The sequence below is a fragment of the Mixophyes fleayi genome, chromosome 3 (assembly GCF_038048845.1).
Source record: "Mixophyes fleayi isolate aMixFle1 chromosome 3, aMixFle1.hap1, whole genome shotgun sequence".
NCBI lineage: Eukaryota > Metazoa > Chordata > Amphibia > Anura > Limnodynastidae > Mixophyes > Mixophyes fleayi.
The window spans coordinates 347,159,559-347,276,982 of NC_134404.1; the positions used below are offsets into that span (position 1 = coordinate 347,159,559).

The 117,424-nt window shown below is 45.4% G+C and overlaps 1 protein-coding gene across 3 annotated transcripts; it reads left to right on the top strand.

Moving 5' to 3' along the window:
- The first annotated feature begins 12,413 nt into the window (after nt 1-12,413).
- LOC142145032 (uncharacterized) lies at nt 12,414-105,690 on the top strand. 3 transcript variants are annotated; one of them, XM_075204483.1, is made up of 31 exons: nt 12,414-12,452; nt 15,681-15,935; nt 20,108-20,659; nt 41,325-41,465; nt 42,879-43,019; nt 43,442-43,630; nt 44,912-44,995; nt 47,240-47,358; nt 50,443-50,557; nt 53,978-54,049; nt 62,754-62,869; nt 68,576-68,690; nt 68,820-68,929; nt 69,100-69,175; nt 70,344-70,600; nt 71,035-71,155; nt 71,427-71,606; nt 72,475-72,630; nt 72,852-73,072; nt 74,244-74,418; nt 74,654-74,794; nt 75,299-75,610; nt 88,746-90,371; nt 91,439-91,516; nt 94,468-94,554; nt 97,497-97,588; nt 99,654-99,739; nt 100,811-100,880; nt 101,130-101,239; nt 101,824-101,946; nt 104,530-105,690. In XM_075204483.1, exons 3-31 carry the CDS (start codon nt 20,153-20,155, stop codon nt 104,736-104,738), a joined length of 5,829 nt encoding a protein of 1,942 aa, XP_075060584.1. In that variant the 5' UTR covers nt 12,414-12,452; nt 15,681-15,935; nt 20,108-20,152; the 3' UTR covers nt 104,739-105,690. The 3 variants fall into 3 exon arrangements, with proteins under 3 accessions (XP_075060584.1, XP_075060586.1, XP_075060585.1); XM_075204484.1 differs by lacking the exons at nt 12,414-12,452; nt 15,681-15,935 and adding an exon at nt 19,669-19,979; XM_075204485.1 differs by lacking the exons at nt 75,299-75,610; nt 88,746-90,371.
- Nucleotides 105,691-117,424: the final 11,734 nt, after the last annotated feature.

The window sequence follows — 117,424 nt, forward strand, 5'->3', positions numbered from 1 at the left end:
AACACCAGGGGGCTCCCTAACTATGACTGTAATGAGCAGAACTGCCAACTAAGTCCCAGGGAACTTGCAGTGATTTGTATGTGGAATATCAGCACAGGAGGGACACTTCCCTAAACTGTACACTGTCCTCTTTCTTACATTACCCGTGTTACATTAACGGGGACCCGATGCCCCAGACTTACCCCGGTAATGTAAGACACAGTTACTGCCCGAATAACCCCTGACCCCCGCCACCTCTGCTGACCTTATATACCGTTATCTCCAGGAAACCATCCACCTATAAATGTTCATATATCTGCTCCGTGTGAGGAGCCTGTACCTGCCAGCTGTGGCTGCACAAGTGTCTCCCTGGTAGTTGGTCAGATCGTCCATCTCAAGATGGAGATAATAGATAAAAATCATTTTAAATATGTTTTATTATTTAATTAAAGTAACTTCAGTGGTTTTAAAATATGTATAAGTTTATCTATTTCTTTATATATCAGAGTTGGTAAACCCCCAAATCTATTACCAGCTCGCCCCCTCCTGTATGTGTAGGTACCCGCAGAGGTTGGCCCAGCGAGGCTGGAACTTCATCCTTGCGGTTTCTGGCCAGTAAATGAGACTCACAGCATCATTTTGTTCATGGCAATAAAAATTATCCTGATAGATAAATAGGATCAATAGTCTTAAATCCCCCCAAAACAGAATGCAGTAAAATTCAGTTTCCCCCAACACAATCAGCGCAGAGGTAATAATCTACTTGTAGGGTTACTGATCATCCCACCTTCAGCAGAGTGCAATCCTTACAATCTGGCCTGCTGGAGCCCGTTAGGGCCAGTGATGAGAAATTATATATATATATATAGGCAAAAAATGGGTGGGTCAGCGCTCCCTTAAATAAAGGTGTAGGTTTGGGGGTTGCTGCCTACAGGGGTAGAGCTAAAGGGAAGTTCCAACCCTTGAATGAGGAAGTGTATAAAGGTATGTAACCCCTAGGCGCAAAAGAAATAACAGACAGATAGGTGGGTGAAAAAAGGTGTATTGTGAACAAATGATATTGGTGCCAGAGCAAGTATATTCTAGCTTGGAGTACAATATACAGAATGTGATGAGTATCAGCAGAGTATATGCATATACAGGCAGATATAATATGGAGGCATGGATGGTACTGTACCTGTGACGGAGGACCTTAGGTGTCTCATAGGTGTGTACAGTACCAATACGATATAGCATGCAGGAATACAGATCCCAAAACTGATATCATAAGAATGCAGTCATGTGTACCACAAATATACAGATGTTAAGGATAATGGCAAAGTCAATATAGATGATAATGGTATCAAACAGGGAGTGGATGACTGCTGTAGAATAAACAATAAATCTCCAATTTATGTCCAGAACATGCATATGTCGGTGCGGGAGGCACAAAGTCTTCATAGTAAATAACCAAGCAGCGATGGATCCGATAGGCGGCTAAACAAACTTAGTCCACATAGCCTAACATACTCGGTAACGATGTAGGGTGCGTTTTGACAAAGTAGGATCAGTGACCAAATCGTACACTGACGCTGATCCACTGCTGACTGACATATGCATGTTCTGGACATAAATTAGAGATTTATTGTTGATTCTCCAGCAGTCATCCACTCCCTGTTTGATACCATTATCATCTATATTGACTTTGCCATTATCCTTAACATCTGTATATTTGTGGTACACATGACTGCATTCTTATGATATCAGTTTTGGGATCTGTATTCCTGCATGCTATATCGTATTGGTACTGTACACACCTATGAGACACCTAAGGTCCTCCGTCACAGGTACAGTACCATCCATGCCTCCATATTATATCTGCCTGTATAAGCATATACTCTGCTGATACTCATCACATTCTGTATATTGTACTCCAAGCTAGAATATACTTGCTCTGGCACCAATATCATTTGTTCACAATATCATCATCACCATTTATTTATATAGCGCCACTAATTCCGCAGCGATGTACAGAGAACTCACTCACATCAGTCCCTGCCCCATTGGGGCTTACAGTCTAAATTCCGAACATACACACACAGACTAGTGTCAATTTGTTAGCAGCCAATTAACTTACCAGTATGTTTTTGGAGTGTGGGAGGAAACCGGAGTACCCGGAGGAAACCCACGCAAACACGGAGAACATACAAACTACACACAGATAAGGCCATGGTCAGGAATTGAACTCATGACCCCAGTGCTGTAAGGCAGAAGTGCTAACCACTACACCACCGTGCTGCCCTTATGGTGGCGCCTTTATTCACCCACCTTTATTCACCCACCTTTATTCACCCACCTATCTGTCTGTTATTTCTTTATATATATATATATATGTGTACGTAATAACTTGCTGGTAGACTGCAGGAACGCCACTCTTCCTCAGAGAGCAGGATACACTTTACCAGTTACCTCTATCACTGGACATGGGTCAGACTTGTGTCTCAGAGGTCCTGGATCAGAAGAGGTCGAGGTTACTGGAATAAAGATGGTTTTCTCTGTGACACCTGCCTGGCCCGCAAAGGGTCAATCTCAGGCTCCCAGGGGCCCCACAGATGGTTGAGAACTATGTAGGAAGAGACAGCTGACACTCTCTCTGGTGATGAGATGGCTCTAGTGAGAGACAGCTGTGATCAGGGAAACACAATGGGCTGATTGTGACACTCAGCTGCCGGGGCTTTAAACCTGTTGTGTGAGACGTGTGTTTATAGTACAAAAATAGAATATGCCATGTATTGTACACAGCTCCCCGTCGAGTATCTGTATCAGCATTCCATCCACACATGGGAGATTGTCAGTTCTTGGGATCACACCCAATGCAACAATACAACCATCACTGTGGATAGTGTATAAGGCGTGGATACAATGCGGAGATTAGGCAGAGAGTGAAAAACACAAAATCAGAAACTAGTTTCCAAATAGTCACTTTTATGTTATGTAAAGTCTGAGAATTCCAGGAAGATTGAATAAGAAACAGATCTCATGTTCCACTGTCATCTACATGAATCTAACGTGTTACCTGACAGAGAGCAACATGGTGCCCTGGTTCATATCTATAGACCAGTGCCAGGTAAAGAGATCAAACTACAGTCATCTCTAGGGTCCTATTTATGAAACTAAAAAGTGTGTTCAATCCTCATACTTCTTCGGAAGTGAAGAGACAGTGGTAAGTTTTGAACTTCACAGGAACAGCAGTTTTTCTGAACTTCTGTTCCTGTGTTGCTTTATTCATAAATATGAGAAATAGTTACAATCCCATAGACTGTAAGCTTGGGAGCAGCCTTCTCACCTCTTTGTCTGTTTTACCCAGTTTGTTTATTAGTTTATTATGTTTGTCCCCAATTGTAAAGCGCTACGGAATATGTTGGCGCTATATAAATAAATGATGATGATGATGATAGTTCAAACCTTATCAATGCGATCAGGACTGAAAACGATTTTTCATGTTATGAGGTGGTTGATAAATGTGCCCCTTAGCCACAGCCTAGTCACGTCGTAGCAGTGTAGAATAAGAACATTCATATATATATAATCTAGATCTCCCAGAGCATCGTGGCAGGATGACCCATGCCGGGGGCAGTGCCCTCTAGCCTCTGGTCTCACCCGGCCCAGCCCAGTGTGTCGGCTGCTTACCCCTACTCCGTTATTTATAAAGCATTTTACCAGGAAGAAACACATTGAGGTCCCTATTGTTGTCCTACATGACACTAAATGCTTCTGGAAATGACTGTAATCCGGAACATCATGATTACACTCCATCTCTATACTACTACTGTGTGTATATATATATATATAGACCGTATCTAAGTATATAATGCTGCAGAGGACACTTCTGTATCTCAGTATACAGGACATGGGACCGGCATTGTCAGTACGCTCAGCGCATGTTTCCTGGCGTCACATTAATTATATGGCTGGTTATTGGAAACAGACTGTTACAGTCACAACAAACATATTATGGACTAAAGTCACTTCCTGATTTACATAAATAAATACAAGATGAATATGACGTAGATCAGACTGTAAACGTGTCACAATTAGTGCTAATTCTTTACTTAGTTAGAGATTATGTCTGCATCCAATGGTAATAGTGTATTTTATATCATTACTTTGTTATCACCAAATATTATTAATATTATTGACAAATTAATAGAAAATGATATCCATGTACTAAATATTCATAATAAAATCTGATTACCTGTTTGTTGATTGGTAGTACACAATTGGTCTATAAAAAGGTCTGTACCAATCAGCGGCTTCATTCTGTCTACCAGAAAATGAGCTTTATGCAAACAGTACAAGAAGATTCTCATAGTGCAATATATGAAAATACTCCTTGTAGAACTGTACTGCACCCATCTCTCCAGGACCTGATTATCCAATAGGCTGACTGGACTGCAGCCTAAGATTTGTTTTTAGGGTGGGTTGGCGCAAATTTTTTAGGGATCCAAAATTGTGAGAGGGAGAGGCATAAACTGAAATTCATTATAAAATATAAGAGAATAGTTGTTCTCCAAAGTAAAAACATGAAAGAAAAATGTAGCAAGGTTTTAATCTTGACGTATTCCCGTGGTACAGGCTGCAGACAATGAGTCACCCTCAGGCGGGCGCTTGAGTATAAGCGAGTACGAGAGACGAGGAAGGCGACAGAAACAGACGTGACAGCCTCCTTCACCTTCACCCTCAGTAGCGCTTGTTCACGCCTCAGTTATGCTATACAGTTCTGACTTTAAAAAGCCAAGTGGAACCGAGTTTGAAAACATGGGAACATAAACATTGGTGGGGGGAGAAGGAAGCTGGATTTTAATTTAAGGAAATTCCTTCCTGCCCTGGTTAGTGTCATCACACTGATTTCCCAGATCACATTCACAAGAAAGTGCAAAGTGTTTGTGACTTTGGCTAAAACCATAAATGTAGTTAACACTGTGAAGATAAAGGCCAGTTGGGATGGTGTGTGCCAAGCGTGGGCTATATGTGGATTAGACGCACTGTGCCCACCTCACCGCACTTAGCTGCCAGGAATAGTTTCTGAGAGTGTTTGTGTCACACCCAGAAGCCGGAACATCTATTGTCAGTGAGTCAGATGGGAGCAGGTGTCCCCTGTCAGCTGGCGTGTCCCCTAACATACATCACACGTGAACAGAACCCTCATTGTGTGCGGTGACTCTCCCTGTGCCAGCACCCTGTCCTATCATACTCAGGATTCTCCTAATATCTCCAGCCATCCGCATGTATCATGTGCTGTTCTCTGCCAGAGAGAATAGCTGTGTCAGGGTTGTCCACCTTCAGATAACTATGATTTATTGATTTGTATGTGCCCTCTTGCAACATTTACCATGTCTGACAGTGTTCATCTCTTTAAGGAGAATTATTTCAGCTGCCCTTGGCTATGACAGAGTGCGGGAGACTCCAGGTAAGGTGACAGGAGGGCGTCATTCATAAGGCGCACTCCATACACACAGCAAAACACCGGGTTGTTGCACCATTGCTCCGGGAACTGTGCAAAAGTGCAGATGACGCATCAAAAATTCACCCTCCTACCACTTTATTTTACTCCTTTCATTACATAAATCTTTGAATTGTTCTCCTAAAATACTGCCCGCTTAAGCTGGGTACACACTACAGAAATTTCCACCAACTTTTTATGCCGAGCGATTTTACATGCGATCGATGGTCCGATCGCTCGGTCCATGGACTGCATACACACTAGCCTTGTTTAGGACGATAAAGGGAAGAGCGGACGTCCCTTTAGCGACTTTTTACAGCCATGTTGTCGTGAGCAATGACTGTAATTTCGTACTCACTGTTGTGGATCGGTGGGAAGTTTATACACACTACACAGCGGAAACGAGATTGGAACGAAAATATTAAACTGTACGACCAACCAAATGAGGTGACAATCGTCCATTTGGGCAGACTTTCGACCATCGTGTCACTGCACACACTGACCCCACTTTTGAACGAGTGGTCGTATGTCGGCTGATTGAGCCGATTATTGGCCGAAAACAGTGTAGTGTGTACCCAGCTTTAGCCGCATTTATGATGTAAATAACTGATAAGAAGCAGGGACGTCAGGGTTGTATAACATGTGGAGCTGCTCGGAGGACCTGCTATAATGCGCTTCTCTGACAAACTGCAACATGGAGGTGCCAAACTGGGCCCCAGTATAGAATGAGGCTCCATACCTGCCAAGTTCTGTGGCGAAGTGAAAAAGCGCCTTCACCTCCAGTCTCACTCCGCCAACTTCTTCCATTGTATGGTAACACTGCCACCTTATTCTGCCTACAGGTACATGTGGCACTCTGGGAGGCGCTCAATGTATCACACTAGATCATCCTATATTTATATAGTACAACCCAGTGGTGAAAGTGGGGGTATACGGAGGTATGTCATACCACCACCTCTCCTACTGCCTTCACTGGAACACTATCACATTCCAGTCACTTACATATATATATATATATATATATATATATATATACACACACACACACACACAAATATATATATATATATATATATATATATATATATATATATAATATATAAATGCTTAGTGGCGTCTGTCTGTGTGTGTGTGGAAAAAAAACAACAAGTTGCAGCGCCACCTGCTGGGCAGAGTTATACACTGACCTACTAAATTCTTAGTGTGTGTGGGGGAAAAAATTCAAAAAGGGCTGAAATTTGGTAGGGCTCAAACTCATTTTCGTGAGGTAATTTTACCTCATGAACACACATGTGTAGAGGCGTGCGTTAGTGTGTGTGTGTGTGTGTGTGTGTGTGTGTGTGTGTGTGTGTGGAAAAAACTTTTCTCAGAAAGGGCTCATCCAATTGACCTGAAATTTGGTATACTGACATTATTTGACAAAAAAATTAGAATAGTCAAGTCAGTTAACTTCCATCATCCCCCCTTCCCCCCGTGGGAGGGATAGTAAAGGCTAAATTTACGAGTTGAGGGGTCAAACTCATTTTCGTGAGGTAATTTTACCTCATGAACACACATTAAAAAGGCCGCTTGCGTCGGGAACTAACGCTCTTCCCCTGAGGAGGCCTGGGCTATGGCCCAAATGCATGACAAGAACCTTTTTAAGACCTTAAGTAGCTTGATTTGACTAGAATGCATGAGTATCATGCACGGGTTAACTTGTGTATGTGTGTATATATATATATATATATATATATATATATATATATATATATATATACTTTGGTGGGGGGTAGAAGTGGGGGCATGCAGGGGTAGGTCACACTGCCATCTGTCCTCATTGTAACACTATCACACCCCAGTCACTTACATTACATTATATATATACACACACACATATATACACACAGTGGTGGAAGTGGGGGTATACAGGGGTATGTCATGCCACCACTTCTCCTACTACCTTCATTGTAAAACTATCACATTCCATTCACTTAAATTCCCATCACATTTTCCATACCGCCACTTCTAAATGTTCACTTCGATCACTGGCACCAACATATTGTGTAGCGCTGTACATTGAGGGGATCATGACACAAGTAAATTCCATAGAGTGACAAGATAATGGTTAATGTTTATATCTGTGTTACTGTCTACGTTCAAGGTGAATGTTCACAGCTATAAATTAGGACAAAACACCACACGACGCTCGTTCCCGGTGTTACACTGTAAATACTACATGACTTATGAATCCTGTAATTAATATATCACTGAATAAAGACATAAACAGTTACGATACATAGTATCAATAAAAGACAGATAAAACAAATTATGTAAATATACCGGAATCTGGGAGACAAATAAATCTACAGAATGAGAATAATACAAATCTAAGGCCAGAATCCACAGATGAAATGATTAGTGGTATATACAATAATGTGCAATATTACTATATTGGGTAACATAATATATGTCGAACATATAAAGAGGACATAACAGAGCTACATACATTCACTTGTATAGATCTCTGCACTGATTGGTTGTGAATTACCAATAACTCTCAGTCTAGCATTGCGTCTCTGCAGTAGGCAGCCTGGTCCAGCTTTGCGCTGAGACTGACAGGTGCTGGGCAACTGCTGGGTGGGGGGGGAGAGAAAGTATTTGGTGATGTTATTGGGAGGGGGGGCAGCTGTTAAGAGGACGAGGCAGATAGATCAGTGACTTTACCATGTAAATACCCCAGTAATCTCATTAGACAAGAGGACGGTATGTGCCTGTCATGGTGGCTGCACACTTTCGGCAGTGAAATGACCGCAATGGCAATAAGTCGATTTACAACGATTAGATTGATATTGGGTATGTTGGTATATACACCGATCAGCCACAACATTAAAATCACTGACAAGTGAAGAGAATAACATTATCTCCTTATGATGGCACCTGTGTATTGGGCAAGTGTAAGGATCTGAGTGACTTGACAAGAGCCAAATTGTGATGGCTAGACGACTGGGTCAGAGCATCTCTAAAACGGGAGGTCTTGTGGGGTGTACCTGGTACACATTGGTCCATATCTACCAAAGGTGGTCCAAGGAAGGACAACCGGTGAACCGGCGACAGGGTTATGGGCCCCCAAGGCTCATTGATGCGCGTTGGGAGTGAAGGTTTGCCCCTCTTTCAGCAGGACAATGCGCCCTGCCACACTGCAACAATTGTTCAGGAATGGTTTGAGGAACATGACAAAGAGTTCAAGGTGTTGACTTGGCCTCCAAATTCCCCAGATCTCAATCCGTTTGAGCATCTCTGGGATGTGCTGGAAACACAAGTCCGAGCCATGGAGGCAGATGGAGCCAGATACCACAAGACACCTTTAAAGGTCTTGTGGAGTCCATGCCTCGACGGATCATGGCTGATCAGTTTATACCGCCATGTACGGCGGTGTAGAACATTGTGATTGGAAGTTATTGGTTTTTGATTGTATCATTGGGCTCCAGTAAGGCCTGAAGAGATACCGCTGAGGGGCTCAACCTATGCTGAGCCAATTCCCCACCGGGCCCTTAGCTTTGCGCTCAGGTCAAGTAGTAGGAGTGGCCTATGGGTGTGGACAGCACTATACCTACTGTATCTGTGTAAACACTATTCCGGGTCATCAGGACAGTGAGAGCGCTTACACCCACAGATGTACTCTCCAGAAGAGAATGTGCGATGGTAGGAGCGCGAAAAACGATTGTGCACCACTGACCGCACGCGGAGGAAATAACGAAAATGTGGGCGCAGCCTCAGTGGAATTCCTATACATTAAAATATAGTGCTCAGTAATAGGTGGCATTATTTTGCTCAGACTACTTATCTACACAAAACGGAGGGTGGGGGCACTTTCATGTGACATCACTCTTCGAAGCCTCCACCCCCACTTTCAGAAGCTCTCCGTTATCTGTTTCGTGATTAGTTAACCCTGTTCATGATTTGTGGCTCATGAAGGGTTAAAGATGGTCTCAGATGATATCATGTGACTATTGCAGCCAACTCCTGTTAGAAAGTGAATGAAATCACTCCCAGAGAGTTGGGGTCACACACGGGCAGTGAGCTCACCCCACGAGAATGTTAACTGTTCCAGCTCGTATAGCTGTAATGTACCCAGTTTCATGTAATCCTATAATATGGTTAGATGGGACCAGAGCCTCTATAATCATCATTCCGCTCTTTGCCTCCATGAGAGGGGCTGTGACTGCGGCACCCTATACTGGTTACGGGGTACGCAACATAGGACATGTCTGGTACCTCATTCCCATATCAGCTCTGGCCATCTTCTTACTATCTTCATCCATATGTTCAAGATTATTTTATATCCATGATGACCAGACAATAAGGTGGAGCACCGACTCTAGATCCAATATTGGTAAATATACTGCAAACGTTTCACCCTCTGGGGGTCAGACAGAATAACTAATGTCCATATATTCTCACTGTGGGGTTTCCATCTTCACTACCAAAATCTGTTTCAACCTAAGGTCAGTCTCAATACAACCCGAGCTCATATTACCCCATGGTGTTACTGTTCATCTGCCGCACCTGAGATCAGCCACATTAATACCAACTGTCCCACATGAGATCAGTCATAGTTTACTCCAAGTGTCCCAATAATGATACGCAGTGTGATGTATAAAGACAGGTGATACACAGGTACGCGGTGTGATGAATAGAGACAGGTGATACACAGGTACACGGTGTGATGTATAGAGACAGGTGATACGCAGGTACACGGTGTGATGTATAGAGACAGGTGATACGCAGGTACACGGTGTGATGTAGACAGACAGGTGATTCGCAGGTACACGGTGTGATGTATAGAGACAGGTGATTCGCAGGTACACGGTGTGATGTATAGAGACAGGTGATACGCAGGTAGACAGTGTGATGTATAGAGACAGGTGATACGCAGGTAGACAGTGTGATGTATAGAGACAGGTGATACGCAGGTACACGGTGTGATGTAGAGAGACAGGTGATACGCAGGTAGACAGTGTGATGTATAGAGACAGGTGATACACAGGTACACGGTGTGATGTATAGAGACAGGTGATACACAGGTACACGGTGTGATGTATATAGACAGGTGATACGCAGGTACACGGTGTGATGTAGAGAGACAGGTGATACGCAGGTACACGGTGTGATGTAGAGAGACAGGTGATACACAGGTACACGGTGTGATGTATAGAGACAGGTGATACGCAGGTACACGGTGTGATGTATAGAGACAGGTGATACGCAGGTACACGGTGTGATGTAGAGAGACAGGTGATACGCAGGTACACGGTGTGATGTATAGAGACAGGTGATTCGCAGGTACACGGTGTGATGTATAGAGACAGGTGATTCGCAGGTAGACAGTGTGATGTATAGAGACAGGTGATACGCAGGTAGACAGTGTGATGTATAGAGACAGGTGATACGCAGGTACACGGTGTGATGTAGAGAGACAGGTGATACGCAGGTAGACAGTGTGATGTATAGAGACAGGTGATACACAGGTACACGGTGTGATGTATAGAGACAGGTGATACACAGGTACACGGTGTGATGTATATAGACAGGTGATACGCAGGTACATGGTGTGATGTAGACAGACAGGTGATACGCAGGTACACGGTGTGATGTATAGAGACAGGTGATACGCAGGTACACGGTGTGATGTAGAGAGACAGGTGATACGCAGGTACACGGTGTGATGTAGAGAGACAGGTGATATGGACGACCAGGCAATACCTGGTCGTCCCAGCGCACTGCAAGGTGTACACCTACTGTCTGCTCTTTGCATGCTGGAAGTGTGCTTAGCTGATGAGAGGGGACAATTTGGGAGATTCATACTGTGCAGAACTTGACACCAGATCACATCAATTTCCAAAGTATAACACGAGACCCAATATCCACCAACTGAGGACTGACGCAAAATTCCTTCCTTTTGTGGAGTAGAAATGGCCGTGTATCCCTACATACAGCAAGGAATAACCCCTAAAAATGCTTGTTTACCCCTTTATCTCATTTCAATAATGTCACTCTGCAAAATGTCATCTCCTTTCTGCACTGCAACGGAAAATGAGGCAGATTAGTGCGCCAACTCCATATTTTACTAGAAACCACGTCCAGCTCCTCCCTTCCACAAATGCTTGCTCTGTGAAGCTATCCACCCCAGTGAAATATTAAGGTGTGGGTCCTGCTCTTTTACACTCAGGACAGCCCTCAGGTTCAGTGTTTTGAGTTTTTCTAAATTTTGAACTGCTGAGATACATTTAGCACTTAATTAATCTTGGTGTGACCTCTATAGATGGACCAAGAGTGATCCTAAAAGGCTGCTATGGTTTCTGTTTCATAAAACAGTTGCCATAAACTGTAAGCTCTTGTGACTAGAGAACATGGTGGCTTATTATAAATCAAAGATGATAGATGAGAAGGAGTGACATTGCGTGTGGTAACAGCTGGATATCACCCCATATTGCCCGTGAGGGTGGGTGTGAGCTTCTAGTATACCTGTATTTGCGGTGGTCACATCTGCCCTATGATGTCCACAGCTGGAGGTCAGTCACTGGACAAAGGAATATATTTATACTGTAGTCATCTATTACATGGACGCATTTGATAATAATTTTGTGACATCAGATGGCAATAAAGTCTGTTTCTGGTCTGGGGCCCCATGAATTCATGTTACAGAAAAGTGTTATATTTGGAGCAGTTCCCCCTCTTCCTTAGTTGTGATTGGGGGAGAATAAAAATAATTTTCTCATGGATCTTCCGTATTCTCTCCTGAATAAGTGGGAGAATCTGCGGAGGAGACATTTAGCACTCTGCAAGGGTTAATGTGCCACTAACAGAAGCTTACAGCTGCCCCCAGCCCAGCTGCTCTCCCCCATCAGCCATCACATGGGAGAGGAATGGGGTATATAGGACCAGGTGATAGGATGGATATCACAGTGCAGGAGAACAGCCACACGTGGGACTCTCTCCCTGACCCAAGGTAAGAGCCACTGCTTAATACAGGGATAATGTGCCGGAGGTAGTCGTGGGTGCATGGAACTGCCTTTCAACGGAGATGCACAAGTCACTAGCATTATAAAGGACACAAAGAACAATAGTGTAGTTGGAACAGAGCAATGTTCTGCAGATCTCTAGAGAGGTCAATAATGTAATAATCTGCAGAATATATCACTATGTATCTGTTAGGGGTAGATGGAACAGAGCGATGTTATGCAGATCTCTAGAGAGGTCAGTAATGTAATAATCTGCAGAATATATCACTATGTATCTGTTAGGGGGTAGATGGAACAGAGCAATGTTCTGCAGATCTCTAGAGAGGTCAATAATGTAATAATCTGCAGAATATATCACTATGTATCTGTTAGGGGTAGATGGAACAGAGCGATGTTATGCAGATCTCTAGAGAGGTCAGTAATGTAATAATCTGCAGAATATATCACTATGTATCTGTTAGGGGGTAGATGGAACAGAGCAATGTTCTGCAGATCTCTAGAGAGGTCAGTAATGTAATAATCTGCAGAATATATCACTATGTATCTGTTAGGGGGTAGATGGAACAGAGCGATGTTCTGCAGATCTCTAGAGAGGTCAGTAATGTAATAATCTGCAGAATATATCACTATGTATCTGTTAGGGGGTAGATGGAACAGAGCGATGTTCTGCAGATCTCCAGAGTGGTCAGTAATAGTCTACAAATCCTGCACAGGATAGGTTTCTGTGTACTGATTATTAAACCAGAGTAAGAATAGTACACCTGGATATCAGTGTGTGGGGAATAGTGTCCAGTTAAGGTATATACTATATACTAGTCACCGTACAATATCTGCATTTAGGAATATGAGTAGGAGATAACTGAATGTAATATTTCGGTATAATGTTGCTCCTACTACTGAATGCTTTAGCCTCATATAAAACAGCAGTACCGAGTAACCAGGGCCCATCGTACAGTATTAATGTCATGTGTGTAGGCAGCGGGTATGCCAGGGTGCCCAGTAGACTGTCGGTATAAAAGGTTGAGGGGTACCCGACATGCTGCCAATCTGCACTAACATGCAATGTTATTCAACTGAATGTATAAAGTCCAAATGCCCTTAATCTTCAGGGATAGTCCCAGTTTACAGTATGTGTCCCATTTTTTCAGAATTGACCAAGTGAGCTGTACAGTCCCTCTTTTTCTCTATACTGGAAGCAGTTTACACATCTACTATCTTCCATGCTTTATAGAACATATAATATTGCATAGGAGTAGTTAGAGTCACATAATACCCATGGTCAGTAACAATAGATTGCTGGGGACGCTACCGGTTTGTACTATGCTCCATGTGCTTAGACATATGTGAGTGTAATGTCATAGGAAAGTATTTTGAGCGGAGGATCTTGTGTGGAATGTGAGCATTATATACTCATCATATAGTGGCTAATAATGCTGTAATAAGGATATTAGTTGTCATCCTAATATAATGTACAGTAGTAAGGAATGTTCTTTCTTCTAATGTACAAGTGTTACAGAGTACTGGATGACATGACAAGTAACTGATTATGCAGTAAGTCAGTAATATTATATATACAGGGTATTACATCGATAAAGTGCGCTGTCAGTGTACATTACTCCCAGGGGATTAATCTGGGGCATAGAGCTTGGGGTCATCTGTTTCCTATCACTGTTATATACAGTATTATTACTGCTTAGTGATGTATTATATAGAGTATTACTATCACTAGTGATGTGTGGTAAATATATTGTGATTACTAGTTATTATAGGATCCATTATATATCCTATTATATAGGTTAGTACTATTGGGCCTGATTCATTAAGGAAAGTAAAGCAAAAAATGAGTAACTTTGAACCTTGGCAAATCCATGTTACAGTACAAGGGGTGCAAAATAGTTTATTATTTGGCACATAAGGAAAATACTGTCTGGTTTTTATGTAGAACACAAATACCTGATAGCTTTATTGTTACACTGACATTAAAAGGTGATCTAGGACATGTTCTACCCCAACTATAAATCTGCCCCACATTTTATATTTACCTCCCCCTCCAATGCAACATGGTTTTGCCAAGGTTCAAAGTTACTCTTTTTTTTTGCTTTACTTTCCTTAATAAATCAGGCCCATTATTACTAGAAGCATATTAGAGTATTATTGTTATTACTAGTAGTATATTAGAGTATTATTACTTAATAGTATATTATAGAGTATTATTATATTATATTGTATATTATTATGACTAGTATAATATAGAGTATTATTACTAGAAGTATATTATATAGGGTATTATTGCTTAGTAGTATAAAATAGAGTATTATTATCCCTTTGTAGTATATTATAGAGTATTATTATGACTAGTAGTATATTTCAGAGTATTATTATGACTAGTAGTATATTATATAGTATTATTATTACTTACAAGTACATTCTATAGGATATTATTATGACTAGTAGTATATTATAAATTATTATTATTACTTTGTATAGAAGAGTATCATTATTACTTAGTAGTATATTACAGAGTATCATTATTACTTAGTAGTATATTACAGAGTATCATTATCCCCTAGTAGTATATTACAGTATTATTATTACTTAGCAGTATATTCTAGAGTATCATTATCCCATAGCAGGATATTATAGAGAATCATTATCCCCTACTAGTATTATACAGTATTATTATTACTTAGCAGTATATTATACAGTATCATTATCCCCTAGTAGTATAATATACAGTACCATTATCCCCTAGTAGTATATTATAGAGTATCATTATCCCTTAACAGTATATTATATAGAATATTATTATCCCTTTGCAGTACAATAAAGGGTATTATTATTACTTGGCAGTATATTATACAGAGTATTATTATTACTTGGCAATATATTATACAGAGTATTATTATTACTTGGCAGAATATTATACAGAGTATTATTATTACTTGGCAGTATATTATATAGAGTATTATTATCCCTTTGCAGTACAATGTAGGGTATTATTATTACTTGGCAATATATTATACAGAGTATTATTATTACTTGGCAGTATATTATACAGAGTATTATTATTACTTGGCAGTATATTATACAGAGTATTATTATTACTTAGTAGTATATTATACAGAGTATTATTATTACTTGGCAGTATATTATACAGAGTATTATTATTACTTAGTAGTATATTATAACACAGGGTATCGTTATCCCCTTGGCAGAGTGTCCGGAGGGCGCTGACCGTCTGACCCCCACCCACTATGCCCGCCCCGCTGCTCCTGCTCCGCACTGTGCTGCTCCGGGCTCTGGGCAGTAGAGCCGCCGTGTCCGGGGGTCGTCAGCTCAGGAAGGGGGCTCGCTGGGCCGGGTCCCGCCTCTCCATCCTGCTCCAGCGGCTCTGGGACTGGCTGACATCCGAGGAGTTCCGGCAATCCGTGCTGAGCTGCGTGCTGTGCCTGCTCAACCTCACCAGGAAGGTGGGTGCCTGCCGGGGGGATTACCGGGGGCAGCCGGGGACTGCTGCTGTGTGACACAGGGACTGGGAGAGAGACAGGGACTGCTGCTGTGTGACAGGGACCAGGAGACAGCCAGGGACTGCTGCTGTGTGACAGGGAGCAGGGGGAGGGGGGGCAGCCAGGGACTGCTGCTGGGTGACACAGGGACTGGGAGAGAGGCAGGGACTGCTGCTGTGTGACAGGGACCAGGAGACAGCCAGGGACTGCTGCTGGGTGACACAGGGACTGGGAGAGAGGCAGGGACTGCTGCTGTGTGACAGGGAACAGGAGACAGCCAGGGACTGCTGCTGGGTGACACAGGGACTGGGAGAGAGGCAGGGACTGCTGCTGGGTGACACAGGGACTGGGAGAGAGACAGGGACTGCTGCTGGGTGACAGGGAACAGGAGACAGCCAGGGACTGCTGCTGGGTGACACAGGGACTGGGAGAGAGACAGGGACTGCTGCTGTGTGACAGGGACCAGGAGACAGCCAGGGACTGCTGCTGTGTGACAGGGAGCAGGGGGAGGGGGGGCAGCCAGGGACTGCTGCTGGGTGACACAGGGACTGGGAGAGAGGCAGGGACTGCTGCTGTGTGACAGGGACCAGGAGACAGCCAGGGACTGCTGCTGGGTGACACAGGGACTGGGAGAGAGGCAGGGACTGCTGCTGTGTGACAGGGAACAGGAGACAGCCAGGGACTGCTGCTGGGTGACACAGGGACTGGGAGAGAGGCAGGGACTGCTGCTGGGTGACACAGGGACTGGGAGAGAGACAGGGACTGCTGCTGGGTGACAGGGAACAGGAGACAGCCAGGGACTGCTGCTGGGTGACACAGGGACTGGGAGAGAGGCAGGGACTGCTGCTGTGTGACAGGGAACAGGAGACAGCCAGGGACTGCTGCTGGGTGACACAGGGACTGGGAGAGAGGCAGGGACTGCTGCTAGGTGACACAGGGACTGGGAGAGAGGCAGGGACTGCTGCTGTGTGACAGGGAACAGGAGACAGCCAGGGACTGCTGCTGGGTGACACAGGGACTGGGAGAGAGGCAGGGACTGCTGCTGGGTGACACAGGGACTGGGAGAGAGACAGGGACTGCAGCTATGTGACAGGGACCAGGAGACAGGCAGGGACTGCTGCTGTGTGACAGGGAGCAGGGGGAGGGGGGGCAGCCAGGGACTGCTGCTGGGTGACACAGGGACTGGGAGAGAGGCAGGGATTGCTGCTGTGTGACAGGGAACAGGAGACAGCCAGGGACTGCTGCTGGGTGACACAGGGACTGGGAGAGAGGCAGGGACTGCTGCTGTGTGACAGGGAACAGGAGACAGCCAGGGACTGCTGCTGGGTGACACAGGGACTGGGAGAGAGGCAGGGACTGCTGCTGGGTGACACAGGGACTGGGAGAGAGACAGGGACTGCTGCTGGGTGACAGGGAACAGGAGACAGCCAGGGACTGCTGCTGTGTGACACAGGGACTGGGAGAGAGGCAGGGACTGCTGCTGGGTGACACAGGGACTGGGAGAGAGACAGGGACTGCTGCTGGGTGACACAGGAACTGGGAGAGAGACAGGAACTGCTGCTGTGTGACAGGGAACAGGAGACAGCCAGGGACTGCTGCTGTGTGACACAGGGACTGGGAGAGAGGCAGGGACTGCTGCTGTGTGACAGGGACCAGGAGAGAGTCAGGGACTGCTGCTATGTGACAGGGAACAGGAGACAGCCAGGGACTGCTGCTGTGTGACACAGGGACTGGGAGAGAGGCAGGGACTGCTGTTGTGTGACAGGGACCAGGAGACAGCCAGGGACTGCTGCTGTGTGACACAGGGACTGGGAGAGAGGCAGGGACTGCTGCTGTGTGACAGGGAACAGGAGACAGCCAGGGACTGCTGCTGTGTGACACAGGGACTGGGAGAGAGGCAGGGACTGCTGTTGTGTGACACAGGGACTGGGAGAGAGGCAGGGACTGCTGCTGTGTGACAGGGACCAGGAGAGAGACAGGGAATGCTGCTGTGTGACAGGGAACAGGAGACAGCCAGGGACTGCTGCTGTGTGACACAGGGACCGGGGGCAGGAAGGGACTGCTGCTATGTGACAGGGAACAGGAGACAGCCAGGGACTGCTGCTGCTGTGTGACACAGGGACCGGGGGCAGGAAGGGACTGCTGCTGTGTGACAGGGAGCAGGAGACAGCCAGGGACTGCTACTGTGTGACACAGGGACTGGGAGAGAGGCAGGGACTGCTGCTGGGTGACACAGGGACTGGGAGAGAGGCAGGGACTGCTGCTGTGTGACAGGGAGCAGGGGGAGGGGGGGCAGCCAGGGACTGCTGCTGGGTGACACAGGGACTGGGTGAGAGGCAGGGACTGCTGCTGGGTGACACAGGGACTGGGAGAGAGGCAGGGACTGCTGCTGGGTGACACAGGGACTGGGAGAGAGGCAAGGACTGCTGCTGTGTGACACAGGGACTGAGAGAGAGGCAGGGACTGCTGCTGTGTGACAGGGAACAGGAGACAGCCAGGGACTGCTGCTGTGTGACACAGGGACCGGGGGCAGGAAGGGACTGCTGCTATGTGACAGGGAACAGGAGACAGCCAGGGACTGCTGCTGTGTGACACAGGGACTGGGAGAGAGCCAGGGACTGCTGCTGTGTGACAGGGACCAGGGGGAGGGGGGGGGGGGGGGGCAGCCAGGGAATGCTGCTGTGTGACAGGGAACAGGAGACAGCCAGGGACTGCTGCTGTGTGACAGGGACCAGGAGACAGCCAGTGACTGCTGGTGTGTGACACAGGGACTGGGAGAGAGGCAGGGACTGCTAATATGTGACAGGGACCAGGAGAGAGACAGGGAATGCTGCTGTGTGACAGGGAACAGGAGACAGTCAGGGACTGCTGCTGTGTGACACAGGGACCGGGGCAGGAAGGGACTGTTGCTATGTGACAGGGACCAGGAGAGAGACAGGGACTGCTGCTGTGTGACACAGGGACCGGGGGCAGGAAGGGACTGCTGCTATGTGACAGGGACCAGGAGAGAGACAGGGACTGCTGCTGTGTGACAGGGAGCAGGAGACAGTCAGGGACTGCTGCTGTGTGACACAGGGACCGGGGGCAGGAAGGGACTGCTGCTATGTGACAGGGACCAGGAGACAGCCAGGGACTGCTGCTGTGTGACAGGGAGCAGGGGGAGGGGGGGCAGCCAGGGACTGCTGCTGGGTGACACAGGGACTGGGAGAGAGGCAGGGACTGCTGCTGTGTGACAGGGAACAGGAGACAGCCAGGGACTGCTGCTGTGTGACAGGGACCAGGAGACAGCCAGGGACTGCTGCTGTGTGACACAGGGAGCGGGGGCAGGAAGGGACTGCTGCTATGTGACAGGGACCAGGAGAGAGACAGGGACTGCTGCTGTGTGACAGGGAGCAGGAGACAGCCAGGGACTGCTGCTGTGTGACACAGGGACTGGGATAGAGGCAGGGACTGCTGTGTGACAGGGAACAGGAGACAGCCAGGGACTGCTGCTGTGTGACAGGGACCAGGAGACAGCCAGGGACTGCTGCTGTGTGACACAGGGAGCGGGGGCAGGAAGGGACTGCTGCTATGTGACAGGGACCAGGAGAGAGACAGGGACTGCTGCTGTGTGACAGGGAGCAGGAGACAGCCAGGGACTGCTGCTGTGTGACACAGGGACTGGGATAGAGGCAGGGACTGCTGTGTGACAGGGAACAGGAGACAGCCAGGGACTGCTGCTGTGTGACACAGGGACCGGGGGCAGGAAGGGACTGCTGCTATGTGACAGGGACCAGGAGAGAGACAGGGACTGCTGCTGTGTGACACAGGGACTGGGAGAGAGTCAGGGACTGCTGATATGTGGCAGGGACCAGGAGAGAGGCAGGGACTGCTGCTGTGTGACAGAGCAGGAGACAGCCAGGGACTGCTGCTGTGTGACGGAGCAGGAGACAGCCAGGGACTGCTGCTGTGTGACACAGGGAACAGGAGAGAATGCAGGTCCTGTGTGAGACAGTGACCAGGGGACAGGTCAGTGGGTCCTGATGTCTGTGTATTAGGAGGAGGGGAGGTCAGTGTGTCCCGATTCTGTGTTTTAGGGTAGACAAGAAGTTCATGTCCAAATGTTAAGATTGAACATATATTTCGTCTTTCCCCAGAACTCTGTGAGGACCAACCCATGAGCTCCAACTGACGTACAGAAAATGTCACAGAGTATGATGAGAAAACCGCAGCCTTTCACCATCGGCACAAGACTCTCAATACCAAAATGCCCTGACTTATCTACCTCTAGTCCTGGTGTAGATATACTGGACAGCACTTTCATGTCACAGAACCTTAGTGCCCGTGTGTCTCAATACTTGGCCCAGGCCAATCCATCCCCCTGTATGTTTTCAACAGCTCAGAGACAGACTGTTCACCCTCATAGTCCTGCTGGTGGTTCCACAGATGGGAATAATGGATCTCAAGCACGTTCCATCAAGAAGATTACACTCTCCAGACACTCTGATGCCACTTACAAAGAGGGCACTGTAAGAATTAGCCCCAGGGTGCTAGCCAAAAACTCACATGGGAACTTCAATAATAATAACAGTCGGGGCTTAAGACATTTTTCACCGGATGCCATTGATATCCCATTTGACTGGACCTCGAGAAACCCAAAGAGCATCACAGGAGTGGACTGTAATACGTCAACCACCACTCATGCCAAGGTAAGAGGTCTTCCTGCCCAACCTGCCCTGTTACAAGGTTCAGCCAAGGAGGCCACTCACTCTGTGATATACGGTCTGTAATATCATATTACACCTTAATATGCTGGAAACTGTCTCCTGTCAAATGCAATGAGGAAAAATGACAATGAAAAAATATTTATAGTGAGAATGAGTTATGTGCTACTGAGATGTGCTGTCTTTGGTCATGTGGATGCCATGTTTGCAGCAATGTTTAATGGGACCCTACACATGTCTAGAAAACCTTATCACACCCTGGGGAAATTTGATATCTGAGAGATTGTAGAGCTGATATTTACCATAGTCTTATATACAATATGTGTGAAATGTATGTACAATGTCTTCTAAAAATCCTTAGCATATTCTAAGACTAATAATATACTTGTGGAACAGTGGAGGTCGCCCTCTGAGCTTACAATGTACTAGAATGCTTTCCTATGATTTTACAGGGGATTTTATTTGAGGAGTTTATAATTGGGGTGTAAAATGAATGCTTCTGCCCAAAGAGCTAGCAATCTAGTGGCTTCATGGGATGCCTTGTTCTAATGTGTTGTCATCCTGATGACTTGGGAAGGACCTGCCCTGGGTGTTTACACATAAGTGGTGCATAGTTAGCATCTCCCATGGAGGAATACGGTGGCAATGTTTAAGGTGGGAGTTTATAGTCTAGTTGTATAAAGGTGTTTGTCTTTGTCTCTAATGTAATGTAAAACCATTATATACCATTGGGCAATGAAATTTGACTTTAAATCTGTTCCCCAGATAGTCAGTTTTCATCCTGTATCAGCTCCACATGAATGTTTTTGCACTTTCATTGTGGCTAATTACAGTCAGAACGTGATTGATGGATGGGTTCAGTCCTATGAAGGGTCTGTGTGTTAATCAGGACACAGCTGAGCCGGGGGAAAAGTCTGTTTTGTGTCTGTCTCTTGGAATGTGATTTTTCTGCCAATTTTGTCAGTGACACATCTTGGGATGTGCTAAGATCAGAACAAATTGTTTATTATTAGATTATAATAAATAACCCAACTTTGATGTAGACACACGGTTACCATATATAGCCTAATATAACCCAGATAGCCATTATCTGTATAATACTCTTATCCCAACCGGTCTCTGAATCCCTCTCATCCCGACCGGTCTCTGTATCCCTCCTATCCTGGTCTCTCATTATCCTATCTCTGTATATCTCCTATCCTGTTCTCTCCTTATCCTTTATCTGTATCCCTCCTATTTTTTTATTATCCTATCTCTGTATCCCTCCTATCCTGGTCTCTCATAATCCGATCTCTGTATCCCTCCTATCCTGCTCTCTGATCCTATCTCTGTATCCCTCCTATCCTGGTCTCTCATAATCCGATCTCTGTATCCCTCCTATCCTGCTCTCTTATTATCCTATGTCTGTACCCCTCCTATCCTGCTCTCTCAGCCTATATCTGTATCCCTCCTATCCTGGTCTCTCATTATCCTATCTCTGTATATCCCCTATATCTCCTATCCCAGGGTTTCCCAAACCCAGTCCTCAGGGCTCCCCAACAGTGCAGGTTTTCCATATCTCCTTGCTGGAGCACAGGTGTATTCATTACTGACTGACACATTGTAAGAGATCCACAGGTGGTCCTAATTATGTTAGATGTGATCCAGAAAACCTGCACTGTTGGGGAGCCCTGAGGACTGGGAAACCCTGTCCTATCCTGTTCTCTCGTTATCCTTTATCTGTATCCCTCCTATTCTTTTATTATCCTATCTCTTTATCCCTCCTATCCCGGTCTCTCATTATCCTATCTCTGTATCCCTCCTATCCCGGTCTCTCATTATCCTATCTTTGTATCCCTCCTATCCCGCTCTCTCGTCCTGTCTCTGTATCCCTCCTATGCTGCTCTCCTATTATCATATCTCTGTATCCATCCTATCCTGGTCTCTCATAATCCGATCTCTGTATCCCTCCTATCCTGGTCTCTTATTATCCTATCTCAGTATCTCTTCTATGCTGCTCTCCTATTATCCTATCTCTGTATCCCTCCTATCCCGGTCTCTCATTATCCTATCTCTGTAACCCTCCTATCCCGGTCTCTCATTATCTTATCTCTTTATCCCTCCTATCCCTCTCTCTCATTATCCTATCTCTTTATCCCTCCTATCCCGGTCTCTCATTATCCTCTCTTTATCCCTCCTATCCCGCTCTCTCATTATCCTCTCTTTATCCCTCCTATCCCGCTCTCTCATTATCCTATCTCTTTATCCCTCCTATCCCTCTCTCTCATTATCCTATCTCTTTATCCCTCCTATCCTGGTCTCTCTTTAACCTATCTTTGTATCCCTCCTATCCCGGTCTCTCATTATCCTATCTTTGTATCCCTCCTATGCTGCTCTCCTATTATCATATCTCTGTATCCATCCTATCCTGGTCTCTCATAATCCGATCTCTGTATCCCTCCTATCCTGGTCTCTTATTATCCTATCTCAGTATCTCTTCTATGCTGCTCTCCTATTATCCTATCTCTGTATCCCTCCTATCCCGGTCTCTCATTATCCTATCTCTGTAACCCTCCTATCCCGGTCTCTCATTATCTTATCTCTTTATCCCTCCTATCCCTCTCTCTCATTATCCTATCTCTTTATCCCTCCTATCCTGGTCTCTCTTTAACCTATCTTTGTATCCCTCCTATCCCGGTCTCTCATTATCCTATCTTTGTATCCCTCCTATGCTGCTCTCCTATTATCATATCTCTGTATCCATCCTATCCTGGTCTCTCATAATCCGATCTCTGTATCCCTCCTATCCTGGTCTCTCATTATCTTATCTCTTTATCCCTCCTATCCCTCTCTCTCATTATCCTATCTCTTTATCCCTCCTATCCCGGTCTCTCATTATCCTCTCTTTATCCCTCCTATCCCGCTCTCTCATTATCCTCTCTTTATCCCTCCTATCCCGCTCTCTCATTATCCTATCTCTTTATCCCTCCTATCCCTCTCTCTCATTATCCTAACTCTTTATCCCTCCTATCCCGGTCTCTCATTATCCTAACTCTTTATCCCTCCTATCCCGGTCTCTCATTATCCTATCTCTGTATCCCTCCTATCCCGGTCTCTCATTATCCTATCTCTGTATCCCTCCTATCCCAGTCTCTCATTATCCTATCTCTGTATCCCTCCTATCCCGGTCTCTCATTATCCTATCTCTTTATCCCTCCTATCCCGGTCTCTCATTATCCTATCTCTGTATCCCTCCTATCCCGGTCTCTCATTATCCTATCTCTTTATCCCTCCTATCCCTCTCTCTCATTATCCTATCTCTGTATTCCTCCTATCCCGCTCTCTCATTATCCTATCTCTGTATCCCTCCTATCCCGCTCTCTCATTATCCTATCTCTTTATCCCTCCTATCCCGCTCTCTCATTATCCTATCTCTTTATCCCTCCTATCCCGCTCTCTCATTATCCTATCTCTTTATCCCTCCTATCCCGCTCTCTCATTATCCTATCTCTTTATCCCTCCTATCCCGCTCTCTCATTATCCTATCTCTTTATCCCTCCTATCCCGCTCTCTCATTATCCTATCTCTTTATCCCTCCTATCCCGGTCTCTCATTATCCTATCTCTTTATCCCTCCTATCCCGCTCTCTCATTATCCTATCTCTTTATCCCTCCTATCCCGGTCTCTCATTATCCTAACTCTTTATCCCTCCTATCCCGGTCTCTCATTATCCTAACTCTTTATCCCTCCTATCCCGGTCTCTCATTATCCTATCTCTTTATCCCTCCTATCCCGGTCTCTCATTATCCTATCTCTGTATCCCTCCTATCCCGGTCTCTCATTATCCTATCTCTGTATCCCTCCTATCCCGGTCTCTCATTATCCTATCTCTTTATCCCTCCTATCCCGGTCTCTCATTATCCTATCTCTGTATCCCTCCTATCCCGGTCTCTCATTATCCTATCTCTGTATCCCTCCTATCCCGCTCTCTCATTATCCTATCCCTTTATCCCTCCTATCCCCAAGTCTTTTTTTTTTTATCAACTTCCATCTTGGTATCTCTCTTAGGGGCCAATTTTTTAAGCCACAAACCATGTAGAAACAGCTTTTTCCGCATGGTTTAGACATTTTATGACTTACATTTTTTTTATCAAAACAAAGGAGATGTCATAGATATCTCCAACTTTAAGCTAAGTTTCACGTTAAACCGCAGTCCCCATAATTCTCAATGGGGACTGTGGTCTGGGCCAATTTAGCAAACTCCACAATGGCTTGACCACAATGGCTAATGCCATCTGAAGATGGGGCATATGCTCCCATTCATAAATAGGCCCATTACACTGGTGACACACACCATTAAAGCAGTGTGTGTATGCAGACATAAGATGATCACATTGCATGAGACCCACAACCAGTCACAAATCAACTGGATCTGTACAATCTGATCCTGCTGACAAGTGATCAAACAGATCTAATTTTACAGCATTCAGGCTGAATGACAAGATTGCAGTGTTACATCACGTTATCAGTGTCAGACCTTTGTGCAGAATCTTCAGTTCATATGCAATATATCACCCTGTGTTGGGTGAGGTGAAGTTAGAAAAAAGTGCTAGTAGTCCTGGTGGACACATAGATGAAGTTGTGGGGTGGGTGATCTAAAGGCGTTGTGTGTTGTGACATGTGTTGAAGTTGTTGCACATCACAAATCTTCTGGCAGCATAAGAGTTAATGACTCATACTGGGGAGGATGGACGGAGAAGGGTTAATTGTGAGCTGGCGGGCAGCCATGGGGATGAGGTCATAGGCAAAGCTGACACACTCTGATGGATGGAATCTCTCCCTCCCTGATCCCCCATCACACAGGGAAGGAAGTGGGGAGCAGCGCCGAGAAACATTCCCCAGAGCCCGATTTTCCTGTGGCAGGCCGGAGCCAGAGCAGGAACTTCATTGTTATTTATTAGTGTATAAAGCCCCCCAATCTCCAACCCTCCGCTAGGACATGTGCAGCATCCTGCTTATGGTCGTAGTGCGAGATACAGATCCCAATTGTAAAGCGCTACGGAATTATCAGGCGCTATATAAATAATGATGATGATACAGATACATTTATTCACATAACTCTGAGTCTGTGTGTACCCTGTTATTTGCATGATGCCAGTCAGCCACCCCTACATGTTACACCTTAGAGCCACGCCCTGATGACATGATATAATTGTCCAGCTGTATATTACATTTCTTGACCACACAGCCAGTGACATCATGAATATATGTCACACGTCATAGCTACGCCCCCAATGTTATGACTGTTATCTGGATTTACAGATGTTGCTTCTCTTTTTATAACTGTCCCTCTTCGGCCAGATATATAGCTGGGGTGAATTATTACTGAACAACATATTTCAGAGCATTGCAGTCGGTTGTAGATATACACTCCAGGGGGTAAATGTTCGAAGCATCAGTTTGTAAGCGATTACTTCCAGAAACCGATGCTTAATACATTTACCCCCAAGAGTCCTAAACACAATCTCATCCAAATTTTCCAATTTAATAATTGATTGTAAGCTCTGTGGGCCAGTATGTTATCTGTATGTTTGCTGTCTTGCAGAAAATGATAAAATTATATTTTAGATTTATTTTTATGATAATGTTTTACATTTTGTACAGTAGTTATTTTAATGGAATAAAGGAGAGATGAAACAGGCGACTTGTCTGTAAATACATTGTATCTGCTGAAATATCCTGTTCAGCTGCTCCAGTAATAAAAAATTTAGTTTGATTTTACCATTGATCTCCTGTTTCTTCAATTTCTTCGTACAACCATTATTCAGTCACCACACATCTGATGCCTCTCTTAAATCAATCAATATTAACCCTTATTTGGTTATCTTCTCTGAAGCATTTTACTATATTACCCTTCGTCTATTGATATATCGCTGATCACTATATCACACAGACCAGGGGTGGCGGGTGTATTCCTTGTCACTGTATCACACAGACCAGGGGTGGCGGGTGTATATCTTGTCACTGTGTCACACAGACCAGGGGTGGCGGGTGTATTCCTTGTCACTGTATCACACAGACCAGGGGTGGCGGGTGTATTCCTTGTCACTGTATCACCCAGACCAGGGGGGGTGTATTCCTTGTCACTGTATCACACAGACCAGGGGGGGGGGGGGGGGGGGGGGGGTGTATTCCTTGTCACTGTATCACACAGACCAGGGGGGGGGGGGGGTGTATTCCTTGTCACTGTATCACCCAGACCAGGGGGGCCGGGTGTATTCCTTGTCACTGTATCACCCAGACCAGGGGGGCCTGGTGTATTCCTTGTCACTGTATCACACAGATCAGGGGTAGCAGGTGTATTCCTTGTCACTGTATCACACAGACCAGGGGGGCCGGGTGTATTCCTTGTCACTGTATCACACAGACCAGGGGTGGCGGGTGTATTCCTTGTCACTGTATCACACAGATCAGGGGTGGCGGGTGTATTCCTTGTCACTGTATCACACAGACCAGGGGTGGCCGGTGTATTCCTTGTCACTGTATCACACAGATCAGGGGTGGCGGGTGTATTCCTTGTCACTGTATCACACAGACCAGGGGTGGCGGGTGTATTCCTTGTCACTGTATCACACAGACCAGGGGGGGCGGATGTATTCCTTGTCACTGTATCACACAGATCAGGGGTAGCAGGTGTATTCCTTGTCACTGTATCACACAGACCAGGGGGGGCGGGTGTATTCCTTGTCACTGTATCACACAGACCAGGGGTGGCGGGTGTATTCCTTGTCACTGTATCACACAGACCAGGGGTGGCGGGTGTATTCCTTGTCACTGTATCACACAGACCAGGGGTGGCGGGTGTATTCCTTGTCACTGTATCACACAGACCAGGGGTGGCGGGTGTATTCCTTGTCACTGTATCACACAGACCAGGGGTGGCAGGTGTATTCCTTGTCACTGTATCACACAGACCGGGGGGGCGGGTGTTTTCCTTGTCACTGTATCACACAGACCGGGGGGGGGGGTGTATTCCTTGTCACTGTATCACCCAGACCAGGGGGGCCGGGTGTATTCCTTGTCACTGTATCACCCAGACCAGGGGGGCCTGGTGTATTCCTTGTCACTGTATCACACAGATCAGGGGTAGCAGGTGTATTCCTTGTCACTGTATCACACAGACCAGGGGGGCCGGGTGTATTCCTTGTCACTGTATCACACAGACCAGGGGTGGCGGGTGTATTCCTTGTCACTGTATCACACAGATCAGGGGTGGCGGGTGTATTCCTTGTCACTGTATCACACAGACCAGGGGTGGCCGGTGTATTCCTTGTCACTGTATCACACAGATCAGGGGTGGCGGGTGTATTCCTTGTCACTGTATCACACAGACCAGGGGTGGCGGGTGTATTCCTTGTCACTGTATCACACAGACCAGGGGGGGCGGATGTATTCCTTGTCACTGTATCACACAGATCAGGGGTAGCAGGTGTATTCCTTGTCACTGTATCACACAGACCAGGGGGGGCGGGTGTATTCCTTGTCACTGTATCACACAGACCAGGGGTGGCGGGTGTATTCCTTGTCACTGTATCACACAGACCAGGGGTGGCGGGTGTATTCCTTGTCACTGTATCACACAGACCAGGGGTGGCGGGTGTATTCCTTGTCACTGTATCACACAGACCAGGGGTGGCGGGTGTATTCCTTGTCACTGTATCACACAGACCAGGGGTGGCAGGTGTATTCCTTGTCACTGTATCACACAGACCGGGGGGGCGGGTGTTTTCCTTGTCACTGTATCACACAGACCGGGGGGGCGGGTGTATTCCTTGTCACTGTATCACACAGATCAAGGGGTGGCGGGTGTATTCCTTGTCACTGTATCACACAGATCAGGGGTAGCAGGTGTATTCCTTGTCACTGTATCACACACACCAGGGGTGGCGGGTGTATTCCTTGTCACTGTATCACACAGACCAGGGGTGGCAGGTGTATTCCTTGTTACTGTATCACACACACCAGGGGTAGCGGGTGTTTTCCTTGTCACTTTATCACACAGACCAGGGGGTGTCGAGTGTTTTCCTTGTCACTGTATCACACAGACCGGGGGGGGTGTATATCTTGTCACTGTATCACACAGACCGGGGGGGGTGTATATCTTGTCACTGTATCACACAGACCGGGGGGGGGGGGGTGTATATCTTGTCACTGTATCACACAGACCGGGGGGGCGGGTGTATATCTTGTCACTGTATCACACAGACCGGGGGGGCGGGTGTATATCTTGTCACTGTATCACACAGACCGGGGGGGCGGGTGTATATCTTGTCACTGTATCACACAGACCGGGGGGGTGTATATCTTGTCACTGTATCACACAGACCGGGGGGGTGTATATCTTGTCACTGTATCACACAGACCGGGGGGGGTGTATATCTTGTCACTGTATCACACAGACCGGGGGGGTGTATATCTTGTCACTGTATCACACACACCAGGGGTGGCGGGTGTATTCCTTGTCACTGTATCACACAGACCAGGGGTGGCAGGTATATTCCCTTTCACTGTATCACACAGACCAGGGGTGGCGGGTGTATTCCTTGTCACTGTATCACACAGACCAGGGGTGGCGGGTGTATTCCTTGTCACTGTATCACACACACCAGGGGTGGCGGGTGTATTCCTTGTCACTGTATCACACACACCAGGGGTGGCGGGTGTATTCCTTGTCACTGTATCACACACACCAGGGGTGGCGGGTGTATTCCTTGTCACTGTATCACACACACCAGGGGTGGCGGGTGTATTCCTTGTCACTGTATCACACAGATCAGGGGTAGCAGGTGTATTCCTTGTCACTGTATCACACAGACCAGGGGGGGGCGGATGTATTCCTTGTCACTGTATCACCCAGACCAGGGGTGGCAGGTATATTCCCTTTCACTGTATCACACAGACCAGGGGTGGCGGGTGTATTCCTTGTCACTGTATCACACACACCAGGGGTGGCAGGTGTATTCCTTGTCACTGTATCACAAACACCAGGGGTGGCGGGTGTATTCCTTGTCACTGTATCACCCAGACATGGGGTAGTGGGTGTATTCCTTGTCACTGTATCACCCAGACCAGGGGTAGCAGGTGTATTCCTTGTCACTGTATCACACAGACCAGGGGTGGCGGGTGTATTCCTTGTCACTGTATCACACACACCAGGGGTGGCGGGTGTATTCCTTGTCACTGTATCACACAGACCAGGGGTGGCGGGTGTATTCCTTGTCACTGTATCACACAGATCAGGGGTAGCAGGTGTATTCCTTGTCACTGTATCACACAGACCAGGGGTGGCGATTGTATTCCTTGTCAATGTATCACACAGATCAGGGGTAGCAGGTGTATTCCTTGTTACTGTATCACACAGACCAGGGGTGGCGGTTGTATTCCTTGTCACTGTATCACACAGACCAGGGGTGGCGGTTGTATTCCTTGTCACTGTATCACACAGACCAGGGGTGGCGGTTGTATTCCTTGTCACTGTATCACACAGACAAGGGGGGCCTGGTGTATTCCTTGTCACTGTATCACACAGATCAGGGGTGGCGGTTGTATTCCTTGTCACTGTATCACACAGACCAGGGGTGGCGGTTGTATTCCTTGTCACTGTATCACACAGACCAGGGGTGGCGGGTGTATTCCTTGTCACTGTATCACACAGATCAGGGGTAGCAGGTGTATTCCTTGTCACTGTATCACACAGACCAGGGGTGGTAAGTGTATTCCTTGTCACTGTATCACACTGACTAGGGGCGTCAGGTGTATTACTTGTCACTGTATCACACAGACCAGGTGTGGCGATTGTATTCCTTGTCAATGTATCACACAGATCAGGGGTAGCAGGTGTATTCCTTGTTACTGTATCACACAGACCAGGGGTGGCAGGTGTATTCCTTGTCACTGTATCACACAGACCAGGGGTGGCAGGTGTATTCCTTGTTACTGTATCACACAGACCAGGGGGGGCGGATGTATTCCTTAACACTGTATCACCCAGACCAGGGGTGGCAGGTATATTCCCTTTCACTGTATCACACAGACCAGGGGTGGCGGGTGTATTCCTTGTCACTGTATCACACAGATCAGGGGTAGCAGGTGTATTCCTTGTCACTGTATCACACAGACCAGGGGTGGCGATTGTATTCCTTGTCAATGTATCACACAGATCAGGGGTAGCAGGTGTATTCCTTGTCACTGTATCACACAGACCAGGGGTGGTAAGTGTATTTCTTGTCACTGTATCACACTGACTAGGGCGTCAGGTGTATTACTTGTCATTGTATCACACAGACCAGGTGTGGCGATTGTATTCCTTGTCAATGTATCACACAGATCAGGGGTAGCAGGTGTATTCCTTGTCACTGTATCACACAGACCAGGGGTGGCGGGTGTATTCCTTGTTACTGTATCACACACACCAAGGGTGGCAGGTGTATTCCTTGTCACTGTATCACAAACACCAGGGGTGGCGGGTGTATTCCTTGTCACTGTATCACCCAGACATGGGGTAGCAGGTGTATTCCTTGTCACTGTATCACACAGATCAGGGGTAGCAGGTGTATTCCTTGTCACTGTATCACACAGATCAGGGGTAGCAGGTGTATTCCTTGTCACTGTATCACACAGATCAGGGGGGGCGGATGTATTCCTTGTCACTGTATCACACAGACCAGGGGTGGCGGTTGTATTCCTTGTCACTGTATCACACAGACCAGGGGGGCCGGGTGTATTCCTTGTCACTGTATCACACAGACAAGGGGGGCCTGGTGTATTCCTTGTCACTGTATCACACAGATCAGGGGTGGCGGTTGTATTCCTTGTCACTGTATCACACAGACCAGGGGTGGCGGTTGTATTCCTTGTCACTGTATCACACAGACCAGGGGTGGCGGGTGTATTCCTTGTCACTGTATCACACAGATCAGGGGTAGCAGGTGTATTCCTTGTCACTGTATCACACAGACCAGGGGTGGTAAGTGTATTTCTTGTCACTGTATCACACAGACCAGGTGTGGCGATTGTATTCCTTGTCAATGTATCACACAGATCAGGGGTAGCAGGTGTATTCCTTGTTACTGTATCACACAGACCAGGGGTGGCAGGTGTATTCCTTGTCACTGTATCACACAGACCAGGGGTGGCGGGTGTATTCCTTGTCACTGTATCACACAGACCAGGAGTGGCAGGTGTATTCCTTGTTACTGTATCACACAGACCAGGGGGGGCGGATGTATTCCTTAACACTGTATCACCCAGACCAGGGGTGGCAGGTATATTCCCTTTCACTGTATCACACAGACCAGGGGTGGCGGGTGTATTCCTTGTCACTGTATCACACAGACCAGGGGTGGCGGGTGTATTCCTTGTCACTGTATCACACAGACCAGGGGTGGCGGGTGTATTCCTTGTCACTGTATCACACAGACCGGGGGGGGGGGGTGTATTCCTTGTCACTGTATCACACAGACCGGGGGGGGGTGTATTCCTTGTCACTGTATCACACAGACCAGGGGGGGGGGGTGTATATCTTGTCACTGTATCACACAGACCAGGGGGGGGGGGTGTATATCTTGTCACTGTATCACACAGACCAGGGGGGGGGTGTTTTCCTTGTCACTGTATCACACAGACCGGGGGGGGGGGGGGTGTTTTCCTTGTCACTGTATCACACAGACCAGGGGGGGGGGGTGTATATCTTGTCACTGTATCACACAGACCAGGGGGGGGGGTGTATATCTTGTCACTGTATCACACAGACCAGGGGGGGGGTGTATTCCTTGTCACTGTATCACACAGACCAGGGGGGGGGTGTATATCTTGTCACTGTATCACACAGACCAGGGGGGGGGGGGGGGTGTATATCTTGTCACTGTATCACACAGACCAGGGGGGGGGGGTGTATATCTTGTCACTGTATCACACAGACCAGGGGGGGGGGGGTGTATATCTTGTCACTGTATCACACAGACCAGGGGGGGGGGGTGTATATCTTGTCACTGTATCACACAGACCAGGGGGGGGGGGGGTGTATATCTTGTCACTGTATCACACAGACCAGGGGGGGGGGGGGTGTATATCTTGTCACTGTATCACACAGACCAGGGGGGGGGGGGTGTATATCTTGTCACTGTATCACACAGACCAGGGGGGGGGTGTATTCCTTGTCACTGTATCACACAGACTGGGGGGGGGGGGGGGGGGTATATCTTGTCACTGTATCACACAGACCGGGGGGGGGGGGGTGTATATCTTGTCACTGTATCACACAGACCAGGGGGGCCGGGTGTATTCCTTGTCACTGTATCACACAGATCAGGGGTGGCGGTTGTATTCCTTGTCACTGTATCACACAGACCAGGGGTGGCGGTTGTATTCCTTGTCACTGTATCACACAGACCAGGGGTGGCGGGTGTATTCCTTGTCACTGTATCACACAGATCAGGGGTAGCAGGTGTATTCCTTGTCACTGTATCACACAGACCAGGGGTGGTAAGTGTATTTCTTGTCACTGTATCACACAGACCAGGTGTGGCGATTGTATTCCTTGTCAATGTATCACACAGATCAGGGGTAGCAGGTGTATTCCTTGTTACTGTATCACACAGACCAGGGGTGGCAGGTGTATTCCTTGTCACTGTATCACACAGACCAGGGGTGGCGGGTGTATTCCTTGTCACTGTATCACACAGACCAGGGGTGGCAGGTGTATTCCTTGTTACTGTATCACACAGACCAGGGGGGGCGGATGTATTCCTTAACACTGTATCACCCAGACCAGGGGTGGCAGGTATATTCCCTTTCACTGTATCACACAGACCAGGGGTGGCGGGTGTATTCCTTGTCACTGTATCACACAGACCAGGGGTGGCGGGTGTATTCCTTGTCACTGTATCACACAGACCAGGGGTGGCGGGTGTATTCCTTGTCACTGTATCACACAGACCGGGGGGGGGGGGGGGTGTATTCCTTGTCACTGTATCACACAGACCGGGGGGGGGGGGTGTATTCCTTGTCACTGTATCACACAGACCAGGGGGGGGGGGGTGTATATCTTGTCACTGTATCACACAGACCAGGGGGGGGGGGGTGTATATCTTGTCACTGTATCACACAGACCAGGGGGGGGGTGTTTTCCTTGTCACTGTATCACACAGACCGGGGGGGGGGGGGGTGTTTTCCTTGTCACTGTATCACACAGACCAGGGGGGGGGGTGTTTTCCTTGTCACTGTATCACACAGACCGGGGGGGGGGGGGTGTTTTCCTTGTCACTGTATCACACAGACCAGGGGTGGCGGGTGTATATCTTGTCACTGTATCACACAGACCAGGGGGGGGGGTGTATATCTTGTCACTGTATCACACAGACCAGGGGGGGGGTGTTTTCCTTGTCACTGTATCACACAGACCGGGGGGGGGGGGTGTTTTCCTTGTCACTGTATCACACAGACCAGGGGGGGGGTGTATTCCTTGTCACTGTATCACACAGACCAGGGGGGGGGTGTATATCTTGTCACTGTATCACACAGACCAGGGGGGGGGGGGGGGGGGTGTATATCTTGTCACTTTATCACACAGACCAGGGGGGGGGGGGGTGTATATCTTGTCACTGTATCACACAGACCAGGGGGGGGGGGGGTGTATATCTTGTCACTGTATCACACAGACCGGGGGGGGGGGTGTATATCTTGTCACTGTATCACACAGACTGGGGGGGTGTATATCTTGTCACTGTATCACACAGACCTATCTATATGTTTGTTGGTTACTTAAATTATATTATTAAATATAAAATATATTTATCAATATGACACCTTTTACTTTAAATTGGGTAATATCCCAGCAACAATAATATGAACTATAGTATACTTAAAATCTTTACAAAATCGCATCTCTCTAATATTAACATTAATTCCTATTCATAACAATTCCTTATGAAGTAACTTATACCTCACGCTTCACAATGATTTGTGTAACTAGTAATATATAAGTTATGGATAGTGATTTACAGCATTAAAGTAACCTAACTAGCAGGATATTGATAAAGGAGCCACTTAACTTATGTCCTTCCTCTGAGGAGATCCAATCTCAGGATACAACAGAGGCAGCTGGTTCCCCGCCCAGACAGAAGATGGCTGCTGTCCTGTGTGACACAGGCTGTATGTACGTCTGTCACTGCCCTCACCTGCTGTTACCATGACAACTCCCTCCAAATCACTGCTTCAAACTAAACACAACTTTATCAAACAGTAAGTTCGTGCTCCCTAGCAGCAGTAATGTCTCATAAGCTGATCACATTACTAAATATTTCTTTCTCCTATTTGCTGGTGCATTTTACTGCATACTCCCTCCTATAATATATACACTATATTGTCATATTTCATGCATCGTAGATAGATATGGAAACAATAGAAGAAACGGTTTGTGTAACAATTGACACATGAGGTACATATTTATATGATAAATTTCCTACTGGACATTTTCAGATAACCCTTTGTGTCATACATAGTATTTGTGTATTCCTTGTTGGACTCCGGCTGTAATGTAATATGGGACCTGCTGGTTATAGGAGACCGTTGAACGATTCTCTCTTGTACATGTGATAATGGGAATTATTAAGGTTTCCGGCTGAACCCCCGTGGTCAAAGCCTAGGATGAATTTTAGGGTGACTGTGACACACAATAAACTCCACAGTTTACTAATTCCTTGTCTTTTACATTATAATTAACGTCATAATTCCTTATGTACAGACTTGGCATAATAAATCGGGGTCATGCTTTTAAAAAATACACCCATGTTTAATGAATGAGACTCTGTAACAGGCCTTGGTAAGAGTATAAAGCAGTGTTCGGATTACCGTTTGGTTCATCCATCGCCCATGTGACTTACCTCACTGGGACGTCCTGTGGCAGGTAACGGGTTAATGTTATAAACTATTATACATTGATATTAAGGAACTGCACGGCCTACTACATTTAATGTAATTATGATCCCAGGTGTGGGGTAAATGGGACAGTAGTCTGCCATGGATTGGTGTGAGAATGTGGGAATACACAAATGGTTGATGACACAATATTAGGATGTTTCCAGCACATCCACTTGTGACATCAGTGTTTCCTCTTTATTCCAGCTTTATAAAGAGAGGAATCGTGTCTGTGGGGGACGGAGGTTATTCACCAAAGTCTCAAATTCCATCAGGGATACAGTAAATCCAGAAGATTCCCCTATCTAGGTCTATGAGGGGAGTCACACTGATTATATGTGTGCCCATGTCCGATGACTTATTCCCTTAGCTGAATGGTTCTGTTCTGGATGGAGCAGACACTGTGGGCCTGGTCATTTAGCAAAAAATAGGAGTAACTTTGCTCCTTGGCAAATCCATGTTCCATTGGAGGGGTGTTAAATTTAAATGTGGGGACAAATTTATACTTGGGGTAGGACATGTCCTAGATCAGCTTTAAATGTCAGTGTAAAAATAAAACTATCAAATATTTGTGTGCTACAACCAGCCAGTATTTATCTTGTACAGAATAATAAACTAATTTGCACCCCTTGAATTCTAACATGGTTGTTCCAGGAGAAAATGTGCTCCTTTTTTTAGCTTGTTCTCCTTAATGAATCAGACTCTTTATCTTTTGCAGTTTGATAGAAAAGTCAGGTGTAACCTCATGTATATCAGGCATGTTTTATGGTTTGCAGTATTTTGGGGAACACAAAGGGATGTAATATAAGCACAGAGGGCTCTGGAAGGTGGGGAAGAAAGAAGTTAGTTAATAAAGTCAAGATTTAGAAATTGCCGGTGAGAGGGTTAGAAGAAAGTAGGGGAGGAAGTAAGAAGTGGGGGACTGAAGCTGTTGTGATGAGGACTGAGTATATAACTGGTCTGTAGATAGTTCTAGGTAGAACTAGAGGGGAGAGGATTAGTAGTGGAGGGGAGATAGAGATTTGGGGGAGCATTAGAAGAGATGGGTGGGATGAAAGAATTGACAGATGTTGGTGAGAGAGAGGGTCGAACACTAGAAGTTAGGGGGTTGGGGAGAAAGAATTGAGGGGTGTTTGTGAGAGGGAGGGGTGAACATTACAAGTTAGGGGGCTGGGGTGAAAAAATTGAGGGGTGTTTGTGAGAGGGAGGGGTGAACATTACAAGTTAGGGGGCTGGGGTGAGAGAATTGAGGGGTGTTTGTGAGAGGGAAGGGTGAACATTACAAGTTAGGGGGTTGGGGAGAAAGAATTGAGGGGTGTTTGTGAGAGGGAGGGGTGAACATTACAAGTTAGGGGGTTGGGGAGAAAGAATTGAGGGGTGTTTGTGAGAGGGAGGGGTGAACATTACAAGTTAGGGGGCTGGGGTGAGAGAATTGAGGGGTGTTTGTGAGAGGGAGGGGTGAACATTACAAGTTAGGGGGCTGGGTGAGAGAATTGAGGGGTGTTTGTGAGAGGGAGGGGTGAACATTAGAAGTTAGGGGGTGGGGTGAGAGAATTTAGGAGTGTTTGTGAGAGGGAAGGGTGAACATTACAAGTTAGGGGGCTGGGGTGAGAGAATTGAGGGGTGTTTGTGAGAGGGAGGGGTGAACATTACAAGTTAGGGGGGTGGGGTGAGAGAATTGAGGGGTGTTTGTGAGAGGGAGGGGTGAACATTACATGTTAGGGGGCTGGGGTGAGAGAATTGAGGGGTGTTTGTGAGAGGGAGGGGTGAACATTACAAGTTAGGGGGGTGGGGTGAGAGAATTGAGGGGTGTTTGTGAGAGGGAGGGGTGAACATTAGAAGTTAGGGGGCTGGGGAGAAAGAATTGAGAGGTGTTTGTGAGAGGGAGGGGTGAACATTACAAGTTAGGGGGCTGGGGTGAGAGAATTGAGGGGTGTTTGTGAGAGGGAGGGGTGAACATTACAAGTTAGGGGGTTGGGGAGAAAGAATTGAGGGGTGTATGTGAGAGGGAGGGGTGAACATTAGAAGTTAGGGGGTGGGGTGAGAGAATTGAGGGGTGTTTGTGAGAGGGAGGGGTGAACATTACAAGTTAGGGGGTGGGGTGAGAGAATTGAGGGGTGTTTGTGAGAGGGAGGGGTGAACATTACAAGTTAGGGGGCTGGGGTGAGAGAATTGAGGGGTGTTTGTGAGAGGGAGGGGTGAACATTACAAGTTAGGGGGCTGGGGTGAGAGAATTGAGGGGTGTTTGTGAGAGGGAGGGGTGAACATTACAAGTTAGGGGGTTGGGGAGAAAGAATTGAGGGGTGTTTGTGAGAGGGAGGGGTGAACATTACAAGTTAGGGGGCTGGGGTGAGAGAATTGAGGGGTGTTTATGAGAGGGAGGGGTGAACATTAGAAGTTAGGGGGTGGGGTGAGAGAATTTAGGAGTGTTTATGAGAGGGAGGGGTGAACATTACAAGTTAGGGGGCTGGGGTGAGAGAATTGAGGGGTGTTTGTGAGAGGGAAGGGTGAACATTACAAGTTAGGGGGGTGAGAGAATTGAGGGGTGTTTGTGAGAGGGAGGGGTGAACATTACAAGTTAGGGGGTTGGGGAGAAAGAATTGAGGGGTGTTTGTGAGAGGGAGGGGTGAACATTACAAGTTAGGGGGCTGGGGTGAGAGAATTGAGGGGTGTTTGTGAGAGGGAGGGGTGAACATTACAAGTTAGGGGGCTGGGGTGAGAGAATTGAGGGGTGTTTGTGAGAGGGAAGGGTGAACATTACAAGTTAGGGGGGTGAGAGAATTGAGGGGTGTTTGTGAGAGGGAAGGGTGAACATTACAAGTTAGGGGGTTGGGGTGAGAGAATTGAGGGGTGTTTGTGAGAGGGAAGGGTGAACATTACAAGTTAGGGGGGTGAGAGAATTGAGGGGTGTTTGTGAGAGGGAGGGGTGAACATTAGAAGTTAGGGGTGGGGTGAGAGAATTGAGGGGTGTTTGTGAGAGGGAGGGGTGAACATTAGAAGTTAGGGGGTGGGGTGAGAGAATTGAGGGGTGTTTATGAGAGGGAGGGGTGAACATTACAAGTTAGAGGGCTGGGGTGAGAGAATTGAGGGGTGTTTGTGAGAGGGAGGGGTGAACATTACAAGTTAGAGGGCTGGGGTGAGAGAATTGAGGGGTGTTTGTGAGAGGGAGGGGTGAACATTACAAGTTAGGGGGTGGGGTGAGAGAATTGAGGGGTGTTTGTGAGAGGGAGGGGTGAACATTAGAAGTTAGGGGGTGGGGTGAGAGAATTGAGGGGTGTTTATGAGAGGGAGGGGTGAACATTACAAGTTAGGGGGCTGGGGTGAGAGAATTGAGAGGTGTTTGTGAGAGGGAGGGGTGAACATTAGAAGTTAGGGGGTGGGGTGAGAGAATTGAGGGGTGTTTGTGAGAGGGAGGGGTGAACATTACAAGTTAGGGGGTGGGGTGAGAGAATTGAGGGGTGTTTATGAGAGAGGTGTGAGCACTAGAATTATGAGGATATAGAATTTGAAGTTTAGAAAAGAGAATCTGGGAGAGTATAAAAGAAAGATAAGGAGGGACAGTAATAGGATTTGGATGAAAGTTTAGGTTAGTTCCTTTTTCCTCCGTTTAAGGATCAGACTCTGAGCTGACAGTGCTCTTCCCATACATATGTCCTGTATCTCATACAAGTATATAGCAACCCATCAATCCACTCCTTTCATATAACTTGGGAGCGGCTGACCTGTGACCTTTCCAATGCTTAGCACTAGATATAACAGAACCTCTATTGTGTCAAAAACTGGGAGCGGATTGACCTCACCCAGGAAGTCTGTGTCTCGGAATGTAACCCTTTACATGCTGTATGTAACATTAGGTCTATGGGCTACAACCAGTGTACAGTATCAGCTTCCCCTTGCGGGAAATCATCCATCTATCCGTATTCTTTTTATCTGTGTCCCCCTCCATTCACCCTAGCGCCACCTGGAGTAAATACGCGGCCATTACACAAGTATCATGATGACCTTCCTATCATACCAGGGTTTAAAGCTTGGTACACACTACAGGTTTTTCAACCAACTATCAGGCCAATCACACGATAAATGACTGTTAGATTCGATATTGCATTAGCATATTCGCTCCCACGATCATCTTTTATTGTACCAAAGCACATCGTATCGTTACATTTGGTTTTATAAACTGTCTAAAAATCTCTATCAATGATGGAACGATGTGGGAGAAATGTGGCAGTGTGTGTGCACTCACGACCAGCAGCGTAGGCAGATATCTGTACAGTGTACAGAGTCACCATCTTGTCAGCAGATGGTTATGAGATAAAGAGCACAGATCTGACAGTAAATCGTGTAGATGTGTACAGGTGAATCTGATGCTCATCGGGACTTTCAGTCATTGGTAAAATTGTTAGAGAAATTGCATCTGCAGTAATTTTCTGTAGTGTGTACCCAGCTTAAAGGTATGAAGCCGGGCAGACAGATGGCTGTGCAGTGTGCACTGAGTATATAGGAGGCCTAGTTGCTGTACTCTGCTCTCATCTCACTACAGCTGGGGACAGGGGCGGACATAGACTTTATTTTTTACGGGAGTCGATGAAGCATAGACATGTCCTCTCCATTCCGATTGGCTGGCTCTGTTTAGCCCTGCCCCTTGTGCACAATTGGCCACACCCCCTCCTTGTTTTGATCAGTGTCTGGATCACAATTTAAAGGTAGGCTTGTGCTGCTAGGGGGGACGATTCACAGGATCCATCCACCACTGGCTGGGGGTACATGTCTGAGGCTGCGGTTGTCTAATATATATTTACTTACTGGGCCTCCATTATGAGCACACTTAGAACACACTGCAGAACCTCCTGTCTGCCCAACCTACTCTCCGCTCACAGCAGAGTGCGCCTAGGTGTGTAGAGAGATACGTCCAGGACGCACTGTGCAAAAGTGTAAACATCACATGGAACTCCACCCTCCAACCACCTTATAGCCACCTCTTTCATTACATTTTACATTTTTCTCCAAAAATGCTGCTCAGTTTTCCCTCATTAATGGCTTAAATTAAATATAAGAGTGAGAGAAATCGGGACTGTCTGTATTACATGCGTCCTGAGAGTGAGGGGACACTGGGACTGTCTATATTACATGTGTCCTGAGAGTGAGGGGACTCCAGGACTGTCTGTATTACATGTGTTCTGAGAGTGAGGGGACACCGGGACTGTCTGTATTACATGTGTCCTGAGAGTGAGGGGACACTGGGACTGTCTATATTACATGTGTCCTGAGAGTGAGGGGACACTGGGACTGTCTATATTACATGTGTCCTGAGAGTGAGGGGACACAGGGACTGTCTGTATTACATGTGTCCTGAGAGTGAGAGGACACCGGGACTGTCTATATTACATGTGTCCTGAGAGTGAGGGGACTCCAGGACTGTCTGTATTACATGTGTCCTGAGAGTCAGGGGACACCGGGACTGTCTGTATTACATGTGTCCTGAGAGTGAGGGGACACTGGGACTGTCTATATTACATGTGTCCTGAGAGTCAGGGGACACCGGGACTGTCTGTGTGGAGATGTGGTTCTGGATATGTGATGTCTGGAGATGGGGTTCTGGGGATAGGGTGTCTTGGGATAGTTTAGGGTGGAGCATCTGGAGATTCGGTTTCTGTTAGTTTGGGGATATTAATCATGCTGACATTTCTTATTGCAGTATGCAAGAGCTCCTTGTGATTCCACCCAAAGTAGCAGTGTGAAGACAGCTCCCTCTAGTGGAAGTGCTCTGATCAGGGGCAGAAGACCCTCTCTGGAGAATGACTCTCTAATTGCTCAGCTCAACCTGGATATAAAACAGGTATATTGTGTATGGTAATATATGTTTGTCTTTTATCACATTATTTAATAATCCTTATAGCTGATTATTTAGATTGTAAGCTCTTGAGTACAGCTCTGTACAGCGCTGCTAAAGATATTTGTACTTTAATAACAACAATAATTCTTATTTTACAAATAGTAAATTTTTAACGCGAAATTGACAACTTTTAATCATTGTAATAAATGAAATATTTTTTCTAATAAAGGATCTGTATAGCTCTGTCCGTATGATAACTATTTGTCTTGTGACAATAGCAGTGCCCCCTATCTGCTGGGAGCAGGGTGGATGGTTACTCAGAGGGCAGGGAGTACCCTGCGGAGAGTCTGGTAAGGTGCAGGGGCTGTATTTTTTTTTTTTTTATGAAATAAGTTTTTATTGGGTTTAGAAAACATAGACAGGTTATAAATGCAAATCAAACACAATGGCATGGTAGGCTATTGACAATGAAAGACTGACATCATGGCGCCACTGACATCATGGCGCCAACAGGGGCTGTATTTTATCATTAAGCTGGTTGACGTGCTGCCCTAGTAGGATGAATATGGAGGATGATGGTATACTTCTATATATTATCATTTACTTCTATATCTCCAGCTTACTCCGCCATTTAGACTCTCTGCCTCGTCTGGTTGTGAATGGTCCCAATTGTCTCTTTTCAGGAATCCTAATTTAATATGAAAGAAAAATAATTTTTATATATTTATTTATTTCATGGGGCAGATAAACGTATTCTGTCATGTTCCACTAGAGGCGCTATTTGCATCTGGACCCCCACGCAGTAACGTCAGGGTCGCTGTGCAGACGTGTGGAACCATGTCTGAAGGGTTTCCCCCTGCTGACCTCATTGGAACACACTGAAGAAGGGTCAGCCTTTGGGGCATTGAGTGACAGGGAGAAACCTTACTCCTCCAGTCTTGTGTATGTGGTAACTAGATCCTTGTTTCTATGGAGGTAAGGGCCCGGGATCCACAGCCTGGGGCTCAGGCACTGGCCCAATGGCCTGTGTGTCTCTGCCTGCTTGTCTCAGCTCCCAATGACATGATAACTTCCTGCAATACACATATAGAGTACAGCACGGGACACGGGATCTCTCCAGGTGGATCTCATGTGTCAGTAAGGTAACCAGTGGATCTTGTGTGTGTCAGTAGGAAGGTAACGAGTGCATTTTCTGTGTCAGCAAGGAGGTGCCACATGGATACTGTGTGTCAGTAAGGAGTGCAATCTGTATGTCAGTAAAGGGGTAACAAGTGAATCCTGTGCCAGTAAGGAGTGCAATCTGTGTGTAATGTAGCGATGACGTTCTTGTATTGGTGATTTGTTACTTTGTGGTATATGCTGCTCGTGTGACATTTACGCTCCTGTCCTCACACGGTGTCACTTTGTCTTTTGCAGGCTGAGAGCTGGGTCCGGGGTAAACTCCAGGACCTGAACGACCAGTGTGATATCTGCCCCCTGCAGGACTGGGACCGGGGGGCACAATCTCTACAGGGGGACATTGCGGACTTTGAGAGCACAATAATGAGGCTGAGCCAGGTGCGGACATTATAAACCCCCCCCCCCCCCCTTATTGGTTTATACAAATCTGCTGTGCCTCCTACCTTGTTATTAATCCCATATCCCGGCTTCCCATTGGCTGCATCCGGTCACATGTTGATTGTTTTGGGTGTGATCATTCACATGTCTCAAGCAGTCAATCTGTAGAGTCTGGCTACTTAACCTGATCCATAGAGCTAACACTCCTATCACTAATTGCTGGTGCCACAAAGTTCTCTGGTGATTACTGTATACTGGATCATCAGACACAGCAGAAAGATGGTATACACTGTGTTTAGTACAGCAGTAAATTAATAATAGCACAATTTTCTACTATGAGACTTGGTTGGCACACCAGCTGGGTGTAGCAGGCGGACGTCCCTGTGTGGTAAGTACTCACAATCTGATGTTCCTCAATGCAGATGGGAGATCATCTCTCCAGGAGTCAGAGCACCAACACTTCTATCCGCACACAGCTCCAGACACTGAGGGACCAATGGCAGCTGCTGAAACAGACTGCGACCAATCAGAACAAAACAGTTGGTGGCGCTAAAGCTCTGCTGGAGTTTAATAAGAAAGCGGATGAGCTGGAGATCTGGATGAGAGCGAAGGTGAGAGCTGTCACACTGCCCGTCATGTGAAACCCACACTGCGACCCTCCTACAAACACCCCCATCCCGTTATCACCCGGCCCAGAAATAGTCACTTCTCAGTAACGCTGTTATAGCAGTTGGCAGATTTATTCCCAGATTTCTCTGTGAAATATTACCTCTTCTGAGGCGCCCAGTCTGGCAAGATGGCTGCCCTAGTGATTCCTCTCATAAGTACCAGAACATCGCAGTGCAAGCCTGATTGATGACAAACGCGTCTTTGACATATTCAAATTAATGAAACATCTTGTGTAATTTACATGAACTTAATTAGTTTGTCTTAATTAAACTGTCAGGAAGTTAGGAGTCCAGGAAATAATTGTCTGCCCCCCAGACATCCAAATATTTTACTAGGCCTAGAATAGGGATAGTTTACAGACACAAATAGAGAGGTACAGCGCAAAACACATTTGTTCAATTTTATATTGTCACATGACTGCTGGGAAGAAAATATGCCCAATCTTTAGCAACTTGCACCCAATTTACACATGGAATTCGTGGCATTTTCTGGTGGGAGGAGCCTGGCGGATCATGGGGTTCCATTCTTTTCGTGTTCCCTGTTTGGAGGCGGTCTCTGGACATTTTTCACCCCAGAAACTGACTTTTCACGATGATTTTATATAGGAAGGTTAATTTCTATGCTCTCTTCAACCAATTATTATTATTATTATTTATTTATAAGGCGCCACAAGGTTTCCGCAGCGCCGAACACAGTACAAACAATGGACAGTACATGTAATAAAAACATTTAAACACACAAAGTGACAGATGTACTAAATACGTTCCTGATGTCCCATCACTCTCAAGAGTCAGCGAAGACAAAAGTAAGAATAAACTGAAGAGTAGTTCAGGAGAGAAGGTCTAAATGAATGAATGGTGGTGCTAAAGTGGTAGGAGGGTGGACTTTGAAGTGACAGTTATATTTTCCAGCCAGCCCCGCCAACCTACCACAATTTGCACATCTTTTATAGGGCAGTTATAAAGACCAGGGGGTAGTTTAGGGGTACTCCCTGGTATCGTCTCCAGCCACTCACACTGCATACAATAGACACGATGGATGTGCAAAATGATTAGAGCAAATATATGGGTCACTGTGGTGTGAATAGGAGCTTGCAATCCGTAAACAATTCTGCGATTTCTGATGTTCTGATTACAATCTGTCCAGGAATATTTGTGAATGTAATCAATTCTCTTTCCTAATAGATGGGTGTATTTATTAGTTTCTGGTCTTTGTCTCCCCAGGAAGAGAACCCGCCGCTCAGCCTTCTCCTGGATGAGAACTTTGACAAAATGCAATTAACCCGTCGAATCCTGGATCTGAAGCAGGTGACTCTTTATTCTTATTATTTCGTTAGAGGGTTGCACAAATGCAGATATATATAACTAAGACAATGAGTAAGCAGGAGTTACACAGGAGACATGACAGGACGTACGAGAGAGTCAGACAGTAGATAGACATGAGACGATAGGTAGAGAGGACCCTGCCCACAAGAGCTTACATTCTACAGGATCCTGATAACAGACATGGACTTGGACACCTCCCTAGATACGCTGGTTCCCTGGCTGATTGCCTAGTGACCCCTCCAGCAGACATCAGATTACTAAATTGCTATTTCTATCTGGACTTCTGCAAGAAAGAATATTCTCATTGAATTTATAAAGCGGTTAATGTCGGATGCCGGGTGTTTGTATTTCATTACATTTTATATGGATAATGCGTCTTTCACATTAATAAATAATAACTACCACCTCAAGAGGGGGGAGGGGGGTAAGTAGGCCAAAAAAAAAGGCCACAAGGGGTTTTATTAAGGAAATGCTGATTGTGCATCACAGGTTGTTCACTGATCAGTAATGAAGAATATGGGCACTAAGTGCTGGTTATTAGGATGCACGTGTTACCCAGTTGGAGGATATGGATATAATATGGGGGATACGGGTAAAATATGAGCGATATGCGTATAATATGGGGGATATGCGTATAATATGGGGGATACGGGTATAATATGGGGGATATGCGTATAATATGGGGGATATGCGTATAATATGGGGGATATGGGTATAATATGGAGGATACGGGTATAATATGGGGGATACAGACATAATATGGGGGATACGGACATAATATGGGGGATACGGACATAATATGGGGGATATGGGTATAATATGGGGGATATGGGTATAATATGGAGGATACGGGTATAATATGGGGGATATGGGTATAATATGGAGGATACGGGTATAATATGGGGGATACAGATATAATATGGGGGATATGGACATAATATGGGGGATATGGGTATAATATGGAGAATACGGGTATAATATGGGGGATATGGATATAATATGGAGGATACGGGTATAATATGGAGTATATGGATATAATATGGAGGATATGGATATAATATGGGGGATATGGATATAATATGGGGGATATGGGTATAATATGGGTATAATATGGAGGATACGGGTATAATATGGGGGATACGGGTATAATATGGGGGATACGGGTATAATATGGGGGATACAGATATAATATGGGGGATACGGACATAATATGGGGGATATGGATATAATATTGGGGATATGGGTATAATATGGGGGATACGGGTATAATATGGGGGATACGGGTATAATATGGGGGATACAGATATAATATGGGGGATACGGACATAATATGGGGGATATGGATATAATATTGGGGATATGGATATAATATTGGGGTTATGGGTATAATATAGGGGATATGGATATAATATAGGGGATTAGATATAATATGGTGGATACGGGTATAATATGGGAGATATAGATATAATATGGGGGATGTAGGTATAATATGGAGGATATGGATATAATATGGAGGATATAGATATAATATGGGGGATATGGATATAATATGTGGGATATAGATATAATATGGGGGATGTAGGTATAATATGGAGGATACGGGTATAATATGGTTGATACGGGTATATATGGGGGATATAGTTACAATATGGGGAATATGGGTATAATATAGGGGATATGGATATAATATAGGGGATTAGATATAATATGGTTGATACGGGTATAATATGTGGGATATAGATATAATACGGAGCATATAGATATAATATGTGGGATGTAGATATAATATGGTGGATGTAGATATAATATGTGGGATGTAGATATAATATGGGAGATATAGATATAATATGGAGGATATAGATATAATATGGAGGATATAGATATAATATGGGGGATGTAGATATAATATGTGGGATGTAGATATAATATGTGGGATATAGATATAATATGGGGGATGTAGGTATAATATGGAGGATATAGATATAATATGGGGGATATAGATATAATATGGAGGATATAGATATAATATGTGGGATGTAGATATAATATGGGGGATCTAGATATAATATGTGGGATGTAGATATAATATGGGAGATATAGATATAATATGGAGGATATAGATATAATATGGGGGATGTAGATATAATATGTGGGATGTAGATATAATATGTGGGATATAGATATAATATGGGGGATGTAGGTATAATATCTGCATTTATCTTTCAGGATCAGCTGTATTACCGCAACCTGCAGGACAACATGAACAGCTTGGCACAAAAGCTTGAGAAACAAGGACGAGCGGAGAGCAAAGGGACATCCACCAGAAGGAAACACCTGAATAGGATGTGAGCTGGGATCTGAGAGGGGAAGGGGCTGTTAGAGAGACCTCACTGTAATATTAACATCAAGTCACAACCAGATGTATCATTTCCAGAAATAGCATTAGAGGCGAGAAAGGTCACTTACTGATCTGGTGCAATATCTCTGGCGATAGGCGCAGTGTCTGTGGCGATAGGCGTTATGTGTCTGGTGATTGGCGCAATGTCTCGGGGATAGGCGCAGTGTCTGTGGCGATAGGCGTTATGTGTCTGGCAATAGGCGCAGTGTCTCAGGTGATAGGTGCAGTGTCTCTGGCGATAGGCGCAATGTCTCGGGGATAGGCACAGTGTCTCTGGCGATAGGCGCAGTGTCTGTGGCGATAGGCGCAGTGTCTCTGGTGATAGGTGCAGTGTCTCTGGCGATAGGCGCAATGTCTCGGGGATAGGCACAGTGTCTCTGGCGATAGGCGCAGTGTCTCTGGCGATAGGCGCAGTGTCTCTGGCGATAGGTGCAGTGTCTCTGGCGATAGGCGCAGTGTCTCGGGGATAGGCGCAGTGTCTCTGGCGATAGGCGCAGTGTCTCGGGGATAGGCGTTGTGTCTCTGGCGATAGCTGCAGTGTCTCAGGCGATAGGCGCAGTGTTTCGGGGATAGGCGCAGTGTCTCTGGCGATAGGTGCAGTGTCTTTGGCGATAGCTGCAGTGTCTCGGGGATAGGCGCAGTGTCTCAGGGATAGGCGCAGTGTCTCCGGGATAGGCGCAGTGTCTTTGGCGATAGCTGCAGTGTCTCGGGGATAGGCGCAGTGTCTCGGGGATAGGCGCAGTGTCTCAGGCGATAGGCGCAGTGTCTCGGGGATAGGCGCAGTGTCTTTGTCGATAGCTGCAGTGTCTCGGGGATAGGCGCAGTGTCTCCGGGATAGGCGCAGTGTCTCGGGGATAGGCGCAGTGTCTCGGGGATAGGCGCAGTGTCTCCGCGATAGGCGGAGTGTCTCGGGGATAGGCGCAGTGTCTCCGGGATAGGTGCAGTGTCTCCGGGATAGGCGCAGTGTCTCCGGGATAGGCGCAGTGTCTCGGGGATAGGCGCAGTGTCTCGGGGATAGGCGCAGTGTCTCTGGCGATAGCTGCAGTGTCTCAGGCGATAGGCGCAGTGTCTCGGGGATAGGCGCAGTGTCTCCGCGATAGGCGCAGTGTCTCCGCAATAGGCGCAGTGTCTCCGCGATAGGCGCAGTGTCACGGGGATAGGCGTAGTGTCTCGGGGATAGGCGCAGTGTCACGGGGATAGGCGTAGTGTCTCGGGGATAGGCGCAGTGTCACGGGGATAGGCGTAGTGTCTCGGGGATAGGCGCAGTGTCACGGGGATAGGCGTAGTGTCTCGGGGATAGGCGCAGTGTCACGGGGATAGGCGCAGTGTCTCCGGGATAGGCGCAGTGTCTCGGGGATAGGCGCAGTGTCTCGGGGATAGGCGCAGTGTCTCGGGGATAGGCGCAGTGTCTCCGGGATAGGCGCAGTGTCTCGGGGATAGGCGCAGTGTCTCGGGGATAGGCGCAGTGTCTCGGGGATAGGCGTAGTGTCTCGGGGATAGGCGCAGTGTCTCGGGGATAGGCGCAGTGTCTCGGGGATAGGCGCAGTGTCTCCGGGATAGGCGCAGTGTCTCGGGAATAGGCGCAGTGTCACGGGGATAGGCGCAGTGTCTCGGGGATAGGCGCAGTGTCTCGGGGATAGGCGCAGTGTCTCGGGGATAGGCGCAGTGTCTCCGCGATAGGCGCAGTGTCTCGGGGATAGGCGCAGTGTCTCGGGGATAGGCGCAGTGTCTCGGGGATAGGCGCAGTGTCTCGGGGATAGGCGCAGTGTCTCGGGGATAGGCGCAGTGTCTCGGGGATAGGCGCAGTGTCTCGGGGATAGGCGCAGTGTCACGGGGATAGGCGTAGTGTCTCGGGGATAAGCGCAGTGTCTCCGGGATAGGCGCAGTGTCTCGGGGATAGGCGCAGTGTCTCCGGGATAAGCGCAGTGTCTCGGGGATAGGCGCAGTGTCTCCGGGATAGGCGCAGTGTCTCGGGGATAGGCGCAGTGTCTCGGGGATAGGCGCAGTGTCTCGGGGATAGGCGTAGTGTCTCGGGGATAGGCGCAGTGTCTCGGGGATAGGCGCAGTGTCTCGGGGATAGGCGCAGTGTCACGGGGATAGGCGCAGTGTCTCCGGGATAAGCGCAGTGTCTCGGGGATAGGCGCAGTGTCTCGGGGATAGGCGCAGTGTCTTGGGGATAGGCGCAGTGTCTCCGGGATAAGCGCAGTGTCTCGGGGATAGGCGCAGTGTCTCGGGGATAGGCGCAGTGTCTCGGGGATAGGCGCAGTGTCTCGGGGATAGGCGCAGTGTCTCGGGGATAGACGCAGTGTCTCGGGATAGGCGCAGTGTCTCGGGGATAGGCGCAGTGTCTCGGGGATAGGCGCAGTGTCTCCGGGATAGGCGCAGTGTCTCGGGGATAGGCGCAGTGTCTCGGGGATAGGCGTAGTGTCTCGGGGATAGGCGCAGTGTCTCGGGGATAGGCGCAGTGTCTCGGGGATAGGCGCAGTGTCTCGGGGATAGGCGCAGTGTCTCGGGGATAGGCGCAGTGTCTCGGGGATAGGCGCAGTGTCTCCGGGATAGGCGCAGTGTCTCGGGGATAGCTGCAGTCATGCGCTTCCTTACCCATATGAAAAATGGGGGCCTTCCCATTTGTGTGATATGAAAACAATAATACGTAGAAATGTGAATACTGATGTTCTAGTACACTTGAGAAATAAATGCGGATGGAATGAGCAGAATTTTCTAAATTAATAAGGGGCGGTCTGAAGAAGGTGTAGTCGGACTATGAAGTGACGTTTTCATTTTATTTATACCTTACATTTCCATCTCAGTCCATAATCCCACAAATGTTCACCCAAACCTTATCCAAGTGAACGATCCTCAATGCAGAATGCTGCACAGTTGTATATTTTGTAATTATTTAATGACTTTTAGGCTCTTTAGAGAACACAATAATCACCAGCATTACGTGACTAGGATAGGGGGAGGGGAGGCGGGATACTGTCCCTCTTTTCAGAAGCAGTGGTTTATTTCTCCCGGTGTGTCCCGATAGGTGGCTGAGGATCCAGACCACTCTAGAAGAGCATCACCAGAGCCTGCAGCTGGCTCTAGAAGCCGCCTCATTGTGGCAACAGGCAGATACCATCCTGAGGGCCATGGAGGAGAAGGTACGGAGCAAAATATTCACCTCTGTGTTCCACTCTGTATCTATAACATATGTGCATTGTATGTGCATCTATAACATGTGCATTGTATGTGCATCTATAACATGCATTGTATGTGCATCTATAATATTTGTATTGTATGTGCATCTATAATATTTGTATTGTATGTGCATCTATAACATGTGCATTGTATGTGCATCTATAACATGTGCATTGTATGTGCATCTATAACATGTGCATTGTATGTGCATCTATAACATATGTGCATTGTATGTGCATCTATAACATGTGCATTGTATGTGCATCTATAACATGTGCATTGTATGTGCATCTATAACATATGTGCATTGTATGTGCATCTATAACATGTGCATTGTATGTGCATCTATAACATATGTGCATTGTATGTGCATCTATAACATATGTGCATCTATAACATATTTGAATTGTATGTGCATCTATAACATGTGCATTGTATGTGCATATATAACATGTGCATTGTATGTGCATCTATAACATGTGCATTGTATGTGCATCTATAACATATGTGCATTGTATGTGCATCTATAACATGTGCATTGTATGTGCATCTATAACATATGTGCATTGTATGTGCATCTATAACATATGTGCATCTATAACATATTTGAATTGTATGTGCATCTATAACATGTGCATTGTATGTGCATATATAACATGTGCATCTATAACATGTGCATTGTATGTGCATATATAACATGTGCATTGTATGTGCATCTATAACATGTGCATTGTATGTGCATATATAACATGCATTGTATGTGCATCTATAATATTTGTATTGTATGTGCATCTATAATATTTGTATTGTATGTGCATCTATAACATGTGCATTGTATGTGCATCTATAACATGTGCATTGTATGTGCATCTATAACATGTGCATTGTATGTGCATCTATAACATATGTGCATTGTATGTGCATCTATAACATGTGCATTGTATGTGCATCTATAACATGTGCATTGTATGTGCATCTATAACATATGTGCATTGTATGTGCATCTATAACATGTGCATTGTATGTGCATCTATAACATATGTGCATTGTATGTGCATCTATAACATATGTGCATCTATAACATATTTGAATTGTATGTGCATCTATAACATGTGCATTGTATGTGCATATATAACATGTGCATTGTATGTGCATCTATAACATGTGCATTGTATGTGCATCTATAACATATGTGCATTGTATGTGCATCTATAACATGTGCATTGTATGTGCATCTATAACATATGTGCATTGTATGTGCATCTATAACATATGTGCATCTATAACATATTTGAATTGTATGTGCATCTATAACATGTGCATTGTATGTGCATATATAACATGTGCATCTATAACATGTGCATTGTATGTGCATATATAACATGTGCATTGTATGTGCATCTATAACATGTGCATTGTATGTGCATATATAACATGTGCATTGCATGTGCATCTATAATATGTGTATTGTATGTGCATCTATAACATATGTGTATTGTATGTGCATCTATAACATATGTGTATTGTATAACTCATTACATGTGTCAGTGAAATAAAGCAGTGTAAGTATTACTCGGCTCCCTCTATAGTATCTCCACGTAGCCCCGTACATACAGCCTGCAAGGCGGTACTTACAGATACTGTGAGTATCCCTGATGGACCCTTTATGTAACGGAAACAGTCCTCCAGATATTGTCGGATACACGACGTGGCTCAGTCACAACATCCTAATCCCCAGAGTCTGGATTTATCTCATGTATTGTGAATCCTGGTTTTCTGAACCTGGGAAGAGAAAGGAGACGCAGCTCTTGTTATACCAGTAACCTCTGAACTTGCTCACAGTGCAGTCAGATTACTGCTGAAATGTATGTAAAACCAATAAAACATACAAAAATGTACAACTTAGATAAGTATAATAATATCCCTATAAAATAATACTACATGGTCCCAAAATATAAAATAATTAAATCCATTTACTACTGAGTTATAAAAAACAAATAAAATACTTATAATGCAGAGAAAAACTGTTTTATTAGCACTCTATATATATATTTATATTAGTTGAGGTTGAGTTGAGTCTTTTATGTATGGTCCTAAGATTTCTTGAGTCAACTTTTGGTTTACAGGTTTAATGTAAAATACTAGAATTAGACTGAATTAGTGAGGTCCTGAAAAATAAAGCTTCAAATTCCTCATTGATCGCTGTCCATATAAAGAACTAAAATACTTGATAGCTTATTTGTACACTGAAATTTAAAGTTGATATTTGTGTGCTACATGAAAAAACAGTCAGTATTTAACTTATGTGCAAAACAGAATACTAATTTGCACCCTTTTGCATTGTAACATGGTTTTGTCCAGGAGACTGAAATAAGAAGTTTCTTAAGTTAAGATCCTTAATGAATCAGGCCCCAGGTCATGTATATAACGACACCAAGTGTTAATAAAAGTAATAGAAGGGTTATTCCACCAGATGGAGGATACCAGCAAGTTGGCTAAGCTTGGTGCCGCGGATGTACCCATGGCTGTTCCAAGGGCCTCAGTAGAATTCTCCATTATATTAAAGTCATTGTGACTTATAAGAAATGTCATACAAATCCAGAGAAGTTCTATATAATATATTCTATATTCAGTAGGTTTGTTGCTCTTTAAGAAGCCAGGAGATAGGTGTAAGACACTGATCATGGATGATGGTTGAGTATAAAGATTTATGTGACAAGCAGGGGCGGGCTGGCCCGGGGTAGGGGGGCTCAGTCAGACCGCTATTAGGGCCGTGGGGGTAGGCTGGCCGGCCGCCCCCCGGATGCAATATACCACCTTTTCACCGGCGGCCGCATCTGATGACATGAGATGCGGCTGCATCAGCGCACAGGCGGCCGCATCACATGACAGGCGATGCGGCCGCGTCATCAATGATGCGGCCGCATCCCGTTTCATGTGATGCGGCCGCCTGTGTGCCCCCCGGGCTTCCCTCTTCCAGCCCGCGCCTGGTGACAAGTGTAGAAGTATTAAACCACCGTACATTGTCCAAGATGTTAATCAGAGCAGTGGGATCCTTGATAAATTGTAAACTAAAAGTTGTAGATAAGCATTGAGGAACAAATGAGAAGACATCCATGAGATCCCAGAGATAATTGGTCTTACGGGTGGATCACTGAGGCTTTTGTGAATTGTAAGATCCTTGGTCGTTTAAAGCAAATAAAATCAAAATACTGATTTCCAAATCTTTAACAAGAGTCTCTGAGAGTAATATTGTCCCTATCTGCCGGATCCCCGGTTAGAAGTTTGTATTTTGAGTTGTTACTATTACTGCCATAACACCATTGTAAGGAACTTTCTACATAAGTGATTCACTATAAATCCTATCTGTGCTTCTCTCCCAGAGGAATTCTGCCGGTGTAAATAAGGGAGGGCGCGGACATCAAGATCTGAGGGACATTGCCAGCCAGATCATGGTATGAAAACACATCCGACAGATGAAAGGCAAAAGACTTCCTGGGTGGTTTGTGGGCTGTATCATTCATAATCATAGAACTGAGAATTACAGTTTCCACATCTAATGAACTACTAAAGACCTTACATGGAGTTAGAAGTGTGTAGGCATTACAGACACAATTATAAAACTTAATCTACTCCCTGTTCAGGGTCCAGATGAGAGTTTGTAAGTGCCTATGGTGTAATGACGGCGTTGTAATGGTGTGATAATGATTGTTAAGCTAAATATTAATGATTATAATGAATTTGCATCTACAGCACTGCAGTAGCTAGCAAACAGCACAGAAGACTGTAGTCAAATGTGATGTTGATGGTAACAGTGATGATTAGAGATGAATAAAATCGCATTGATTTCACACAAATCAATTTTGCTACGGAGCAGGACGTTCTGCCGAAATGTGCCAAGTTCTGGTGATACTATCTACCAATTTTGCGTTTGTTTGGCCATTCTGCAGAATGCCATAGATATTTGTAAATTCACATTTCGCAGAATGAATAGAGCTGAATGTAGGCGGCCAATTAATTCTGCTCTGTGGCTGTGATAGAACGTGAAACACTTAAGGCCAAATTGTACAAAACATGCAAAATGTCACTGCCAAATTCAGAGCAAGGCGAACACTTTGTGGAACAGGTTTTACAATTTAGCTCTAGTCTAGTAATGATGAAAGTGAACACGATGATGACGTCCCTCCGCTCCTTTGGGATGGTCGCCTGTCACTTCCCCCGCCGCGTCTGGTTGCCTAGCTCCTCTGCTTATGCGCGCCTTGTTGCTAGGCAACGGGACGCTATCCGGATCCCCGACCATCTCATTGGCAACTAGCAGTATTTAAGGCTGACTCTGACACCATGCTGGTGCCAGAGTATTGGGTCATCCTGCTCCAGCGTTCCTGTGTACCATTTGGCTTTCCTGATTATTCATTCTGCTCTCCAGTGTTTCCTTCTGACCTGAGCTTGTCTGACCATCCTATTGGATTCTCCTTCTGTACTGTTCTCGCCATTGGAAGTTACCGACCTGGCTTGTCTGACCATTCCATTGGATTCTCCCCGTGTACCCACTGCCAGCACGTTATAGACCCGATTTGCCTGACTACTCTCTCTCTCGTACCTCGCTATATAGCTCAGTAAAGGACCGCGACCTGCGCGTCTCCTGCGGCAAAACCCATACCTCCTTGCGGGGGTTCCTGGAGAAGACTGGGGGCACATTACACTCCACACCTTCTACTTGAGCTGCGCCAACATTCGCAGGTACTTCTCGTATCAAGTTGTGACAGTATACTCTGGCCATGACTACTGAGGGTACAGGTAAACCGTCTACCCGCGAGCTACTTCTTCACCTAGCACAACGAATAGAGCAGCATGAGACAGTTCAAGCCCGCCTCCTTCAGTGTTTTCAAGGGGTTGTTACTCGACTAGATGCCTTACAGAGTTCCCTGACAGTCATGACTGCAGTAGTTTCTACCACTTCTACATCGCCTACTGTGTCTACAGCCTCTACTTCCTCCTCCTCCAGTCTGCATATTCCACCTCCGGAAAAGTTTGATGGAGATCCTAAAAGGTGCAGAGGCTTTTAGAACCAATGTGCTATAAAATTCAAATGCAATTCTGGTGCTTTCCCTTCTGAGCGGACCAGGGTAGCCTTCATAATCTCTCTCCTGAGCGGACAAGCTCTTGCCTGGGCTTCCCCACTCTGAGAGTGTAATGATCCTCTTTTTGGTAATTCTGCATCTTTCATTGAATCTTTCAGGAGCGTTTCTGATGAACCTGGGCGAGTGTCTTCAGCAGCTTCTGGTCTTTTAAACCTTTGCCAGGGTAATCTCACTGTAGGACAATACGCGGTGCAGTTCTGTACACTTGAATCAGAGTTAAAGTGGAACAACGAGGCCTTGGTAGCAACCTTCTGGCAGGGCTTAGCGGATCACATCAAGGATGAGCTTGTTTCTAGGGAATTGCCGTCGGATCTAAATACACTCATATCATTATGAGTAGACTTGCGCTATCGAGAACGAACACAGGAACGATCTCCTTCCAGATGTTTTGTTCCCCAGTTCCAGAATTCGGTGACACCCCTGGAAGAACTCATGTAAATTGGATGTTCCCGATGTCTTCTGAGGAACGGGAGAGGCGATTCAAGCAACGTCTCTGTCTTTATTGTGGTGATCCTGGTCATCTTCTCAATGTCCTAAGAGACCGGGAAACTCTCCCTCCTAGACGCTAGAGGGGAGGCCGTCTTAGGAGATTCTGCGTTCGCTCCCTATTTCAAGGATACTTCTGAGCTTCTCATGGCTGTCACTCCGGTTACCCCCAAAGGATCTCATCCTACCATGGCTTTTGTGGATTCTGGCTTCTCCAGAAACTTCATCTGAGCGGCTCTCGTTTCATGGCTCCAAATACCTCTGCAATCACTGCCTCAGCCACTTTCTCTTACGGCAGTAGATGGTAATCGTGTCAGCAATGGTTCAATCTCCTACGTTACTTCACCTGGGTAGGAGCTTTACATAGAGAGACAATCCAGTTCCTGGTGCTGCCCAAATCCATTAATACACTAATATTAGGATTGCCGTGGCTCCGGATGCATTCCCCTCAATTTTACTGGGGTCGTGCCCAGGTCACTGCCTGGGGTCCCGAGTATCCTATAAGATGTCTGCCCTTGATTTCTCCTCCAGCTGCTCGGGTCTTCTGCCACTCCATTTACGCAGACTTTGTTCTTCCTTCCGCCTACTCTTCATTTCGGGACGTCTTTAGTAAGATTGAAGCTGAAACCCTCCCTCCTCACTTTCCCTGGGACTGCCCTATCGAGTTGATTCCTGGCAAACAAGTTCCTAAGGGTCAGGTTTACCCACTTTCCCGGCTTAAGACTGAGGCCATGTCTTCTTTGTCAAGAAGAAAGACCGGTCTTTGCATCCCTGTATTGACTACCGTCCACTCAATCATATTACTGTTAAGAATCATTATCCGGTGTCCCTTATTTGTTTGACAGAATCAACGGATCTCAGATTTTTACAAAACTTGACCTTTGAGGAGCTTACAATTTGATTCAAATACGGAAAGGAGAAGAATAGAAGATGGCTTTTAACACTAGAGATGGGCATTTTGAATACCTTGTGATGCCTTTTGGCCTTTGTAATGCATCTGCAGTCTTTCAGTCGTTCGCCAACAAAATTTTTCAAGATTTACTGTACACTTCTGTAGTTGTTTATTTGGATGATATTATTGTGATTTTCAGGGACCTCTTCTCTCATCCTGCTCATGTCAAAGAAGTTTTATCCAGGTTACGCAAACATCGCCTCTACTGTAATCTAGAGAAATGCATTTTCGAAGTGTCTCAAGTTCTATTCCTTGGATTCATTGTGTCCGGCAAAGGGTTACAGATGGATCTTGCTAAAGTCTCCACCATTTTGGATTGGCCTCAGCCCCAGGGCTTTAAGGCTATTCAGAGATTTATAGGTTTTTCCAACTACTACCGGCAACTTATTCAGGACTTCTAGTCCATCATCGCACCCATTACAGCATTAACCCGGAAGTCTGCCTATCCTAAAGTCTGGTCCCCGGAGGCGGTAACAGCTTTTCGTACTGTAAAGAAGACCTTCTCCTCTGCCCCTGTTCTCGTCCAACTGGATCATGAACGGCCCTTTTTCGTTGAGGTAGACGCCTCATCTGTTGGAATTGGAGCGGTACTTTTTCAAAAATCTTCTACCAGCATTCACACATCTTGTGGATTTTTCTCTAGACAGTTTCTCCCCAGTGAGAGCAACTACTGAATCGGTGACAAAAAACTCTTAGCTGTCAAATCCGCACTTGAGGAATGGCGTCATTTATTGGAGGGCGCTTTTCATCCAGTCACCCTTTTCACGGATCATCAAAACCTTGTATTTATTCATGTGGCCCGCTGTCTTAACCCTCGACAGGCTCATTGGGCATCCTTCTTTGCACGGTTCAATCTGGTCCTTACCTTCTGTCCCGGAGTTAAGAACGGCTGAGCGGATGCACTATCACGTTCTTTTGATGATTCTGACAGTCTGACGCCCTTGGAGCCTCAACCTATCATCGACTCCTCCAGCAATTTAGCTCTTACCCGAGCAAAGATCTGTACTTCTCCTCCTGGTCGTTCCTTCTTGGAAGCCAATTTAAGACCAAAAGCTTTACGTTGGGACCATTCTTCTCGCATTGCTGGTCATGCAGGACCAAAGAAGACTGCTGCATTATTATGCCGTCGTTTCTGGTGGCCCTCTATTCATTCGGACATTCGCAAATTAATTACTGCTTATACAACCTGTGCCCAACATAAGACTTCCAGGAAAGTTCCTGCCGGGTTGCTTCACCCTCTACCCATTCCTATGTCCCCCTGGGAGAGCATTTCCATGGATTTCATCACAGACCCTCCTTCCAGTGCTGGGTTGTCATTGACAGGTTCTCTAAGATGGCTAACTTTGTCCCGTTATGTGGGCTGCCTTCTACTAGTCAGTTAGCTGTTACCTTCATTAAGGAAATTTTTAGGATTCATGGATGTCCTAAGGAGATCATCTCGGATCGTGGGGCCCAGTTCACTTCTCGTTTTTGGAGAGCTTTTTGTCAAAATCTAGGCATGGAGTTAAAGTTTTCATCCGGGTATCACCCCCAAACTAATGACCAAACAGAGCGAATAAATCAGGACCTGGAGACATTCCTTTGGTGCTTTTCTTCCGAGAATCAGAACAACTGGTCTCAGCTCCTTCCTTGGGCCAAATTTTCTCATAACATCATGTCCATGAGTCTAAGGGATTTTCTCCCTTCTTTATTGTGTTTGGGACCCACCCCATTCTTCCAGACCCTTTTATTTCCTCTGGCTGCTCTGTTCACGCTGCTGATTCTCTTCTTCGAAAGTTTTTGCTCATTTAGTTTTGGACTAAAGCAAAACTGCTTAAAGCCATTTAACATTACCAGGTGTGGCTATCCACCAGTAACCTGAAACTCAAAATACCCTCTATGAAGCTGGCACCCTGTTTAATTGGACCTTACCCTTTTTCACAGGCCATCATTCCTGTCTGTTACAAGTTGAAATTACCTTCCTCTCTCAGGTGCCACAACACCTTTCATGTCTCTTTGTTACAACCACTGGTGCTCAACAAATTCTTCCAGCCTCCGTCTCGCCCTGTACCCATCCAGTCTTCCTCTGGTGAAGAGTACGAGATTAGTCGGATCTTGGATTCTCGCACATTGCATGGTCGCCAACAATTCTTGGTTCACTGGAGGGGCTTCGGTCCAGAGGAGAGGTTCTGGGTGGACAAACAGGATTTACACGCCCCTCAGTTACTCAAAGAATTTTGTAAACAACAGACTGAGAAGAGAAGAGAATATACTGTCAGGCGCTCCTTCAAGACGGTCACCTGTCACTTCCCCGCCGCGTCTGGTTGCCAGGCAATACTTCCGGCAGGACTGTCGGCTCCTTTGCTCATGCGCTATCCGGATCCCCGTTGGCGGCCGATGACATCACTCCGCCGGTATCTCATTGGCCACTAGCACAATTTAAGGCCTACTCTTACACCATGCTGGTGCCAGAGTATTGGGTCATCCTGCTCCAGCGTTCCTGTGTACCATTTGGTTGATGATGACGTGTATAAGTAATGATGATGATGTTGCGGATGATGAAGGTTATGATGACAGTACTAGCAATAATCACGATGAGGACAACGATAATGATATGACTGTGATAATAGGCAGGAAGTATCACTGTATCTAAGTATCAGTTACACTGCGCCTGTCTTACTGGAATCTATATATATCACTGTCTAAAAGGTTTAATTATTGAACTGTATTCCCAATATCTGTGTAAATGTGACATATCACTCCTCACCTGTCTCTCAGTCCTTCCTTACTTTTTTTTCTCTCAGTCACTCCCTACCTGCCTCTCTCTCTGTGTCTCTCTCTCTCACTCTGTCTCTCGGTCACTCCTTACCTGCCTCTCTCTCTGTGTCTCTCTCTCTCACTCTGTCTCTCGGTCACTCCTCACCTGTCTCTCCCTCTCTGTCTCTCTCTCTCACTCTGTCTATCGGTCACTCCTCACCTGTCTCTCGGTCACTCCTCACCTGTCTCTCCCTCTCTGTCTCACTCTGTCTCTAGGTCTCTCCTCACCTGTTTCTACCTCTCTGTCCCTCTCTCTTTATTCTCAATATCTGTGTAAATGTGACAAATCACTCCTCACCTGTCTCTCAGTCTCTCCTTACTCTCTGTCATTCATCACCTGTCTCTCAGTCCATCTTTACTTGTCTTTCTCTCAGTCACTCCTTACCTGCCTCTCTCTCTGTGTCTCTTATCACCTGTCACTCTCTCACACATTTATTACCTGTCTCTCTCTTAGATACTCCTCACCTGTCTCTCCCCTCTCTGTCTCTCTCACTCTGTCTCTAGGTCACTCCTCACCTGTCTCTCCCCTCTTTGTCTCTCTCTCACTCTGTCTCTCAGTCACTCCTCACCTGTCTCTCCCCTCCCTGTCTCTCTCTCACTCTGTCTCTCAATCACTCCTCACCTGTCTCTCCCCTCTCTGTCTCTCTCACTCTGTCTCTCAATCACTCCTCACCTGTCTCTCCCCTCTCTGTCTCTCTCACTCTGTCTCTCGGTCACTCCTCACCTGTCTCTCCCCTCTCTGTCTCTCTCTCTCACTCTGTCTCTCGGTCACTCCTCACCTGTCTCTCCCCTCTCTGTCTCTCGGTCACTCCTCACCTGTCTCTCCCCTCTTTGTCTCTGTCTCTCACTCTGTCTCTCAGTCACTCCTCACCTGTATCTCCCATCTCTGTCTCTCTCACTCTGTCTCTCGGTCACTCCTCACCTGTCTCTCCCCTCTCTGTCTCTCTCTCTCACTCTGTCTCTCAGTCACTCCTCATCTGTCTCTCTCTCTCACTCTGTCTCTCGGTCACTCCTTACCTGTCTCTCCCCTCACCTGTCTCTCTCACTCTGTCTCTCAGTCACTCCTCACCTGTCTCTCCCCTCTCTGTCTCTCTCTCTCATTCTGTCTCTCGGTCACTCCTCACCTATCTCTCCCCTCTCTGTCTCTCTCTCTCACTCTGTCTCTCGGTCACTCCTCACCTGTCTCTCCCCTCTCTGTCTCTCTCTCTCACTCTGTCTCTCTGTCACTCCTCACCTGTCTCTCCCCTCTCTGTCTCTCTCACTCTTTCTCTCGGTCACTCCTCACCTATCTCTCCCCTCCCTGTCTCTCTCTCACTCTGTCTCTCGGTCACTCCTCACCTGTCTCTCCCCTCTCTGTCTCTCTCTCTCACTCTGTCTCTCTGTCACTACTCACCTGTCTCTCCCCTCTCTGTCTCTCTCACTCTTTCTCTCGGTCACTCCTCACCTATCTCTCCCCTCCCTGTCTCTCTCTCACTCTGTCTCTCTGTCACTCCTCACCTGTCTCTCCCCTCTCTGTCTCTCTCACTCTTTCTCTCGGTCACTCCTCACCTATCTCTCCCCTCCCTGTCTCTCTCTCACTCTGTCTCTCAGTCACTCCTCACCTATCTCTCCCCTCCCTGTCTCTCTCTCACTCTGTCTCTCAGTCACTCCTCACCTGTCTGTCCCTCTCTGTCTCTCGGTCACTCCTCACCTGTCTCTCCCCTCCCTGTCTCTCTCTCTCACTCTGTCTCTCGGTCACTCCTCACCTGTCTCTCCCCTCTCTGTCTCTCTCTCTCACTCTGTCTCTCAGTCACTCCTCACCTGTCTCTCCCCTCTCTGTCTCTCTCTCACTCTGTCTCTCAGTCACTCCTCACCTATCTCTCCCCTCTCTGTCTCTCTCTCACTCTGTCTCTCGGTCACTCCTCACCTGTCTCTCCCCTCCCTGTCTCTCTCTCTCACTCTGTCTCTCGGTCACTCCTCACCTGTCTCTCCCCTCTCTGTCTCTCTCTCTCACTCTGTCTCTCAGTCACTCCTCACCTGTCTCTCCCCTCTCGGTCTCTCTCTCACTCTGTCTCTCGGTCACTCCTCACCTGTCTCTCCCCTCTCTGTCTCTCTCTCTCACTCTGTCTCTCCTCTCTCTGTCTCTCTCTCACTCTGTCTCTCGGTCACTCCTCACCTGTCTCTCCCCTCCCTGTCTCTCTCTCACTCTGTCTCCCAGTCACTCCTCACCTGTCTCTCCCCTCTCTGTCTCTCTCACTTTGTCTCTCGGTCACTCCTCACCTATCTCTCCCCTCCCTGTCTCTCTCTCACTCTGTCTCTCTGTCACTCCTCACCTGTCTCTCCCCTCTCTGTCTCTCTCTCACTCTGTCACTCCTCACCTGTCTCTCCCCTCTCTGTCTCTCTCTCCCACTCTGTCTCTCGGTCACTCCTCACCTGTCTGTCCCTCTCTGTCTCTCGGTCACTCCTCACCTATCTCTCCCCTCCCTGTCTCTCTCTCACTCTGTCTCTCGGTCACTCCTCACCTATCTCTCCCCTCTCTGTCTCTTTCTCACTCTGTCTCTCGGTCACTCCTCACCTATCTCTCCCCTCCCTGTCTCTCTCTCACTCTGTCTCTCAGTCACTCCTTACCTGTCTGTCCCTTTCTGTCTCTCTCTCTCTCACTCTGTCTCTCGGTCACTCCTCACCTGTCTCTCCCCTCTCTGTCTCTCTCACTCTGTCTCTCGGTCACTCCTCACCTATCTCTCCCCTCCCTGTCTCTCTCTCACTCTGTCTCTCTGTCACTCCTCACCTGTCTGTGTCCTGCAGATGTTGGATATCACAGTCTCCCAAGTGTCCAGCCTCCATCCTATCCTGGCATCCAGAGCTTTGCACAAGCAGCGTCGGGTGAAGGAAAGCTGGGCCCAGCTACAGCAATCAATCAGGTATAGAGATTCCTGTCAGAGATCATCATCATTCTCCACTGATGTCAATCCAGTTAATAATAAATAATCGGATCATTGGAGGTTATTGCACTGTTTGTAAGGGATGATCGGACCAGATAACAGAGGCGGCCGGAGTAGTTATGAGAGATAATTGGAGTAGATAGAATAGGTGATCAGACCAGATATGAGAGATGATCAGAGTAGACATTATAGATGATCGGAGCAGATATTATAGATGATCGAAGTAGAAATTATAGATGTCACGGTTGGCTTACAGGAAATTGATCCCTAGGCTCTGCTGAACATGGCTCAGCCCACCCATGGGCGCAGAGTCTAACAGACAGGTTGTTTTCACCGGGAACCCCCGCAGACTTGGTGCAGCTAAGACCATACCCCACGGGGGTATGGTCTTAGCTGCACCAAGTCTGCAGGTCACGGTCCCGTGAGTGAGTGTACAGCAGAACGATGTGGGGGAGCCAGGTGAAGTGGATGGAGACGATGGAGTCCACAGATGAGTGGTATAAATACAGGCACAACAATAATATAGGCTGATGGTCAGCAGCCAATGAGTCACTAGGAGAATAGGTGCTCTGTGGTATACAACGAGAGGACAGAGGCTGTCACTATGAAGTACTCTGGAGATGGTAATGGAAGTACTGGAGCAGCAATAGTTCAACACAGCCAAAGGCTGAAGGCTGACTGGAGTAACGGAGGTAACTCGTAGTAGCTGATGAGTCCCAGATGAAATAGCGGCTCTGAACGGTAGTGATGAGAGAACTGAAGCTGTCACGATGATGTACACTAGAGATGGTAATCGAGGTACTGGAGCAGCGATAGTTCAACACGGCCAGATACTGAGAGCAGACTGGAGCAGCGGAGGTAACCCGTGGTAACAGCTGATGAGTCACAGATGTAGTAGCAGCTCTGAGTGGTAGTGATAAGGGAACTGAAGCTGTCACAATGATGTACACTGGAGATGGTAATAGAGGTACTGGAGCAGCGATAGTTCAGCACAGACCACGAACTGAGAGCAAACTGGAACACAGGCAAACCACAAGAAGAACAGGAACCAGAACCACAGGCTGCAGGAAGTGAGCTTGAAGAACAGGCATCAGACAGGTGAATCCAGGAGGTTTAAATAGTGCTCCAGAAGTGCATAGTCAATAAAAAAGAGGGAGGAGGTCCTGAAGTGCAATAGGCTGCACCTGCGCAGATCTGAATATAGCTGAATGAATGAACTATGATGATCGAAGTAGACATTATAGATCATTGTAGTAGTTATTATAGATGAACGGATGTAGACATTATGGGGCAGGGACTGATGTGAATGAGTTCTCTGTACAGCACTGTGGAATTAGTGGCGCTATATAAATAAATGGTGATGTTGATAGCTAATCGGAGTAAACATTATAGATGATTGTAGTAGATATTATAGATGATCGAAGTAGACATTATAAATCATCGTATTAGTTATTATAGATGATCGGAGTAGATATGAGAGATGATCGAAGTAGATACGAGAGATGATCGAAGTAGATATTAGAGATGATCAGAGTAGACATTATAGATCATCGTAGTAGTTATTATAGATGATCGGAGTATATATGAGAGATGATCGGAGTAGATATGAGAGATGATCGGAGTAGATATGAGAGATGATCGGTGTAGACATTATAGATGATCGGAGTAGACATTATAGATGATCGGAGTAGACATTATAGATCATCGTAGTAGTTATTATAGATGATTGGAGTATATATGAGAGATGATTGAAGTAGATATGAGAGATGATCGAAGTAGATATGAGAGATGATCAAAGTAGTTATTAGAGATGACCGGGGTAGATATGAGAGATGATCGAAGTAGATATGAGAGATGACCGGAGTAGATATGAGAGATGATCGAAGTAGATATGAGAGATGATCGGAATAGTTATTAGAGATGATCGGAGTAGATATGACAGATGATCGAAGTAGATATTATAGATGATCGGAGTATATATGAGAGATGATTGGAGTAGATATGAGAGATGATCGAAGTAGATATGAGAGGTGACTGGAGTAGATATGAGAGGTGATCGGAGTAGACATTATAGATGATCAGAGTAGATATGAGAGATGATCGAAGTAGATATGACAGATGACTGGAGTAGATATGAGAGATGATCGGAGTAGATATGAGAGATGATCGGAGTAGACATTAGAGATGATTGGAGTAGATATGAGAGGTGATCGGAGTAGACATTAGAGATGATTGGAGTAGATATGAGAGATGATCGGAGTAGATATGAGAGATGATCGGTGTAGACATTATAGATGATCGGAGTAGACATTATAGATCATCGGAGTAGACATTATAGATCATCGTAGTAGTTATAATAGATGATCGGAGTATATATGAGAGATGATTGAAGTAGATATGAGAGATGATCGAAGTAGATATGAGAGATGATCGAAGTAGTTATTAGAGATGACCGGAGTAGATATGAGAGATGACCGGAGTAGATATGAGAGATGATCGAAGTAGATATGAGAGATGACCGGAGTAGATATGAGAGATGATCGAACTAGATATGAGAGATGATCGAAGTAGTTATTAGAGATGATCTGAGTAGATATGACAGATGACTGAAGTAGATATTATAGATGATCGGAGTATATATGAATGATGATTGGAGTAGATATGAGAGATGATCGAAGTAGATATGAGAGATGATCGAAGTAGTTATTAGAGATGATCGGAGTAGATATGAGAGATGATCGAAGTAGATATGACAGATGACTGGAGTAGATATGAGAGGTGATCGAAGTAGACATTATAGATGATCGGCGTAGATATGAGAGATGATCGAAGTAGATATGACAGATGACTGGAGTAGATATTATAGATGATCGGAGTATATATGAGAGATGATTGGAGTAGATATGAGAGATGATCGAAGTAGATATGAGAGATGATCGAAGTAGTTATTAGAGATGATCGGAGTAGATATGAGAGATGATCGAAGTAGATATGACAGATGACTGGAGTAGATATGAGAGGTGATCGGAGTAGACATTATAGATGATCGGCGTAGATATGAGAGATGATCGAAGTAGATATGACAGATGACTGTAGTAGATATGAGAGGTGATCGGAGTAGACATTATAGATGATCAGAGTAGATATGAGAGATGATCGAAGTAGATATGACAGATGACTGGAGTAGATATGAGAGGTGATGGGAGTAGACATTAGAGATGATTGGAGTAGATATGAGAGGTGATCGGAGTAGATATGACAGATGACTGAAGTAGATATTATAGATGATCGGAGTATATATGAGAGATGATTGGAGTAGATATGAGAGATGATCGAAGTAGATATGAGAGATGATCGAAGTAGTTATTAGAGATGATCAGAGTAGATATGAGAGATGATCGAAGTAGATATGACAGATGACTGGAGTAGATATGAGAGGTGATCGGAGTAGACATTATAGATGATCGGCGGAGATATGAGAAATGATCGAAGTAGATATGACAGATGACTGGAGTAGATATGAGAGATGATCGGAGTAGACATTATAGATGATCGGAGTAGATATGAGAGATGATCGAAGTAGATATGACAGATGACTGGAGTAGATATGAGAGATGATCGGAGTAGATATGAGAGATGATCGGAGTAGACATTAGAGATGATTGGAGTAGATATGAGAGGTGATCGGAGTAGACATTAGAGATGATTGGAGTAGATATGAGAGATGATTGGAGTAGATATGAGAGATGATCGGTGTAGACATTATAGATGATCGGAGTAGACATTATAGATCATCGGAGTAGACATTATAGATCATCGTAGTAGTTATAATAGATGATCGGAGTATATATGAGAGATGATTGAAGTAGATATGAGAGATGATCGAAGTAGATATGAGAGATGATCGAAGTAGTTATTAGAGATGACCGGAGTAGATATGAGAGATGACCGGAGTAGATATGAGAGATGATCGAAGTAGATATGAGAGATGACCGGAGTAGATATGAGAGATGATCGAAGTAGATATGAGAGATGATCGAAGTAGTTATTAGAGATGATCTGAGTAGATATGACAGATGACTGAAGTAGATATTATAGATGATCGGAGTATATATGAATGATGATTGGAGTAGATATGAGAGATGATCGAAGTAGATATGAGAGATGATCGAAGTAGTTATTAGAGATGATCGGAGTAGATATGAGAGATGATCGAAGTAGATATGACAGATGACTGGAGTAGATATGAGAGGTGATCGGAGTAGACATTATAGATGATCGGCGTAGATATGAGAGATGATCGAAGTAGATATGACAGATGACTGGAGTAGATATTATAGATGATCGGAGTATATATGAGAGATGATTGGAGTAGATATGAGAGATGATCGAAGTAGATATGAGAGATGATCGAAGTAGTTATTAGAGATGATCGGAGTAGATATGAGAGATGATCGAAGTAGATATGACAGATGACTGGAGTAGATATGAGAGGTGATCGGAGTAGACATTATAGATGATCGGCGTAGATATGAGAGATGATCGAAGTAGATATGACAGATGACTGGAGTAGATATGAGAGGTGATCGGAGTAGACATTATAGATGATCAGAGTAGATATGAGAGATGATCGAAGTAGATATGACAGATGACTGGAGTAGATATGAGAGGTGATGGGAGTAGACATTAGAGATGATTGGAGTAGATATGAGAGGTGATCGGAGTAGATATGACAGATGACTGAAGTAGATATTATAGATGATCGGAGTATATATGAGAGATGATTGGAGTAGATATGAGAGATGATCGAAGTAGATATGAGAGATGATCGAAGTAGTTATTAGAGATGATCAGAGTAGATATGAGAGATGATCGAAGTAGATATGACAGATGACTGGAGTAGATATGAGAGGTGATCGGAGTAGACATTATAGATGATCGGCGGAGATATGAGAGATGATCGAAGTAGATATGACAGATGACTGGAGTAGATATGAGAGGTAATCAGAGTAGACATTAGAGATGATTAGAGTAGATATGAGAGGTGATCGGAGTAGATATGACAGATGACTGAAGTAGATATTATAGATGATCGGAGTATATATGAGAGATGATTGGAGTAGATATGAGAAATGATCGGAGTAGATATGAGAGATGATCGGAGTAGATATGCTAGGATTACAACTCAGTTATGATCAATGTTAGTGTGCCTCTCAGTGGGATATAAAGCTTTGCCGGTTTTAATCCTAGGGTAAAGGAAAGGTGATAAAGAACTATAAGGTAAGTGGGGGAGCTTTGATCCGGGATGTGAGGACTCAAGGCATTATGGGAGCTAGAGATAACAGAGAGATTGGACTGGGGCCTACATGTCATAATGATTATACACAGACTAAGAGACAGATATAGGGGTAATGATTACAGAATAGCAGAGACAAACAGTGAACAGAAGACCAAGAACCAAGGACTGAAAGTAATTCACCAGGGACTGGCAAGCCTGATTTAGCACTGAGCAGTGTCAGGGGTGACTACTGTGGGGATGAATAGGGAGCTAACAGATCAGGCATCTTAGGAAGACTATATGACAGACTGAGCATAGCTTACTTATTGCTGAAGGAGAGCCTCGCTGTGTGCAATTCCCACAATCATTACAACAGGCTTTTAATAACATCTAATATCATCCCTTAGGACAGAGAAGCCAACAAAGGTCACTTTCACCAGAGAACCTGGCAACTGTGTGACCTCAGACTCAGAGGAGCAGAGCGGCGTGGGAAACCAGCAGCAAAGGATCCTGGGAAGTCAGGTCAGCAAGCACAGGTCAATGAAAGTGGCTGGGAGTTTGCCACAAACACAAATAGTCCAGAACTTGCATACTACTCCGGCTCTATTGCCACATATCATTTTTTACACCAGTACATTTTTATCTTTTCAGATAGAGGAGACCAGCAGCAGAGACTTTCATATGCAAAACCCACTACATTCTCCTCCAGAGACACAAACCGAAAGGAAGCTCATCAATGTGACTCCAGCTGCTTCCAGGAGGTATCGTATATATAGGAAAAGAGATTTAGACGAAAACAGGTGTGACAGAGATAGTGGTTTACACAAGCAGTTGCTGTACATTTTATAGGAATGATAGTTTTACACTATAATTGGTGTATTATGCCTTAGTTTGTGCTTTATATATTACTCTTGTTTATGTTTTGTGTCAGACAGGGCAGTTCACTGGCAGACAGAGAGCAGACCCAGAGCACCCAGCAATACTCGCCATCATCCAATAAGCCTGAGGTGAGTACCGGGATTACAGGTTTGGAACTATTCTTTCTGATGCGCAAGTTATTTCTTAAGAAACGTCCAGTGTCCAGCTCTGATGATAGACATTCAATACCGAAATTCCACCAAACACCCATATATCTGAGAGTACAATAATCAATTCTGTCCCATCAACCACCACATACTTATTGAACATCAACCACCAATCTCTGTCCCTACGCACATATCTTATTAAACATCAACCACTCGGCTCTACATCATCATCCATCAAACACCTATGTTTCTGAAGGTAAAACATTTGTGCTGACAGTCATTCCTTCATTTCTTACTTTCTGATCCTAAGACACCCATCTCTGTCCCATCAGTCATCAAACACCAATGCTTCTGAGAGTAAAATACCCGTCTCAGTCCCATCAGTCATCAAACACCAATGCTTCTGAGAGTAAAATACCCGTCTCAGTCCCATCAGTCATCAAACACCAATGCTTCTGAGAGTAAAATACCCGTCTCAGTCCCATCAGCCACCACGTACTTACTGAACGTCAAACAATCACCTCTGATGATAGACCTTTCTTAACAAACGTCAACCATCCTTCTCTGTCCCATCATCCATGAACCACCCATGTTTTGGGGGAAAAACATCCATCTCAGTCCCATCACCCACCATGTACTCACTGAACATCAACCACCCACCACTGTGCCAACTGTCTTTCCTCCGTTCCTTACCTTCTGAACCTAAAACACCCATCTCTGTCCCATCAGCCACTAAGTACTTATGGAAATTACCTGGGTCTGTCCTGACAGTAACTTGTTGTTTACTGAACATTAGTCACCAATCTCTGTTCCTTACAGCCATATCTGATTAAACACTGACCAACCATCTTTGTCCCCCAGCAGCCATGTCTTACTTATTGGAAACCAACCATCCATCTCAGTCTCAACAGCACTTTCTTACCTAATAAGCGTCAACCACACATCTTTTTCCCAATAGCCATTTCTTTCTTATGATTGTTTTAATGAATGCACATCATTATTAATTACCCAAGCCAGTAGTAGTCTATGCAAAAGTTGAGGTATTCATTAAACCGTGTAGCTTGCAATCTGTCCACATAGTAATCCTTGAATTGACTGCATGTCAAAAGAATTGAATTTGCATTTACATCTCATTTACATATGTCCACAGACCAACCATCTTCTCAATGAGTTGAACTCTACAACACAGTGGCTGCAGAGTGTGGAGCTCCTTCTGTCAGAGCCTACCGCCATGAGAAGTCCGGAGTTCGTTCGTAGGGACTTGAGGCAGGTGTCTGTCTTGGAGAGAGAGGTAAAGTCACGAGGACTGGCTCTTCATTGTCTTGGAGGGAAAGCAAGGAGACTGAGGGTGCCTGAATGGACTGTGAATGAGGAAACACAAGTCAAGGTTCTAGAGGTGGAGGAAAGGTGAGGACTTTGAAGCATATGATAGATGGAGAAATGACTCTGTAGAGCAGAAGTTTGGTCACTTAACTGCTAAATATCCATAGGGAGCAAATAGAATGAGGCTAGGTTCTTCAAGCCTTTCTCTAAAGTTTCCTGAATGGTTTGGTTACAGCTACATAAAACTAAAGGACCTCTCCTAGACCCAAGATACTCTGAGATAGGTAGGGGATAGTCCCAATGCTTCTGAATATTATCGAAAGATGCCATAAGACTTGTCCTTTGTGCTCCAGATTTAATTACACCTCTGCTTGGTAGGTGAATACATCTGGGGAGGTTATTCCTCATCTAGATGATCAGGCCCTGACTCCTGTTACCCTCACACATGGAGAGACTTTGGCAATCACTTGAGTTGTTTTTTGGGAGCATCTAATCTATGACTTCCTGTTTCCTCACAGGTTTCAGATAGTACAGGACGCTCTTCGACGCCGCGCCTCAGATCTACGAGACACATTGGTGTTGTCAGAGTTCATGAAGGTTGTACAAATGGAGGAAGAGAGGAAGAAAAAAAAGGAAGTGGTGAGTGAGAAAGGTGGAGCATTAACAGTAATAGAAGGTTAACATTATTTTCATGTCACAGCAAACAATGTACCATTCTACAGATAAACACTGTACAACGTGCTATATAAATAAAAATGAATATATATCAATTAATACTGTGTAATATTGTGTCATATTATGTCTTATTGTGTAATAATGTGTTATATTGTGTATTATGGTGTAATACTGTGTTCCATTGTGTCTTACAGTTTTATAGTTTGCTTGTCATCGTCTTGTTTTTGCTTTTCAGCCGACAACTGGAGGGTCTGCAAGAGGTGCCCCCGATACCCAGGCCGTGACGTCAGACAGGACAGAGAGATTTACGCCATTGGAGGATCTGCAGGAGGCGGTGGAAATGTTGAATGATGCTGTAAAGGAGAGAGAGAGAGCAGTGGCTGCCACTAGAGAGATGACAAACCTGGAGAGCAGCGTAAGTGTGAGGGAATCCTGAGTGTCTGGCATGCAGTTTAGGATGGGTCTGTTATTCTCCCCTGAAGCGCAAACTGCGTTTGTTAGTGCCAGTCACTAGGGGGCAGTGTCACCACTGTTGGGTCTTCAGTCCTTTCTGGTTGTATCGCCCCATTTAGACAGTGTAATTCATTAAGTCTAAGAGACAGCGCCAGTAACTAGGAGGTAAACCTGTCCAAATGGGAATTATGTCTTACCAGACACAGAACATAACATTTCATTATGTTTTTCTTCATTTCAGGCACATATTAATCACTTATAGGCCAGCATTTGCTTCTATACTTCCATTTATAAGTGTAATCTCTAATTCCCACTGACCGTCAGTAGACTATTCAGATACACAGAACATTTATTTATATGCAAATATATCTAATTGTCTTTCTAGCACATAACTAGATTCTCCCAGCTGGAAATATCTTATACATTGAATAAATTGTATTTACATTCTGGGGCCACATTTGTGCAGTTCCTAAATTACCCTTATTATTATTATTCTCCGGTTTCCTCCCACACTCCAAAAACATACTAATAGGTTAATTGGCTGCTATCAAATTGACCCTAGTCTCTCTCTCTCTCTGTCGGTCTGTGTGTGTATGTTGGGGAATTTAGACTGTAAGCTCCAATGGGGCAGGGACTGATGTGAGTGAGTTTTGTGTAAAGTGCTGTGGAATTAGTGGCGCTATATAAATAAATAAATGATGATTATTGTTGGAAGGGCTTATTATTATTTTTTATATAAAAGCAGCCACTAGGAGGCAGTGTCAGTCACCAGTTTTACTAATAAGGTCCTGTGAATGTTCCGTCACTATTTCCCTGTCTCCCCTCTCCAGCTGGCGGCGCTGTCCCAAATGATGGCATCAGCCAGCGCTAGGCTCCAAGATGTCGGGAGACAGATGGAGGCGGCCGAGCAGGACTTTACTGCTGTGAAGAAACAGACAGATATGCGGGAGCTGCAGGGAATGTTTATTCAGCAGCAACAACTTGAGGTAGAGCCTAGATAGTAGGAGAAGCTCCTGTGTCTGCCCCTCGGCCAGGGCTGGGTACATGTTATACTGCAGCAGCTTGTATAGTACGTCTGGGTAAAGCATATAATGTTCTGCTCTTGTATAGTGGTCAGTCATCTTGGAGCATTGTCCAGATACAATGTGTCACCTCACAGATGTACATACAACATTGTAACATGTTGTCACCCGTGTTGTTTCTTTAGAGTGACATGTCTGGAGCCATCAGCGAGGAGCTGAGAAAACTGGATGAGGGGAGGGACAGGCTGCAGGAGTTGTGCCCTGTCAGGAGCCAGAAACTGGGATGGAGAATTGAGGAAACGCTGCAGGCCTGTTCCCATCTGCAAGGCCACATCCAGGAGAACCAGAACAGGTTACAGAGAACAGCCCGGCTCCGGGACTTCTTCCTCAGCTACCTGGGGATGATGTGAGTTCTGTGCAGTGGTCGTCCACAGACCCATTGTGGGACCTCCAGGAAAGGCTTTATGGGCTAATAACACTGGAAACATGTACTTACCTGCTGTATGATATCAAAGTCACATCTCATAGCCACACCCCTAATGACATCACATAAATGTATCGCAGTCTCGTAGCCACACCCCTAATGACATCACATAAATGTATCGCAATCTTGTAGCCACACCCCTAATGACATCACATAACTGTATCGCAATCTTGTAGCCACACCCCTAATGACATTACATAAATGTATTGCTACAAGTCAGATCCCATAGCCACACCTCTAATGACATCACATAAATGTCGCAATCTCATAGCCACACCCCTAATGACATCACATAAATGTATCGCAATCTTGTAGCCACACCCCTAATGACATTACATAAATGTATTGCTACAAGTCAGATCTCATAGCCACACCTCTAATGACATCACATAAATGTCGCAATCTCATAGCCACACCCCTAATGACATCACATAAATGTATCGCAATCTTGTAGCCACACCCCTAATGACATTACATAAATGTATTGCTACAAGTCACATCTCATAGCCACACCTCTAATGACATCACATAAATGTCGCAATCTCATAGCCACACCCCTAATGACATCACATAAATGTATCGCAATTTCGTAACCACACCCCTAATGACATCACATAAATGTATTGCTACAAGTCACATCTCATAGCCACACCTCTAATGACATCACATAAATGTATTGAAATCTCATAACCACACCCCTAATGACATCACATAAATGTATCGCGATATCATAGCCACACCCCTAATGACATCACATAAATGTATCGCAATCTCATAGCCACACCCCTTATGACATCACATAAATGTATCGCTACGAGTCACATCTCATAGCCACACCCCTGATGACATCACATAAATGTATCGCAATCTCATAGCCACACCTCTAATACATATGTGGCATTACACTACATGTGGTGTTACATTTTACATCTAAAGCTACGCCCCCAGTAATGGCCACACAGTGCTACTTTATAAATATGTCCAAGCACATGAAAGATCTCACTCCTACATTTTATCAGGCCTTTACCTTCTCTCTCCTCTAAGGATAATAAATACATGTGCTTATGGGCATGTTGTGTTCCTCTCTCTACAGATCCTGGACAGAAGACATGAGGGCTCAAGTCCTGTTGGAAAGCCCTGGAGACAGACTTAGCCCTGGTCGGAGAGAGGAACTGGAAAAGAGCATTGAGGGAAAGCTGAAAGAGTTTGAAGTGCTCGCGGGTATTGGGTGGAAGTTGATAGGAGAAGATCATCTTCTTGCTCAGACGGTGAGACTGGAAATGTTTAGACAATGAGTAACTGGTAATGCTGGAGATAGTAGAGGTTATTAAATACATGCGATACGGATCTAGTTACATCTCTGTAGTATTCAGCTGGACCTTCACTAGGTGTGTCCAACAACCTGGAAAAAGTAGACCCATTGCTGTGACATCTTAAAATAATTTCCCTATAGCTACTAAACAATTCCTTTTGTTGATAATATTATCCCTCGCTATCCCGCAGATCAAGGAGCGTCTGGAAGAATTACAGGGGATGTTGAGCTGGGTGCTGATGAGGTGGCGTTGCCAGAAACAAAGGATCGGGGGAAACAAAACTCAAAGACTAAAGACAAATGAGGTTCTGGAATCCAGCAAAGTGATGAAGGTGAGTGGTCAATAGGAGAACAATACAGGATACACCAAATTACAAGGTCATATTCTAATATTGTAGTGGCCTGTTCATGGTTTCTGCCTCTTGTCCATATGATTCCAAATGGTGGCATACTGTCACCAGAGCTAGTCTATAGTACATTAGAGGGTAAGTCTACACCTAGGTTATTGGCTTTACACAATGTCACGCACCCCTTAAATGTCCCGTCCAGACACACATGGTGTAGAGGGGGCTCTAGGACTTCTCAAGTCCATGCTAATAATAAAGGCACAACATTTGGGATGCATCATATCCAGGATTTCTATTATATGTTATTATATATTTTAATTTCTGGAATCAATAAGTCATCACTCAGAAGATCATTTTATGTCCCGATGGAAAGGATTTTGTACTCGTCAGATCCCTACAGTGATGGATATTCTGTGTTCTTACACGCAATAAGGTGGACGGCGGCAGTAGGAAGCAGTTGAGCAGAGTCTTATCTGTATATTTCTGCAGGAAGAACCGCACCACACAACCAGATCTGTTGCATCAGAAGAGTTTCAGTGTCTGAAGAATGAGGGCATCACGCCAACATCTCAAATTCCCAGGGGACCACCACTCCGCAGGTACAGGAAGAAGGCTCTTAGTCCCATGTTATTTCAGCACCCATTCTGCAAGCTCTCTGCCAGCCCAGATACGGAGACTGAGGATGGGGCGGAACTGCAGGAAGACAACCCCAGGAAGTGTGGAGGGGGACCCTTGTGGCTGGAGCCCAAAGTACTCCCAACAGGATCAGAGACTCCAGAACCTGGCGAGGAGCCACTCATGGTAAGAACATGTTGCAATGTCGGTGGGAATACTGAAGATAGCTCTCTCTCCAAAATGTCTGACAATTAGACCGTACAGAAGGAATTGTTCCAGAAATCATCAAAAAGAACCAGTAATTATCTGCGGAGATCACACTTCCATTTAACAATATATAATGTGCCATTTATGGGGGCACGGTGTATTCTGCCAATCTCATGTGTGTCCCTCTGCCCCTTTGTCTGCCACCTCGTTCCTCTGCCGATCTCACTTTCTGTCTGTCTGTTATCACACTATATTATTGACTATATCAGTAGAACATCAGCTTGTTGTTTGGTGTCCAGGAGTTATTGATCCATTGGCAGCAGATTTCCCTCTCATCCCTTCTGCTCACTATAATCATTATCTGTATATATCTTCTCTTTGTTCCCTCTGATCGCCAGCCCTCACCCTCTAAATCGTTTTGGAAGCGCTGTCAGGGAATTTTAGATGGTACTTTCCGTAGCTTAAAGAAAAAGAAAAGAGTTTCACTCCCTGTTGCGGAAGAGGTAACGGCCCTACCGGAGTGCATTTTGTGATGGTTTGTTATGGCATGTGGTTTTGCAGATAATGTGGTTTGTCCATTAACCCGTAAGGGTGATCACTCCTAACCTAATAAACTAACCTGTGAGTTAAATATGAGATATCCATAGGGATTAATTAAAGAAACAAGGTATGAAATTCTTTATTTTGTCATGGTTCCATTGTAGAGCGTGCCATGTGACCTCTACTGCTGGCTGTCATGTAATTACTCAGCCAGGCTGTGTCTACTCAATATATTGTTAATTATCCCACTTCTGATGGAAAATGTTATTGCATTATTTGTCTACACATTATACATAGTGTGGAGAGTATCGTTTCATGCGCAGAATTGCCTGGTGTGTGAAAACTCTTGTTCCTACTTCCCAACCCCTAGAACCATCCAAGTCGGTCTGTTTGTTGTGTTTCGTTGGATGCTGTTATATGACACTGATAAAAATTAGAGGGACATTATACTGACACTTTAGAATTAAAATAAAATACTTTATTTATATTTGCATAACTTGTGTCAAATAAAACAAATATGCTAATATAATATTTATGCACAGTATAGTATAGTAAGTATATAAATACTTGAAAACTGGTTTTGCATTATCATCTCAAGCAGTATCACTGCCCTAATTCATCTTACTGCAGTTCAGAAGAACGTTGCATCTGTTGTACCATGACACAAAGCATAAAAACAATATAGAACACTCAGGGGCTGGCTGGAAAATTTTAGCCTGGGGGGGGGGGGGGAGGGGGCTAGACTTGGCTCAGCAGTTTATTAGGAACGTTTTATAGGCACAAAATGCAGGTAGTCCAGTGACCCAGGCCAAGGTAGCCCACTATGGGACTGGCCCGGGGAGGTAGAAACCCCCTGGCCCAGCCAGCCCCGGGAGCACTCTTTCTAATGATTTAAAGGCATTTGGAGTATGAGTCATAGGAAAATAAGAGTGTAGTGTTGCAGACTTCTACACAGAGAAAAGGGGGACTGTCCAGGAAATACTGGGACACACAGGAGCCCCACACATGGATACTTTGCATAGCAGTTAGGTTGGGCTTCCCTTCACCACCATTACTGTAAGAGCATCGGGGGTACCCAATGTCTATATGGAGAGCAGGAAGTTCTAACTGCTATTAAAAGAGACACCTGACCGGGCCACCAAATCATCATCTAAATGTTAGGAACCCCTCCAGCCGGCACAACACAACCCGGAGTCTACTCTGCCAGTCAGGTGTTCACTGGAGCCCCTGATGGTGGGGACAGACTGGGCTGCAGACTGACAGAGGGTCGTGAAGTGTGTACCGGCTGGGGAGAACCCAGGCAAGAAGAGTCAGGTCCACGCAGAGGTCAAAGGCCGGCAGCAGGTAACAGTAATGATGAACAAGCTGAGGTCAGAGGTCACAGGCAAAGTAGCAGAACGGGTAAACAAGCCAAGGATCAGGGTCACAGGAAACACAAGCGAAGTCCAATACGAAGCCAAGGGTCATACACGGGAAGACAAACGTAGATACAGGATACAGGAACTGGAACAAGCAGGTCAGCAGACTGGAGCACAGAAGCTATAACCGGCAATGAGGCAGCAGACCTCATTGCCTTAAATACCCAGCTGAACCAATCACAGGTTGAACACACTCCTGTAGGTTAATAGAGCAGTCACTAATAGAGCCAATCAGGGCTTGCCCCTGGCCTGCACAGTTGCAGGCTAATGCCTGTAATTGCCTCCTATGATCTGCCCCTATTAATTAGCCCACAGGCTGTAGAATCGCTGCGCCCGGCTTCCTCCTATTGCCGGGACGCAGCTCTGAAGCGTCTGTTGGTTGCCCCGGCAACGGCCGGGTTATGGCCGGAAATGACGTCCCGGTCGCCATGGCGACGGCCGGGACGCGGGTGAGTGAGTCGCGGCGGCTGGGCACTGCCGTGGCTCGTAACAGTACCCCCCCCTTGAGGAGGGGTCGAGGGACCCCGACATCCTGGTTTCCTAGGGAATTTTTTGAAGAACTCCTTCAGTTTCTTTGGGGCATGGAGTTGTCTCCGCGGAACCCAAGATCGCTCTTCTAATCCGCGATTCCTCCATTGTATAAGGAAATGCACCTGTCCTTGAACATTTTTAGAATCAAGGACCTTTTGAATCACGAATTTTTGTGGCCCACTGGAACCTCTCCCAGGCACACTTGAAGACTGGGCTTGACCAGGATAAAGCACTGGCTTCAATAGAGAACAATGAAAGGTGTTTGGAATTCTTAACGAGCCTGGAATTTTTAACCTAAATGCGACGGAGTTCACCTGCTTGATGATAAGAAACGGCCCGATGAACTTAGGGCCCAATTTCTTGCAAGGTTGTCTGAGCCTGATATTTTTTGTAGACAGCCAGACTTTCTGGCCAACCTTAAGGGAGCAGGGGGTACGGTGTCGGTCCGAAATTTTTTTTGCAACAAGTGAGGCTTGTTTTAAAGATGAATGTACTTTCTTCCAGACAACTCTGAGATCCCTGGCAGTGGAACGGATCTCCTGGATACCAACGGACTGGAGTGAATACAAAGAGTTAGATCTGGGGTGGAAACCATAATTGCAAAAGAACGGAGAGGTTTTCGTGGATGAGTGACAGGAGTTGTTACAGGCAAATTCTGCCCAGGGCAACAAGGAGGACCAGTTGTCATGGAACTCCGATATGTAGCATCGCAAGAACTTCTCCAAGGACTGGTTAACCCTTTCAGTCTGCCCATTTGACTGAGGGTGGTATGCAGATGATAAACTGACCTTGATTCCCAGAAGGGTACAGAATGATCTCCAGAACTGCGCTATGAACTGGGAACCCCGATCGGAGACGATGTCTGTAGGGAGTCCATGGAGGCGGAAAATGTGTTGAATGAACAAAACTGCCAAATCTCGAGCAGTAGGCAGCCTAGTGAGTGGAATGAAATGTGCCATCTTGCTGAACCGGTCTACCACGACCCAAATGGTATTGTGTCCCGCAGAGGGTGGCAGATCGACTATAAAGTCCATGGACAGATGTGTCCAAGGTTTACCAGGGGCGGCCAACGGAACTAACTGACCTACCGGGCGAGTCCTGGGAACTTTGTTCCTGGCACAAACTTCACAGGACCGGACGTGACTCTTGACGTCAGCAGACAGAGACGGCCACCATACAGTACGGGAAAGGATTTCCAGTGTTTTGTAGACTCCAGGATGCCCAGCAGTCCGACTGTTGTGTGCCTCAGCAAGGACTGTCTTCCTTAAATGAACTGGGACAAACAAACATCCTGCCGGAGTGTTATCAGGAGCCAACCTCTGGAACCTTTGTAAGGTACAGCTCAAATCTTGAGTTAATCCGGCATGAATCATAGACACAGGAACAATAGGCTCTGAGCAGGTGACCGGAGCATGATGTGCCAGGAAACTTCTAGACAGGGCGTCCGCTTGAATATTTTTGGAACCAGGACGATAGGTGATAATAAAGTTGAACCGAGTGAAGAACAACGACCACCGAGCCTGTCGGGGGTTCAGACGTTTGGCTGACTGTATATACTGTAAGTTCTTATGATCCGTTATAACGGAGATCTGGTGTGCAGCGCCTTCCAACCAGTGTCGCCATTCCTCAAAGGCCCATTTAATTGCCAGCAATTCTCGGTTTCCCACGTCATAGTTGGTTTCCGCTGATGAGAACTAACGGGAAAAAAAGGCACATGGATGTAAGCGGTGGGTCTGGGGGTCTTTTTGTGACAAGACAGCCCCAGCACCGACGTCAGAAGCATCTACCTCAAGAACAAACGGTAACCTAGGATCCGGATGTCTGAGAACCTGAGCAGACACAAAAGCTTTCTTCAGGGTTTTGAATGCATTTATTGCCTGTTGTGACCAAACAGTTGGATCACCTCCTTTGCGGGTCAAGGTGACAATAGGAGCCACGATATCAGCAAAGCCGCCAATAAACCTCCTGTAGTAATTGGCGAATCCCAGGAATCTCTGGACCGCCTTGAGGTTATTCGGTTGAATCCAATCCAGAATTGCTTGGACCTTGGTTGGGTCCATGGAGAAACCTTCTGAGGAGATTAGATAACCGAGGAAGGATACCTTCTGGACCTCGAACTCGCATTTCTCGAGTTTCGCGTAGAGGTGATGTTCCCGTAATTTCTGTAGGATTTGTCTGACATGACCCTGGTGCGCAGACAACGATTTTGAATATATGAGGATGTCATCAAGGTAAACAACAACAAAGTGTCCCAGGAACTCACGTAACACCTCATTAATCAAATCCTGAAATACGGCAGGAGCATTACTCAGGCCAAACGGCATGACCAGGTATTCGTAATGGCCCGAGAGCGTGTTGAACGCCGTCTTCCACTCATCACCTGCTCTAATACGTATGAGATTATAGGCTCCACGAAGATCAATTTTTGTGAAGATAGTGGCTCCTCTTAATTGATCAAAAAGAACGGAGATGAGGGGAAGGGGGTAGGTGTTCTTAACCGTAATAAGGTTCAGCCCTCGATAGTCGATACAGGGTCTGAGTCCACCGTCCTTCTTGGGTACAAAGAAACACCCTGCTCCTACTGGGGACTTGGATGGCCTGATGAAGCCCTTCTCCAAGTTTTCGTCAATATACTCCTGCATGGATTTGGTCTCTGGACCGGAGAGAGGATACAAGCGTCCCTTGGGTAATTTAGAGCCCGGAATGAGCTCAATGGCACAGTCGAAATTGCGGTGCGGTGGTAGTGTGTCAGCAGCCTTTTTGGAGAAAACATCCCAGTAGTCATGATACTGAGAAGGGAGCTGCTCCGGAATAGACTGAATAATACGTAGAGGTAGTGTCAAGCAAGACTGTGTACAATGGGGGCTCCACTGGACAATTTCTCCTTTTGCCCAATCCATGACGGGGTTATGGCAGGATAGCCAAGGGTGGCCCAGAATTAAAGGAACCGATGGACATTCGATAAGACGTAAGACTATGGATTCCGAATGGAGAGCGCCAACGTTCAACTGTAGTGGTGGGGTCTCCCAAGTAATCTTGCCTCCTGGCAACGGACTACCATCTAAGCCACATACCGTAATGGCAGATTGGAGTTTAATCCGCGGAATCCCAGCAGAGCGGGCAAACTCGATGTCAAGGAAGTTGCCAGCAGCTCCACTGTCAATGAAGGCTGATAGTTTCGTAGAACAAGCACTGAACGTGAGCTGTGCAGGGACCAATAGTGCATTTTTCTGGGAGACAATTTGTAGACCTAAGTGAACTCTCCCCTCGTTCCTTAGGCATGCCCGTTTCCCGACTTGTTTGGGCAAGAACGGGAGAAGTGGCCTCTTGCGCCACAATATAAACATAAGCCTTGTGACCGTCTCCTGTCTCTCTCCTCAGAGGAAAGACGGTATGCTCCCAATTGCATTGGTTCCTCACCATCCTGGGAGATAGGAACGAAGGCGGATGGAGGTGATGACGTTTCCTTTTCAGTTTTCCGCTCTTTATATCTCCTGTCAATTTTAATGGAGAGGTGCATCAGATCCTCCAGAGAGCTAGGAGACGGGTATTGCACTAGCGAATCTTTAATCTGTTCAGATAGGCCGACACGGAACTGACTACGTAAGGCAGGGTCGTTCCATCCACTGTCAGGTGACCATCTACGGAATTCCGCGCAGTATTCTTCTGCCGACCGTCTGCCTTGTTTCAAGGACCGTAGGTGAGCTTCCGCGGAGGCCACTCGATCCGGGTCATCATACAGTAAACCCAATGCCTCAAAGAAGGAGTCTACGGACTGCATGGCCGGACTGGTCTGTGGCAAAGAAAACGCCCAAGACTGGGGGTCACCCTGTAGAAGGGAAATAATAATCCCAACTCGTTGCTGCTCTGAACCGGAGGAGCGGGGTCTCATCCGAAAATAGAGCTTGCAGCTCTCCCTGAAGTTCCGAAACAAGGTTCTATTTCCGGAGAACCGATCCGGTAAATTCATTTTGGGCTCACAGATGGGATCTGGAGGAGATTGTGAAGCTTTTGTGGCTTCTTCTTGAACAGACATAAGCTCAGCCAATCCCTGCATCATCTGATACAAAGACTCAACATGGCCTGCTAGGGTTTGTGCCGGAGACGGTGTGGATCCACTTGCATCCATCCTAATCTTATCTCCGTGAGTGGGCCGGTTATAATGTTAGGAACCCCTCCAGCCGGCACAACACAACCCGGAGTCTACTCTGCCAGTCAGGTGTTCACTGGAGCCCCTGATGGTGGGGACAGACTGGGCTGCAGACTGACAGAGGGTCGTGAAGTGTGTACCGGCTGGGGAGAACCCAGGCAAGAAGAGTCAGGTCCACGCAGAGGTCAAAGGCCGGCAGCAGGTAACAGTAATGATGAACAAGCTGAGGTCAGAGGTCACAGGCAAAGTAGCAGAACGGGTAAACAAGCCAAGGATCAGGGTCACAGGAAACACAAGCGAAGTCCAATACGAAGCCAAGGGACAAACTTAGATACAGGATACAGGAACTGGAACAAGCAGGTCAGCAGACTGGAGCACAGAAGCTATAACCGGCAATGAGGCAGCAGACCTCATTGCCTTAAATACCCAGCTGAACCAATCACAGTTTGAACACACTCCTGTAGGTTAATAGAGCAGTCACTAATAGAGCCAATCAGGGCTTGCCCCTGGCCTGCACAGTTGCAGGCTAATGCCTGTAATTGCCTCCTATGATCTGCCCCTATTAATTAGCCCACAGGCTGTAGAATCGCTGCGCCCGGCTTCCTCCTATTGCCGAGACGCAGCTCTGAAGCGTCTGTTGGTTGCCCCGGCAACGGCCGGGTTATGGCCGGAAATGACGTCCCGGTCGCCATGGCGACGGCCGGGACGCGGGTGAGTGAGTCGCGGCGGCTGGGCACTGCCGTGGCTCGTAACACTAACAGGTGCCATTTTCATCTTTATATCCATCAATTTCTCTCTTACCCAGGTGTGTCTCACCCTTCACTTTCTCTCTTACCCACATGTGTCTCACCCATCACTTTCTCTCTTACCCAGGTGTGTCTAACCCTTCACTTTCACTCTTACCCACGTGTGTCTAACCCTTCACTTTCTCTCTTACCCACGTGTGTCTAACCCTTCACTTTCTCTCTTACCCACGTGTGTCTAACCCTTCACTTTCTCTCTTACCCAGGTGTATCTCACCAATCTCTTTCTCTCTTACCCAGGTGTGTCTCACCCTTCACTTTCTCTCTTAGTCAGGTGTGTCTCACCCTTCACTTACTCTCTTACCCAGGTGTATCTCACCAATCTCTTTCTCTCTTACCCAGGTGTGTCTCACCCTTCACCTTCTCTCTTAGCCAGGTGTGTCTCACCCTTTACTTTCTCTCTTACCCAGGTGTATCTCACCAATCTCTTTCTCTCTTACCCAGGTGTGTCTCACCCTTCACCTTCTCTCTTAGCCAGGTGTGTCTCACCCTTCACTTTCTCTCTTACCCAGGTGTGTCTCGCTCATCACTTTCTCTCTTACCCATGTGTGTCTCGCTCATCACTTTCTCTCTTACCCATGTGTGTCTCGCTCATCATTTTCTCTTTACCCAGGTGTGTCTCGCCCATCACTTTCTCTCTTATCCAGGTGTATCTCACTCATACGTTCTCTCTTACCCAGGTTTGTCTAACTCATCACTTTCTCTCTTACCCAGGTGTGTCTCACACATCACTTTCTCTCTTACCCAAGTGTGTCTCACACATCACTTTCTCTCTTACCCAGGTGTATCTCACACATCACTTTCTCTCTTACCCATGTGTATCTCACTCATCACTTTCTTACACAGGTGTGTCTCACTCATCACTTTCTCTCTTACACAGGTGTATCTCACTCATCACTTTCTCTCTTACACAGGTGTGTCTCACTCATCACTTTCTCTCTTACACAGGTGTATCTCACTCATCACTTTCTCTCTTACACAGGTGTATCTCACTCATCACTTTCTCTCTTACACAGGTGTGTCTCACTCATCACTTTCTCTCTTACACAGGTGTATCTCACTCATCACTTTCTCTCTTACACAGGTGTGTCTCACTCATCACTTTCTCTCTTACACAGGTGTATCTCACTCATCACTTTCTCTCTTACACAGGTGTGTCTCACTCATCACTTTCTCTCTTACACAGGTGTATCTCACTCATCACTCTCTTACACAGGTGTATCTCACTCATCACTCTCTCTTACACAGGTGTATCTCACTCATCACTTTCTCTCTTACACAGGTGTGTCTCACTCATCACTTTCTCTCTTACACAGGTGTGTCTCGCTCATCACTTTCTTACCCAGGTGTATCTCACTCATCACTCTCTTACACAGGTGTGTCTCACTCATCACTTTCTCTCTTACACAGGTGTATCTCACTCATCACTTTCTCTCTTACACAGGTGTGTCTCACTCATCACTTTCTCTCTTACACAGGTGTATCTCACTCATCACTTTCTCTCTTACACAGGTGTATCTCACTCATCACTTTCTCTCTTACACAGGTGTATCTCACTCATCACTCTCTCTTACACAGGTGTATCTCACTCATCACTTTCTCTCTTACACAGGTGTGTCTCACTCATCACTTTCTCTCTTACACAGGTGTGTCTCGCTCATCACTTTCTCTCTTACACAGGTGTGTCTCGCTCATCACTTTCTTACCCAGGTGTATCTCACTCATCACTCTCTTACACAGGTGTGTCTCACTCATCACTTTCTCTCTTACACAGGTGTATCTCACTCATCACTTTCTCTCTTACACAGGTGTATCTCACTCATCACTTTCTCTCTTACACAAGTGTATCTCACTCATCACTCTCTTACACAGGTGTATCTCACTCATCACTTTCTTACACAGGTGTATCTCACTCATCACTTTCTTACACAAGTGTGTCTCACTCATCACTTTCTCTCTTACACAGGTGTATCTCACTCATCACTCTCTTACACAGGTGTGTCTCACTCATCACTTTCTCTCTTACACAGGTGTATCTCACTCATCACTTTCTCTCTTACCCAGGTGTATCTCACTCATCGCTTTCTTACACAGGTGTATCTCACTCATCACTTTCTTACACAGGTGTGTCTCACTCATCTCTTTCTCTCTTACACAGGTGTATCTCACTCATCACTCTCTTACACAGGTGTGTCTCACTCATCACTTTCTCTCTTACACAGGTGTATCTCACTCATCACTTTCTCTCTTACACAGGTGTATCTCACTCATCACTTTCTCTCTTACACAGGTGTATCTCACTCATCACTTTCTCTCTTACACAGGTGTGTCTCACTCATCACTTTCTCTCTTACACAGGTGTATCTCACTCATCACTTTCTCTCTTACACAGGTGTGTCTCACTCATCACTTTCTCTCTTACACAGGTGTATCTCACTCATCACTTTCTCTCTTACACAGGTGTGTCTCACTCATCACTTTCTCTCTTACACAGGTGTGTCTCACACATCACTTTCTCTCTTACCCAAGTGTGTCTCACACATCACTTTCTCTCTTACCCAGGTGTATCTCACACATCACTTTCTCTCTTACCCAAGTGTGTCTCACACATCACTTTCTCTCTTACCCAGGTGTATCTCACACATCACTTTCTCTCTTACCCATGTGTATCTCACTCATCACTTTCTTACACAGGTGTGTCTCACTCATCACTTTCTCTCTTACACAGGTGTATCTCACTCATCACTTTCTCTCTTACACAGGTGTGTCTCACTCATCACTTTCTCTCTTACACAGGTGTATCTCACTCATCACTTTCTCTCTTACACAGGTGTATCTCACTCATCACTTTCTCTCTTACACAGGTGTATCTCTCTCATCACTTTCTCTCTTACACAGTTGTATCTCACTCATCACTTTCTCTCTTACACAGGTGTATCTCACTCATCACTTTCTCTCTTACACAGGTGTGTCTCACTCATCACTTTCTCTCTTACACAGGTGTATCTCACTCATCACTTTCTCTCTTACACAGGTGTGTCTCACTTATCACTTTCTCTCTAACACAGGTGTATCTCACTCATCACTTTCTCTCTTACACAGGTGTATCTCACTCATCACTTTCTCTCTTACACAGGTGTATCTCACTCATCACTTTCTCTCTTACACAGGTGTGTCTCACTCATCACTTTCTCTCTTACACAGGTGTGTCTCACTCATCACTTTCTTACACAGGTGTGTCTCACTCATCACTTTCTTACACAGGTGTGTCTCACTCATCACTTTCTCTCTTACCCAGGTGTGTCTCACTCATCACTCTCTTACACAGGTGTGTCTCACTCATCACATTCTCTCTTACACAGGTGTATCTCACTCATCACTTTCTCTCTTACACAGGTGTGTCTCACTCATCACTTTCTCTCTTACACAGGTGTGTCTCACACATCACTTTCTCTCTTACACAGGTATGTCTCACTCATCACTTTCTCTCTTACACAGGTGTGCCTCACTCATCACTCTCTCTCTTACACAGGTGTATCTCACTCATCACTCTCTCTTACACAGGTGTATCTCACTCATCACTCTCTTACACAGGTGTGTCTCACTCATCACATTCTCTCTTACACAGGTGTATCTCACTCATCACTTTCTCTCTTACACAGGTGTATCTCACTCATCACTTTCTCTCTTACACAGGTGTGTCTCACACATCACTTTCTCTCTTACACAGGTGTGTCTCACTCATCACATTCTCTCTTATACAGGTGTATCTCACTCATCCCTTTCTCTCTTACACAGGTGTATCTCACTCATCACTCTCTCTTACACAGGTGTATCTCACTCATCACTCTCTTACACAGGTGTGTCTCACTCATCACATTCTCTCTTACACAGGTGTATCTCACTCATCACTTTCTCTCTTACACAGGTGTATCTCACTCATCACTTTCTCTCTTACACAGCTGTGTCTCACTCATCACTTTCTTACACAGGTGTATCTCACTCATCACTTTCTCTCTTACACAGGTGTGTCTCACTCATCACATTCTCTCTTACACAGGTGTATCTCACTCATCCCTTTCTCTCTTACACAGGTGTATCTCACTCATCACTCTCTCTTACACAGGTGTATCTCACTCATCACTCTCTTACACAGGTGTGTCTCACTCATCACATTCTCTCTTACACAGGTGTATCTCACTCATCACTTTCTCTCTTACACAGGTGTATCTCACTCATCACTTTCTCTCTTACACAGCTGTGTCTCACTCATCACTTTCTTACACAGGTGTATCTCACTCATCACTTTCTCTCTTACACAGGTATGTCTCACTCATCACTTTCTCTCTTACACAGGTGTGTCTCACTCATCACTTTCTCTCTTACACAGGTGTGTCTCACTCATCACTTTCTCTCTTACACAGGTGTGTCTCACTTATCACTTTCTCTCTTACTCAGGTGTATCTGACACATCACTTTCTCTTTTAAACAGGTGTGTCTCACTCATCACTTTCTTACACAGGTGTGTCTCACTCATCACTTTCTCTCTTGCACAGGTGTGTCTCACTCATCACTTTCTCTCTTACACAGGTGTGTCTCACTCATCACTTTCTCTCTTACCCAGGTGTATCTCCTACGTCACTTTCTCTCTTACCCAGGTGTATCTCACTCATCACTCTCTTACACAGGTGTATCTCACTCATCACTTTCTCTCTTACACAGGTGTGTTTCACACATCACTTTCTCTCTTACACAGGTGTGTCTCACTCATCACTTTCTCTCTTACACAGGTGTGTCTCACTCATCACTCTCTCTCTTACACAGGTGTATCTCACTCATCACTCTCTCTTACACAGGTGTATCTCACTCATCACTCTCTTACACAGGTGTATCTCACTCATCACTCTCTCTTACACAGGTGTATCTCACTCATCACTCTCTTACACAGGTGTATCTCACTCATCACTCTCTCTTACACAGGTGTATCTCACTCATCACTCTCTCTTACACAGGTGTATCTCACTCATCACTTTCTCTCTTACACAGGTGTGTCTCACTCATCACTTTCTCTCTTACACAGGTGTGTCTCACACATCACTTTCTCTCTTACACAGGTATGTCTCACTCATCACTTTCTCTCTTACACAGGTGTGTCTCACTCATCACTCTCTCTCTTACACAGGTGTATCTCACTCATCACTCTCTCTTACACAGGTGTATCTCACTCATCACTCTCTTACACAGGTGTGTCACTCATCACATTCTCTCTTACACAGGTGTATCTCACTCATCACTTTCTCTCTTACACAGGTGTATCGCACTCATCACTCTCTCTTACACAGGTGTATCTCACTCATCACTCTCTTACACAGGTGTGTCTCACTCATCACATTCTCTCTTACACAGGTGTATCTCACTCATCACTTTCTCTCTTACACAGGTGTATCTCACTCATCACTCTCTCTTACACAGGTGTATCTCACTCATCACTTTATCTCTTACACAGGTGTATCTCACTCATCACTCTCTTACACAGGTGTATCTCACTCATCACTTTCTCTCTTACACAGGTGTGTCTCACTCATCACTTTCTCTCTTACACAGGTGTGTCTCACTCATCACTTTCTGTCTTACTCTGGTGTATCTCACACGTCACTTTCTATTGTGCCCAGGTAAGCACCTATTTGAACATGAAAGACAGTGAAAAACACAACACGTGCCAGAGTCTGACAGTGCCACGACTTTCCAGGAAAACTCGGTCATCAGAGCAATATTCATTAATTCCTGCATATGGCTCTTCTACCAACGCCTTTCCTAAAATTAGATCCCATTTACTTTTCAAAAGCTTCAAGAGAAAGAAAAAAGCCCAAAGGCTTACAGTACAAGGGATTATGGGAGTTTACTCAGACAAGAAACATAACACCAAAGAAACCATCAAATATCGAACGTCTACCTGGCCTCCAAAACTGGAAAGGAATACCCCAGCCTTGGAGCCACATCCAGACTTTGAAACATTTCTAAATTATGTAAAAAACCCCCTTACAAAGCATATTGATGCTGAGTGTGTTGTATCTGGCTCTGTTTTAAAGAAAAGTGAACTGAAAAGGCCTACTTCTGACGTACTAACAACACATTCCAGTTGTCAACGTCTGACCTTAGGTTCCGTCTTGACTCTACAGCTCCCCAAGGAATTAAATCTTTTGGACAGCAACCAAGAGGCAATTGCAGTAGTATCCAAGGATGACATTGAATTTGCCAATATTTCAGATTCTGGAAGGGCAGATGAATCACAATGTACAGTGAATGGAAAGCCAGTCAAAGAGGAAGAACACTGCAACATCACCATAAAAGAAACACACTCATCAAGTTCTACATCATGGATAGAAGCCTTATCTAGTAGTTCTGGATATTGCAGGCAGAATATACATGGGTATGGGAAGTCCATAGACAGTTTACAAAGTCGGGAATTAGAAGACTTGACTGATGATTTTATCAACTTTAAGATAGATAGACTTTCCCCTATTGTCTTACAGAACCTTGAACCTGAGTGGGCGAAAAGGAGAGCTGCCTTAAATTCACCTGAAACAAAAGATGTTATTTTAGCAGATTGCAAGGACTCAAATTCCCACCACAAATATCATAGTTGGACTGGTATCTACTCATCGTCCGTCTGCCAAAAGGCAGGAGGAAATGTTCATTGTGTAAAGACATATAATGATGATGAGCAGAAGCATGAACAACTCAGATCAAATTGTTCCTCCGTAGATTTCCCCAATGCAAATGTTAAAACATCCAGCCCAGTACATGAGCCTTACATCTTCCTGGAGACCCCGCCTGGAAGCAGGACTTTCAATAAAGCAAACCCTCATTCATTCCCTGAAGTCCTCCATCCAGACCATGAGTTTCTGGAACATGATGATGAAGAGCTAGAAGGAATATGGAATAATGCAAGAAAGGGTCAACCAGGGGGCCCTACACAGACATCTGACAATGTATCACTGAAAGAGACAGGGGAGGGCTACCTGTCACCTGTGAAACACACTGATCCTTGTGGCAAAGTAATAATGAGGACTGAACCCAACTTGCTGGTGGCCACTTTTACACTGCCCAACTCTGCGGCTTTAGCTACAGACTATGTTAGAGAGAAGGGCCCAGATCCTTGCCAGAATGACTTTTGCCGAAGTAAAAGTGTTGTAGCTGCCTGCCCGGACTATCATCTGCCAGGAGTTAGTGAGACAGTGCAGGGTCCGGTTAGTCCAAAACTTGACACTGCAAAAGAGGATTCAACTACATCCACGGTGAGATATATTTATGATGGATAGTGAAACAATTATGTTCAATTCTGCCTCATTCCTCCTACATGATCTCTCAATACAACATTCCATGTCCCCATCTGTTATTTACTTCTCTATTTGAAGCTCTACAAGACAATCTCCCATGTATACCCTGGGTACAATGAGCTGTCCATGTGTTTGTATAATTCCCCCACCTGTATCCCGAGTATAATGGACTGTCCATGTGTTTGTATGATTCCGCCATGGACTGTCCATGTCTTCGTATGATCCCCCACCTGTATCCGGGGTAGAATGGACTGTCCATGTGTTTGTATGATTCCCCCACCTGTATCCCGGGTATAATGGACTGTCCATGTCTTTGTATGATTCCCCCACCTGTATCCCGGGTAGAATGGACTGTCCATGTGTTTGTATGATTCCCCCACCTGTTTCCCGGGTAGAATGGACTGTCCATGTGTGTTTGTATGATTCCCTCACCTGTATCCCTGGTATAATGGACTCTCCATGTGTTTGTATGATTCCCCCACCTGTATCCCGGGTATAATGGTCTGTCCATGTGTTTGTATGATTCTGCCACCTGTATCCCAGGTATAATGGTCTGTTCATGTGTTTGTATGATTCCACCACCTGTATCCCAGGTATAATGGTCTGTCCATGTGTTTGTATGATTCCGCCATGGACTGTCCATGTGTTTGTATGATTCCCTAACCTGTATCCCAGGTATAATGGACTGTCCATGTCTTTGTATGATCCCCACACCTGTATCCCGGGTAAAATGGACTGTCCATGTGTTTGTTTGATTCCCCCACCTGTATCCCGGGTATAATGGACTATCCAGGTCTTTGTATGATCCCCACACCTGTATCCTGGGTAGAATGGACTGTCCAGGTCTTTGTATGATTCCCCCACCTGTATCCCGGGTAGAATGGACTGTCCAGGTCTTTGTATGATTCCCCCACCTGTATCCCGGGTAGAATGGACTGTCCATGTGTTTACATGATTCCCCCACCTTTATCCCAGGTAGAATGTGTGTGTGTGAATCATTGTAACATTTACCTTAATACTTGCAGGTGACCCGGAAATTGGATTTTCACTTGATGGAAGGTCCCCTGGAGAAGAAGCACATTCTACAGCCAGGGGGCAAGAAGGCAAGTGGTAGATGGGGAGGCAATAAAATGACCTGAGTGACTGCAATATCCTACTAAAGAGACATATTTATAAATATGAAATGTTTTATTTATTTTGAAAGTTGTTTTTTATTGAAATTATATGTACAGTGTTGACAGATAAAAGATACAATTAACATTATATGGCTAAAGAGAAAAAAAAAAGTATAGTTATTATTATCGCTTATAAACACCGATCCGATCGCCCACAACAGTAAAACCACCTGCGTAATATTCTGTAGGTCCCCCTCGTGCCACCAAAACAGCTCTGACCTGTCGAGGTATGGACTACACAAGACCTCTCAAGGTGTCGTGTGGTCACTGGCACCAAGACAGCAGATCCTTTAAGTCTTGTAAGTTGCAGTCTCCATGGCTTGTTTTTCCAGCACATCCCACAGATGCTCGATCAGATTGAGATCTGGGTAATTTGGAGGCCAAGTCAACACTTTGAACTCTTCGTCATGTTCCTCAAACCATTCCTGAACAATTTTTGCAGTGTGCCATTATCCTGCTGAAAGAGGCCACTGCCATCTGGGAAAACCGTTGCCGCGAAGGGGTGTACTTGGTCTGCAACACTGTTTAGGTAGGTGGTACGTGTCAAAGTAACATCCTCATAATTGCCAGGGCCCAAGGTTTCCCAGCAGAACATTGCTCAGAGCTTTACACTGCCTCCACCTGCTTGCCTCTTGCCATAGTAATATCCTGGTGCCATCTCTTCCTCAGGTAAACGATGCGCACGCACCCAAGGGGTCCACATGATGTAAAAGAAAACGTGATTCCTCAGACCAGGCCACCTTCTTACATTGCTCCATGGTCTGGTTCTGTAGCTCACATGCCCAATGTAGGCGCTTTCAGCGGTGGACAGGGGCCAGCATGAGCACTCTGCGGCTACGCAGCCCAATACGCAGCAAACTGTGATGCACTATGTGTTTTGACACCTTTCTATCATAGCCAGCACTAACTTTTTCAGCAATTTGTGCTACAGTACCTCTTATGTGGGATTGGACTAGATGGGCTACCCTTTGCTTCCCACGCGCATCAGTGAGCCTTAGACACCCATGATCCTGTCGCCAGTTATTATTATTATTATTATCGTTTATTTGTTAGGCGCCACAAGGTTTCCGCAGCGCCGTACATGGTACAAACAGTAGACTATACAGGGTAAAACAGTACAGAACAATAAACACAAAGTACCAGTACTTCAGAAACTCCAGGCAGGCAGATACAGTAGAGACGGAGCGGAAGAACAGGTATGGAGTTCACTATTTGTCCTTTGTTGGACCACTTTTGGTAGGTACTAACCACTGCATACCAGGAACACCCCACAAGTCCTGCTAGTTTGGAGATGCTCTAACCCAGTCATTTAGCCATCACAATTTGACCCTTGTCAAAGTCGCTCAGATCCTTACGGGTGCCCATTTTTCTTGCTTCCAACACATCAACTTCAAGAACTGACTGTTCACTTGCTATCCCACCAGTTGACAGGTGCCATTGTAACGAGATAATCAATGTTAATCACTTGACTTGTCAGTGGTTTTACTGTTGTGGCTGATCAGTGTATATAGCTTCATCACATTAGGAAGTGCTATACGGAGAATATTTATCACTCACATCAGTCCCTACCCCAATGGAGCTTACAGTCTAAATTCCTTAACACACACAGACTAGGGTCCATTTTGTCGGTAGCCAATTAACCTACCAGTATGTTTTTGGAGTGTGGGAGGAAACCGGAGAACCCAGATGAAACTTACACAATCATGGGGAGAACAAACAAACTCCACACAGGTAGTGCCCCGATCAGAATACTCAACAGTGTAATAGTGTGTTAGTTTGTCTTACAGTCTAACAGTTTGGATTGAATAGACTATGCCAAATAGAGGAAGCAATGCCACCTACAAGAGTACCTGAGCTAGATTTATACATCTGCACCAGCAGAAAAGCATTTCACATGTTTACCCAAGTCTCCAACCGAGGGTGAATTTCACAACATGCCAAAATACCAGATTGGAATCCATGTAAAAGGTCTCCAGTGCATATAGTCTGGTTGTGGGGAATTTATAATTGTATGGGAAGGGGGAGTCCTTGTAACAACAATTTGTTATTGCACCACATGCATCTGTGTCACCTCATAGTACATCCTAATGTCACCTCATCATACCTCATAATATCACCTCATAGTACCTCCCAATATTACCTAGAACATCCCAATGTCACCTCATCATACCTCATAATATCACCTCATAGTACATCCCAATGTCACCTCAATGTACCTCATAATATCACCTCATAGTACCTCCCAATGTCACCTCATAGTACCTACTAATATCAGCTCATAGTATTAGGCCATAGTATAACGTCATAGTATCTCTTAATATCACCCCTTACGATTTCATATTATTACATTTCAACGTCTCTTATAATTATAGCATTTCCTTTTTCTTCATTTACATATTATTATTACTTTTATGACCCTAATTTTTAAGGTATTTGCACTGGTATATGTACGTCTATTACGGAGCTAAACGTATAACGTGATGGTAGAAAGTGGTGGCTGTGGTCAGACTAACACCGCCTTCAAGCTGCTGCAACAATCTGACTGTTTTTAATGGCTCTACCATTCTGTAAACTCCTGCTAAAATATACATATTCCTCAAACTGGAGTTTAGTCTGTGCTTTTGTGTGGTGTCCACTGAGAACCAATCGTTAATAATTATCCACACTCTGCATCATCTTGCTGCATTAATCCATGTGTTACTTTGTAAAAACAGACTTATCAGCAATTAATTGTTGTAGGCCATCACAAAGCAGGCCGTAGATAATGTCACTTCTGTGCCCCCGCCTCAAAGAAATGTCACAGTATGAACCTAGTCTATGCTGTTCCCACTGAGAAGGTATCATGTTTGGCAAATATTTATATGCCTCCCTTTCTACAGGCCTCCTGTCGCACGTGGGGTGTCTTCTATGCAGTGCTGGTCAGGAGGACCCTCTGCTTCTACCATGACCGCAAACATTCCACCAAGGTGAGTACAAGCTGCTCAGCTATTACCGGGTGAAACGGTAGATTCTGTGACGGGTCAGTATTCTGTGCCGTGTGGAAGGGTCATGTTGGAGGATCAGTATTCTGTGGCGGGTGGAAGGGGTCATGCTGGATGCTCAGTATTCTGTGCCGTGTGGAAGGGTCATGTTGGAGGATCAGTATTCTGTGGCGGGTGGAAGGGGTCATGTTGGAGGCTCAGTATTCTGTGCCAGGTGGAAGGGGTCATGTTGGAGGCTCAGTATTCTGTAGCGGGTGGAAGGGGTCATGTTGGAGGATCAGTATTCTGTGCCAGGTGGAAGGGGTCATGTTAGAGGATCAGTATTCTGTGCCAGGTGGAAGGGGTCATGTTGGAGGATCAGTATTCTGTACCGGGTGGAAGGGGTCATGTTGGAGGATCAGTATTCTGTGGCGGGTGGAAGGGGTCATGTTGGAGGATCAGTATTCTGTGCCAGGTGGAAGGGGTCATGTTAGAGGCTAAGTATTCTGTGCCAGGTGGAAGGGATCATGTTGGAGGCTCAGTATTCTGTGCCAGGTGGAAGGGGTCATGTTGGAGGATCAGTATTCTGTGGCGGGTGGAAGGGGTCATGTTGGAGGCTCAGTATTCTGTAGCGGGTGGAATGGGTCGTGTTGGAGGATCAGTATTCTGTGGCGGGTGGAAGGGGTCATGTTGGAGGCTCAGTATTCTGTGCCAGGTGGAAGATGTTATGTTGGAGGCTCAGTATTCTGTGCCAGGTGGAAGGGATCATGTTGGAGGCTCAGTATTCTGTGCCATGCGGAAGGGATCATGTTGGAGGATCAGTATTCTGTGCCAGGTGGAAGGGGTCATGCTGGAGGCTCAGTATTCTGTGCCAGGTGGAAGGGGTCATGCTGGAGGCTCAGTATTCTGTGCCAGGTGGAAGGGGTCATGCTGGAGGATCAGTATACTGTGCCAGGTGGAAGGGATCATGTTGGAGGATCAGTATTCTGTGCCAGGTGGAAGGGGTCTTGTTATATGCTCAGTATTCTGTGCCAGGTGGAAGGGGTCATGTTAGAGGCTCAGTATTCTGTGCCAAGTGGAAGGGGTCATGCTGGATGCTCAGTATTCTGTGCCAGGTGGAAGGGGTCATGCTGGAGGCTCAGTATTCTGTGCCAGGTGGAAGGGATCATGTTGGAGGATCAGTATTCTGTGCCAGGTGGAAGGGATCATGTTGGAGGATCAGTATTCTGTGGCGGATGGAAGGGGTCATGTTGGGAGGCTCAGTATTCTGTGCCGGGTGGAAGGGGTCATGTTAGAGGCTCAGTATTCTGTGCCAGGTGGAAGGGGTCATGCTGGAGGCTCAGTATTCTGTGCCAGGTGGAAGGGGTCATGCTGGGGGATCAGTATTCTGTGTCAGGTGGAAGGGGTCATGCTGGAGGCTCAGTATTCTGTGCCAGGTGGAAGGGGTCATGCTGGAAGATCAGTATTCTGTGCCAGGTGGAAGGGGTCATGTTGGAGGATCAGTATTCTGTACCGGGTGGAAGGGGTCATGTTGGAGGCTCAGTATTCTGTGCCAGGTGGAAGGGGTCATGCTGGAGGATCAGTATTCTGTGCCAGGTGGAAGATGTTATGTTGATCAATATTATGTGCCAGGTAGAAGGGATCATGTTGGAGGCTCAGTATTCTGTGCCAGGTGGAAGGGGTCATGCTGGAGGATCTGTATTCTGTGCCAGGTGGAAGGGATCATGTTGGAGGCTCAGTATTCTATGCCAGGTGGAAGGGGTCATGCTGGAGGATCAGTATTCTGTGCCAGGTGGAAGGGATCATGTTGGAGGATCAGTATTCTGTGCCGGGTGGAAGGGGTCATGCTGGAGGATCAGTATTCTGTGCCAGGTGGAAGGGGTCATGTTAAAGGCTCAGTATTCTGTGCCGGGTGGAAGGGGTCATGCTGGAGGATCAGTATTCTGTGCCAGGTGGAAGGGATCATGTTAGAGGCTCAGTATTCTGTGCCAGGTGGAAGGGGTCATGTTGGAGGATCAGTATTCTGTGGCGGGTGGAAGGGGTCATGTTGGAGGCTCAGTATTCTGTGCCAGGTGGAAGATGTTATGTTGGAGGCTCAGTATTCTGTGCCAGGTGGAAGGGATCATGTTGGAGGCTCAGTATTCTGTGCCATGTGGAAGGGATCATGTTGGAGGATCAGTATTTTGTGCCGGGTGGAAGGGGTCATGTTAGAGGCTCAGTATTCTGTGCCAGGTGGAAGGGGTCATGCTGGAGGATCAGTATTCTGTGCCAGGTGGAAGATGTTATGTTGGAGGATCGGTATTATGTGCCAGGTGGAAGGGGTCATGCTGGAGGATCAGTATTCTGTGCCAGGTGGAAGGGATCATGTTGGAGGATCAGTATTCTGTGCCGGGTGGAAGGGGTCATGTTGGAGGATCAGTATTCTGTGCCAGGTGGAAGGGGTCATGCTGGATGCTCAGTATTCTGTGCCAGGTGGAAGGGGTCATGCTGGAGGCTCAGTATTCTGTGCCAGGTGAAAGGGATCATGTTGGAGGATCAGTATTCTGTGGCGGGTGGTAGGGGTCATGTTGGAGGATCAGTATTCTGTGCCAGGTGGAAGGGGTCATGTTGGAGGCTCAGTATTCTGTGCCGGGTGGAAGATGTCATGTTGGAGGCTCAGTATTCTGTGCCAGGTGGAAGGGGTCATGTTGGAGGATCAGTATTCTGTGCCAGGTGGAAGAGGTCATGTTGGAGGCTCAGTATTCTGTGTCGGGTGGAAGGGGTCCTGTTGGAGGATCAGTATTCTGTGCCAGGTGGAAGGGGTCATGTTGGAGGCTCACATTGATTGTGTATATTATGTTTCTGTATTATAAGACTTAGTACAGTGAGTTCGAGTTACCCGCTATGGACAGTAGTCACACCCACTGCGCTTACTGTCCCACTCATATACCTTTTGTGTCTCCCCACAGAGTTCTTTGTCTTCACCCCCCTTGCACCTCACAGGAGCTGTATGCACCACAGAATCAGACTATGTTAAGAGAAGTAACTGCTTCCGGCTACGGTGAGTACCCCAATAATACTTGCCTCTGATTCATATGGCATAATCTGGCTATAAACTACCGTTATCAGATCGGCCAAGCTGCACACCTAAAATACACAGGCTGCATGGTTACTATTCTGATTTTTTATTGCTGCATAATTGCATAGCAACAACTGCAGGTATGTATTAATTGGGGTGTAGCCTTGTGGCCTGTATTGTGTCTACAGCGAATATACTATACCTAGCCACATGCCGATACATATACTTCATCTAGAAAACATGCAATACAAATACCGATCAACCACATTATTAAAACCACCTGTCTCATCTTGTGTTGGTCCCCCTCGTGCTGCTAAAGCAGCTCTGACCCGTTGAGGCATGGACTCCACAAGACCTCTGAATGTGTCCTGTGGTATCTGGCACCAAGACGTTAGCAGCAGATTCTTTAAGTCCTGTAAGTTGTGAGGTGGGGCCTCCATGGCTCGGACTTGTTTTTCAAGCACATCCCACAAATGCTTGATCGGATTGAAATCTGGGGAATTTGGAGGCCAAGTCAATTCTTGAACCCTCTGTCATGTTCCTCAAACGGTTTCTGAACATTCTTTGCAGTGTGGCATGGCGCATTATCCTGCTGAAAGAGGCCACTGCCATCGGAATACCATTGTCATGAAGGGTTGTACTTAGTCTGCAATAATGTTTAGGTAGGTGGTACATGTCAAAGTAACATCCGTATGAATGCCAGGACCCAAGGTTTCCCAGCAGAACATTGCCCAGAGCATCACACTACCTCCACCAGCTTTCCTTCTTCCCACAGTGCATCCTGGTGCCATCTCTTCCCCAGTTAAACAGCGGACACGCACTCAACCGTTCACATCATGTTAAAGAAAACATGAATCATCAGTCTAGGCCACCTTCTCCCATTGTTCCATAGTCCAGTTCTGAGGCTCACGTACCCGTTGTAGGCGCTTTCAGCGGTGGACAGGAGTCAGCATGGCACTCTGACCGTTCTGCAGTTACACAGCCCCATACGCAGAAAGCTGCAATGCACTGTGTGTTCTGACACCTTTCTATCATAGCCAACATTAACTTTTTCAGCATCTTGTGCTACAGTATCTCTTCTGTGGGATTGGACCATAAGTGCTAGCCTTCATTCCTCACGTGCATCAGTGAGCCCTGGGCGCCCATGACCCTGTCACCGGTTCTCCAGTTGTCCTTCGTTAAACCAATTTTGGTAGGTACTTACCACTGCATACCAGGAACACCCAACAAGACCTGCTGTATTAGAAATGCTCTGACCCAGCCATCTAGCCATCACAATTTGGTCTTTTCAAATTCGTTTAGATCCTTACACTTTCCCATTTTGACTGTTCACTTACTGCCTAATATATCCCATATCCCACCCCCTGACAGGCATCATTGTAACAAGATAATCAATGTTATTCACTTCACTTGTCACTGGTTTTACTGTTGTGGCTGATCGGTGTACACACACACACACACACACACACACACACACACACACACACACACACACACACACACACACACACACACACACACACACACACACACACACACACACACACACACACACACACACACACACACACACACACACACACGGCCTGATTCAGAGTAAGACGTATGTCTATTTGTGTGACGTATGTATGCTGGTTTTTGCATTGCGCTTGTTCAGAAGGTGAATGTACGCATCTGAAGAGGAATGACGGGGAGGAAAGGGATGTTCTAACATAGGCAATGTATAAAAAGGTCGTGTTTGAGCAATTCAGCACTCATTACAACTTGGACATAGTCGTGGATACGGCTGAAAAAGTGTTTTTATTTGCGGGAGGTCAACGACAGGTGTAAGTGGCATATGATGATGATGACAAACACTCAAACTAGTGAACTGCTTGTGGTCAAAGGTATGCAAATGATTCGCAGACACTTATTTACTGTTTATAGTTTCTTAGTGCTGTACCCCCTGTGTTATTTACCATATTTGCCTTCTCTACCCTTTACTTCCTATTTATTTTTCCTCTCATGTACCCACCTTTCTTTCTCTTCCTATATCCTGGCCCCTCAGATTAACGGATGGCTCAGAATATCTGTTTCGGGCCCCGACCTCTGAGCTGCTCCAGGAGTGGGTGTCTAAGGTCCGTCATAATTCAGGTGAGTACAAGTAATTTGCGGACACCTGTAATCTAGTAGACAATAGGGATTAGGGAAGAACTCCACAGAGTGACAGCCATAGGCGGCTAAGATAGCGGACGATAGGCTGTACTGGGGTAATTATTGATGATGTAGCCTCTGGAAATGGTTAATGAGTCATTGATGAGTCTCAGAGGGCCAGTTACTAGCAGTTTGCCAAAGTTGGAAGTGTAGCATTGTACAAAATGACTTAGTATGCTAAAGCAGTAAGATTGCCCTTCATTGGAAATAAGGGGCCTTGCCAAAACCCTGAAAAATAGCCCCATACCATTATCCCCCTCCACTAAACTTCACAGTTGGCATAATCAAGTCAGGCAGGTAATCTTCTCTGGGCATCCGCTAAACCCAGACTCGCCCATCTGACTGCCAAACAGAAAAGCGTGATTTGTCACTCCACAGAACATGTTTCCACTGCTACACAGTCCAGTGCTTTACACCACTCCATCCGACGCTTGGCATTGGTCTTGGTGATGTGAGGCTGCATGCAGCTGCTCAGCCATGGAAACCTATTTCATTAAACACCTGTGTCACAGTTTTTATTACATTAAAGCCAGTGGAAGTTCAAAACTCTTCAGCTACGGAATCAGCAGAGCGGTGGTGACTTTTACGCACCATGTGCCTTAGCAGTCGTTGACCCTGCTCTGTGATTTTACGTGGTCTTCTGCTTCGTGGCGGAGTTTATGTTGTTCCTAAGCGCTTCCACTTTCTAATAATATCACGTACAGTTGACGGTGGAATATCCAGTAGCGATGAAATTTCATGAACCATCTTATTGCAAAGGTGGCATCTTATCACAGTACCACGCTGGAAGTCACTGAGCTCTTCAGAACAACCCATTTTGTATCACAAATGTTTGCAAATGGAAACTACATGGCTGGGTGCTTGATTTTATACACCTCTGGCAACGGGTCTGATTGAAACACCTGAATTCCATAATTAACAGGCGTGGCCAAATACCTTTGTCCATATAGTGTATCTATATTTATAGAATGTTGGTATGTGTTGCTGAAGGATGTCTCTTTTCTTTCACAGGGATGGAGGACACAGATCTGCTTGTGGATTCAATGCTGGGCACAAATCTCTCTCCATGTCACATGTCTCGGTGAGATCATGTTATGGTGAACAAGATTTTCCCTATTGATATAGTTTATCAATGTATTTACTTATCCAGATTTCTGTCCCTGAAATTAAACCGCAGAGAGGTTCTAGCCAAGACTCAAGGTCTGTTACGTACATATTAAAATTATGGGATAGTTGGTGATCAGATGTTGTCATTATGGGATAGTTGGTGATCAGTTATAAGCATTAAGTGGTACAGTTTACACATAGTTATCTATTTCCGCATTCTCAGAGTTGATTCCTTAAGCCCCTGGATGTCAGACTTGTGCCACCCTATACCAGTGCGAGGCAGAGATTTGGTGCATCGGCCACATCAGAAGGAGCCGGAGAACGTACAAGCTGGTAAGAATAAGAAGCCACTTTGGTTGTAACAACTACAACAAATTTACTCTGATTTGGGTCCTGACCTATAGCACATTGTTTGGATGGGATCTTATAACATTGGGTGTCTTCATCATGACAAAACTATTGCAGAAATCCCACCACCAACCTTAGAATAACCGTTTCATGGGAAGGAAGTGATGTAAAATATACACAAGAGAAGAATGTAGAGACAAGCGTATTGATACAGGATACATACGACTTACAGAGATATGGAATACAAAGCTGCTGCATTGACATAACAATCTGTACATGGGAAGGCTGACGAGTAAGGCTATGGTGCAGCTTGCAGACAACAGTTTTGATCATCTGGAATGTTACAGAATAATTTATGGTGCTGGGGGAAGATAGATGGTCGGGTTGACCGGAGTCAGCAGGAAAACAATTTATATAACCAAGTCACCTATTAGGGGTGCCGCATACATGATATTGAGCCGATGGGTGATGGGTGGGGTTAGGAGACAGACGTGGCATAATGCCAACTTTATATGTATCTGAACGTGGACATTTCAGTTACAGTCACCACTTTCTTCTCCTGTAAACAGACGACTGCAGAGCTAGCACTTGCCCTCAGCTACCAAGCAGATTGCCAGAGTCTGAGAATGCTGATCCGGACCGTGACAGTAACCTAATGGAAAGCAGGAGGCGGTCCCAGTCGTTCAGCTCAGGTGAGTCTACGGCAGCTCACTTATTGCATATGAAATAGCTGTTATTTGGTGTCATTGATCAAAATCTGCGTCCCTGAGATAATGCTCTATAATTAGCTGATAGTGCCAAATAGGATCTTACAATGCAGACCTAAAGTGGGTGTGAGACGACCTACATTCCTTCACCACTGGTGCTTACAGATCAACTACACACTGAATCAATATTCACTACTAGCCAGTGATAGCACTGAGAATGCAGCCTATGCATTCACTAGGAACCGGTGACATCATGAGAATGAGGCCTATTAATACACTAGGAACGGATGTATTCAATGTCTACATTAAAGCATGTGTGATAAATCTGACACATGGAAATAATGAATCGAGGAAAGTACCAAAAGTGCTAGTTCGACAATATGCAGCCTGATGTGTCCAGATTCAGTACTACGAGCTCTGATGGATCCCCTATCACCCTTGAACACTAAGAGAAGTAAGAAGGGGAGTAACGGGAGAGCTGCTGGGAAGAACCAGCAGATGGTGATATTATATTGGATTCCATACCGTGACATTGAACTCCTCTGTATCGTTGGCAATCATCATCATCATCATCACCATTTATTTATATAGCGCCACTGATTCCGCAATGCTGTACAGAGAACTCATTCACATCAGTCCCTGCCCCATTGGGCTTACAGTCTAAATTCCCTAACACAAACACAGAGAGAGAGAGAGAGAGAGAGAGAGGGTCAATTTTGATAGCAGCGAATTAACTTACTAGTATGTTTTTGGAGTGTGGGAGGAAACCGGAGCACCCGGAGGAAACCCACGTAAACACGGGGAGAACATACAAACTCCACACAGATAAGGCCATGGTCGGGAATTGAACTTATGCAGTGAGGCAGAAGTGTAATGAGCACTTACAAGGGTGAAACAGTTTGTTTGTAGGTGGGAATTCTGTCTCAGTACTGGCTGAAAAGATGTCTCCCATGTAAATTCAGACCCATTAACCAATGTATTCAATGTAGAAATACATTCTAATTAGACCCTCTCTGTCCCGTTCACAGTGCTGTATGCTCGTTTATGGATGGTTTTAAATATTAGACCCCATGACCTCTCTGCAGCCTTTGACACTGTGGACCACCCCCTCCTGCTGCAAACTCTTCTCTCTCTCGGCCTCCCTGGTTCTGTCCATGCCTGGTTCGCCTCATACCTCGCTAATCGCTCCTTCTCTGTATCCACGTCTGGTTCTTCCTCCTCCCCCTACCCTCTCCCCGTAGGAGTCCCGCAGGGCTCTGTTCTTGGCCCTCTATTCTTTTTGCTCTACACTTCCTCCTTCGGTCTTCAGTATCACCTTTATGCTGACGACATTCAACTCTACATCTCTTCTTCTGATCTTTCTTCCACCCTCCTCTCTCGTGTATCTGACTGCCTCTCCGCCATCTCCTCCTGGATGTCCGAGCGCTTTCTCAAAATCAATATCTCTAAAACTGAAATCATTGTCTTTCCTCCACCCAGACTTCCATCCCACGATGACCTCTCTATTGTCGTCAACAACACCACCATCTCCTCTGTCACCCAACTTCGCTGCCTGGGTGTCACCCTCGACTCCTCTCTCTCTCTTTTGCCCCCCACATTCATTCCCTTGCCCAAGCCTGTCGCTTCCAACTACGCAACATCGCCCGCATCCGTCCTTTTCTCTCTCAGGATGCCACCCAAACTATCATCCACGCACTCATCATCTCCCGCCTTGATTATTGTAACCTCCTCCTCACTGGCCTTCCCCACTCCCGTCTCTCCCCCCTCCGCTCTATACTCAATGCGGCCGCAAGACTCATCTTCCTCTCACGCCGCTCCTCCTCTGCCTCCTCTCTCTGCCTTGCCTTACACTGGCTCCCCTTCCCCTACAGAATCCTTTTCAAACTCCTCACCACCACTTACAAGGCTCTCTCCAACTCTACTGCCCCTTATATCTCTAACCTCCTCTCCATTCACACTCCTGCCCGCTCCCTGCGCTCGGCCAACGACCGCCGCCTCTCCTCCACCCTTATCACCTCTTTCCACTCCAGAATCCAAGACTTTTCCCGTGCAGCCCCCCTTCTCTGGAACGACCTCCCTCGTTCCATCTCTCCTACTCTGTGCTCCTTCAAACGTGCACTCAAAACTCACCTCTTCCTGAAAAGCCTACCAACCATCTACTTAACCCCCATCTCCTCCCTTTGCTCGTCCTCCCTTCTCTCCTCTTGCCTCAACTGGCTCCTCTTGTGCCTGGTCTGTTTACCCTCCCTTAGGATGTAAGCTCGTATGAGCAGGGCCCCCTCCCCTCACTGTCTCCATAGCTGTTCTTACGCTCCGTCTTTACTCCATATGACTGGCCAGAGTTTCTGAAGTATTGGTACTTTTTGTTCATTGTTCTGTATGGTTTCACCCTGTATAGTCTACTGTTAGTACTGTGTGCGGCGCTGCGGATACCTTGTGGCGCCTAACAAATAAATGATAATAATAATATGTATATCATGAAAGACAGACATGACGTAAACTATTCTTGCTGCATTGTTTCATCTATGTCTCCTACTCACATGATATTTTCCTGTTATTTTGTTGCAGTCACGTATCAGAAGATGAGCTCCGTTCCCAATCCCCAGGAGATCTTTCCAAACTACTCAGTGACCCTTTATATTGACGACCCTATGACCCGACGTGGACGCTGTCATTCATTTGCCACCTCGCATGGAGAGGCTCACACAAGCCACATGGCCGACCTGAAGCCACGGAATAAATCTGTATTCAGAAAGTTTTTCCGCAAGAAAGAATAATGGACCCAAAAATGCTCAACACCACTATGACTGAAACATTGAACCTCACAACTCCTGGGGCCCATCACAAAGTCTGTAATGAGGAGACAAGTTTGAAGGAAGAGCCTTGTCGGCTGAAGTAACAGAGCAGGTTGGATCATATTGGCACTGGCTGGCATATGCAATATAAGATGAGCAGAGGAATAATTAGAGAAAAGTCATGAATAATTGTAAGTGTAAGACATACTGTGCAGAAAGGACTGAGATGGAGGAAGAGGCGTTGTAGGAAGCCACCAGCAGAAATGACTTTGACTGAACCTTGCACTGGTGATGGCTTTCTGATTATGGTGTCCCGCAAATAAAGAGGGAAACCTGCATTGTTTAAATGGAAGTGAGATTCAGCCACAGAGGAGGACAATGGGAGTGATGGTCCTCATACTGACCTATGCAAATATACATAATTATATTAATGCCTCATTATTTATGAATATTCTGTAGGGGTTGCTCCTCTGGAATTGGGGAAGGGGCTCATCAAAGTGCATATGTAAACGCTCCTCTGGATCTCGGGGGACAGGAGTGATGGGTGGAAGTAGTTTCCTGCACTGATCTTTATTTCTTCCAGGTTTAACTTAATTATGACTATTTGTGCTCCCTTCGCAGTTGATTACCTTCTGTTTTCTACACCTCACACCCCCATTCCTAGTGGGACGTACAAGTCAGGAAGCAGGTTACGCACATTGTCAGCGAGTCTGTCCCCCTGCACATCAGTAATTGCCCCATCCTACTACCACTGTCTCAGATCAGTAATTGCCCTCAGCTGTATCTAACCCTATCATTGATCCCCCTGCACATCAGTAATTGCCCCAGCAGTATCAGCCCCCACCTTTTTTCAGCGATACCCTGCATATCACTAACACGATTTTGTGTGTATCTCGTATAATATTTATATAATAAAAGATAATCTTTTTCTGGCTGGAGTACTTCCTGACATGTCCTAAGGTTGCAATCTGTATCTTGTATTATAATATCAGTAACGAAAATTCACAGAAGTGTTTCACCGGAACAAGTGCATGAGGATGATGATGATGAATCTATATAAATATGTCTAGAGGCTCAGGAAACCCATCCCCAATGTGGATACATCCAACCAGATATCTTATCCAAAGCAACCAAAACATAGGAACATAGTGCAAGTGCCACAATCATATATTAATAATGTATAATATAAATGTATACATAATATAATGAGACATATATATATTTAATAGAAGAAACACATTGCCCTCACACATTCACAATGTATATAACATTTGTTATGGAGGTTTTGGGGGTAATTATACTCACTTATGAGGACATCTACCAGCGGTTCCTGCTATGAGCTTCTCGGGAAACTCTCTGGACACAGCCTGAATCGTTGTGGGACACCGAAGCTCACCACGTAGTTCTGTGACTACCGACATCCAGACTCGACCAGGCACTTTCTAATAGGGACAAATAAGGTGATGTCTCTGCACCAAGAATAACTGGTGGGCGCAAGTGAAAATTATAAATTTCAGAAAATACTGTGACAAATCGCTTACTATCAGCTATATCCAGCTCTATATCACCCTCATCCCCAGCTATATTCAGGTCCATGTCATCCTCATCCCCAGCTATATTCAACTCCATGTCATCCTCATTCCCAACTATATCCAGCTCTATGTCACCCTCATCCCCAGCTATATTCAGCTCTATATCACCCTCATCCCAGAGCTATATTCAGCTCTATATCACCCTTATCCCCCAGCTATATTCAGCTTCATGTCACCCTCACCCCCAGCTATATTCAGCTCCATATCACCCTTATCCCCAGCTATATTCAGCTCCATATCACCCTTATCCCACAGCTATATTCAGCTCCATATCACCCTCATCCTCAGCTATATTCAGCTCCATATCACCCTCATCCCCAGCTATATTCAGCTCCATGTCACCCTCATCCCCAGCTATATTCAGCTTCATATCACCCTCATCCCCAGCTATATTCAGCTCCATATCACCCTCATCCCCAGCTATATGTCATCCTCATCCCCAGCTATATTCAGCTCCATGTCACCCTCATCCCCAGCTATATTCAGCTCCATGTCACCCTCATCCCCAGCTATATTCAGCTCCATGTCATCCTCATCCCCAGCTATATTCAGCTCCATGTCACCCTCATCTCCAGCTATATTCAGCTCCATGTCATCCTCATTATGAGCTATATTTAAAAACTTAATGTAACATCAAAAATACATGATATAAATACACAAAGACAAAACACAGGAACCACAAAGAAGCATACAGACCCTGCTAATTCAATCATCAGATATATTATTTACTGAAACTGGATAAGAAATCTCTTTCTCAGTTTATGAGTTAGAGGAAGAAAGCCCATACAGTAAAAAAAAGAAAGGGTGGATAGACTTAGTAATACTCTCTCTAAAGCAACCCAACTCATAAACACAACAACTACAGAGATGCCCACTAGAGAGACAGCGAGATCCCATCAAATCAAAATAACTCAGATCCATTAATCCACACAGATCTAAAACCACCATCGATATTTAATCCTGCTTATCTAAAAGGACCATATATACAATTGTTTGCATAAATGGTTATGAATGATATTGAGAAACTCAATACTCAGAAAACACATAGATCTCTGAACCTAACCAACGCTGAAAAGGAAGCACTAAGACAACTAACCAACAATAAAGACATAGTAATGAAACCCTGCAACAAAGGGGGTGGTATAGTCATCCTCAATAATGGAGACTACATAGCACACAGAGAATTCTGGAATACGACCCCTCACCACTATTCCATGGAGAACTCAAACAGTTACTGAAGAGCGGCCTAGAGCAGGTCACCTTACTAAAGCACAAATATGAGTTTCTAAATATATCACATCCCATTATCCTAGTCTTTTATTATCTACCGAAAGTACACAAAAATGTACAAAATATTCTGGCAGACCTATAGTTTTAGGCATTGATTCAGTTACAAAAAAATGTTGCAATACATTGTTTAGTTGTTTTTCTACAAAAATATGTCAAACTACAAAAATCATACACACAAGATACCAGGTAAATTATACACCTGATTACAGATGTCACATGGGCAGATAACCTATGGCTGGTAACTAGTGATGTCACATTGCTGTATACAGTCATAGACCATCAACAAGGCTTAAACAGCATAAGTTATTTCCTAAAACAAGATAAATCATTGAACGATATACAGATACTTTATACTCAAAAGGATTTATTTTACCCTTAAGTAAAAAAAAATATGTTTTTAGGATATCTTCAACTTACAAACAATAGGCACTGCGATGGGAACCAGGTTTGCTCAGAGTTATGCCAACCATTTCATAGCCACTAGCAATCACCACCACCACTGGTTAAATTTCCCAGTAGAACAATTTAAAAGACTGAGACATAATTGCTCAGAAATGCATAACTATGTGACACAGGGAGAACATCTAAAAGAACAATTCAATGAGAAAGGATATGACACAACATTATTCAATAACACCTTTGAAAATGTAAAACAATCCAACATGGAAGACTTGCTAACCAACAACACAAGAGATGATGATCCTAGTCGTGTAAATAAGAAGCACGTAATTGCAATGCAGAACGATCACCATAGCAACAAGAGTGAGCACCCACTTACGTACCCGCCATAAGGCTATAAAACTGTTTAAACACTAATAAGAGCTACTATCTGTGACTGGGTCCCCCTCACCTCCCACATGGCTAAGATGACTGCTGCAGCATCCAATGGGTTAATACCTGATGTTGCTTTACCGGATGGGTTAAATGTCAGCACTAAGGGATTAAAGATGTATTAAAGAGCATATTTATTAATTTTAATGTAAATATTTAGTGTATGGTTAGTAACTGGCGCACAACGCCAGAAAAGGCCAAGTCCCTGTGCTGGGATTGTAAATATTTATTTTCATATTCATGAATTGACTTATGAGGTAATATGCCATGTTGGAGGAAGCTTGTTTTTTGTAACTTTTCTAAAGAAAATCCCCCATGCTAATTAGGCCTTTTGATTTGTAAATGTCCAAAACATCTTCAACCTTGAATGCATGGCAGAGGGTCGTTAGACTTGCTGTTAGGTTTCCTATCTCTCTAAGGCACATGATGCAGATAAGATAGGAAACATCTGAAAAGCAAGTGATTTGGGAAATCACAGATCAATGTAAATTTTGTTACGTTTAAATTGCATTTAAATCCAAGACTAGAGAATATATTACATCCTGATGGTAATGCAATATCTCAGACATTGTAGGATCAGTGGGCTGGGCTACCCCTGCCAACATGTGTGTCAGAAAAAGTATATAAAGAGCTATATTTTACCATGTAAAGTTTTATCTGTAACTTATGGCAATTACAAGTACCTCAAACTTGTTAATATGGAGCGCTAAGCTCTGTCTCCCATCTTGGTAGTGGTTTCCCCTGTAGTCTAGTGAAGACAAGAAGTGGGGCAGCCTTCAGCAGCCGCACCGTTCTACTGAGCATGCACAGACAGGAAGTTAAGCTCTCAGCAGGTTCTTCCAGTGACAGATGAACTGTAAAGACGTTGATAACTGTAGCTGCATCCTTTTTGTGTTAAACTTACTTATAGATATATAAAGTGACCGGAGGCACAAAAATATATATGAGCAATCTGTTCTATATTGCCCACAATATGATTACTACCATCTACATATATAACTGTACTATAATAGTGTTAAATACATTAACTGCATAAGCTTGTCATATCGCCAGCTGTTACAGTCAGTATCAACTGAGAGCAACTGTATATGTCTATATATCATCTGTTACAAGTTCTGAAATAAAACCAAGAAATTGGTTAAAAGCTAAAAGCTACTTGTGGTTTACCATCTACCACCAGCGCCTATGCCACCTATTACATATAACAGCACAAGTGTCCTGATAATAGGTTCATGCCATAAAACCGGCGTATAGTTGTCCTTATTAGGACTACTTGAGTTAATAAAACATCACTGCTTTAAGATCCTGCTTTGACGTCTACTTACCTGCTGGACTTCCTGTGACCTACAGATTAGAACAATCTAATCCATTATCCGGCTGTTCTGAGGTTGGGACCCACCATCCAGTACCAACGCTCTGCCCACTATTTACAGCTCTGGCCAGTGTGATAGGCCGTGGAAACTATCCACAGCAACCTTGATCTGAAGGCAAGAGGTCAGGTGTATCAGACCAGGTGCCTAGCAAGGTGGTGCACTAGTCGTGAAAGATGGGGTTCCATGTGATGTTGAAAAAGCCTAGAGGTGGCAGAAGGCCCCTACTACTGCGGTTAAAGGGGCATAATTGGGATAAATATAGGAGACGGTGGCAAGGCAAGCCCAGCCGGTTCCCAGCAACATGGACAGGGTGGCATAGGAGGTTGACATGTTGATGCCTCACGCCCACAAACTTTACCAAGGAAGTTAAGTACTGTGTATCTTGAACTGTAACACAATCTAAGGAGAGCGTGCACACAATGCCCCTCAGAAAGGATGTTTGGATTATTCTCTGGATACACTAAGGGCTTCATATTATTATACTAAATTAGGATATGTTTTTAGTGTGGTGTGATTAGTTAATAAAGTGTTATTTTATTTTACATTATCATATCATTCCATTTTTTTCTTTCACACTTGCACACACTTCTGGATAAACTGATAACAACTTGGACCCCAAAGGACAAGCTTAAAGCTTTTCAGGTATCATATATGCTTAAAAAAATATAGGAACATAACAAAACATTTTATTCCCCACCCCTTTTCTCTGTAAAATACTCTATAAGGACCTGACCCATTCATCTTATAGATTAGTATATGTGGAGATATGGACATTTTATACATTACTGATTAGATCTTACCATTACACTACTTGTGAAAAACTGTTTAGGTAATCATTCAGAGATTATTGGTCTACAATATACAAACATTTACATTGTTTAATGCTTGACTAAATTATACTTCTGGTACGTGTATATTCTGTTTTTAATAAATCTTTTAATCTGGTTAATGCACTTTGGAAGCGCCCCCATTTTGTTTGACATTTTAGGATACTCTTTTGCCCGTGGAGACCGGGCTAGTAAAGGGGAAGACGCACAGACAAGTGACTGCTAGTGCGGATATCGTTCATGGGAGCATCATTTATGAGAGACTATTAAACACGGACAATATTGAGCTAATTTATGCTTTTTACACTGGTTGGGTGTTTTTAACGGAATTGTGTTTGAGCGCACTGTACATTTTTGTTTATATATATATATATATATATATATATATATATATATATATATATATATATATATATATATATATATATTCCATCTTCAGTTTAGAGACAGGATAAAAAAACACGCCAAGGATGATACATAAATGAGGCTCCTCCTCCTCCCTTTATGTCTATGAGCGACTTCCTAAGCTTTCTTCTGACACACAAAACAACAAGCATGGGTGGGAACCATGTAGTCTTTTGAAAATTAGTTGTCAGTAAACACAATCTCTTTTCCTCTTCAATCCTCCATGACAGTCATGACTCTGGGAAGTACCAAAGCCATACTTGCCAACTCTCCCGAACTCCCAGAAGAGCTGGCCATTCTCCTGCATCTTGCCCACTTCCTAGTAAAGTAAGCAGGATGGGGCCTCCATGACATGCTTAGAAATCATTTCATTTTGGGCCCGGTCCCCATGACAAAATCATGCGATTGTGTTACAGAATCCCTCGGCAGAAGGGGTTGTCTCCGCGGCAATAATTATACTGCTCTTCTCCGAGCCTCAGTCACCATTAACCTTCCGGAGGAGCAACAGTAAAAGTAGGCAAGAATGACCAAAACAATACAGCAGGATGGGCCACACAAAAAAAAACAAACCCAGTTACATATTCAACAAAACAAATATTTATTTTGTGGCTGAACATGTCTCCCAAATCCATTACTCTTATATACCTGTATAATAATGTATCTGTAAAAGGTTTGTATAGAAGGAGCATACCCCCTTCCAAGGACCAGCCAGAACCATGAAGAGATGTTCCATGTTTATGAATCCTTCCGTCCTGGACAGATATATGGAAAATGCTCATAAGTCCAGTATATACAGTTTTCATTTCATCCTTTGGCTGTGGGCAGAAAAATGACAGTATAACCTCCTGATTAGTGTGAAACATAGACACTACTTTAAGTAGACATTCTGGATTGGCTCCAAGATTCTCTTTATCCATATAAACATTGAGAAATGGCTCCTTGCAATCCTCCAACTCTGTGAGCAGACGTAAATGCCATCAGGAAAATCACCTTCAGTGTCATCCATCTCAATGAAATTTCTTGCAGTGGTTCAAAAGGTTCAGACGTCAGCATGTTTAGAACTAAATTAAGGTCCCATTGAGCCACAAAGGGTTTGATGGAGGAACACATCCTCTTAATTTCTTGGAAGCGAAAACAAAAATATTCTGAATCTAACTTAATATCTAAGAACACATTCAAAGCAGACATTTGTACCTTAAATGTAGATAAAGACCTTTGCTGAAACCATCCTGGAGTAAATCAAGGATCTGTGGAATGGTAGCTGCTGTTGGATTCAATTTTGAGTCACTGTAATAACTACTGTATCTGAAGAATTCTTGCCTGTAAGAGTGTGATAATTACTTGACTTCCTATTTCTTGAGCAGCTTCCACTCAATCTTCATGCCATTAAAGCTAGTCCCTCTGGATTTGCATGAGAGGGCCTTGGAACAGTGAAAAGGCAGAGGCAAAGGCTGCTCCTTGAGCATCTCTCAGGCTACAGGACACCATCAACAATGAGGTAAAAATATAAGAATTGCTATTACTTTTACCCTTTCTTTGCATATATTTTAGCATGTCACTGATAAGTGGAAATGGAGGGAAGGCATACTGCAAAAGTCCATGGAACCGTCAGAGCATCTACTGCCTCTGACTCTGGAGTCCTGTGTTGACAGAACAACCTGGGAAATTTCACCTTTTTGCTTTTAGTCTTGATGTACACTTGAAGAAACCCAAATCTTTTTCCTCAGTTGGAACACCTCCTGACGAAGGGACCATTCTCCTGGATAGACCTGTTCTTGGCTGAGGTAATCTTCGAATATATCTGGCTGCATTGTCCTGCCCTAATCAGGCTGCCTTTTACTACAACAAAACACTCACTTCAGCCCCAAACAATGCAGATCCAGCTACCACATAAAGTCTCCGATGATCCAAACCCCAACTACGGCACAGCAAACAGATCCGCTACTTGCAAAAGTGTTCCTGCACTGCAGAGTGCCACTGGAGGAAATCGCCACTATAAATTCATCATTTCAACTTACAGCACTGCCCTTTCAATTGCCAAACATTCTTCAAATCTCTATTATCCACCCAGTCTTCTAAACCATGTCGCATCTTTGCCACCTTTAAGTCACTTCTCTGCCCACCTTCACCTCCTCCTCCTTCCTCCCTCACAGTCCATCATTTTGCCACCTACTTCAAAGAAAAAAATGAAACACTATTTGACAAGATATTTCCTCATGCCAAATTGCACACACTCCACCCACCTTCATTTACACTCCCCAATCCACATTTAATTAATTCTCTCCAGTAACTGAGACAAAGTATCTACACTTATCTCGTCATCTTACCCTACAACCTGTCCCCTCGACCCTATTCCCTCCCAACATCTCTGCTCCCTCTTCTCCACTCCATGCCCACCTCTAACTCACCTCTTTACCTGTCTCTCTCCACTAGCACATTTCAATCCTCCTTTAAACATGCTCTCAGCTCTCCAAATCTAAAGAAACCATCTCTTGATCCAGCCTCTCTCTCCAGCTACTGCCCTCTTTCTCTCCTCCCTTTGTCTCCAAACTACTTGAGTGATTAGTGTATAAACGCCTGTCCCATTTTCTCTCCTCTCACTCTATTCTCGACTGTCTGTAATCAGACTTTCATCCCCAACATTCCACTGAAACTGCTCTCACAAAAGTGATCAATGATCTACTTACTTAAAGTCTAAGGGTCATTTCTCCATACTCATTCTCCTGGACTTCTCTGCTGATTTTGACCCTCTTCTCCTACAAACCCTTCACTCCATTGGCCTTCGTGACACAGTTCTTTCCTATAGAAACCACTCCTTTAGCGTTTCTACCTCTGGCACATCCTCTCTTCCACTCCCAATATCTGTTGGGGTCCAACAAGTCTTTGTTCTTGGCCTTTTACTTTTTTTATTTTACACCTCTTCTCTTGGGGCACGAATTCGCTCATTCGGCCTCCAGTAACACTTCTTCACAGACGACACCCAAATCTATATCTCTTCCCCAGAGCTCTCCCCTTCTGTACTATCTTATGTAACCAACTGTTTTTCAGCTATCTCCATTTGAATGTCCAAACACAATCTAAAGCTCAACATATCCAAAACAGAGCTTATCATCTTCCCTCTGGCCAGAGTCACCACCTGCCCTCAAATCTGCCTCACTGTTAAAAACACAAGCCGCAACAATTTGTAGGTTTCCCTGAAAAAGCAGAGGGGTCCAACCCGGAGGCATTCCTGGAAAGCTGGTTAATCAAGGAGTTTGGGGAAGAGGCATTCTCCCACCACTTCAGTCTCCCTCTGCAGGCACCTCCTCCTGATACCCCCTCACTAAGATCTTGCACTTCAAGGACAGAGATGTGGTCCTAGGGCTGGTACGTCAGCAAGGCCCCCTCAAGTACGACAACCATGTTATCTTTGTCTTTCTTGACTTTGCCTTAGAAGCCCAAAAAAGCAGTGCTCCATACACCCAGGTTAAGAGTAGATTACGAGACCTGCAATTGCCTTACTCCATGCTATATCCGGATAGGCTACGGGTGTCGACAGATGGCAGACAACACTTCTTCATCTCACCCAGCGATGTTGTGGATTGGCTTGACAGGAGGCCTCCGACAAGAGCTCCGAACCCCTGAGGGCGATACTCATACTCAGATCTCACTACATATGTCAGGATCCTCTGGTAGACTGTTACTCACTAATACACAAGTTGCCTATTGTGCCCCCTCCATATTAATGTGAAATGTTAAGTGGCAGAGCTAGTTGGGTACATATACTAGGGAGAGTTTCAGCTAGTAAAAGCCTAGCGACCCTCCTGGCCTATTAGTTGGTTGGCTAATGTAGTCTAGGGGTAAATTTCTTTTGTTGTAGGGATCCAAACCTACTCTAGTTAGTTATTAAGCAGGGTATGTCGGGTGGGTTGGGAGGTTTATTGTTTTTCATATTTGTGTGCAATTTTTAACTGTGCAGCTTTCTGTTTTATATCCACATTCAATATGTTGTGGATCTAAGCGATGTAGGTTTGATTCAGTGCCTATCTTTGGGTTTTCCAGATGCATTTATGATGAGGAATCCATTGGATGTGTGCTGGTGTATTACATGTGGGTTGTTTCTGTTCTCACTGTGCCAATGCTGTATTTTTCCCAACTCCCGTCTCATCCTCAGGTCACCAGTCTTCTCCTGAAACATTATGGCAGTAAGTAATCCTGTTGTGGATGGGCTCCTCTTGCTCACCTGGAATGTCAGGGGTCTGAATGATAAGGTCAAGCGCTCCCTAGTATTGTCTCATCTCTGGAAATACCCTCCAGATGTCATTTATCTGGTGGAAACTTACCTACATGATAACAAAGTAATGGTACTTAAAAGGCCATGGGTGTGGTGGGCCTCTCACTCCATATACTCTCCTAATTCCAGAGGGGTTTCTCTCCTCATTAGGAAACACGGTTCACTTGGTAGGTCTAAAAAACACTGAAGCAACAAACTTTGTGAAAACCAATACTTGTGTCATTCTCAAAACTTTTGGCCATGACTGTACACCCTCACAGCTGTCCCAATCTCCACTCCACACTCACTATTATTTTAGCTGTGCCCTCTTCCACTTAGAATGTAAGCTTTTAAATCAGCAGGGTCCTCCATACCCTTTGTTTTCTTGTTTGCATTTATTTTGTCTGCCTTGTATGTTGTTGTTTTATGTATGTTCTGTTTTCCCTACTATACTGTGCTGTGGAGCACTGTGGAGCCTTACAAATCTACAATAATAATACATCCTGTTTGCTCAGTACATACAATGCGGAGAGTGACTTCAGGTTTCTCTCTACACAGGACATGATTTTGCTACTTCCATCATCAAGGTCTTGCTTCTAGTGCTCCCTTTAAAATTTATGAAGACAACCACTGTCCTGTTGCCTCAGAATAGATGTAGATGAAAGTGCTGAATGTGCTTTGCACCACTAGTCTCTAAAGGTGGGCTCCCCAATCTGTTATACTGGTGTCTGAGTGATTACCATCCATTCTGACTCTAAAAGGGATACTCATTTTATCCCTAGCATTGGACTTTTTGGTGGCGTTTGACAGGGTGATGACATGATTCAGAAAAGTCTGTCTGTAATCCCACTTTTTCAGAAGTTTTTGCATTTGACAACTTGCCCACAGGACAATTCATATGGTGAAGGCAAACGAGCCCAATAACTGCAGCCCCTTTCTTATTGATACTTTATAATGAGTCTGCAGCTGACCTGCTAGGGACTGGATCTTGATATATCTCTCAAGTGCTAAAAGTACTTTGTTCAGTATGGTGTCTATCTGGAACCCTAGGATCTTTATCTGTTGCGAGATGACTTTTTGCCTTGTCCACAATCCAGCCATGTTTTTGCAGAAAAATAATCACCTGAGCTATATGTTAGGATTCTGCTTCTGTTATTTGTGCATGTGAAAGCTGTTTGCTTTCAATTAGTTTAATTAGTGCAATTCAGCTGTGCAACCTGTTGTTACATGTCAGGTTCTTGTTAGGAACCCCTCTAGCCGGTACAGCACAACCCGGAGTCTGCTCTGCCAGTCAGGTGTTCACTGGAGCCCCTAGTGGTGGGGACAGACTTGGCCACAGACTAGCAGAGGGTCGTTAAGTGCGTACCGACTAGGGAGAACCCAGGAAAGCGGAGTAAGTCCAGGCAAGGGTCGAGGGCCGGCAGCAGACAGGGAAACCAATACACAATCCGGGGTCAAGGGTCACAGGCACGATAGCTAGGTCCAGATACAGGCAAGAAGGTCAGGGTCACAAGATACACAGGCAGGGTCCAAATCCGGGTAAGGGGTCATACACAGGTAATCAGTCCAACAGGTTTTCACCAATACAAGGCAGGAGCAGGAGCAAGTTAAGCTAACAGGCAAACTGGACGCTATAACGCTAAGCCCTCCCTGCCTTATATACAGACTTTGGCCAATCAGGGCTTAGCCCTACAATACATCACAACCCATGCCCCTGACATTAATTAGCCCGCAGGCTATCCTAGCGCATGCACCCGGCTGGCTCACTTGCCGGGGCGCACCGCTTGTCACACTCGGCGTCCGGCCGTTGCCTTGAACCGGAAGCGACGCCCCGGTCGTCATGTAGATGGCCGGGACGTTCACTAGAACCAGGAAGTGAGTCACGGCGGTGCCCGAGGCCGCCGTGGCTCCTGGCAGTACCCCCCCTTGAGGAGGGGTTAAGGAACTCCGACACCCAGGTTTTTTAGGGATTTTTTTGAAAAATTCTCTTAAAAGTTTTGTAGCATTAAGTTTTCTCCGCGGGACCCAGGACCGCTCTTCCAAGCCGCGATTCCTCCACTGTACCAGGAAGTGCATCTGGCCCTGCACGTTCTTAGAA

Coding starts and splice junctions, on each gene's coding strand:
- LOC142145032 (XM_075204483.1), top strand. CDS start 20,153: ATGTCACAGAGTATGATGAGAAAACCGCAGCCTTTCACCATCGGCACA. Junction 43,020..43,441: donor CAATAATGAGGCTGAGCCAG/GTGCGGACATTA, acceptor TCCTCAATGCAG/ATGGGAGATCATCTCTCCAG. Junction 43,631..44,911: donor AGATCTGGATGAGAGCGAAG/GTGAGAGCTGTC, acceptor TTGTCTCCCCAG/GAAGAGAACCCGCCGCTCAG.